Source organism: Bolinopsis microptera, chromosome 2 (genome assembly GCF_026151205.1).
Source record: "Bolinopsis microptera isolate Bmic1 chromosome 2, MBARI_Bmic_1.0, whole genome shotgun sequence".
Taxonomy (NCBI): Eukaryota; Metazoa; Ctenophora; class Tentaculata; order Lobata; family Bolinopsidae; genus Bolinopsis; species Bolinopsis microptera.
The window spans coordinates 1828586-1972285 of NC_087073.1; the positions used below are offsets into that span (position 1 = coordinate 1828586).

The window sequence follows — 143700 nt, forward strand, 5'->3', positions numbered from 1 at the left end:
ATCTGGACATTTATATGGTTTCTCTCCCGAGTGAGTCTTCAAATGTACTTTGAGGTTTGATTTATTAGCTGTTGCATACGAACAATCTGGACATTTATATGGTTTCACTACAGAGTGAGTCTTCAAATGTACTCTTAGGCTTGATTTATGAGCTGCTGCATACGAACAATTTGGGAACAGGCATTTAAATGGTTTCTCTCCAGAGTGAGTTGATATGTTATATTGAAGAATATTACGGATCTTTTCTTGAGGATCGGAATATTCCAGAGGACTACTAATTATATTATCACTATCATTAAATTGAAATACATCAAATTTTGGTCTTTTTCGTTTGCCGGAGTTTTCTACATGATCTTTGATATGTTTAATGAAACTACTCTCCTCCAGAATCTTTTCCCCACAAACTGAACAGAGAAAGCCTCCAAACATGCCATTAATTTCACTCTGCTCCGTTTTTACTTCTGATTTAACAACATCGCATTTATTTTGAACACAACAACCATCTTGTTCTGTAACATGACCATTGTTATGAACAGAACCTCCAGCAAACTCATGTAACAAACTGTGCTCCTCATCTTGTACTTGCAGGTCAGGCTTATAATGACGTTCCCTGATATGTTCAAGGAAATACTTCTCGTAGAAAAGTTGTTCACCACATGCTGGACACAGAAAACCTCCAGTTTTGCTTCTCAAATCCTCTTCTTCGGTTTTTACTTCGCTTTTAATGTGAGGACATGACATCTGAAGAGTATTCTGGTTAAATTAATAAAATAATTCAAAAGGAAGTTAAAATCAGTAGTAATGTTATTATGAATCAGGAGTGCCTGCATCTATTATAAATTTGATACAGTGTTTTACAGGATAAGTTTTTGATGGATGCATTTAGTCAGAAATGGGAGATTTAAGTCAATATACGTTATAAATAAGCTAAGAAGACAATTGCATTCCAGAAAATATATTTATCACCATGAAAAACAATGTATTTAACCAAGGTCATACAATTAACAGTTCTGTAAACTATTTCGTATATTACACATACATGTTACATGGTAAGGTCTCCTCCTAGTCGTTGGAGTGGCCTGCATCACACACATCGCGTTGGCGGCGTAACATATGTCTCCACTGTACTCGGTTGGTAGCCAAAGCTTCTGTCGTGTTGTTGTCGATGTTTTCAACACCTGTAAACTTAGCAGCATCTTCGAGTACGCAGGACTTCCAGTTCTTACGGGGTCTGCCCCTTGACCTCTTTCCATAATTTGGCTTCCAGTTCAACAGAAACCTCGGTAGTCTAGAGTCTGGCATTCTAACTACATGTCCATACCAACGTAGCCTGGCAGCACTGATGAAAGTCTCGACTGACTTGATGCCAGCCCTCCTAAGAACTTCTTCGTTGGTCACATGAAAGAACCATTTAATCCTAAGGATCCTTCTCAAGGAGGTTTGATGGAAAACCTCGAAGCGTTTCATCTGCTTTTTGGTGGTGTTCCAGACTTCAGCTCCATACAACAAGATGGTGAGGACAGCAGCCCTATAGATCCTGATCTTGGTTGGAGTCTTTATAGTTCTGCTATTCCAAATGTTCCAGAGCTGATGAAAGGCGCCATTAGCCTTCTGGATACGGACATCCAGGTCTCTGTTGATTTCGTATATTATCAGTTATAAATATATTGTTTTATCCTATTAGAAAACATAATTGTGTTTTTAATACTTTCAACAATACTATTATATATAACAATTAATTTGAAGTGCACTATTAATTTCAAATGCTGCGATAATTTCCGGGAATAATATGTATTAATAAGGCGCTCGTTCACTAAAGTCGCTAATTGATATTATGGACTGTAGAGGTTGCACCAGAAATGATAAAACATGAAATTGTCGAGTAGTCACACCTGTCACAATATCTCTTGAGTTAACCCTTTATGCTACTAAGAAACTGTCAGCCAGACTGTTAACCTATCGAATACTAAATTTCTTTATAGCAATAATCTTTGGCAGAGCACATGATTTAAAGATTTAACAAGAAATTCGTGTTCTCCAGGAGTCACTTGGTCGGACTGTATAAGGCTTATTTTCATCAGACCAGGGAAACTGATAAGAACAGTTTGCAGCACATGAGCACACCTAAAGCATTTTAAATCTAATGAAGGTCTTATCTCGTTCCTGACCATCAGCTTTCTAAATTTACCCTATTCCAGATTTTAAACTGTAGATAAACAGAAAGGGATTTATCAATGCAGAACGTGGTAAATGCAATTTTGAGTGAATGATATACCACATATCATATAACAGGATACATATTTGTAATTAGCATGACGTATTAGTCACTAATTAGCTTGACGTATTAGTCACTAATTATCATAACATATAAAACCCTATTATTAAGGTATTATGAACGATTGGATCAAGTCAAATTGTAATGTAATGTGAAAATTACATATTTTGTCCTGACTGTGGCTCTACCATGACGTCTGGGATCAGATGATCAAGGTGTCACACAATCACATGATTGCCCAATAATATGATTGAGGGGTCAACCCCATCGATGCCCATACCCAGTTGACTAAAAGTTAACGAAAAAATGGGCAATTTTTTCGGCCGAAATTGAAAAATAAATATTCCTGATACGAGGAATATTTCCTGATACTACTTGCTAATTAGAGGACAGCGAACACAATGATGAAGTTAATTTTTATCTTAAATCAAGTTGAGCTGTTTTTATGCTGTTGCCCAAGATAATTACAAACAATTTAATGTTGAAAGGGTGTGACCTCCAATCAAATTTGCAACATTTTGGAACAGAATCCTCGTATGAGTAGTTACAGTGTGCCATTTGCAAATTTACAAGTCTCAAACATAGAAGAAGGACTAATTTACAAACCCAAATGTTTGCATACTGACTTATGGGCTCCCTGTATTAGAACAAAATTTAGTGATTCAAGGTATATTTTGTAGCTTTTTCCATTGTGTAATTTGTATGTAATTGATTGATTTGAAAGATTTCAATAAAAAATTTAAAAATAGATTCATAGACTCACGTTAATTGATCTGGAAAGTTCCACAATAAGTTCATCACTATGAGTCGTAGTAAACTTGGTCCAGGCTGATATAAAAGAAACTGTTGGCACATTTCCAGACATTTCTGCTGCATATTTAGGATATTATAGGAAGTTTGATATGGTTTATAATAGGAAGTTTATTTAGAATGAATATAATGAAATAGTTTGCCCCTGAACTCTTGTTGAATGGTTCAGATAAAACAAAAAAGGATGAAAAATGCTTAATTTTGACGAATATTGGGTTCAGGTTTTTATCATTTTATTAATAAAACAATTGATTGTCGAAGTATTGATAGGAGCAACTGATTGATAAGGCAAAAATAAATGCAGCAAAGGTACACAGACCAGACTAGAAGTCATAGTTTTAAACTAATTACAACACTACAAATCTATTAAATTTATTGAGAATTATGTAATGTAACGTGATGGAAATATTTTAAATGGGCATATCTAATCCTGTCCAAACCCAGGATGCACTACATGAAGAATTCGTTGTAACTTTGTTTGAAAATCATTAATAGCACATGATTCTACCATACCTTGCATTGTGGGACAAAACGACCACCTTTGGAAAATTAAGGCTACGTCCTGTGTTGGTAATCAGTATATGGCACTCCGGCCGGTTGAATAAATCAAAACAAAAATTAAATAGTTTTAATACTTTCAACACTACTATATAACAAATAATTTTAGGTCCCAATGTCAAAGCGATAGAAGAGACTATGACGTGACCGTTTGTATCCTAAGCAACGCATCTACTTCCTGGGCTACAGTATTGACTTCGCCATTTTCTCCTCCCTCACCGCCATTTTCTCCTCCCTCTTCCTCACATCACTATGGATCTGAATTCTGTTACCAATGTTTTAAACTCGTTTTCATTAAATGAGCTGAAAGCTCTCAAGGCCAGTGTTGAGAATGTCATGAAACTTAAGAGAAATTCTGTTAAATGCGAGGACTTCTTGGAGTTGCATTCAGATTTTGTTCAGAACAAGAGTGTTCAACATGGCACGTTGATGTCTGAACTTGAAACACTTATGGCCAAGCAAACTGCTGTGAAAACTGCCACAAAGTGGCTCACTTCGACTGGAGAAGAATATGTATGGTCTTCCTCAAATGGACACACCACGACTAAGGAGCCAATCGATATTTTAAATTATCCTGGGATATCAGAGCTTATGCATGATATCAACTCCAAGTTTGGCTGCAAGCTAAACTCATGCCTAGCAAGCATGTACAAGTCTGGTTCTTGTGCAACTAGGTACCACAACGACGACGAGGTGTCTCTTGACCAGTCGCAAGGTATTTATGTAGTTTCATTTGGAGCTGAGAGGACCATCGACATAATTCCAGAAAATGGGGATAAGCGATGTAACAGTAAATGCTATATCACCCCAAAGGACTGTAGTTTGTATATTATGAAACCGGGGTGTCAGGAATATTGTCTTCACAAGGTTCGTGCAGAGAGCTCAGTTAAGGGGACTCGGTATAGCTTATCTTTTCGCTGCCAGATACCGAAGACAGATACAAATGTAGTCAAGGAGCAGATTGCCCGCACTACAATTCCTATGCCGCCCACCACCACCTCAACACCAACCCTTTACTACCGAAATACTCCAAGAAAACCGAAGAGCAGGAAAACCACTGTCCTGTTTGGTACGTCAATGACAAAATTCGTACGGACAAATAAGTTGGGATTCCGGGGAAGGAAAGTAATCAATGTGTCTCAAAGTGGTGCAAAAATTAGAGACATCACTGAAAACATTCATAATTTTCATAAAACTCATGCAGCTGCAGAAGCTGACGATATTGAAAAAATTATATTGAGTGTTGGTACAAATGACATTAAACATTCTAAGTATGGGGTTCAGTTCCTTAGGAAGTATCTTACTGAATTAATTGACACCACTAAGAAGTTATTTCCCGCTGCAATTATAATTATCCAATGTTGTCTTCCTATTAAATGTTTATATTCCTACATAGCAAAGAATGTTCTAGATTTTAATAATCTACTTAAAGACTTATGCCTAAATAATAATTGCGTGTTCTTAGACTGTTTCTCAGTCTTTTTAACTCGAGACTTTAGATCATGTAATGAACTTCTATACCATGATTGGCTTCATCTCAACATCAGAGGAGTAGGTTTACTGTCCACTTGGCTTAAGTTTGTTGTAAACGAACACAGTTTTGACAGGGTTGTAAATAATCTTCTGGGAATTTAAATCTTTGATCTTTTCTTCCATTTAATATTTTGATTAAGACGTTGCGCCTAAAATTAAAACTCAAACAAATCTCTGATTTAATCTTTTTCTCAATTTTATGCCTCCCATTTCAGGTACATTCGGTCACTGTCCATTTTCCAATATGTTAGACAATGAATCGTTTAGACTTAGAATAGGTCTTTTTGCATGCAAAAGGCCTCGTACACAGTCAAGAAATGCACATATACATATCAACACGTTTATACCTAACAAAATTTACACATTTAAGTCTCCATACACCCCACACATCAACTACAATTATCATAATCATATGTTTCTCTTCTATTCTCTCATCATGACTTACTTTCTCCCAATTCTTCTCTCCACGGTTAGGTCCATGAACACCGTATTCCCCCTAGATTCTAATATTCATTCCTCTCTACTCCTTGACAGCCCACGTTATCTTATACCATTTCTTGCTTGCTCCCACATCAAACTTTTCTTTGTAATTATCTCCTCATGGTTTATAAGAAATGTTCTTCTCCCTGGTAAGATGAATAGAGTCAAGTATTCCAGCCGCCTCAGGCGTCTAGTCTCTTTATTCATTCTTTGGGTTTTCTCTCTTAACTTTCTTTTGATAACTCTTGTTAATCCTTCTATGCTTAATCCAGGTCCCAACTCCCTATCTGTACTCTACCAAAATGTCCAAGGTCTCATTCCTTTCAGTAACCTAAGCTCCTCCCATCCCCTTCTTGATGGTAATAAGATTTCCGAACTTCAATCCTTTGCTAACATAGAGCAGCCTGACATAATTGCCCTAAATGAGACTTGGCTCAAAAAATCTATTTCTAGCAACGAAATCTTTCCTTCTTCTCAATATGAAATCTTCCGCAATGACCGCACGAGAAAGACTCATCCTCAAGATCCTAATAACCCTAAAAAGTTTAGGGAAAATGGAGGTGGTGTTCTTTTGGCTGTTCGGTCTGATCTCGACGCCACTACAACCCGACTACCAGTTAGCCTAGGTGCAGAAATGCTTGCCGTTAAAATTTCTTTTCCTAACAAAGAGAGTATTGTAATCTGTACTTGTTATAGAGTAGGAACTCTTGGGTTACCTAATCATGATGTCATAGTTAGTTATATTCGCAAGCTAGTTTCCAAAAAGAATCCCTCTAAAATCTATGTTATTGGTGATTTTAATCTCCCCCATACAGACTGGCTATCTTCATCCAGTACCGTACCTATTGAGCAATCCTTCATAGATTCTTTCAGTGATCTTTCTCTCTCCCAGTTGATCACATCACCCACCCATAAAAGTGGTAATACATTAGACATTCTTCTCAGTAATTATGATAACACAATCGATAACTTGAATGTCTGTGATCCTCATTCCGTGTGCAAATCTGATCATTTTCCTGTCACTTTTTCAATTAAAAGCTCCTTTTCCCGTAAGAAAACTCCTAAACGTAAAATCTATAATTTTAAGAAAGCAAACTGGGACATGATTAATCGTGAATTATGCTCGATTAATTGGCAAGTCCTAGAATGCCTAGATCCTGATTCGTCTTGGAAGTTAGTTAAAGACTGCATTATGAATTTAGTTGATATACATATTCCTAAAGTAATTATTAAATCAGAGTTCTAACCCCCGTGGTTCGATAGTGAACTTTTTTCTTCATGCCGTAAAAAAGATAGACTCAGAGCTAAATTTAAAATTTCTGGTTCTATTTCTGATGAGTTAAAGTTTGTTACTAGCCGTAAAGATTTTAAGAGGCTCTCATCAGCCAAAATAAGAGATAATCTTTTTAATAGTGATGATCCAGCGCTTATAACTAAGAAGTTTTGGTCACATGTTAAGTATAAATCTAACTCCTGCCGTATTCCTAATTGTGTTAGTTATTCTGGACAGCTTCGGTTCAATCCCAAAGATCAAGCTGAACTTTTCAATTCTTTCTTTTATAACCAGTTTTCGGATCCTTCACTTTATGACACTGACATCTCCTATGTCAATGATGTTGATTTTGATATTGACTTCGATCATCGGGATGTTCGTAAGCTTCTTTCAAATATTAATTCAAATAAAGCCCAGGGACCAGATGGCATACACGGTAAAATTCTAAAAAATTGTTCCTTAGGTTTAGCTTACCCTCTAACATGCATTTTTCGTGGATCCTACAACAGCGGCTACATTCCACAAGAATGGAAACTTGCAAATGTTGTCCCAATATTTAAGAAAGGTAAGAAAAGTGAGGTTGAAAACTATAGACCAATATCCCTTACTTGTTTAGTCATGAAAGTTTTTGAGCGCATTGTTAAACGTAAACTGCTTTCTTTGACAAGTACCCTTCTTGATCCCAGGCAGCATGGTTTTCTAGAGCACAAGTCATGCACAACCAATATGGTTGATTTTTGTGATAGCCTGGCATTGTCTCTTAACGAAAACATTATCAATCATGTTGTGTATTTTGATTTTGCTAAGGCATTTGATTCTGTAAATCATGATATCCTTCTTCATAAGCTAAAGACCTTATATAACATTGATGGTACACTTCTCAAATTTCTTACCAATTACCTTCAAGGCCGTTACCAAAGAGTGGTTATTGGTAATGAGATGTCATCTACCCTTTCAGTTAATTCTGGTGTCCCCCAGGGCTCTATCCTTGGTCCCTTACTTTTTGTATTGTTTATCAATGATATTCCTCTTGGCCTTTCGGATAATACTGATATTGTTTTGTATGCCGATGATACAAAAATCTGGCGTAAAATACATTCATCTTCTGATAATACCAATTTACAAATGGATATAGACTATCTCTCTGACTGGGCACTTAGAAACAAAATGCGATTCCATCCAGCAAAATGTAAAGTGCTTATTGTTTCAGGAAAACCATCTTTATCTCCTCCATTCGCATATAATCTTGATGGCTCTCCTCTTGTGTATGTAGAGTTAGAAAAAGATCTTGGAGTCGATGTTACTCCTAAGCTCAGTTGGAATAGTCAGTGCGACAGAATTTATACTAAGGCCTGCCAACAACTTGGTATGGTCAGAAGAGATGGCCATATTGTCATTGATCAGAAACGTCGTCGGGCGCTTTACCTCTCCCTGGTTCGTAGCCAATTCGAAAATTGTTCCATAATCTGGCGCCCTTGTAATAAATCACTTAGTGATAAATTAGAAAGTCTCCAAAAGAGAGCTATTAAATGGATTCTGTCTGAAGAGGGCCGCAGTTATCCACCTGAGCAATATGTCAAAAAGTGCAAGCTTGTCGACATTCTCCCTTTGTCTCAAAAGTTTGACTTGAATGATCTTATTTTTTTCCACAAAGTTCTGAACAATTTAATTCCTGTATGGCTGCCTCACTATCTCACTTTATATCAGGGCACTTCTCGACTAAGACGTTGCCACCTCGACAGTCTGTCTATTGTGTCATCAATTTTACCTAAGTTAAGTCAGAATTCACACACCTTATGTACCTCAAATAGCCCACTGGCAAAATCATTTTTCTACAGAACTCATATACTGTGGAATGGACTCCCTTTACAGGTAAGACAGATTGTGTCTACAAGTGTTTTCAAAGCTGAGGTCACTAAGCATCTATGGAAATGTTTATTGGATAGTGAAACAACAGCCTAGCCTAGTCTCTTTGCTCCCCATATTATTATTATTTTTGTTTTATTAATTTTTTATCTACCTTCCTATACTTTCAACATCATATCACACTTCACCCGCACACCTCACACATTAATGACCATATCAGACCTGTATCTAATGTATCTGGAATTTGACGTATTGAAATACCAATTTTGACTATATATCCACAGTTATTCACCATGGATTTGTTTGTTATTAAATAGTTTTTCATAAATTTTTGGATTTAGATTAATTCGATGTAATGGGTCCAAGTTACTGCGGACATAGTTCACTATGTGTTTACCGTGTTTGGGTGCCCATCATATTTTACAGATGGGGGCGATATTTTGAACGATTCTATTTTATATTCATCTATTGCTGTACTCTGTAAAATTTGAAAAGTATTTAATAAAAAAAAAAAATCCTGTCATCACTGCTCCAGTAATAAATATTATGTGTTAATTACAATCAATATATTAGTAAATTAAAATCTTTCGTCCTGGCTGGTTTTGGCTGCCAGGAGTCTTGCTACTCGTTTAAGGAGCAGGGTTGCCAGGAGTCTTGCTTCTCGTTTAAGGAGCATGGATGCCAGGAGTCTTACTACTCGTTTAAGGAGCAGGGTTGCCAGGAGTCTTGCTTCTCGTTTAAGGAGCATGGATGCCAGGAGTATTACTACTCGTTTAAGGAGCATGGTTGCCAGGAGTCTTGCTTCTCGTTTAAGGAGCATGGATGCCAGGAGTCTTGCTACTCGTTTAAGGAGCATGGTTGCCTGGAGCAATACCTCTGGTGGTCGAGAATACCACCGTCTTGGATTACCATCATTGAAGGTCACTGAGGATGGCAAAAGACACAATTGAGGTACTCAAAGTTCTGTTTCCAAAGAAAACTTTAATAAACGGAAAATCATCAGAATATAAAAAGAAATTTTGGAAGAGTTTTAAAGAGAAGCTTTTCTGCCATCCCCTTCATCGAATTTTCGCAGTTTTGAAATTTTGGAAGCAGTGTATCCAGAGAAAAAAATGATGCAATGAATAGTTTGAATATTTCCTACCGGTCTAGGACATTCAATTTGGACATTTAAAAGGTTTCTCTCCCGAGTGAGTCTTCATATGTACATTGAGGTTTGATTTCCGAGCTGTTGCATACGAACAATCTGGACATTTAAACGGTTTATCTCCCGAGTGAATCTTCAAATGTACTTTGAGGTCTGATTTAAAAGCTGATGCATATGAACAATCTGGGCAATTAAATGGTTTCTCTCCCGAGTGTGTCTTCAGATGTTCTTTGAGGTTACCTTTATAAGCTGAAGCATACGAACAATCTGGACAATTAAATGGCTTATCTCCAGAGTGAATCTGAAAATGATTTTGTAGGCTTGATTTCCGAGATGTTGCATACGAACAATCTGGACATTTGAACGGTTTATCTCCCGAGTGAATCTTCAAATGTACTTTGAGGTCTGATTTCCGAGCTGTTGTATACGAACAATCTGGACATTTAAACGGTTTATCTCCCGAGTGAATCTTCAAATGCACCTTGAGGTATGCTTTATAAGCTGAAGCATACGAACAATCTGGGCATTTAAATGATTTCTCTACAGAGTGAGTCTTCAGATGTACTTTGAGGTCTGATTTCCGAGCTGTTGCATATGAACAAACTGGACATTTAAATGGTTTCTCTCCCGAGTGAGTCTTCAAATGTACTATGAGGCTTGATTTAAAAGCTGAAGCATACGAACAGTCTGGGCATTTAAATGGTTTCTCTACTGAGTGAGTCTTCAGATGTACTTTGAGGTGTGATTTATTAGCTGTTGCATACGAACAATCTGGACATTTATATGGTTTCTCTTCTGAGTGAGTCTTCAGATGTACTTTGAGGTGTGATTTATTAGCTGTTGCATACGAACAATCTGGACATTTATATGGTTTCTCTCCTGAGTGAGTCTTCAGATGTACTTTGAGGTGTGATTTATAAGCTGTTGCATACGAACAATCTGGGCAATTAAATGGTTTCTCTCCCGAATGAGTCTTCAAATGTTCTTTGAGGTTTGATTTATTAGCTGTTGCATACAAACAATCTGGACATTTCTATGGTTTCTCTACAGAGTGAGTCTTCAAATGTTCTTTGAGGTTTGATTTATTGGCTGTTGCATACAAACAATCTGGGCATTTAAATGGTTTCTCTCCCGAATGAGTCTTCATATGTACTTTGAGGCTTGATTTATAAGCTGATGCATACGAACAATCTGGACATTTATATGGTTTATCTCCCGAGTGAGTCTTAAAATGTACTCTGAGGTTTGATTTATTAGCTGCTGCATACGAACAATCTGGGAACAGGCATTTAAATGGTTTTTCTCCAGAGTGAGTTGTTATGTTATATTGAATAATATTACGGATCTTTTCTTGAGGATCGGAATATTCCAGAGGACTACTCATTATATTATCACTATCATTAAATTTAAATACATCAAATTTTGGTCTTTTTCGTTTGCCGGAGTTTTCTACATGATTTTTGATATGTTCAATGAAACTATTCTCCTCCTGAATCTTTTCCCCACAAACTGAACAGAGAAAGCCTCCAAACATGACGTTAATTTCACTCTGCTCCGTTTTTACTTCTGATTTAACAACATCGCATTTATTTTGAACACAACAACCATCTTGTTCTGTAACATGACCATTGTTATGAACAGAACCTCCAGAAAACTCATGTAACAAACTGTGCTCCTCATCTTGTACTCGTAGGTCAGGCTTATAATGACGTTCCCTGATATGTTCAAGGAAATACTTCTCGTAGAAAAGTTGTTCACCACATGCTGGACACAGAAAACCTCCAGTTTTGTTTCTCAAATCCTCTTCTTCGGTTTTTACTTCGCTTTTAATGTGAGGACATGACATCTGAAGAGTATTCTGGTTAAATTAATAAAATAATTCAAAAGGAAGTTAAAATCAGTAGTAATGTTATTTTGAATCAGGGGTGCCTGCATCTATTATAAATTTGATACTATACAGTGTTTTACAGGATAAGTTTTTGATGGATGCATTTAGTCAGAAATGGGAGATCTAGTCAACATGTACGTTATAAATAAGCTACGAAGACAATTTCATTTCAGAAACTAATTTATCACCATGAAAAATAATGTATAACCAAGGTCATACAATTAATAGTTCTGTAAAATATTTCGTATATTATCAGTTATAAATATATTGTTTTATCCTATTAGAAAACAAAATTGTGTTTTTAATACTTTCAACACTACTATGTAACAAATAATTTGAAGTAAACTTTACTTTACTCCCTTTTATTCCACCGCAGTTTATAAACAATTGACGGATGTTAATCGCTAAATTTTGTCGACGCGCTTTCTTTACAAAATGTTAGCCATATTAGGCAAGTGCTACGATTAACGAAGTAGCGCACGCCAGGCTAGTCAATTAATAATCGACAAATAAGCAGCTGCCTGGAATGACAGACTGATTGCTGCCGGCCCAGTAATAAGGAGATGAACTAAAACGAATGTGCAGAGAAAATTTTGCAATAGGTAAATATTAACATATAAACATAGTATCTTAAGCATAATTTTAACCAAGCCTGCTAAATCACTTTACAGTATATATATAACTTTAAAACTCTGGTCGCAAGAGCAACTGCCTAAACATGCAGAAGTGAAAACAAATAAATAAAATATACTTACTACATACATGTTACATGGCGATATCTCCATCCAAAATAAAAGGATTAGTCTGCGTCGAGATTGACTGCGTCATTACTTTGTATTATAAGTAAAATAAATTTTGACAGATTTTGTAAACATGTGTGATGATGTGATGTCACATCATCACACATGTTTACAAAATATCATCACACTGTGTGAAAAAATATATAATAAATATTTCCCCACCAACATTAATTATTTATCAAATACAATATTTAAAAACAATTTCATCCAAAACATTATCCTATTTCAAAAACTTCCCAGTGGAAAAAAGATTTATAAAACGCTTCTTTGCCACACAAGGATGGAACCAAAGATAATTGTTATTTTTCTCTTTATTACTGACATAACTGGCTCCTTTTTTTTAAAAACTTCATTAGAAACATTCGAAAAAAAGCAATCATTTGTTATACTTTTAGAAATCATATCTTTCTTAAATCCTTCTAATTTAATTTTAAAACCTAAAACTGTCACAGAGTTCTTGACGTCCGGAGGGAGTTTGTTCCAATATGCAATAACTTGCTCCGGGAAAAAAGATATTCTTGACTTTTGTCACACTTTTACTACATCTATTGGATGAAACCAGATTAAGACCTGATCTGCTTGGTCTGAACAAGTCTGAACCATAATCAGTCAAACCATTAGTTACCTTAAAAGCTTCAATAATACAACTTCGGCGGGTAACATTTCTCCATCCCTTTCGATCTGCAGCTAATCTTCTCATACAAACAATCGTGAGTCCATTCCAATCCAATCTCTGCTCAGCATCCTCAATAAATACATCATTTAAGCTCTTCCTAGGCCTCTTGATCTCTTCCCATGCTTGGGTTTCTATTAGATAGTTGGGTAACCGATTTTCAGGCATTCTACTGACATGTCCAAACCAACGCAGCCGTTTTGTTGTTATTATTGTAAACCGTGATTAATTGAGATGAATTTAGGGTAATATGGTGTAATATCTAGGTAGTGTAGTGATTATAATAAGGCGGTCGTGGTGTCCAGTATGTGACGGTAGTATTTCGGGCATATATTAGTATACGACAGTTATTGCAGTTTAAGTGCAGAGAGGTCAGTTTAACATATGTTTGGGTCAGTACGAGGTTGAATTATGGAGTGTTTACAGAATACTAGTGGTACTATGTTGTGGCTATCGACAGGACAGTTTGCAATTCCCGGGAAATGGTAGATTGTTTAGACTATCAGGGGCGAGAGGAAAAGACGATTAGCCTTTTGAGATCGGGAGTGCCAGTTTACCCGATCGAGAGGGGGGTCATTTTGATACCGGGCAGGTTCTGTAGCTAGAACCTGTTAAGGTTAGGTCGTTTAGTTAGGCAGATGGTTATAGTGGTAAGTATAAGATTGGCGGCCGTAGAATAGTGGAGCATTACGTAATTACTGTTATCAGGCTTGGTTGTGGCCGACACCAGGGGATGTCTTGACAACACTGGGCTCTGGCAGAGCGGGAGTCAGCGCTGGTTGACTTAGATAGGTAAAGCTAGACTAAGAGTAGGAGCTAGAACCGGTTAAGGTTAGGTCGTTTAGTTAGGTAGATGGTTATAGTGGTAAGTATAAGATTGGCGGCCGTAGAATAATGGAGCATTACGTAATTACTGTTATCAGGCTTGGTTGTGGCCGACACCAGGGGATGTCTTGACAACACTGGGCTCTGGCAGAGCGAGAGTCAGCAATGGTTGACTCAGATAGGTAAAGCTAGATTAAGAGTAGGATTAACGGCAGGAAGTAGGTTGCGTAATATTTGAGGCAGTATGAATCGGAGCAATTAGGAATTTGTTGCACAGCATTTGAGGCAATATGAGTCTAAGTGACTAAGCGTTGGTTGAGCAAATATTCGATTATTCGTTGTTCAGTTAAGTACCTTGGGCACCTTTATTATACCCCTTGTTTGCATTCTCACCCTATTCGATAGAGGGTCATGGTTGATACCGGACTAGTGTAAGGGACCAGGACCAGTTATGGTTGGGGCCTGGTGAGCACGGATGGAACGTGTCGTTAGAGGTTTAGAATCGACAGTGGTTATTTCAGGGCACCTAGATTAGGCACGGTCAAGGCGAGTTGACCGTGCTATCCGTGTTTTATGTTGCAGCACTAGATCGCTGAGCGTTTATGGGCGATACGAGTCTGGTTAATTAGGATTTGAAGTAGAGGTTGTCGAATTATTCATTGTATTGTTTCATAGTTTAACTTTGTTTACCCTTTATTATCACGCTCGTTTCCATTGTCCAAACCCTTAATTAAATGCAAATAAACTTCGAACCGGGAAGCAAGTGTCGACTGCTTACAAGTGGCGCGAACGGTAGGATCCTATTTTATTATAGGATAGTTTGTTTTGTATTTTAATTAAGGAAATGGAGACTATTTAGTGTGTGAGAGTGAGTCGACAGAGGTCAGGAATATTTGTAAATATGTACGTAAACGTAATATTATACAGTGTTGTCAGGTACCATTGTTAGACTAGTGCAGTGCAAGAGCAGTAAGTAAAGGAATGCTCGGTGAAGTGTAGAGTTTAAATGGTATTTTTGGGGTTTCTTTCATCATGGAGGGGAAAGGGGGTTAGATACCGGAGAGGCACAGGTTATGAGGGGTTATGTTGAGGAGTATATGTCCGTCCGTTGAGGGATTGGTTCGAGAGAGTGTTTTGATGAGTTGATTCAGAGATAACCGGGTCTTATTTTAAGTTTTAAGACGGCAGACTTGACATACTTTCAGCCACCAGAGCCTCAGTGGGAGTGGCTGCCTGCTGAACCGTTCTGTAGTGTGTCAGACTTGTTTTCTTTTAGTAGCGCTACGTATTGTGATATCATGAAAGAGATAGAGGAAGAGATAGAGGAAGAGATAGAGGAAGAGATAGAGAAAGAGATAGAGGAAGAGATAGAGGAAGAGATATTATATAAATAAGACCCGGGTGATGCTAGCATTGGAGGTTGAAGAGAGGTTATTCGGAGAGTGGTGACGTCACTTGTAGGGAATTAGAGCTGTGTATTAATTTGGAAACTTGGAACGTTTTGAAGGGGTTTTTTTTTAATTTGAGGGGTGCCGGGGCATGGTATTTTCTATGATGAAAGAAATTAGGACTACTTTTCTGTGAAGAGAGTGTTGAATTGACTGTCCGAATATTTGAATATGAGGAACTGACGGAGATTAAGTCATGGAGTGACGGTGTGAGACACTGATTTATCAATTAGAGTAAAAGCCGAGCAAAAGAGAGCTGATAAGCGAGAGCTTTAATTATTACATTTGACCTGTACACTGGTTATTTTAATTATTACATTTTAATTCGTACACTGTTAAAGAGCGGGATAATATTTGCATCGTAAGTAGTACAGTGTTGAAGAGAGAGACAGTGTTTGTATTTTAATTAGTACATTGTTGAAGAGAGAGACAGTGTTTGTATTGTAAGTAGTACAGTGTTGAAGAGAGAGACAGTGTTTGTATTTTAATTAGTACACTGTTGAAGAGAGAGACAGTGTTTTTATTTTATTTTAATACTTTCAACACTACTATATAACAAATAATTTGAGTCAGGGAAGCGGCACTGAGAGAGGAACTGTTGAAGAGAGGGACAGGGTTTGTATTTTAATTAGTACATTATTGAAGAGAGAGACAGTGTTTGTATTTTAATTAGTACACTGTTGAAGAGAGAGACAGTGTTTGTATTTTATTTTAATACTTTCAACACTACTATATAACAAATAATTTGAGTCAGGGAAGCGGCACTGAGAGAGGAACTGTTGAAGAGAGAGACAGTGTTTGTATTTTAATTAGTACATTATTGAAGAGAGAGACAGTGTTTGTATTTTAATTAGTACACTGTTGAAGAGAGAGACAGTGTTTGTATTTTATTTTAATACTTTCAACACTACTATATAACAAATAATTTGAGTCAGGGAAGCGGCACTGAGAGAGGAACTGTTGAAGAGAGAGAGACAGTGTTTGTATTTTAGTTTAATACTTTCAACACTACTATATAACAGATAATTTGAGTCAGGGAAGCGGCACTGAGAGAGGAACTGTTGAAGAGAGAGAGAGACAGTGTTTGTATTTTATTTTAATACTTTCAACACTACTATATAACAAATAATTTGAGTCAGGGAAGCGGCACTGAGAGAGGAACTGTTGAAGAGAGAGAGACAGTGTTTGTATTGTATTTTAATACTGTCAACACTACTATATAACGAATAATTTGAGTCAGGGAAGCGGCACTGAGAGAGGAATTGGCAGAGATAAAGATAGCTAATGAGGTAATGATGAGAGCGCGGCAGGAGGCTGAGTTAGCAAACGAGAGAGGAATTGGCAGAGATAAAGATAGCTAATGAGGTAATGATGAGAGCGCGGCAGGAGGCTGAGCTAGCAAACGAAGAGTTAAGGACTCAATATGATGAATTGAGGCAGCAGGGAGCACAGCTAAGAAGAGATGGATTCAGAGAGGGTAAGCTAGAAGCTAGGCAGGAGAAGGAGACCGAAAAGAGGAGAATCAGAGAAGTGAACAGAGCAGCGGGTAAGAAATACCCATTAATGAAACCTCGGTTGTTTGTGCTGGGGAAACACAGCTTTAGAACCTTCCTGAGCGGGTTTAAAATATTTGCCAATGCTGCGGACATCTTGGATGAAGACTTGGTGGACATGATAATGACGTACTTGGACCCCAAGGCACAGAGGAGAGTGGAGACCCTACGATTAACCCGGGACGAAAAGAGAAATGTAGAGGCGAGTTTGGAGAGGATGACAGAGGTGCTATGTGAGGCGCATTCAAAGGTGGAGCGCAGGAAGAGACTTTTTGAGATGCGTCAGAAAGAGGAAGAGACCATTTCGGATTTTGCAGCTAGAGTCACTGGCATGGCAGATGCGGCATATGCACCGGAGGAGGAGGAGATCAAGAAGACCATCAGACTAGATGTATTTACAGCGGGGGTACTAAAGGATGAAATCGGGATCGAGTTAATCAAGTCAGAATTGGAAGATTTTGAGGCCGCGCTAAAGAGGGCAGTTAAGTTGGATGGGATCCTGGCGAGTCGTAACCCTAGACCAATGAAGAATGAGGAGGAACTTTTGTTCCAAATCGAGGAGGATATAGAGATGGATGAGGGAGTGATAAACCGAGTGATGGAAAAGAACCGGCCGAGAAGAGACATCGGTGCTTGTTACACCTGTGGACAGCATGGACATTTCGCAAAGGAATGTAGAAAGCCCCCTACTTGTTATGGATGCGGGAGACAGAGTCATGTTGCAATGGATTGTACGCAAGGACACGGTGGCCGAGGAGGTCTTCAAAGAGGGCAAGATCCTCTTGTACAGAAAGCTATGGACGAAAGAAATTTATCATTAGTAGCAGGTAGAAGAACTGATAAGGCATGGGAGGAGACCAACCACCTTTGTCGACAGAGGGGATGGATTACTTGAAGTGGAAACGTGAAGTCGGCATCTGGGAGTAGGGAACTTCGATAGCAGCTCTGCTAAGCAGGCTGCAGTGTGTGTCTTGAGAATCCAGGATTTCAAGGCAAGAGATTTTGTAACACGCTTAGAGTATATTTATATATATACTCAGAGTATATTTCTAGGTATTGATGATCTAGAAAAGTTTGTTAGACCGGAACAAATGCAAATGACAGAATATAGCGCTGAGTTCAAGAGACGATTGAACCGGATCGGAGAGTTGTTTAATGACAAGAAAGAAATTTATCATGATGGTATGTTGGCATACAGGTTGTTAACTCAGGCCAACCTGACCAAAGATCAACAGATATTGATCAAAGCTGCAATGGGGACTCAAGAGTTGACAAGTAAAGCAATTGAGGAAGGTTTGAAGAGGTGTTTCGGTGACGCTGTTTTCTGTCGTAGATCCAGACTGGAGTTAGACACAGTGAAGATTAAGGTAGAACCTGGATCGGATGTGCATTACCATAGGGGTCAGTTTGATGAAAAGGATACTGATATCGGTGGTGATAACGGAGAATATACATTCTATCAAGGATACAATAATCGAGGACAAGGATGAAGGAAAGCGTTCTCTTCTGGCGGTTATAACAATTACTCCAATGGCAGAGGGAGATCTGGAAATTACAGCAGACCATGGGAAAGAGACAAACAGCTCAATTCAAAAGAAAGGAATAACTCAGACTACAAAGATGAGTTAAATGCTATCAATCACAAAACAGGCGATGTAGCAAGATGTTCAATTTGTGATTCAAATAAGCATTTCCGGGCAGATTGTCAACATAATCCCAATGTTAATGATGTTCGAAAGAAGGATTCGGGCTCAGTGTGTATGTATCAGTCGTGCAGGAATGGTAAAGATTCAAACAAAATTGACAATGACTACTGTGAGACAGTGCTGTTAGTCAATGAGACATTGAACAAGGTATTGAGTGACACTGGGACAACCAGTAATGTGTGTGGTGATGTTTGGTTGAACACATTCTTAGAGTCAATACCTGAAGAGTTGAAGGAAAAGGTCAGCGAAGTCGAGAGAAACTTGAGTTTTTGTTTTGGAGGATGTAGCATGAAGCAACTGGGGGTATCATTAGACATAGAGAATGATCAGATTATGATTGGCGGAGAACGGCAACAACTGAAAGTGACCAAATCAGTGAGTGTCAAGTGCAGAAAAAATCACATGATTCTCTAGACACAGAGTCTAGTATTGATACGGTGATGATACCAAAGGAGAGATATGGTGAGGTGTGATGTGTAATCAGTTTATAATTTTGTGGAGGCACAGTACGATCGGAGACAAGTACTGATAAAGGGAGACACAGTACGATCGGAGACAAGAGCTGATAAATGGAGACACAGAGGGGTCAGAGACGAAGGCTGATAAATGGAGACCAGTCTTACTTTCAACACTACTATATAACCAATAATTTGAGGAGGTTCTCTCAAGATGATTTTTAATTCGAAGATTTCAAGAGCCTAAACGGTGTATGATTCGCCTCTCCAAACAGATCAAAAGAGACACAAAGTAGTCGGAGACGAAGGCTGATTGGGAAGGGGGATGAGCTCCCTATAACCCAGTCAGCAACAGGAGGCAGTGGGTCCGTGAGGGTCCGGGGGCACATTAAATCATTCTATAGTGCTGGAGAGATACTGAAGGCTCCTGTGTCTAACGAATCATGAATTAACATGATACTGTGGTACCTTCTAGTCGGCTATAAGTTCGGGCTACTCAGGGTCTGATGATTGTTTAGAGAGAAAAACAAGATCAGTATTCGTCCCCTGAGCAAGTGGCTTATAGTGGTGCGTGGACGACAGTCCACACCTAGCTATGATCTTATTTTAGTCGAACCCCACTTGTGTGTAAAGTGGAAAATTACCCGTGTTTTGGGTTTTGACAGTTTGGGACCCTAGAAAAAACTGATGTGTTCGGGGAGCCTGTGAGGCACAAATTTGGAAGATAAGATCTAGTGAACAGGCAAGGCAAGTGAAAACGGTCAAAGCTCATAGTTGGATAGCAAAGTCCACTATGGGTCAGACCGTCGGTGGAACCCAGGAGTGCCAACCCCACTCACTGGTAATCCATCGCTACAGACTGGGTCACTTGCCGGTAGGAACACTATGCTATAAAACCCTTGTGTTCTACAAGGTTGCGTTTCCTGCTCAATGTACAGTCGGGCCTACACAAGCTAAAAGCGACCTGGTCCTTAAGACCTAACAGTTAGTAAGCAAATGTAGCTGTTGTGATCGAGGGGATTGAAAAGTGAACCTCGGGAAGCAATGGGTAGTATGCACGCATAGCAGAAGGGTTTTGACAGTTTTGTCCAGAAAATAACTGTTGTTTAATAGTGTAGTAGTTAGTGAGAACTACAGTGTGCCTGCATGTGTGATACTATGGAAAGGGGACCAGCTCGGACTGCACCTGTTATGAGAGATACAGGAGGTCAAAGGTCAGAAGTGAAATAGAGACACAATATGGTCGGAGACGAGAGCTGATAAATGGAGACACAGTACAATCGGAGACAAGTACTGATAAATGAAGACACAGAGTTGGTGGAGACGAGAGCTGATAAATGGAGACACAGAGTGGTTGGAGACGAGAGCTGATAAACGGAGACACAGAGAGCTGATAAATAGAGACACAGAGTGGTCGGAGGCAAGAGCTATTAAATGGAGACACAGAGTGATCGAAGACGAGAGCTGATAAATGGAGACACAGAGAGTTGATAAATGGAGACACAAAGTGGTCGGAGACGAGAGCTGATAAATGGAGACACAGAAAGCTGATAAATGGAGACACAGACGAGACGGAGGCGTGAGCTGATAAATGGAGACATAGACGGGTCGGAGACAAGAGCTGATAAATGGAGACACAGTCCACAGAGTGGTCGGGGACGAGTTACGGGAGAATGCGGATAGGCTGGAAGGAGATACAGAGTCAGGATGAGTCACAAAATTTATATAACAGTAGTTATATCGAAATAACAGTGCAATATCATTGATCACAAAAATCAGATAAATCAGAAATTACTTGGAACTGAAAGAACTGTCGATATTGAAATGAAAAGTAAAACAAAGTTTAATAAATAACTATCGGAGAGTATTACCCAACAGGGACGGTGAGGAGAAGATGATTAACATACCTGGAGTACAAGAGAGACAGGGAAACTAAACCCACGAACTGAGACGCTATACATCATCTTGTATTCTGAACAGAGATAGAGAGAGAGATCCAGAGGAAGATAGTCTGGGCAAGGAGTGGAGACAAAGAACGAGAGCCAGAAAAAGATATGTCGAACGACGAACGGAGACTCGAGACCGGATCCAGATGAGGATGTTCGGAACGGAGAACGAGACGGAGATAATAAGAGACGAAAGACAAGATAGACAAATGAAGTAAGCTGTTAAGTTTGATGAAACTTTATTAAATTATTATAGTGGGGCTTTAAATGCTCTCCATGGTATTTCGGAAGGTTGAGGAAGAGCAGAAAAAAGGTTTTAGAAAGTGTGTTTTATTATACCAGAATAGTAAAGTTTTAAGAAAGATCAAATTTTCATGATCGGGCAAGATTTTTACGAGATTTTCCATTCAGTTAGTGTCCCAGCAGTATGATAGAGTTCTAAAAAAGATTAGATTTTGTAAAGTTGTAAGCCGTGACCGGGCAAGAGATATGGTCTATAGTAAGAGATTTTCCATTAAATTATTGTACCAGTATAGTAGGGTTCTAAGAAAGAACATATTTTGTAAAGTTGTGTAAGCCGTGACCGGGCAAGAGATATGGTCTATAGTAAGAGATTTTCCATTAAATTATTGTACCAGTATAGTAGGGTTCTAAGAAAGAACATATTTTGTAAAGTTGTGTAAACCGTGATTAATTGAGATGAATTTAGGGTAATATGGTGTAATATCTAGGTAGTGTAGTGATTATAATAAGGCGGTCGTGGTGTCCAGTATGTGACGGTAGTATTTCGGGCATATATTAGTATACGACAGTTATTGCAGTTTAAGTGCAGAGAGGTCAGTTTAACATATGTTTGGGTCAGTACGAGGTTGAATTATGGAGTGTTTACAGAATACTAGTGGTACTATGTTGTGGCTATCGACAGGACAGTTTGCAATTCCCGGGAAATGGTAGATTGTTTAGACTATCAGGGGCGAGAGGAAAAGACGATTAGCCTTTTGAGATCGGGAGTGCCAGTTTACCCGATCGAGAGGGGGGTCATTTTGATACCGGGCAGGTTCTGTAGCTAGAACCTGTTAAGGTTAGGTCGTTTAGTTAGGCAGATGGTTATAGTGGTAAGTATAAGATTGGCGGCCGTAGAATAGTGGAGCATTACGTAATTACTGTTATCAGGCTTGGTTGTGGCCGACACCAGGGGATGTCTTGACAACACTGGGCTCTGGCAGAGCGGGAGTCAGCGCTGGTTGACTTAGATAGGTAAAGCTAGACTAAGAGTAGGAGCTAGAACCGGTTAAGGTTAGGTCGTTTAGTTAGGTAGATGGTTATAGTGGTAAGTATAAGATTGGCGGCCGTAGAATAATGGAGCATTACGTAATTACTGTTATCAGGCTTGGTTGTGGCCGACACCAGGGGATGTCTTGACAACACTGGGCTCTGGCAGAGCGAGAGTCAGCAATGGTTGACTCAGATAGGTAAAGCTAGATTAAGAGTAGGATTAACGGCAGGAAGTAGGTTGCGTAATATTTGAGGCAGTATGAATCGGAGCAATTAGGAATTTGTTGCACAGCATTTGAGGCAATATGAGTCTAAGTGACTAAGCGTTGGTTGAGCAAATATTCGATTATTCGTTGTTCAGTTAAGTACCTTGGGCACCTTTATTATACCCCTTGTTTGCATTCTCACCCTATTCGATAGAGGGTCATGGTTGATACCGGACTAGTGTAAGGGACCAGGACCAGTTATGGTTGGGGCCTGGTGAGCACGGATGGAACGTGTCGTTAGAGGTTTAGAATCGACAGTGGTTATTTCAGGGCACCTAGATTAGGCACGGTCAAGGCGAGTTGACCGTGCTATCCGTGTTTTATGTTGCAGCACTAGATCGCTGAGCGTTTATGGGCGATACGAGTCTGGTTAATTAGGATTTGAAGTAGAGGTTGTCGAATTATTCATTGTATTGTTTCATAGTTTAACTTTGTTTACCCTTTATTATCACGCTCGTTTCCATTGTCCAAACCCTTAATTAAATGCAAATAAACTTCGAACCGGGAAGCAAGTGTCGACTGCTTACATTATGTCAGCAAGAGCAGCTATTGATGCCCTTCTTAAAACATCCTCATTACTTACTCGATGGAACCACCTCACTCTCATGATTCTGCATAAGCAGTACTGATGGAAAGACTCCAATTTTCTTGTCTGCACTTGAGTCGTGTTCCATATCTCGCATCCATAGCTAGACGTCAAAATGGTAAGAACAGCTGCGATGTAGATTCACACTTTGTTGTTAATGCTTATGTTCTTATTCTTCCAAAATGTTGTTGAGTTGGTTAAAAATGTATACTAGCAGTCCTTAAATTTACTCGTAATAAATAGATTCATTCATTATTATCAAACATGTCAATCTTACAAATGTCAACAACCCTAAAACAATTTAGAACCGAAACGTGATCCTTTGTAAGATTTTTTTTATCTAGACACTTATTTTACTTCGGAGTATTCCAACAGCCATATTGTTACACATGTGCAACCAGCCAATTACAGGAAGCCGAAGGATTTGTTTTTAGCCAGTGACGGTTAAGGTAGTGTGTACCATACTTTCTTCGCCCGAGACTTTGCTGCAATGTGCAGCTCCTCATTTAACCCTCACACCCGATTTCTCGAGTATTCGGCTGAGTAGACCGGGGGGCTGCATAGACCACTCACGATCCTTAGCTGAATGTCAACGACACTCACCCCACGACCAGGCAGGCAGTGGGATTTGAACCCGCAACATCACGATTGCAAAGCTGGCTAACCAACTGCGCTACCTGGCCGTTAAAAACTTTTTAACGGCCAAAAGTCAAATTGACTTGTACTCAAGTATAAAGTTGAACAATTTTCTCCAATAACCACGGTCACTAGTAAGTTCTCTCAAATGGAGAATATCATCATACGACTCCAGCAAGATGAAACGCTTCCAGAGGTCAACCTTCAGGTGGTGTAGGAGGTTACGTCTGTGAGCCCCCAGTCTACCAACTTCACTACACATCTCGACAGCAAAACACAGCGCAACTTGAGCTGGTGATCTTTCATCGCTCCTCAGTATGTGTCCTAGCATCTTCCACCTAGATAACTCAGCACACTCAGACATAGGGGTAGAGTTACTCTGTTTGTAGAGGGTATCTTTGGACATCATACTGCGTGGCCATTCATGATCTTTCTAAGGTGGTTACGGTGACATGCATCTAATTTGTCCCTGTACGATTTAGGCATTCCCAGCAACTAGAGTTATACATGAGGATAGATACTACTTGGGCCTCATAGAGTAAAACAAAGTATTTTTAGTAAAACAAAGTATTTTATTTATTAATCAATCATTATATGATATAATTATAAGAATTATATGATATAATTATAAGAATATAATAGTATGTCACACCTATTTAACTGTTACGTTTGAGTAGTTGTGCCATGGCTAAATCTAACTAGGACCAGTGGTGTCGATTAACATTTAATAGGTGAGTCTAAGTGACACAAATGGAAAATTTTAAGAAAAGACGGATCAAAACACAGATCCAAGGACAAGGAGACCCCACTGCAGGACCATACATGCTATTGGCTTGTGCATGGCCCAAAAAGGTTCCAGTTGTCCAGGAAACTGTACGTAGCTGGTCAACTAGTTTTGAATTCAGACTAGGCTTGATGAGTTCTGGGGTTTCTAGAGGTAGACCATCAGCTTCTTCTGTAGGGGGATCTTACTCTGACACCAGACCTTCTTGAAGTTCTGGAATGCTACATTGGCTAACATGATTCTTCTGGTGACATCTTTCCTACTTTCTAGCAGAGAACCCAACAACTTGTTGTCATAGTTGTATGACCCGCCGCGCACGAAGTGCGCGGCTCCCCTGTATCGTCGAAGACGATACACTATAGTGAAGCGACCGTGGGGGTCATCACGTCATACAAACAAGTTGCTACCGCACCATTCTTCATTTATTCTAAGGGGTTTACCATCATCCATGATCTCATCTTTCTTTGAACACCTTAGATTCATCCAATGTCATAAAACTCTTAACCATACACGTGACCAGTAAAATATTTTAATTGGTCTATAGACTACTGTTTAAAATTCTCAATATAAACTTTTTTAACAATAATGAATTAGTTTTTAACAATAATAAATTAGTTAAAAACACACCAACCATGTTCATTTAATTGTTAGGAAAACAAATTTTTAGGAAAATAAATTTACATTTTGGTATTTATTAATAACAATCAAAAGTAAAATACAATTTTTAATTAAAATACAATTTTTATTTTCCACAGAAGAATCGATACATGTTAAATTATAAATATCTTTCACATAGCCATGTGTCTACGCGTACTGCGTGACGGTCGCACGCTACTGCAAGCGAGAGGGCTCTGGTTAGAGCAATAAATATTTCATAATTTTATTAATAATCATTAAAAGTTGCTTTGTAAAATCAAAAACGAAAAGCCTCGGAGGACTTCGCCGCTTCGACGCGCCGCGCGAACTAGCATTCTTGCTTCGTCGATCGTTGCTCTGCTTCGCAGAGCAACGATCTCAATGGGTTGACATTTCACCTAACCATCTGCTTTCGCGCCACTGCGGGCGCGCTTGTTTCACAAGTCAAGAAAAGCACCTATCCACGAACCCCGATGGGAAGGTTCGTGCGCGCGCGTGCAGTGCTGACAACAGCGTCTATGTAGCGAAGGAAGTCTTGGCACTACTCCCTCCAGTATGCAGTAACCACTTTTGCAGGTTTCTATAGTGCACAGTGACCGTGTATAGGGATTAATTAAATATAAACTACAGTACAGCTGTACTTACACCTACATTCACAAGCATGCAAGCTCACTTGGTCCAATGAGCGGGAAACGTAGGACAAGGGCTGGTGACGTCATAGTCACGTGACCTCATAGACTCATAATTAGGTGACCTCAGACCCAATCAATGATCAATTAGGTTTGGGCGTGGTCAGCCCCCTGTCACCTGATCTTTAGGTGACGTACGACACCTCGTTTATGCAATCAATGTCTGAAAGGCTACACACGTTGGATATGAGGACAAAAGCGCGGGAAATTTTGGCACCACTGTACAGTGGTGCCAAAATCGTTGGGTGGGTTCATGGCTAGAGCCCTTTTTACCGCCGTGAGGCGGGCGCGCGCTACTGCAAGCGCAAGGGCTCTGGATAGAGCAAGGTTGACATCGTCAACCAAGAAAAGCCGAACGCTGAACGCGCTCGGCATCTTATCGTCAGCTGCCTAACTTGTTGCTCTAACCAGAGCCCTCTCGCTTGCAGTAGCAGTAAACGTAGACACATGGCTATGTGAACCTAACTTGTAGCCGCTAACATCAAAGCCGCCGCGCGCGCCAAGTGCTGGGTGCATTCTCAAAGACAAATAAACTTGGTCAAAGATATTTATATACTTGCTCTAACCAGAGCCCTCTCGCTTGCAGTAGTGAGCGACCGCTTGTTGCTTGTGAAACAAGCGCGTCACGCAGTACGCGTATACACATGGCTATGTGAATTTATATACAATTTCTAAATTAAATCAATAATCATGTAAATCTGAGTATTCATGACTACTCGACAGCAAATATTTGTTGGCCCATCGACGATTCAGTCGCCGAAACAAAAATCAAATGTTTGCTTTTTCGTTTCGGGAACTGTTTGAACTCAATGACAATATTATATCTGACTAATCATATATATATACACTTTATAATGGTTAAAAAACAAAGTAAAAAGATTTTCCTCGATGGGCCGGCATTCGCAACCGCGAAACGTTTTGAGTACGACAAACGATGACACCACCACCAGCCCATAGTTGATAAGTCCGTGGGATAAAATTAAATTTATAATTTCATATTTCAAAAATTTCAAAACATATCATATCATAAAAATAAAGTCGCGTGTTGGTAGACAAAAAAATTTGTTTTCCTTTGAATTTTTTTAAAAGGGCCGCGCCCCTGACAGTTGAAATTTACCTGATTTGATGTATTTTCGAACGCTAACTCTGAATATGATGATGATTAATTGTTAATCGCTATTCACTCAATTGTGACGTGACTTTTTCAACCCGTTCTCTAGCTGGTCCTCAACTGGTCCCCGACTGTAGCACGCTCAGATTCTGAATTTTATTTTAGAATCGAGCGCTATCAAACAATTTTGTTGACGATTCCTTCAGATTAGATTTTTTGTTTTATCTTCCCCGCACACTCAAACTGATGGCCGATTTTACTCCCCATCAGGTAAGATGTTAATGTGGCACTGTTAACCTTTAATTTAGCTTTGTATGCTGATGAGGTTTTTTATTTTGTAGACATGTGTGAACATTTTTTGAACATTTTGAACATTTAAAATATAATTTGGAACATTACAGTAACGTTATTCAAATCTCAAACAGAAAAAAGTATATTTCAAAGCTTTGTGTGATCATATGATTATGGGTGTATAGTGATTTTGATTGCATAAATTTGATTGGGCAGTGATGGTGAGCGAGAAGATGATGGGAGTGCCAGCCAGTAACTCTGTCAAATAAACAGCCCACTGAGGAGTGGGTGAGCGCAAGCGCGAGAACGGCAGAGAGGGTGGCATAAAACGGAATACACGGCCACAGAAAAGACACAGAAACTAAGCCGTGCGCGGTAAGTTAGCCAGTGTCTGAGAGCTAGTGTTGCCCGGTCGGAGGCATCCAAAAGAGGTGCCGTGGTGAACTGTGGAGGCAAAGTTCGAATGCAAGGCGAAGCAACTCAAACTGATGATGAAGAGGTTGACTGAACGGGAAGTAAAGAAAAAGGAAAAGGAAGGATCCAGCTGAGGTCTGGCTCATGTCAGGAAGTGATGAAAAGCTCACAGACAAAATCATCCGTGGCTGTCTACCCCGTACGTAGGCAGTGTCCGAGATTTCAGGCATCAGGATACACTGAAACAGTGCAGAGCTGATTACGACCAGGGTCCTCACGGATACCCCGCCTCGGAGGTCGAGCCAATGCCCTGCTTTCGATACTTATGTCTACTGGTGGAACCTTCATATTTTCTCTACTAGCAGTCACTGTAACCCTATCACTCGGAAGGCCCCACAGCTCCTACATGGACGCACGGCCGGGAGCCCATGTAGGGATAAAAGTGAACGCAAGCCTTCCATCACATCCATCACAGATTCAAAGCTGGGAGGAAAAAAAGGGAGGAGAGGAAAAAAGAAGAAAGAATACAAAAAAAGAAAACTGAGAAAGGAAACTAATTATCTGCTTTCAGACTGTCTTTGAAGTTGAGGGTTAGTCTGTAGATCTTGTTAATGGTGCTGGTTGAGAGTTTGATCAAACTTACGTCCTCATCACTGGGAGTATCCTTGCAATCAGACTGCGACATGAACGTGGAGGCAAGATTGAAGCTACCATTACCAACATTGTTGAGTAGGTTTCCACTGAGATTTTGAAATTTGTCCCTAGGACCTTTCCCTAGGGGCAGAAATGGAGCATATGATTCTCGTCCTCAATGAATAGCTGGTTGGTGTTAAGCTCGCAATAGTTGCAGGTCCTTTCATCAATTGGAGTTTTGTCATATCTCCCCCTTTCAATTCTAAGGTGATGAGAACTGGACCGAATCTGTGTGGTTGCCCTTCTGTCCTGAAAAGACCTAGCATAGGTTAGATATGGCTCCCATGCAAATTCTGTTTTGACTTCACTGTAGAATGATAGCTTTCTAGAATCTTTCACAAGAGAACCCCAGGAATCGCGGAATTGTTTTTTCAGGTTCTCTGTGATTAATTCAGGGCTGCAGGAGTCTGCGAGTGAGGTTGCGTTCAACAGCGACGATGAATTCCTTTCAAGAAGGTCGATGTTGTTGAATGATTTGATGATTGATTCGATGCCTACAAACCATGACAATTTGAGGTTAATCTGCTCAGTCATTGCAGCTTTGACTAGTTGTGTAGAGGGGAGGCTCATAACTCTTTTGAAATATTTAGTACTCAGTTTCAACATTTCAATAATGATTGGGTATGAGCCAGTTTCTCCCCAGGCTGTAGCATTGACTGCCCTTCTGTTTATACCAAGAAGGTATTTTAGGTGTCGTAGATGCACTTGCTCAAGTTGCTGTTTAGCGATGTGAGAGACCGCATGATCAAGATTGTGAAACTTGCTGAAGCTAGAGAGGACCTTATTGACGGTGGGTAGAACCGGGGCCCAAACTTGACAGCCGTAAAGTAGAATTGGCTTAACAAGGGTGTTAAATAATTTGTTAAGGCAGGATGCATCAACGAATCTCCGGTCTATAGTGCTTTTCAAGCTGAAGTAAGCTCCAAGTCCTTTTCGGTATAAAGAGTCAGTTGCTTGCCGAAATTTCCCTGTGCTGCTTATAATAATCCCAAGATAGCAGTAGCTGGAGACCATCTCGATATCTCTTTTGTGAATGGAAGGACGCCAATTTGGAATGTCTGGTCCTTTGCCATTGAAGACCATGAATTTGGTTTTGGAGATATTGATTTCCAGACCCCATTCGTTACAGTAGTCCCCAATAATCGTAAGCAACTTTTGGAGAGACTCAGGATCTAGGGCAAGTATAACTAGATCATCAGCCCACGCTAGGTGAGTCACTGAAAGTGACAGTTCGCAGTAGCTTCGTTAAGGAGGTCAGAAAGCTTTTTAAAGTAAACTTTGAAAAACTCAGGGCTAAGTGGGTGTCCTTGTTCAGTTCCTTTAAGGATCTTGAATGCTTCACTGATTTTACCATTCATCTTGATATGACCCTCTGATTTGCTGTACATGTCTTTGATGATGTCGTAGTAGCCACCATTGACACCATAGCAGGCTAGTTTGAACATGAGAGCTTGTCTGCAGACTAGATCGAAAGCTTTGCGAAGATCAATGAATACTGCATATATTTTATTTTTGACTTTCTTGTATTTTTCTATGGTGGACATCAGCGTAAATATATGGTCATTGCATTGACTTCCTTTGGTAAAGCCTGCTTGGTTGGGTGGATCAGGATGTGAGATTTGGCGGTGATTAACGAGCCGAGATAGCAGCATCGTAGAGAGCAGTTTTCCGATACAGCTACAGACTGCTATTGCTCTATAGTTGTCAGGGTTCCTGATGCACCCTTTTTTGTGAATTGCACCCTTTTTTGTGTGATGATGTGATTTCATAAATTTTACTTACTTACTTACTCAGAAGTTTATATTCTATCATGTGATATTTTGTTACTTTTCATCTTTTTTTCTTGTCAAACAATTCTTGCCAAATACAGCATTTCAGTGATAACAGAAGCACATAATCTTGTTTAACCTGAATTCACTCTATCAGACGTATTATAGTATAACAGTTTCATAGCGAAAATTTGGGTTCACTTACAATACTACTAATGAACCCTTAAATTTCCTGCACAAGCGGTTGTGCATTACTTATTTATCGATTAGCAATATGGGTTTGAAATACTCATTACATTGATGAAAAGGGTTCGTAGAAGCCTTGTTAAATTATGCAGGAAGTTCTGTCCAATTGACATCCACAAGAAGAATGCTGTGTCAATCTGATTATAATAATTCTGATTATAAATACTTTCCTGGCCTTCTTCGAAAATTCTCGGTATCACATGCTACTTCTATTTGTAACATTAACCTTTTACAATCATAGATATACCCCCATCTAACTGCTGCTATGGTTCAATCAGTCGGAGAGGCTTCTAATGGTGGAAAAGAAATTACGACAACCTCAAAACCAATCCTGCCACCTTGTAAACCTGATAACATTGTGTCTCTTGACTGTGAAATGGTTGGATGTGGTTCTAAAGGGAGGATTAGTGCATTAGGTCGCTGTAGTATTGTTAACTACTGCGGAGAGATTGTATATGACAGTTATGTTAAACCTGTTCTTCCTGTGACAGACTATCGGACAAAGTGGAGTGGTATAAGAAGGAAACACTTGTCAAATGCTATGCCCTTTTCAGAAGCCAGAAAACTTATCAAACGCCACCTGTCTGGGAAATACATCATTGGTCATGATTTAAAGAATGATTTTAGTGCATTAAAATTTACTCCACATCCTCTACTCGTTAAAGACACATCAAAATGTATTGCACTACGGCACACTGCAGGTCTTCCAGATCATCAAAAACCTTCATTAAGAACCCTTACAAGTTAGTTTATAATTAAAAATTCACTGTTAATAATTATTTTGTTGTTATTGTAGCTAGTTATACTTCTGACCTCAAGTTATGTGTTAATGATTAAAACTTTTGATTTCATCTTTTTTCAATGAATCAGCCAAATAAGCACAATCATATTACAGGTCAAATATTTGGTAAAGTCATCCAGACAGCATCACACTGTTCAGTCGAGGACGCTAAAGCTGCTCTTATGCTTTATAAGAAAGTTGAAGATCATTGGGACAAAAAAACAAATCCTTTCTTGACTGATACTTATTGGAATGATGTTAAAAAATAGTGACCCAATTTTTAGATTCTACTTTTCTTTTACTATATATCGTTCTTGTTTTATTAACTGATTTATGTTCCCAACATATCATTAAAGCCAAACTTGAGCTTGTTATAAATATGCAGAGATTGTTAATTATTTATGTTATTAATGTTAAAAGTATCATTTTGCAGTAACAATAATATGATAACATTATTCAGCAGGATCCACTATGATTGAGATAACATTTTTGCTAAATGAAGATAAACTCGGATTGTATGCTTTGCAAGGGACAAACAAGCTAGCCAAGTTCAAGGTCCATGAGACACTCCAAAGACTAAGTTTTCTGCCTCCACATTTCATCATGGCAATATCACAGAAAAAGCCCCTTATCTACCTATGGAACATGAGTCAGGATTCTTCTGTTCAGAAGTATGTGCTACCGGGGCTGCCCCTATCTGTTGCAGCATCGCCATGTGGCGCATACATTGCAGTGGGTATCGACAACACAATACGATTTTGGCATCTACCTTCAGGTCAACTCATTAACACTGTCAGTAGTCACTATCAGAAAGTTACCTCTCTTGTTTGGTCAAAGGACAGCAGACTCCTTATTTCTGGAGGGTATGACAATAATGTCAATGTTTGGGAATTCCACAGAATTGTGAAGGACCAGGCAACTGTTTCACCTTTGTACACATTTACTAACCACTCAATGCCAGTGACAGATATTTATTGCGGGTTCGGAGGATTTAAAAGTAGGTTGTTCACCTCAAGCTTGGACAATACATGCAACATTTACGATTTGTGCTCTGGGAAAATAGTTGTGTCTCTAGAATTTCCTGCTCCAATATTCAAACTCCTGGTTAGCAAATGTGAGAGTTCTGTTTACGCAGTGACTGTTTCAACAGAGGTTTACAAAGTCTCTTTAGTGTCACCCGCAGAAGCAGACGTCACCAAACAAATGAAGGTGTTTATAAAGTGCCCCAACAAAATAACTTCCTGCTGCCTAGCTGAGGAAGATTGTGCAATAATTCTAGGAAGTTCCCAAGGTGACTTGATGAAGTACAGCACCTCAACCGGACAAGTGTTACCTTTTTCATTCAAATCTAGATCGCCAGTGGATGATATTTTATCAGTCACTGTGCCTGGTTATAAAAGAAACGACAAGCCTGTCCCATTCCCTTTCCAGCAACCTCTTCAACGAGCACTGACCGGTCTTCAAGACCAGTGTTCTCTTCTTCTTAAACCTAGACATGAGCCAGTTCAGTTTGTTTCAGACTATGATTTCCTTGCTTTGGTGAAGGAAGCAGTAGAGGAAGATAAGGGGTCAGACAATGTGTCCGAGTTGAAAGACAAGGTTGGGGAGTTGACTGCACTTTCTGAAAAGTTGGTACAGTTTGCTACAGATCAGCTGATAGGCTCTTGAATTACCTCATGATATTTTATTTAACAATGGGTAGAGTCTAAATTGTTTCTGTTACTTTCAACATATTAATTTATTAATGCAATTTTACTTTTTTATGGTGGGTGGGGGGGGTGTCACGTCCGTCTATGTCCGCTTGTCTCATAGAATCCAAAAAGGACAGGACATAGGCGGACATAGGCGGACATAGGCGGACATAGACGGACATAGGCGGACATAGACGGACATAGGCGGACATAGACGGACATAGGCGGACATAGGCGGACATTAATGGACACCTAAATTGCTAAATAAAATGTTCAATTTTTGCTGTTATAGGGGGGATCATGTTTTTTGTCCGTTCGGTACCCTATATTTTCAAAACGGACAAAAAATAGAGCGGACAAAAATGGACAAAAATGGAAATAACATTTAGATGCTTCCTCCTCCTACTCTTCCTCCTCCTCCCCCTGGGTCTTCCTGATCTTCCTCAGTCCTCTTCCTCCTCCCCTCCTCAGTCCTCCTCCTACTCCTCCTCCTCGTCCTCAGTCCTCAACAGTCCTCCTCCTTCCCAGTCCTCCTCCTCCTCCTGAGTCCTCCTCCTGGGTCCTCCTCCTGGGTCCTCCTCCTCCTCTTCATCCTCCTCCTCTTCCTCCTCAGTCCTCAGTCCTCAGTCCTCCCCCAGTCCCCCTCCTCCTCCTCCTATTCAATCCTCCTCCTCCTCCTCCTCCTTCTCAGTCCTCCTCAGTCCTCCTCCTCCTCCTCCTCCTCTTCCCTCTCAGTCATCCTCCTCAGCCATCCTCCTCAGTCCTCCTCAGTCCTCCTCCTCCTGGGTCCTCCTCCTCATCCTTCTCATCAGTCCTCCTCCTCCCCAGTCCTCTCCCAGTCCCCCTCCTTCTCCTCCTCCTATTCAGTCCTTCTCCTCCTCCTCCTCCTCAGTTCTCCTCAGTCCTCCTTCTCATTTCTCCTAAGTCCTCCTCCTGAGTCCTCCTGAGTCCTCCTCCTCTTCCTTCTGAGTCCTCCTCCTGAGTCCTCTTCCTCCTCCCTCTCAGTCATCCTCCTCAGTCATCCTCCTCAGCCATCCTCCCCAGCCATCCTCCTCAGCCATCCTCCTCAGTACTCCTCAGTCCTCCTCCTTCTCAGTCATCGTCAGTCCTCCTCCTCAGTCCTCCTCAGTCCTCCTCCTCCTCCTGGGTCCTCCTCCTCCTGGGTCCTCCTGGGTCTTCCTGATCCTCCCCAGTCCTCTTCCTCCTCCCCTCCTCAGTCCTCCTCCTACTCTTCCTCCTCGCCCTCAGTCCTCCTCATCAGTCCTCAACAGTTCTCCTCCTCCCCAGTCCTCCTCCTCCTCCTGGGGCCTTTTCCTGGGTCCTCCCCCTGGGTCCTCCTCCTGGGTCCTCCTCCTGGGTCCTCCTTCTCCTCCTCAGTCCTTCTCCTCCTCCTCCTCAGTCCTCTTCCTCCTCTTCCTCCTCCTCCTCCCTCTCAGTCATCCTCCTCAGCCATCCTCCTCCTCTTCCTCCTCGGTCCTCAGTCCTCCTCCTCATCCTTCTCATCAGTCCTCCTCCTCCCCAGTCCTCTCCCAGTCCCCCTCCTTCTCCTCCTCCTATTCAGTCCTCCTCCTCCTCCTCCTCCTCAGTTCTCCTCAGTCCTCCTTCTCATTTCTCCTAAGTCCTCCTCCTGAGTCCTCCTCCTGAGTCCTCCTCCTCTTCCTTCTGAGTCCTCCTCCTGAGTCCTCCTCCTCAGCCATCCTCCCCAGCCATCCTCCTCAGCCATCCTCCTCAGTACTCCTCAGTCCTCCTCCTTCTCAGTCATCGTCAGTCCTCCTCCTCAGTCCTCCTCAGTCCTCTTCCTCCTCCTGGGTCCTCCTCCTCCTCCTCCTCCTCCTGGGTCTTCCTGATCCTCCCCAGTCCTCTTCCTCCTCAGTCCTCCTCCTACTCTTCCTCCTCGTCCTCAGTCCTCCTCATCAGTCCTCAACAGTTCTCCTCCTCCCCAGTCCTCCTCCTCCTGGGACCTTTTCCTGGGTCCTCCTCCTGGGTCCTCCTCCTGGGTCCTCCTCCTCCTGGGTCCTCCTTCTCTTCCTCAGTCCTTCTCCTCCTCCTCCTCAGTCCTCTTCCTCCTCTTCCTCCTCCTCCTCCCTCTCAGTCATCCTCCTCCCCGTGACACGTGACAATCGCACTTTCGAATGCCCAAAATCCAGTCTCACCGCACTTTCTCAGCAATCTTGATAGGGGTCTCAGTCATCCTCCTCAGTCATCCTCCTCAGCCATCCTCCCCAGCCATCCTCCTCAGCCATCCTCCTCAGTACTCCTCAGTCCTCCTCCTTCTCAGTCATCGTCAGTCCTCCTCCTCAGTCCTCCTCAGTCCTCCTCCTCCTCCTGGGTCCTCCTCCTCCTCCTCCTCCTGGGTCCTCCTGGGTCTTCCTGATCCTCCCCAGTCATCTTCCTCCTCAGTCCTCCTCCTACTCTTCCTCCTCGTCCTCAGTCCTCCTCATCAGTCCTCAACAGTTCTCCTCCTCCCCAGTCCTCCTCCTCCTCCTGGGGCCTTTTCCTGGGTCCTCCTCCTGGGTCCTCCTCCTCCTGGGTCCTCCTTCTCCTCCTCAGTCCTTCTCCTCCTCCTCCTCAGTCCTCTTCCTCCTCTTCCTCCTCTTCCTCCTCCTCCCTCTCAGTCATCCTCCTCAGTCATCCTCCTCAGCCATCCTCCTCCTTCTCAGTCCTCCTCCTGAGTCCTTCACCTCCTTAGTCATCCTCCTCAGTTCTCCTCCTCCTCCTCCTAGGTCCTCCTTCTGGGTCCTCCTCCTCCTCCCTCTCAGTCATCCTCCTCAGTCATCCTCCTCAGCCATCCTCCTCAGCCATCCTTCTCAGCCATCCTCCTCAGTACTCTTCAGTACTCTTCTGTACTTTTCAGTCCTCAAAATGTTTGTCCGCTAATGTCCACCAATGTCCGCTAATGTCCATCCAAGTCCGCCAATGTCCGTCCAGGTCCGCCAATGTCCGTCCGAGTCCGCCAATGTCCGTCCGAGTCCGCCAATGTCCGTCCGTGTCCGCCTATGTCCGTCCGTGTCCGCCTATGTCCCAAAAAACACGTCCGTTGTCTCATAGAATCCAAAAAGGACAGGACATAGGCGGACATAGACGGACATGACACCCCCCCCTGGGTGCATTTAGCCTGGTCACTGATCAGACAGTTAAAGTTGAAATATAGATTCACTGATATGTATCGACCAGTTGTGATCCAAGCAGGGTTATTTATATCCGTTGATAGTGGTATTTTTGGTATGATTTTATCATTATGTAAAATATAATATCATATTACAAGTCATATTTCACCTCGTTTTTAGCTGCTTATCATTTAAGTGTATGAAATATCGAGTCATAAGTTCTCATCACAATTTGTAAAAATCTTCGAGCGAAACAATATAGTTTTTGGTTTCTGTACTTCTCAGACGTTGATTCGTCTGGCCAGATGCCAAACTTGAAATGGTGTAAATGTACTATACAGTATACTAACCAGCAACCCCAGTAGATAATATATCAGATAATGAGTGTTGTAGAAACTGATGGGTCACGTGATCCCTTCTGTATTGGAGAACACTGTTCTGTGAAGTCGTGTGGAACCTTGGACTTCCTACCAATCACGTGCAACTTTTGTAAATTAGTAGGTACCTTCATCTGAGTCAAATCAGATAAAATCAGAAATTTAATTCAAATGTATTGATCGAATTTTCATGACTCTTTTCAGCGTCCTACCCAAATTAGTAAAATTTACAAACTCAAGTTAGATTTAAATATCTGTTATTTTATATTTCTTCGAACTTACCAAGTTACTGGTCATAAATATAACTTTGTGTCTTTATATCTCATATCTATATCTATATCTCATATCTATTGTATCAGGTGTATTGTAAAGAGCATCACGGGCCATACACACACAAATGTGAGAAAGTTCCGGAACCAGAACAGAAGTCTGATGTACAGTACGAGTCATCAAAACCTTGTCATATCTGCCAATTAACGGGTATATATGCTAATTATTTTGGAATTTATTAACTCTTGATAATATGTGCTATTTGTAGAGACCATTAGTTGACTGAAACATCTCAAAAATTAAACCTTATTCCTGAAAAGTTCTAAATTATACCTCCCAATAACACCTAACACACCCCCACTAATATCCCAGATATAGTGAACGTGGTATGTGAGGAATGTGCGAGTGTGTGCTGCATGTCACACCGTATCCTGGAGCAACACAACTGTAAAACCCTCCCCACAAACCAACCAGCCACTAAACCTCAGTTACCACCTCCCACTTCCAGTGTCAAGGGTGTGTCACTCAAGCGGAAGGGCGCTAAATCCCTTGCACTCGAGCGGAAAGTCATGGTAATGAAGATGAAGAACAAAAGTAGTGGACCAAGGTCTGTGCCACCCGAAGAGAGACAGTTTATCAACGTAACAAGAGAGACAAACAAAGAGCCGTGTTATTATCACTTTAGTAAGACGTGGAGTGTAGGACGGTGTATTGATCACGTGGCTAATCACTTGAAGATAAGGAATAATAATGATAAGGTGGGGTGTGACATGTTGGTTATGTGTTATGGTGAGGAGGTCCTGCCCATGTCGGAGATGTTGGCTAAGTTTACTGAGAGTGGGGACACGGTGATCTTGAAGTATGTGCCACAAAGTTGAAGTATGTGCCACAAAGCTGAAGTATGTGCCACAAAGTTGATGTTATGTTATGTGACTTTGTTATTTGCTCTACTGAAAACTTGACTTTATAATAGAAATGAAATATAAAACGGAGGCTAACATTTCAGAGATTTTATATATACCTTACTCGGGATTATTACGACGGGTTTATTAACGACCGGTTAAAATATGGTTCGGGAAAAATATGGCGAAATTGCTCAAAACCCACCACATTTTCCCGGTCGCCATTTTACCGGTGTCCAACCTTTCAATTTTAGATTCAAAAATTTTGTCTCAGATGTAAATTTCCTTATTAGAGATAAGCAAGTTTAGAAATTTTCGCATTGCTAAAACTTGTGAAACAAGTCGAATTATCAATAATTGTTGAAAGTAGACAGAAATAATGACTCGTGGTTAATCAAACTTCGAAAGAATGCATCGTTCACATTGTTTAGAATTATGAATAAATGACTGATGAAACTGATTCATGTTATTGACAGTTTTAATTAATTCAAGTTTTAATTTAACTGTTACTTTTACTTTGAGTCCTATTTCATTATGTAGAGATAGTCAATACCTAAGAAATTAAAAATTGGTCTATTTAAATCAACTTTGACAATAAGGATATACCTTAATTCCCAAAAATTTGGGCGACCAAAAATTTGAGCGGGCCTCTCGCCCAAATTTTTTGCAGACCAAATTTATTGCATAAATCTTTTCCGTCTGCTAAATTTTTTGCTAACCAAACTTTTGGCATTTGGCCTGTGGCCCTGAAATCTATAGAAAGATGGCTTTTTCTTCATATCCAAGTGAAATAATATTTGAAATTTTAGTTTTCTAATCTGTCATTCATGGCTTGACCAAGTAAAAAGGCTTATATTTTAAATGAATAGAAATAACTGGAATAGCTAACAGCTACTAATAAAACAAATGGCTAGAGGTACGGATAGCTAGAGATTTAATCAAGATCTGCAAATGGATTATCATCCACCGTAAAGTCTGATCTACAAGCACCGTAAAGTCTGATCTACAAGCATCAGTTATACCCGATTTCTCAAAGCCTTTCCTTATGTCATCTGGCCTCCCTTTTAAATATACAAAAAGTTCGTTGATCCAACGAGCGTGTACTTCACAGATCACTGTCAAGCGGGTATCAATTTTCACATTGTCTGATGAAACTCCTCCATTGAGCTGACACACTATGTTTTTCGCGTACCAATCTTCGTACTTATTGCGCATGAATTTCTTAGCCAGTCCATTGATAAATATGTCCAGGGGCTAAAGAGAGACTAAATATCACTATTGTATATCTATCATTTTGTACTGTGCCATCATCACTGTATTTTTTAGTAGTTACTGGGCAGATCGTAAATTTCATAATGTGAAACAACTCAGACTACCACCTACATGCTTAAAATTTAAAGCAAAATGACTGGAATAATAAGGAATAATAATGAACTAAGGCAAATATCTAACTGAAATTTTAGTGGAAAATCGTTCATTTTTCGAAGAATTTGTGCCCAAATTTTTGGTCGCCCAAATGAGTTCAAATTTTCTGCCCAAATTTTTCGGGCTCAAATAAATTGTGCTCAATATAATGGCACACAAATTTTTGGGAACTAAGGTATGACAAGAATTTGGCAAAAAGGTGAATTTTTTGCAATTTTAGCCAAATGAAGTCGAGAAACCTACAACAAGTGTCCCAATAGTCTTCTTTAGTGAATATAAGACAACGATTAAAATATGAGCACCCATACCCCTTGGGAACCCTAAAAGCTGAGTCGGCGGGTTTATTAACGACCGGTGAAAATGTGGTTCGGGAAAAATATGGCGAAATTACCCTAAACCCGCCACTTTATCCCGGTCATAATAATCCCGAGTAAGGTAATAAAGTTTCTTTAATTTAAGTAAAGTATTGGAGTGGTTTCGAAACGGAATATAATATGATTTTGGTTGATTTGATTTTATTTAAAGTTTCTTCGATTGAAGTAAACTGTGTATTAGAGTGATACAGATTCGGATTTATATAATTTGTGAATTTTTTATAAATGTTATTTGTAAGTTTGTTATACTTAATATACCTATTACTAATAGCAAATTTAATTGGAACTAAAAATGTATCTTCATTTGAAAACATATATCAGGCGTGATGCAAAAATTGGCATTAACATTGAATTGAACTTAATCAATTTATCATTGCGAATTCATCGATTTCTTTGAATGTTTTTTGAGAAATTTGTGTGATTCTTTTCACTTTTCTAACTTTCCATCGTTTTAGTGTTGAGCCACATAATGGGAGATCATCAGGCTCGAGCCGAGAACCTTCTAGCAGAAGCAGAGAAGAAGCTGACCTCAGGAGGCGGCTTCTTCAGCAAGATGATGGGTGGGGGACAGCGTAACACTGAGGATGCTATTGATATCTACGTACAAGCGGCCAATAATTTCAAGATAGCTAAGTTGTGGTGTGAGGCTGGGAACGCGTTCAAGAAGGCTGCCTCGTTGAACAGCAGTATTTCAAAGCACGAGTCTGCCAGTCAGTATGTGGAGGCTGCCACTGCGTTCAAGAAGAACAACAAGGAAGAAGCGGTAAAGTGCTTGTTGGAAGCAGTCCAAGTTTATGAGGAGCTAGGAAGATTCAGCATCGCTGCAAAGCACTACGCTTCCCTCGGTGAACTGTACGAAAGTGACGAGATACTTAACATAGAGTTAGCTGTTTCTAACTTCGAGAAGGCTGCAGACTACTACGACAGCGAAGACAGCACCAGCAACGCTAACAAGTTCAAACTGAAAGTTGCGCACTATTCAGCGCTGACTGACACACCTGTGGGGTACGAGAAAGCTGTAGCGATATACGAGGAGGTAGCAGCGCGCAGCATTGATAACAACCTCCTCAAGTGGTCTGCTAAGGAGTACTACTTCAAGTCTGTGTTGTGCACGATGTGCCTGCGCGGCGACAGTGGCCAGCTCATCCCGCGCTACGAGGAAGAATTCCCGTCGTTCATGAACACGCGGGAACATCAGCTTGTTAACGGTCTACAGGAAGCGATCAATGAGTCAAATGTGGACAGTTTTACAGTGTTAGTGCAGGAGTATGACAACATTAGTCCACTTGATAAGTGGCTCACTTCAGTTCTCCTCAAAATAAAGAAGTCTATCAATGAGGACCCGGATCTGTGTTAGTTTTTGAAGCTAAAATTGGATCTAATCAGAAACTACGGTAACTTTGGGAGACACTAGAACCGTTTTACGATCTCTGCGATGTGCTCCCTTGACGTTGCTAAGTTTGCTATCAATATCAAAAGGAGACAAATTGCTCACTGCAAGCAAAGATTTTTCAGGTTTGTTTACTAATAATAATTAGTTATTCAATAAACTAAAGTGGTATGTTAAGTTTTATTAATGCTATTTTTGCATGTTTAGTTTGCACAACTTGAAACTGTTGAATTTTAAAACTTTCGTCGCGCTGCACGTCAGGTATTTTAAGAATTCTTTTCACAATCCTTTCAATGTAAAAGTACAGAATATAAAGTTTAAAGCTCTAAAGTTTGAAAATGCAACTTTCCGTGTCAATAAAAGCATGAATATAGAAATCTGTAAAGTTTGCGATGCTTTTTTTCTATTAATTTAGCTTTAAAACATCTATTTACCTCACAGCTAAAATCTTAAATTTTCCCCTAAAAATACGGGTTTAGAGTTCTAGTGAGGCTATATGATTTAAAGTTTAATTTGGTTATAATTATAATTATTGATTTGTTTAGCGATAATTATGTTTTATGTACAATTAATTCATGAATTTGTGTCTAAATTTAATGTTAAATGTTAACTTTCCTGGCTATCTCAGAAAGACTGAGCTACTTTTTCATTGTCTCCTAATCAGGGTAGAAAATCAGTCCTTACTTCCGCTTCCGTTACCATGACAACTAAATCAGGTACACATATTAGTTAGTTATATCAAGTAGTCTGTGAGAGAATCGACACTTCGAATGTTATTGTTATGATATAAGGGCTAATTGATGCTATATTGCACACGACTAAATATAGTGGATAGTAGCACTTGCTGTCTGTTATTCATTTTATTTGTAATTGCGTAGTTCGGTAGTTCTCTCACTTTTCTAACTTTATACTCCCTCAATGTTTGTAGGAATGTAAACTCAGCACTCCTTACCCCTATAATCAGATATCCAGAAACCCTCTGCTCCAATCCCTCCTACAAAAGTCCTCCTTATTTTAATACTTAGTCAGATTTAACACAATGTCGAAGGTATTTACCCCGACGAATCAGAAACGGTTGACTAATGTGGTTGTCGTGAAGCTAAAGAAGGGCGGGAAACGGTTCGAAATAGCTTGTTACAAGAACAAGGTGGTGGCTTGGAGAAGCAAAATGTGAGTGTGGCTTAGATTCACAGATCACAGATCTCCATTGTATGAAAGGTACATACTACACATTACGTCATTACACGTGTACAACTGGTTTAGAGCTTATTTAATTAAATACATGTAACCAACTCCATGTTGAGTATTTAAACAACTACGGGGAGGTGGCAAAGATTTCGTTATAAAAATGACTTTTTAATAGATTTCCTAATAGATTGAAGCACTACCTTAATTTTTCTCAGACCCACTAACAAGGGGTCGTTCACATATTAGGTAATCACTGAAGGGGGAGGGGGTTTCCAAATGATTATGCTAGTGGTATTTTGACGAATAGCCTAGCTATGCGTAAAACTGATAACGGAGGGGGAGTTAAAAAAGTGATTATGTAATATTATGTGAATTGTGAACCCTAATGAACTTTTTAAGGCCTTCCTAGCTCTCGACTTTTTTTAAAAGAATACCTATTTGTAAACATGCTGTAAACATACAGTAAACATGCTGTAAACATACTGTAAACATGCTGTAAACATGCTGTAAACATGTTGCTATTTCCCAGAGAGAAGAACCTGGAAGAAGTTGTACAGACCGAGACAGTATTTACAAACGTGTCGCGCGGGGAGGTGGCTAAAGCTGTTGATCTTAAGAAGGCCTTTAACACGGAAGATATGACCGCTATCTGTGTTCAGGTTCCAGTATCTAACTAATAATCCCAGAATGTGTGTTTTCTGTCTGTCTGTCTGTTTGTAATTTCCGAGCGGCTTAATCAAGAAAACGGTAAGAGTTGCGGGACTGATTTTTTCGGTAAAGTGCCGACAAAACTCTGACGAAGTTAAATGATAAAGGTTTTTTAAATCGGTCGTTGGTAAGTGGTTTAATTTATGGTTTTGTACCACAAATATTACATAAAATAGCTTGAGCAGAACGGTAAGAGTTACGGGGCTCGCATATGTAGCTGCATAATTAGTGTAATTGAGTTACCCGGGTAAGATTCGCTGTCTATACTATAATCTCATTAGGGGAGGGGGCACTGTTTGGACTGCAGAGAGAGAGAGTTCATACTTTCATACGACAATGTTATGCGTGTTCACAAATATGATAGGCGGGTGTTGATTATTGTTTAAGATACTATTACTATTGTTTAAGATACCATTGGATACGTGAGGGCACTCCGAATAGAATTGCTCACCTAATGCGGGTTTTGACTCAACGGGTAAATGCTCCTACCCTTTTTAACTGCGGCAGTGAAATCCCGGCCGAAGGCCGGGTTACACTAGTACCAGTATAATACCAGTATACAGTATACCAGTATTCTCTTATATACCAGTATGCAGTATTCTTCATACTTTTTGTTCGACTATGAGCCGAACAGGATCAGGATAATCCCGCAGAATCCGGCTTTTAATTTGTAATTTCTTCAGATTTTAGAGAAAGGGGAGTTCCAGCTGTCAGAGAAAGAACGCTCCACAGCTCTCAGTTCCAAATATACAGAAATAGCAGCCAACATTTCAACAATGTGCATCAACCCCTCCACTCAGCGCCCATATCCTGTCTCCTTAGTGGAGAAGGCTATGAAAGATGCTCACATAAGCGTTAAACCGAACAGGTCCGCTAAACAGCAGGTAATTTGTAGCAGGTAATAGCAGGTAATTTGTAGTTTTAGGTGCTTTTAGAAACTTATTCTTTCAATTTTTTGTACAATTTGAAAGCTGTACGATGTTTGTTCGTCTTCAATAATTTCACACGGCTATGTAGTATGTAATATGTATGATCAGATTAGTTATTTTAGGCGTTGGAGGTTATTCAAGTACTGAAAGAAACAATACCGATTGAAAGAGTGAAAATGAAAATTAAGATCTCAATGACGATGTCAGATGCAAAGAAATGTAAAGATCAGATCAAGGCCCTGTTTCTATCAATCATCTCTGAGGATCACGACGGGCAATTTGAATTGGTAAGAAATTCGCGTAAATAACATGGCCGGTGTCATTTTTAATTTTGTCCTAATTATTAAGATTGAAATTTCAACGGTCAATATTCCAAAAGAAGGCCACGGTGGGATTCGAACCCACGCCCCGGAGGACCAGTGCCTTAAACTGGCGCCTTAGACCGCTCGGCCACGTGACCATGCTGCTAAGATATACTTTCCTAAGAAATCCTGTCAATATTGCATGTACCATCCGCGCCACTTCAAATATTTTTGTATGCATATTCTAAATGGTGATGAAGTTCCGTCGAGTAACAGCAGTCAGAATCTATTAACATATTACATCTTAGCTACATGGTCACGTGGCCGAGCGGTCTAAGGCGCCAGTTTAAGGCACTGGTCCTCCGGGGCGTGGGTTCGAATCCCACCGTGGCCTTCTTTTGGAATGTTGATCTTATAATATTTTTTAGTTATATTTGTTACTAAATTCCTGAAAGTACCTTAATTTTAATTGACATGAGTCGTTAGTCAACTGTGTTCAACAGTAGTATCTTCTTATTGAACTACAAAGTTACTAATTATCGTTACAGTACTAATTACTAATCACTATAACCCTTTACTTTACAGCTGGGTTTATCAGAGCCGGGTCATTACAAACAGTTGGCAGAACTTGTGGGGAAAAACTCCAGAGGAAAAGGAATGTGCGAGGTGATCGGAGTTGAAGAGGCTGCCGAAAACGCTGTTTTTAAAAATTGAATCATGAACGGTTAAAATGCTTGGTTTTTATATTTAAATTTTTTGTGACAAACTTATATCGTATTTTCAATGAATCTAAATTTTCAACAATTCTCCTCCATTTGAAATACTGTTTGAATTTTTCAATGGCGATATAACTAATGTTGATTAAGGCACATTATTACGTATGTCGCAATATAATAGAAAGGTTCTACTAAAGGAGAAAATGGAACGCGCGAGCTAATTTCTGCTGATTATAAACGCGCTGACCACGTGAGTTCTTGATCGATCAACGCGCGCGCGCGCCAATATCACGAGGTAGCTTATTAACCGGATCGACCTGCTCAATTTTACGTATATAATTTATTGACAAGTATTTGTGACAATCGACACGTCAGTCTGACTTGAACTTCATGGTACTAGCAAGTAGCAAGCTAGCTGTTTCGTATTGCGGACTAGGTGAGGAGGGGCGTTGGGTTAAATTCAGATTGGAAACAGGTTAGATGGGCCCGCTATATGAGATAACAGCTCATGATTGGTGACATCATATCACAATGACAACTTGTAAAGCTCCGTCATGTACAGCGTAGCCGTTTACGCTAGATTTTCAGGCGTTTTTATTCAGACAAATTGCACAAAATGAAGGGATACAGGGAGGCGATGCTGTAAAATACAAGCTATTGTTCCAAAACCACTCCCAAGGTTTACCAACGTATTTAGTACTGCTAAAATACCCCAGAAATAGTACAGCTAAAAGTTATCTTGAAAAGGAAAACCGCAATTTAAGATTAACCTTTCGAAAGGGAAAAGAAATCATAACTAAAACAACATATTGCTATAAATCAATATTAAAAGTGTATAGTAATAGTAAAACAAATCACTTTATTTTATCGTGAAATTAAATTTATAAAACGGAAGGCTGCTAATTGTACGCTCAAAAGAAAAGCAGCAACATTCTCCATTTTTTTGTGGTCAAAGAGTTACATACTATTATGATTAAAACGGTTCTCTGTGAATTACGTCAAGAAATGATAATAATTTTCAAAATAAAATCGGATCACTGAACAAAAGGTTTTGCCTCTTCTAAGAGTTTCTGAACTTGAACGAAAGTAGGTCTGTCGCTAGGTCGACTTTTCCAGCATTTCAACATTATCTGATACATCTGGTCCGGGCAATTTTCTGGTTTCTCCATGCGATAACCACCGTTTACTTTGTCTAACACATCGTTCAGAGGCTGCAGATTAACAGCAGATTAGTGATTTAGCTCATAGTATATCTTTGCGACGGTTTCAAGTTTAATACAGATGTAAATCTAAATGTCTCAAAACTGGTCCGAAAAGTCCAAAAAGCGCCATAAAAACTGAAGTGGTACTTACGATTCGAGGATAAGGAACTCTCCCAAAAGAGTAGATTTCCCAGAGTAGGACACCGTAACTCCAAACATCACTTTTCGGGGTAAAATCCTGGGAATTGTCAGATGATAAAAACATCTTACAGCTTCTCTATTTTATACCTATATTGCTACAGGCTACTAAGTAACCGTTCAATTACAAGACGAAGGATCTCATAATATCAGTGACGGTTAAGGTAGCCCCTAGCCTGTACTAAACTCGCTACGCTACATCAGTGTACCTCCTAATTTAAACATGTTATTTCGACTAAATGGACCGCGGGGGCTGCAACTTTTGATATGACAGGCAACGCCTTAACCAACCAGATGTCAACTGAAGTGAACTGACCAAATCGCTAGAATTAGAAGAATAGAAACTATAAAATTTATAACCGGATTTAATAAACCCTCGAATGTTGACGCAGACTTTATCAAAGCAATCGAGCTATTAGAGGATCCAGAAAGAGGCATTATTAACCTTAGTATCTTGGCACATGCTACTTTTAACCAGAAAGTTTGTAATTAAATAGACTATTAGCATGTGCGGTGAGCCGCTAAGTTGGTTGGAACGTACTGCACACCTTCTTTTAAAACAAAATGGAGATTAGCAAGCTATTGCATAAGGGCCTCATCGCTTCCCCGTACAACGAATCTCGTAGCTGATCTCTGATCTCCATAACAATACCATTTGTATGCATACTGATAACGTCTCCCGGTCAGTGGTCACTTCCTTTCGCGGCCACATTCAGATCCACCATGCTGCGCGCACGCGTAGATGTGCAAAATTTCAAAAACTACCATCAACTAGAGGTTTTGCGTGCTACGTCGATCGAAACCCAAATTTCTTCCTTAAACCCAGTAGCGCGGTACTATCTTTACTCGCAGCTTATCTATTCATGTCGAGTGCTTAGTCAACAATTTACTGGGGCATAGCTTAAAATCCTAGAAGAGGTTTCCGCATCTCATTTAAACACATACATCATCATGCGTGGAATAGCTTGCAACCATGTCCAGATTACATAATATATTCAGTGGTAGTGTAAATCTGCGCGGCAAATAGGAAGTACTTTAAGTTGGAATTATATACACTGTTAAGTCAGTAGCGTACAGAGTACACACTCAATATCATGTTTTAGATCACGACACACAGACGCGTAGGTGAGTGTGTACTCAAACGTTGAGATCATTTCAGTGTAAAATTGTGAGCAAAGGAAAAACATTGATCGTAAGAGCTGATGATATCACTCACAACAAAAAGCTACTTCTACTACTACTCACTACTTTCAAGTTAGATATCGGTGAGATATTACCAAAACTTACATTATTATCTTTCAAAGCTTCGGGGGCGCTCCACTTAACCCGGAACTTTCCGCCCGCCTTGATTTGTTCAATTCTCCCCGACAGACCAAAGTCAGAGACCTTAGCGATGGCGTCATCGTTCAAAAGAACATTGGCTGCAGCCAAATCTCTGTAAATAACATTCACAGTGATTTTTCATCTTTAAATGTTACCCGCAGTGAAATTAATATGGTTGAAACTAACAAAATCAATCTAGTCTGATAATACTAAGAAACAATGAAATTAAGAAGTTGGCAATTAATGAACATTTAAGACCGGGAAATTTCGATAAGGGGCATTTTTCGAATCAAAAGAATCAAGAAATGATGAAATTTTCGAGGCCCATTCCTTAATTTCCTGTAGTCTAAGACTTTGTGGTAAGAAATACTAAGCACCTTATCGAAGAAACAGGAAACAAACTTACCTGTGTATCACTGATTTTGACTCGAGGTAGACCATAGCTTTGGAAACGTGCCAACTAAAGTGAAACTGGTCCGACCACTTGATAACAGACCTGCCACGTGACCTCAGATAATCAGTCAGCGAACCCTGAATCGAAAGGGAAACTCTTATTGTGGAGTCAGATTTACAATAGAAAGTGCTACAGTTACAGGATTAGAGACACATTGTTAAGAGCAAACTTTACACGCAGGATGAGTAACTCATGATGTACTTGGCGAGGTTAAGTTACTTTATTATGTTGTCAGATGTATAATTATTATAAGTAACATTATGTGTTGTATATTATGTTACAGTATGTGTGGTGTATACTTTATCTGTAATAACTAAGTATATATCATTGACAGCCTAACTACTGCACTTGTAAGGTGTTGCCAATAAAGTCATCCGTTAAATTGCTCTTCCTAGCTTTTTCATCCGTATAAGTTGTAAAAAGTAACGCACGGATTAAATATCTCGGCCCGGGCGCGGGCATCATTAATTAACATCAGACCTATAAATACGAGTTTCAGATATTTCTGATTCAGGAATCCTAAAAACGTGTCTTTTCCTCAAACGAAATGATGCAAATATATACATAGTCTTTATATAATATATAGGTTATATATATCACTACGCAGTGTGTATTATTATGAGTTACTATTACAGCTAGCCGTGATGCACAGTGTAGACTCAAGTTATAAAGTGTATAGAACCACATGATAATAACATTTTGTGTACATACTTGGTTTACATTCTCTATCAGATACTCTCATTTCTGGTATGTTGTACAATGCTACTAGTTACCATGGTTACTCCACTGTCTACCTTACAATAACACCTAAAATCATTGAAATATGCATCGTATATTAGCACTAATTAATAATGTAAATAAATAAATTAATTATGTCTGAGTTAGTATTATGTAGATGGAAGGCAGTTTTTTAGACCACCAACTCAATAAACGATCTGTATTCCAGAAGAGCAATGATGGAGTGATTGCGTGTGTAGATATTCCAACAGTGGTGGCCGGGTAATGTAAAGCGGGAAAATAATACTTTATCCTTCACTCTCTATTAGGGTGCGTGAGTTCACACTCTCTATTAGGGTGTGTGAGTTCACACTCTCTATTAGGGTGTGTGAGTTCACACTCTCTATTAGGATGTGTGAGTTCACACTCTCTATTAGGGTGTGTGAGTTCACACTCTCTATTAAGGTGCGTGAGTTCACACTCTCTATTAGGGTGTGTGAGTTCACACTCTCTGTTAGGGTGCGTGAGTTCACACTCTCTATTAGGGTGTGTGAGTTCACACTCTCTATTAAGGTGCGTGAGTTCACACTCTCTATTAGGGTGTGTGAGTTCACACTCTCTATTAGGGTGCGTGAGTTCACACTCTCTGTTAGGGTGTGTGAGTTCACACTCTCTATTAGGGTGTGTGAGTTCACACTCTCTGTTAGGCTGTGTGAGTTCACACTCTCTATTAGGGTGTGTGAGTTCACACTCTCTATTAGAGTGTGAGGGTTCACACTCTCTATTAGGGTGCGTGAGTTCACACTCTCTATTAGGGTGTGTGAGTTCACACTCTCTATTAGGGTGTGTGAGTTCACACTCTCTATTAGGGTGTGTGAGTTCACACTCTCTATTAGGGTGTGTGAGTTCACACTCTCTATTAGGGTGTGTGAGTTCACACTTCACACTCTCTATTAGGGTGTGTGAGTTCACACTCTCTATTAGGGTGTGTGAGTTCACACTTCACACTCTCTATTAGGGTGTGTGAGTTCACACTCTCTATTAGGGTGTGTGAGTTCACACTCTCTATTAGGGTGTGTGAGTTCACACTCTCTATTAGGGTGTGTGAGTTCACACTTCACACTCTCTATTAGGGTGTGTGAGTTCACACTCTCTATTAGGGTGTGTGAGTTCACACTCTCTATTAGGGTGTGTGAGTTCACACTCTCTATTAGGGTGTGTGAGTTCACACTCTCTATTAGGGTGTGTGAGTTCACACTTCACACTCTCTATTAGGGTGTGTGAGTTCACACTCTCTATTAGGGTGCGTGAGTTCACACTCTCTATTAGGGTGTGTGAGTTCACACTCTCTATTAGGGTGCGTGAGTTCACACTCTCTATTAGGGTGTGTGAGTTCACACTCTCTATTAGGGTGTGTGAGTTCACACTCTCTATTAGGGTGCGTGAGTTCACACTCTCTATTAGGGTGTGTGAGTTCACACTCTCTATTAGGGTGTGTGAGTTCACACTCTCTATTAGGGTGCGTGAGTTCACACTCTCTATTAGGGTGTGTGAGTTCACACTCTCTATTAGGGTGTGTGAGTTCACACTCTCTATTAGGGTGTGTGGGTTCACACTCTCTATTAGAGTGTGAGGGTTCACACTCTCTATTAGGGTGTGTGAGTTCACACTCTCTATTAGGGTGTGTGAGTTCACACTCTCTATTAGGGTGTGTGAGTTCACACTCTCTATTAGGGTGTGTGAGTTCACACTCTCTATTAGGGTGTGTGAGTTCACACTCTCTATTAGGGTGTGTGAGTTCACACTTCACACTCTCTATTAGGGTGTGTGAGTTCACACTCTCTATTAGGGTGTGTGAGTTCACACTTCACACTCTCTATTAGGGTGTGTGAGTTCACACTCTCTATTAATAGGGTGTGTGAGTTCACACTCTCTATTAGGGTGTGTGAGTTCACACTCTCTATTAGGGTGTGTGAGTTCACACTTCACACTCTCTATTAGGGTGTGTGAGTTCACACTCTCTATTAGGGTGTGTGAGTTCACACTCTCTATTAGGGTGTGTGAGTTCACACTCTCTATTAGGGTGTGTGAGTTCACACTCTCTATTAGGGTGTGTGAGTTCACACTTCACACTCTCTATTAGGGTGTGTGAGTTCACACTCTCTATTAGGGTGTGTGAGTTCACACTCTCTATTAGGGTGTGAGTTCACACTCTCTATTAGGGTGTGTGAGTTCACACTCTCTATTAGGGTGCGTGAGTTCACACTCTCTATTAGGGTGCGTGAGTTCACAATCTCTATTAGGGTGCGTGAGTTCACACTCTCTATTAGGGTGCGTGAGTTCACACTCTCTTTAGGGTGTGTGAGTTCACACTCTATTAGGGTGTGTGAGTTCACACTCTCTATTAGAGTGTGTGAGTTCACACTCTCTATTAGGGTGTGTGAGTTCACACTCTCTGTTACGGTGTGTGAGTTCACACTCTCTATTAGGGTGTGTGAGTTCACACTCTCTATTAGGGTGTGTCAGTTCACACTCTCTATTAGGGTGTGTGAGTTCACACTCTCTATTAGGGTGTGTCAGTTCACACTCTCTGTTAGGGTGTGTGAGTTCACACTCTCTGTTAGGGTGTGTGAGTTCACACTCTCTATTAGGGTGTGTCAGTTCACACTCTCTATTAGGGTGTGTGAGTTCACACTCTCTATTAGGGTGTGTCAGTTCACACTCTCTGTTAGGGTGTGTCAGTTCACACTCTCTGTTAGGGTGTGTGAGTTCACACTCTCTATTAGGGTGTGTGAGTTCACACTCTCTATTAGGGTGTGTGAGTTCACACTCTCTATTAGGGTGCGTGAGTTCACACTCTCTGTTAGGGTGTGTCAGTTCACACTCTCTATTAGGGTGTGTGAGTTCACACTCTCTATTAGGGTGTGTCAGTTCACACTCTCTGTTACGGTGTGTGAGTTCACACTCTCTATTAGGGTGTGTGAGTTCACACTCTCTATTAGGGTGTGTGAGTTCACACTCTCTATTAGGGTGTGTCAGTTCACACTCTCTATTAGGGTGTGTGAGTTCACACTCTCTATTAGGGTGTGTCAGTTCACACTCTCTGTTAGGGTGTGTGAGTTCACACTCTCTATTAGGGTGTGTGAGTTCACACTCTCTATTAGGGTGCGTGAGTTCACACTCTCTATTAGGGTGTGTGAGTTCACACTCTCTATTAGGGTGTGTGAGTTCACACTCTCTATTAGGGTGCGTGAGTTCACACTCTCTATTAGGGTGTGTGAGTTCACACTCTCTATTAGGGTGTGTGAGTTCACACTCTCTATTAGGGTGCGTGAGTTCACACTCTCTATTAGGGTGTGTGAGTTCACACTCTCTATTAGGGTGTGTGAGTTCACACTCTCTATTAGGGTGTGTGGGTTCACACTCTCTATTAGAGTGTGAGGGTTCACACTCTCTATTAGGGTGTGTGAGTTCACACTCTCTATTAGGGTGTGTGAGTTCACACTCTCTATTAGGGTGTGTGAGTTCACACTCTCTATTAGGGTGTGTGAGTTCACACTCTCTATTAGGGTGTGTGAGTTCACACTCTCTATTAGGGTGTGTGAGTTCACACTTCACACTCTCTATTAGGGTGTGTGAGTTCACACTCTCTATTAGGGTGTGTGAGTTCACACTTCACACTCTCTATTAGGGTGTGTGAGTTCACACTCTCTATTAGGGTGTGTGAGTTCACACTCTCTATTAGGGTGTGTGAGTTCACACTCTCTATTAGGGTGTGTGAGTTCACACTTCACACTCTCTATTAGGGTGTGTGAGTTCACACTCTCTATTAGGGTGTGTGAGTTCACACTCTCTATTAGGGTGTGTGAGTTCACACTCTCTATTAGGGTGTGTGAGTTCACACTCTCTATTAGGGTGTGTGAGTTCACACTTCACACTCTCTATTAGGGTGTGTGAGTTCACACTCTCTATTAGGGTGTGTGAGTTCACACTCTCTATTAGGGTGTGAGTTCACACTCTCTATTAGGGTGTGTGAGTTCACACTCTCTATTAGGGTGCGTGAGTTCACACTCTCTATTAGGGTGCGTGAGTTCACACTCTCTATTAGGGTGCGTGAGTTCACACTCTCTATTAGGGTGCGTGAGTTCACACTCTCTTTAGGGTGTGTGAGTTCACACTCTATTAGGGTGTGTGAGTTCACACTCTCTATTAGAGTGTGTGAGTTCACACTCTCTATTAGGGTGTGTGAGTTCACACTCTCTGTTACGGTGTGTGAGTTCACACTCTCTATTAGGGTGTGTGAGTTCACACTCTCTATTAGGGTGTGTCAGTTCACACTCTCTATTAGGGTGTGTGAGTTCACACTCTCTATTAGGGTGTGTCAGTTCACACTCTCTGTTAGGGTGTGTGAGTTCACACTCTCTGTTAGGGTGTGTGAGTTCACACTCTCTATTAGGGTGTGTCAGTTCACACTCTCTATTAGGGTGTGTGAGTTCACACTCTCTATTAGGGTGTGTCAGTTCACACTCTCTGTTAGGGTGTGTCAGTTCACACTCTCTGTTAGGGTGTGTGAGTTCACACTCTCTATTAGGGTGTGTGAGTTCACACTCTCTATTAGGGTGTGTGAGTTCACACTCTCTATTAGGGTGTGTGAGTTCACACTCTCTATTAGGGTGCGTGAGTTCACACTCTCTGTTAGGGTGTGTCAGTTCACACTCTCTATTAGGGTGTGTGAGTTCACACTCTCTATTAGGGTGTGTCAGTTCACACTCTCTGTTACGGTGTGTGAGTTCACACTCTCTATTAGGGTGTGTGAGTTCACACTCTCTATTAGGGTGTGTCAGTTCACACTCTCTATTAGGGTGTGTGAGTTCACACTCTCTGTTAGGGTGTGTCAGTTCACACTCTCTGTTAGGGTGTGTCAGTTCACACTCTCTGTTAGGGTGTGTGAGTTCACACTCTCTGTTAGGGTGTGTGAGTTCACACTCTCTATTAGGGTGCGTGAGTTCACACTCTCTATTAGGGTGTGCGAGTTCACACTCTCTATTAGGGTGCGTGAGTTCACACTCTCTATTAGGGTGCGTGAGTTCACACTCTCTATTAGGGTGCGTGAGTTCACACTCTCTATTAGGGTGTGTGAGTTCACACTCTCTGTTAGGGTGTGTGAGTTCGCACTCTCTGTTAGGGTGTGTGAGTTCGCACTCTCTATTAGGGTGTGTGAGTTCACACTCTCTATTAGGGTGTGTGAGTTCACACTCTCTGTTACGGTGTGTGAGTTCACACTCTCTATTAGGGTGTGTGAGTTCACACTCTCTATTAGGGTGTGTGAGTTCACACTCTCTGTTAGGGTGTGTGAGTTCACACTCTCTATTAGGGTGTGTGAGTTCACACTTCACACTCTCTATTAGGGTGTGTGAGTTCACACTCTCTATTAGGGTGTGTGAGTTCACACTCTCTATTAGGGTGTGTGAGTTCACACTCTCTATTATGGTGTGAGTTCACACTCTCTATTAGGGTGTGAGTTCACACTCTCTATTAGGGTGTGTGAGTTCACACTCTCTATTAGGGTGCGTGAGTTCACACTCTCTATTAGGGTGCGTGAGTTCACACTCTCTATTAGGGTGCGTGAGTTCACACTCTCTATTAGGGTGCGTGAGTTCACACTCTCTTTAGGGTGTGTGAGTTCACACTCTCTATTAGGGTGTGTGAGTTCACACTCTCTATTAGGGTGTGTGAGTTCACACTCTCTATTAGGGTGTGTGAGTTCACACTCTCTGTTACGGTGTGTGAGTTCACACTCTCTATTAGGGTGTGTGAGTTCACACTCTCTGTTAGGGTGTGTGAGTTCACACTCTCTATTAGGGTGTGTGAGTTCACACTCTCTATTAGGGTGCGTGAGTTCACACTCTCTGTTAGGGTGTGTGAGTTCACACTCTCTATTAGGGTGTGTGAGTTCACACTCTCTATTAGGGTGCGTGAGTTCACACTCTCTGTTAGGGTGTGCGAGTTCACACACTCTCTATTAGGGTGTGTGAGTTCACACTCTCTATTAGGGTGTGTGAGTTCACACTCTCTATTAGGGTGCGTGAGTTCACACTCTCTATTAGGGTGTGTGAGTTCACACTCTCTGTTAGGGTGTGCGAGTTCACACACTTTCTATTAGGGTGTGTGAGTTCACACTCTCTATTAGGGTGCGTGAGTTCACACTCTCTATTAGGGTGTGTCAGTTCACACTCTCTGTTACGGTGTGTGAGTTCACACTCTCTGTTACGGTGTGTGAGTTCACACTCTCTGTTACGGTGTGTGAGTTCACACTCTCTATTAGGGTGTGTGAGTTCACACTCTCTGTTAGGGTGTGTGAGTTCACACTCTCTATTAGGGTGCGTGAGTTCACACTCTCTATTAGGGTGTGTGAGTTCACACTCTCTATTAGGGTGCGTGAGTTCACACTCTCTATTAGGGTGTGTGAGTTCACACTCTCTGTTACGGTGTGTGAGTTCACACTCTCTGTTACGGTGTGTGAGTTCACACTCTCTATTAGGGTGCGTGAGTTCACACTCTCTGTTACTCTGTTAGGCTGTGTGAGTTCACACTCTCTGTTAGGGTGCGTGAGTTCACACTCTCTATTAGGGTGTGTGAGTTCACACTCTCTTTAGGGTGCGTGAGTTCACACTCTCTATTAGGGTGTGTGAGTTCACACTCTCTGTTAGGCTGTGTGAGTTCACACTCTCTATTAGGGTGCGTGAGTTCACACTCTCTGTTAGGGTGTGTGAGTTCACACTCTCTGTTAGGGTGTGTGAGTTCACACTCTCTATTAGGGTGTGTGAGTTCACACTCTCTATTAGGGTGCGTGAGTTCACACTCTCTATTAGGGTGCGTGAGTTCACACTCTCTATTAGGGTGTGTGAGTTCACACTCTCTTTAGGGTGCGTGAGTTCACACTCTCTATTAGGGTGTGTGAGTTCACACTCTCTGTTAGGCTGTGTGAGTTCACACTCTCTATTAGGGTGCGTGAGTTCACACTCTCTATTAGGGTGCGTGAGTTCACACTCTCTATTAGGGTGCGTGAGTTCACACTCTCTATTAGGGTGTGTGAGTTCACACTCTCTGTTACGGTGTGTGAGTTCACACTCTCTGTTACGGTGTGTGAGTTCACACTCTCTATTAGGGTGCGTGAGTTCACACTCTCTGTTAGGCTGTGTGAGTTCACAGTCTCTGTTAGGGTGCGTGAGTTCACACTCTCTATTAGGGTGTGTGAGTTCACACTCTCTGTTAGGGTGCGTGAGTTCACACTCTCTATTAGGGTGTGTGAGTTCACACTCTCTATTAGGGTGTGTGAGTTCACACTCTCTATTAGGGTGTGTGAGTTCACACTCTCTATTATGGTGTGTGAGTTCACACCCTTATCTCTATTAGGGTGTGTGAGTTCACACCCTTATCTCTATTAGAGTTCCTATGTGCTTCACTCAAACATCTCAAGTATGTTGAAGAAATATATTACTCTAGCAGTGGAAACATCACTCTATAGGTTTTATTAGAGGTTTATGGAGAGAACTGGGTGATGTTGTGAGAATAAATACTACTAGTTCGTAAAAAACACAAGAATTAAGTTCATGTCAAAAAATGGAGTAAAAGAGGTATGAACGTCAAGAATTTTTAAAATGTAATAACATTCCCAAAATTTCATTGAAGCAGTTAAATTGTGCTTTAAGTTAAATCCACTCTTAAACCAGTGCAGCAAACTATACCCGACATATTTTCATCTCTCAGTGGTCAACTAAGTTAAGGATTCATTCCTGAAAATTTAAATACTGAAGTCCTGCATGTAGTATTAAGCTTCAGATTAAATTCCTTGATAAATATGTGAGAGATGGATTAATGAAATATTTTAAAGTTTTAAAAACCTCTCTGCTCTCTCTAGTCAACAAATCTACAGTTGAACCACAAAAAATTACGACTAAAATTCCTGGAATTGTTGTTAGGACATGTTCTGTGGGTAGGCCACTGTTTCACAACACGGTGATTATCACTATGTACACAACAATTCACACTTTACAACGTGCATTCCTTCCAGCTACTCAGAGAAAAGAAGAATTACTGTGATTTTGGTTTCAGTCTTACAGAATTGCAAGTAGCGCCACACCCTGTCACACCGTTTCAAATCACAAGTAACAAACCATATAAACTTCTCATTTTACACATACCTTAGCTACGCGACGTGTTATATGACGGGTGACACATACCTTAGCCATAAACTCTGTGACGATGTAGATGGGAAGCGGGGAGAGTTTTACTCCTAACAGTTGCACCAAGTTTTCGTGCCGCAGATTCCTGGTGACATGTTTGGGATCAAAAGACAAAATACAGTCTCAAGACAAATATTCAAACACTGGGCAAATGTTCATTTAATTGTTCATATACCATTTCACGGATATTCATTGCCAAACGATCATCTCCGAATATAATATTATGATTACTAATCAAACAGTGAAGATAAGAAATTACGACTGGTCCAGCCGAACTTATGTAATCTGAGTAATACGAGTAATCCGAGTTGAAATATTACGTCATTGAGGAAGCCTCAACCAGGAAATCGTCCATATTCTTAGCTTCCCTCAGAGTTTTTATAGCAACCGGTTTCCCGTTCAGTACTCCCTTGTAAACCACTGAGGAAGTAATAGTTTGTGTTAATGATTACCTGAACTCCCTTGTAGACCACTGAGAAATAGTTTGTGTTAATGATTACCTGCACTGCTTCATAGTTCCAACTTACAAAGAGATTTTAGTATATAGCAATGCAAGGTTACAAATTGTAACTTTAAAATCTACACAGATAAGTTTTATGGTAAAATTACTTGACCCTAAACTCCATTGCATGACCGAAACCATGGAGACATATACAAATTACAGAACATGGAGGTGGTCTTGAAGTTTTAAATTACACCCTGGCAAGCGCCCAGGTTAGTTCTTACCTCCAAATTCGCCACTTCCGATCTCCTCCTTAACATCGATCTCGTGTTGATTTATAACCCAGCCCGCTGAGGGAGAGATAGTTATTTTTAATATTACTTAATACAATATGTTACTATGTTACTATATTTAAAAGACGAAGTATTAAAAGTGCTATTAAGTTACTAGTATCGCTGTTTGTGGACAGTACATAATAGAGCAGATGATAAAGACACACACACACATATATATATATGTGTATATTGTACATTGTATATTGAGTCCAGTACTTTATATAATACACCATTATACTGTAGCTAATGACAAACTTGTTTTAAGATTACTTACATTCCGCAAAGGCCTTCTGGTCGACACAGAATTCTTTCTGTCCCTCTTTCTCGACCGGTCTCCTCAGTTCACAAACTAGGCCATCTTTATCATTCGAGTAATGCTGAAATAGAACATCTTTATCAGCCGAGTAATGCTAAAATAGAACATCTTTATCAGCCGAGTTTCAATGATGAAAAAGACATCTTTACAAGATGATTAATAATCACTAATCAGATTACTAGTATATTCGATTACATATAGAATTATAACTAGGCAATCCTTATACGGTGATCGTGCTCCTAATTATTCCGATATTTCATGTGTAACATGTAGGCTTGGTCAAGAGGTTTTGCTTTTGACTTTTGTGCGTTGTCACACTAAGGACACATGGCAAATTTCAGCTTAACTCTATTTGCACACTGCGAAATTCAACAAATAGTAGCTTAACACCGTGTAAATAACACGTAGGGACAGTTAAGGATCCCACTGACTATAGATTATGTAGTTACACTGGATAGTTCCGTATGGGGAAGTTGAAAACTGGGCCAAATTGTGACCATCACAAGAATGTAAGTTAAAGGAATATTGTACTGACTTCAATAAGCTCGATAAGGTTGCTGAAGAAGGTCATGTCGTCCACACTCATTCCCCTGCCATCCTTCTTAACTCTGTAGTGGTCCACACCTCCGTTATACCTGACAACTCTGTCTTAGCAAAATAAATTAAACAAAGTTTATTAAATACAATATTACAATTATATTACAAGTTCATTACAGTCGGTAGAAGCTGAATTAACACAATAAGATTACACTAAGGGGGGGGGGATGGGAGGGGGGGGGGCACTAAGGGGGCGGGGGGTACTAAGGGGGGGGGGGGCACTAAGGGGGGGGGGCACTAAGGGGGGGGGGGCACTAAGGGGGGGCACTAAGGAGGGGGGGGCACTAAGGGGAGGGGGGGGGGCGGGGGGCACTAAGTCTATTAACGAAGAGTCTTCCTTTGCACGACCATAATATAATCATCGTTTTGAGCACACAGTATTCAAAAGGATATTCCTTAAATTTCAGCCCATTTTTAAAATGTAGCATGATCTTTAATCATTTATTAATAAATTAAACGGTTAAAAAAAAGTTAAACTTTAATTTGACAAGCTGTTATCAGCATGTTATCGTACTCATATAATAGCGCTCTTATAATAAAACTCTTAGTACTAGCGCTCATGTTTGTGCTCTTATAGCAGTCGTGGTAATATTGCTGCTCGTAAAAAAGTACACCTGTTTTCAACTTTTCAACTGTCGCGAACCGTAAAATATTTGCTTTATAATTTACCAACACAACCGGACATAGCAAGGAGTGAGTTATACTACTAGTACTACTAGTAACCACTACTACTAGTAACTAGTACTACTAGTAACTAGTACTACTAATTATACCCATATTCTATGACTTAATACCAACATATTACCTAACGACAAGTCACAACATTACCAAATAAAGATTCCCTTTCACTGCGAGGATCTACAAAGCACCTAATTAACTGAGTAATTAGCTGAGTAATTAGTGAGTTAATTAGTGAGTTAATTAATGAGAGATTACTCACACAACACATAGAGTGTAGTCACCAGGAAAGTGGTTACTCTCTCTCACTAGATAGAGTCCGTCAACTCGAGGTTGTAAAACCACTTCTGCTGTTTCCCTGTCCATCTTACCGTGGAACCAACTGGAGGGTGGAGGAGGAGGTAAAATTGAGGCAAAATACATAAACCTCAAAATATGAATAAATATTAAATAGGAGATGGAAAGGCATCTCTTCGCAGCCAATTAGTTGGTATAGCGCAGATGTGCCTGCGACCTTACATTTTAGGAAGGCAGCACAAACTCAAACAGAAGAAAATATCTCAACTCATTAAAGATTCAGTTTGGTTGATTCTTAGAATTCGCTTAATAAATAATTTATATACCAGCTTTAGGAGTTTGCTCTTCACAATAGCTAGCTCAGGGGCAACCCCTCCATCAACAAATGCTAGAAAATAAAGTTGGTACCATCGTTTTATAAAGGCCCCACATTGAATGAATGTACTTTAGAAAAACGGAGTACAATTTCAAACACAAGGAAATATCGAGCCCTATTTCATAAGTAATTATGGTGAACACTTCCATGTCACCGCTTGTGGGCGGACGCTATATTTCCTGATTTTTGGATGGGGCCCATAGAAGCGCAGCTCTGGGATCTCCCCTACAACAAAAGATAAATATAAAATCTCGCACTGAACATGTAAACGTTTAGTGGGAGAGGGAATAGAGGAAGCAGTAGACGGAATGTAATTGGAATATTATCGTAGAGCATCTATCATATTAGAAAGAGATAAACCTGTTATTAAAACTTACGGCATGGCCTGAAGTTGGACACCTCTAACAGCGAGCCTGTTAGTTGGTACAATACCGTCCCTTCCTTCGGAGTGTCTCGCATAGTGCCATTCTGGATCCTGAGAGAAACTAGGTTACAGTACCTATTCGTTTCTTAGGTCCAGTATTTGACTATTTTGCTCCAAACGACTTGGATATTTGATGCCTGTCAAGATAAACAATTAAAGATTTCGAAACTTAACCAAACTCCCAGCATAACGCATTTCTCTATAAACTATCTGAGATAAGCCACAACTCGAAGTTCGGTGTCATGGGTTCCAAGCAATCGGACAATATAATGGCCTTGTCAAACTTGACGCAATGGGTGGTATTACAGAGATAGGTGATATAATCAGTAACATGCAATTTCATATGAGTGGTCACTGACTCAGTGCTGTGCAAATAATAAATAATTGGATAATATGCGAATATTATTAATATCCCATGCAATTTGCTTAAAAAACTAATTATGCAAGGTTAACTAATAATGCACACATGAGCTAGCACTAGCACTGTAAAATGTCACGTGTTAGATTTAAAACTAATTTAAAACTCACATTAGAATATCGTGTTATGGTCAAGATGTCCCCCTTTTGAAAACTCAGCTCCTGAAAAAAAAACATAAGTCATTTAACAGTCGACATGGGGAATGCGTTTGATTGATGTCACTTATTATACAATACAAATTTACTGCTATACGCATTTTAAAATTCCTGAATAAGTTACCACTCTGTTAGGCTTCCTCGATGACATTTAAATGGTTGTTGAAATTCTAAGGCGGAGATTTCAAAAATGTCTATATAAAAAGATAACAGAGTAGCCGCCGAGAAATCTGCCCTACCAACGAAGCCTCATAATATTAATATCATTTTGTGGAGTTAATGGACTTTTAAACGTTAGCTACTGACGACGTTGCTCAATTTTTATTTGTTTTGATATTTTATTATAATATGTATTTTTTAATGATAAAAAAAGTGATATGTGTACATACTGTTAATTTGAATAAAATTGTACAATGTACCCGATTTTTGGTGCCACTAAAGTCATACTTTGCAACCACCTCTGAGCCTATGGGGAACACTTTTCGTTGCTGAGAAGGAATATAATTAGAATAATATTAGGAGTTATTGTTATTGACAAATTATATTAAGCAAAGAAAACGAGGCAGTAAAAGAATACGATATATTTGAAGGAAGGAATAAAGCAGAAGTTGAGAATTGGTATTAGTCCGTGTGAGCAGTTACCTGTGCCATAGTCCCCAACAGGACTCTTTACATAACTTGCTTCACAGAGTTCGAATACCTTTCTAGTGAATCAGCTAACGAATATATATCAAGTTAATATTTAAAACTAATATCAGCTATATAACAAAGGTATACCTATATAACAAAGGTATACGCTTGGACACAAAAAAGATGAAGTTACAGGGTGTTTCAAAAATCTTGCAAGAATGTACAATTTGGATAACTTCTTAACCATTTCTCTAAACTTCATCCTGTAAAAAGTTATTCTGAATTCTGTATGTTACCATGGTCATTGGCCACCATAGCACCTGCAATGAGTCCCCTAGGAACTGATGTAAATTTGTGATTTAGCACCCTCAAACTTGTTATATTTTGAGTTATAAGAGTGCGGATTGTCAGGTATTTTATTCATTCATACATAGTTGGTTTAAAGCTGTATATTTAAAACTCACTAATATTGTTGAAACTTTGAAAGCAGAACGCAAATTATGGAAATATACTGATGACAATACCATAAAAGTAAAAGTAAAGCATTTACATTTTCGGACTTTTCCGAATCCGTTTTTACCGAAGGCTCATTCACCAGTTACTCACGCTGCATGTATAGACAATATTAAAAAACAACAAAGACAAAGAACTCTCATGGGCTACTGATAAATGTATCACAATATTATTGTCGCAATATTAGAGGGGCGAGAAGCTGCACAGCTTGTCATAGGATTAAAAAGCTCTAATACATACTGTGTTTTTTTGCTGTCCAATAATTATTTGGTATTACAGGATCAAATGGAAATGGCGACGGTTTCAGTAGGTAAAATATTTAGGAATATACTTAATTGGAATACAATAGTGTGTAGTTTTGTTACACGTTCATGATCACGCTCGCTTATCTTATCTATAATTATCGCTACAATTTGTGTCTGTTGCGATACAACTCTCAGTACATTGTGGAAAATGTGGACTTATATTCTTTATTGTGGTCAAGTAAATATGTAGAATTGTTAGCAGATGCTTCTAGTGATATTGGTCTTTGGGGTGAGGAAATGATGAAGACATTAAAATGTGATGAAGATAGTGATATCACATTAGACAAGTTCAAGAAACCAAACAAGGACATTTTAGTCAAGCATGCACCTATTTGATGCATTTCAGGCATCGTCCACTATAAGCATACTTTACTATCAGCGAATAGAAATATAGAGGAAATGAAAGTGAAATGATCAATGCTCAGAAATCAATAATTTGGTTGCAAGATGAACTTCTGGACAATAGGACTAAAGAACTAGATACAGTTCAGAGAACTGTGAAAACTGCTGCAGAGAATACTATTCAAGCAGAGATTCAGTTCTACAGCGCTGTTTTGTCGAAATATTCCTCCAGCTCTGCCCCTACTTTCACAGCCAGAGAACTTGACAAACGTCGTTAGGAATGTTGTATTTAAAGAGGATTGCAGGTTTGAAGGAGACCGACAAAGGGAAGCTTTGTGAAAAAGTTGACGTGATTTTTTAGCAGATTGGAGAAAAACCACGTTTTGAAGCTGTCCGAGTTGGGAGGAAATCAGTAGACAAGACGAGATCAGTCAAAATTTCGTTAGATTATTGTAGTACCGTTCATCAGATATTACTAAAAGTTAAAAATCTGAGACAGTGCCAGGATCATACAACTGTTTTCATTTCTCCAGATCGATCACCCGAAGATCGAGCTATCCATCAACAGTTGGTCTTGGAGATGAAACAGATAGCCGAAGGACAAAGAGAACCCAAATATACATTATTATATCAGAGGTGGTAACATTCGTTCGTGTTGCGAGGATAAATTATTAGTGAGCAATATGTAATAATGATTGATGCATGATACACATCCATATAATAATAATAATAGGCCTAGGTGTGTTTTTGAATGCCAATTATAGTTTTGGTTTTAAATTTTTTTGCCGTATTAAGATATTATTCATTGACATACGTTGCATGCCACTTTTTGCGCGCCAAAGGCTGATATTTGGGATACGTAACATGTATCAAATTATTCATAAATTGAGAATCTAGTCCTTGGAGTATATTATTGCTTATTATATTGTAAAGCAAGTGTTTGTTTTAACTTTATGCTTCGATAAGATTTTTTGAGATAAAGGAATGTGCGTGCATGAAAACTTTTGCAAACAACAAAACACTATAGTTCAGTTGAATTTTTAGAGACACTGCTCATATTAGGACAAAAAGAAAATTGTCAGCGAGTAGACATTAGGAGTTTTGTTTTTAGTAGACAAAGTTTTCACCAATAACCCTCCAGGCCAGGGAGCATTCGCACTTTACAAAATGCATTGACGGATGTTCAATGTTACTCGTCTAAATTTCTTCGAAATTGCCCAAGGCAAGTGCTACGAAGTAGCTTGGAGGACTTCGACGCGCCGCGCAAACTAGCATTCTTCCTAGATCGTTGCTCTGCTTCGCAGAGCAACGATCTGGAAGGGTTGACATCGTCAATCAACGAATTAGCGCGCGCCGGGCTAGTCCATTAACAATGGACAAAAAAGTTGTAATTCAAAGTGCTGTATTGAAAAAGGACCGCAGGGCGCAGCAGGAATTTTGTTATTTTTGGTTGAAAGGAGAGTAAGACGGATGGTGAGAAAATATTAGAAAAAGTAGAAGAACTGTTCCAATAGATTGAAGTGAAACAACGCTTTGAAGCTGTTGGGATTGGAAAGAGATCAGCCGACATAACAAGACCAGACCTATCAAAATATTATTAACACATTCCATTAATTGACGATGTCACAGTGAGAAGCCTCATTGAGTGCGCGGCGTGGCACAGTAACGCATCGCGCTACAACACATTCCAAGCAATAATGTTCATGAGATTCACATACAACATAGCCATGTGTATACGCGTAATGCGGCGGTCGCGCGCTACTGCAAGCGAGAGGGTTGATTGACGATGTCAATCCGTCGAGATCGCTGCTGGTTGCTCTGCGAAGTTGTAGGTTTACAACCTACCAGAGCAACGATCGACGACGTGAAGCAAAAATGCGAAGCAAGAATGCTAGTTTGCGCGGCGCGGCGAACTCCTCCAAGCGAGACTCGAGAGGGGTCTGGTTAGAGCAATTCATGAGATATTACTGAAATCGAAGGACCTGAGACTATTAGTCAGCACCACAAAACTGTTTTCGTCATTTCTTCGGGTCGGTGACCGGACCTGAAGAGCAACCCTGCAACCCAAATACTTTACTTGATTCAATGATTCATGTTCACGATGTCAATCCTTCCCATACCAGCTCGGCGAGGCCCACTGCCGCATGTCACCGATCATTTACGGTTGCGAGAAGAATTATTTGATGCTCGGCGCGGCCCAGTAGTGCATCGCGCTACAACTCAGACACCATCTGCTCAGTGCTTTGAGTAACGATCTCGATGGGTTCGATGCGAACTAGCAAGAATGCTAGTTTGCGCGGCGCGTCGAAGTCCTCCAACTCAGTGCTCATATTTATTGGGCCGTGCTCAGCCTGTCATTCCGCTTAATCTCTATTCATGTTTGTGAACATGATAGCCTGAGGTCCCCAGGTCTATGAAGTGATGTTATTTGTTGTAAGGACAAGATCCTAGAGTAATTTAAATTATTTACGACATTGTCATATTTATTTTCGTGCTAGTCTTTTTCACTCGCCCCTTAGTATAGAGCCGCTCTGACATGGTTAGCAGCTAGTGGGACTTGTGCCGGCTGCTAACATAATTGACGATGTCAATTCATCGCAGCTCGGCGATCAGGCCCAGTAGCGCATATCGCTGATCTTCATCTAGCGAGAAGCATAATTGAGTGCGCGGTGCGGCCCAGTAACGCATCGCGCTACAAGTTACCTGGGGACCTCAGGCTATCATGTTCATAAACATAGAGATTCGGCGGAATGACAGGCTGAGCGCGGCCCAGTAAGCTACAAGCTGCTAACCATATGTAATGGGCGGGATATAAACACATTATTTCATTTCATAAATTTAGGAACTGTGAATCAATCTAACTTTTTATAAAAATTGTTATTGCTAGAGTATTTAGATAGGGACCAATATATCTTTAATCTTGGTACAATCTGCGACCTTGAGTTACCCTAGCAATAGCAATGCAACAGATCTATGACAAATCTATCCTATTCCTAAAGTCCCAGAATTCAGAAATCTGCAAGACTTTTACAATAGCAATTTTCGATTCGAAAACAATCATCTACATACGAAACAAAGTATTTATTACCCTGCTCCTAGTCCAATGTGACAAAGATATCGTAAAAGACATAACTAAATAATTTAAACAATACGGTGTCACCTAATCTATTTAAATATCAACCTAATCTTTGTTTCACATTTCAGTGGCGTAACGAAGGGCCCCGCCGACCAAAACGTCGTTTGAATGTGGGAAAATTTTGAAAATCTTAACTGAGGTACTAGAAAACTGCGCGTTTTGTTTTAGAAACACACTTTTTAAAAGATTTTACCGGTGTATCCTCTAAAATCACCTAATTTGTACAATTTTAGGGAAGGACGCCCAAAGGGGAGGGGGGCGCCAACAGGCGACGTTACACCACTCCTTGTTCATTGTTTGAGTGGCGACTGCCTTGTTTGAAACAATTTAACTCTAACATGCCATGCACATAATTAAAGAACTAGATACTGGTACTGGTGAACCATATTTTTTCTGAAACGTGACAGTAATTAACCAATTAACGTGACAGTAATTAACCAATTGGCTTTCAATTTCAGCATTAACCGATGAATACCTGGAATCAAAAATTATTTGAAATATCCAAACAAATATGGATCACCTCCCCACCTTCACCAGTATCGAGATCTTCAGTCAGCCTATACTTACAGTGGATGAAGAACTGAAGACTTTCAAATGAACAGGCAGAAACAAAAAGCTTTTTCTCAATTGTTATGATAAGTTGTTGTTCATCCATCTGTTTTGTGTCAAGGGCCAATGTTTAATCTCAATGTTTTGTAGGCCCTTGTTACTTCATGGAGGGCAGTACTTCTGTTCAGTGTTCTGTGTAATTTCCAAAGATTTATTTCTAGATAAAAATCAAACCCGTTCCCGGCTAAAACTTTCCTAAGATTAAAACATCCTCCTTAAAACATATTTATTCTCCGTCAGACCGATCCACTCCGTTCTTCTCCTCGGCCTGCAGAAGATCTTTAACTGTTATTTTCTCTTCAGGATACGTGTCGTTTATCCAGGCTGGATCGTATCTGAAGTATCATTACTTTGGTTAGTTAAAGGATCATTCACATACCATATAACACAACCTTACCCCATATCTGATATTCCACCTTATATCTTCAGGGCAAATAAACAAAGGGCCGGGTAGTGTTGACTGACCTGGACTCAGGGTAAATAAACAAAGGGCCGGGTAGTGTTGACTGACCTGGACTCAGGGCAAATAAACAAAGGGCCGGGTAGTGTTGAATAAACAAAGGGCCGGGTAGTGTTGACTGACCTGGACTCAGGGCAAATAAACAAAGGGCCGGGTAGTGTTGACTGACCTGGACTCAGGGCAAATAAACAAAGGGCCGGGTAGTGTTGACTGACCTGGACTGCTCCATGACCACGTTGGTGAGAGACATGGTGAGTTGTCTGGGAGAGTCCTCCTCGGGTTCATACACGGCACTGTTCTGATGATGATCCGCTAGGTTCAGGAAAGGAAGGTTGTGATGCAACATGAACAGGCCCGGCTCTCCGAACCTACTCCACACAGTCATTTCTCTGATGATATTATTTTCAGTGTATATATAAAGTCTCCCGACGTATTATGATGTTATTATAGACTCGATTATTGGCTTTAAGAGTTGATCTACCCTACTTTTAGAAACGTATCAGTAAATTAGTTTGTACGATCAACCACATCATGATATCATGGGCAATGCAATCCCCGTTCCTGTTAATTAATACGATTGTAGATTGCGAGACATTTCTCAGTAACATTTCTCGCTCCCTAAGGCCTAACGACATACCTAAGATTTTTGCAGTGTCTAATGAGAGCGAAAATGCTTCTGTATGAGATGCCAGACTGACTAAAATGAAACTCCTCCAGTCTGCCTTTGTGAGCTAGAGTCTCCACTGCATCGTCCAGGTTTGTGAACAGGTACCGTTGGTACCGGTCCTGTCGACCTGCGAACCCCAGCAAGTGAAGTACTCTGAGGTTGTCAAGTTGGGCCAGCGAGCTCATGGTGCCACTATCAAGGATCATGTAATCGTCCCCTGTTGATCTGCTATCCATCGTCTTCCTGTAAACGTCATAGTTTTAGTATCTAACTTATGAATGATTGTGATGCTATCGCTAAAGTTTTATCGATTACATGATTCATGACCACTTGGCACAGACCACAGCTCTTGCTTTACGAATAATGAACAGGAGTGAGATAAGAATTGATATTTTCGGAGCTTATTCTATAGTGATGTTCAATCTACAATCAATATTATAATTTCTGAGGCAATCTTCATATTACTAATCTCAAAATGTATCTTTAAATTTACTTGATCTTAAGAGATTCGAGCTGGGGAACAACAACGGGGAGAGACTTAATGAAATGAAGCGGCTCCGTCAATACCCCGGCACCATCCACTATTTCAAGATGAGTTAACCCACTCCACTTAGCGAACACCTGGACAAAATGGGTCACTATCTACCTGTACTATCTAGTAATAATAAACTTAGCAAACACCTGGACAAAATGGGTCACTATCTACTTGTTCTATATAGTAATAATAAACTTAGCAAACACCTGGACAAAATGGGTCACTATCTACCTGTACTATCTAGTAATAATAAATTTCATCAACACGACCAGATCAATGAGAAATCGTCTGCACAGATTGACCCTTTAAGCTTATAAAATGAGAAATTAAAAGAAAAAATAAATGTGTAAAATTTCTTACAGTTTTATACAGTTCAAGTTCCTGTTTATCTTTAAGTTGCTTCACTTCTTCTGCTATCTCATGTGACTGAACAATTTGAAGAGAATTTAACATTATATCAATAAAAGTTTGATACTTTGCCAACTTTTTGAGAATCATTCATTACAGCAAATTATTTTCACATTGAGAAACTAACCTTGCTCCCGAATGAGGATATTCGGCGCCGAAGGCGTGCTGGAGGTTTTCGCTCTTCATCTTTGACCTCAGGAATCAGGTTAACGTGTCTTAGACTCAACCTGGTTTAAATCTCAAGAATTACTGGAAATACGTTCTTATTGTAGGATATATGTCTTTTTTATTTCTTTTAAGATCAAAGTATTTCTGATGAACACTGTTATGAAAGCATACCAAGTAGTATTGAAAATAATTCAAGATAACTTGCTACAATATCTTAACAGGAACAGGGATATGAATAATAAAGATTGTCGAATATTTGCAGTGAATATTGCTGTGAATATTGCTGTGAATTCCACTCCGCTAAAAACCTATCGTTGTCTCCGCAAGCAAACCGGGACCGGGACAGAAACAGTATTCAAAGATGCCTGATCTCTTCCAAATGTATCATGCTGGGTTAAACAGTCAGCCACAGTAATAAGTCCGATCTAGGAAGCATATTAAAAATATCTGGGAAACACACGAAAAACTATTAAAATTCTTGGAGGGGTTAAAGAAACATAAAGGATTATAGGTTATAAGAAAGTTTATTATTTACGAAAGTTTGTTTAACTATAATATTTATTAACTATAATATTAATTAACTATAAGCATTAGAAGATAAAATTCTTCAAGATTTAATCGTTTTAATAATATTTCAGATCAGAAACAAATTTAAGCTACGCTACTGGTTTACCTCAGGACAACCTCCAAGATAAAGTACAGAAAAGAAAAAGAAGTTCTACCTTTCAAGGAGAATGTCCGTCTCAAGTAGAGAATGAGAGAGGTGGATAGGTTCCCGGTCGTTGCAACTTATCATCAGCTCCTTCGTTTCCTTCGCCAACTCGCTTAACTGTATGTTCACCGTTTGGTTGGATCCCTGTATTTCCATCATACTTCAAATGTGTCCTTCTAAAATAACAAAGGAAAATATATTTATTGTGTAGTGTGTAGTGTGTAGTGTGTAGTGTGTGGTGTGTAATGTGTAGTGTGTAGTGTGTAGGGTGTAGTGTGTAGGGTGTAGTGTGTAATGTGTAGTGTGTAGTGTGTAGTGTGTAGTGTTTAGTGTGTAGTGTGTAGTGTGTAGTGTTTAGTGTGTAGTGTGTAGTGTGTAGTGTGTAGTGTGTAGTGTGTCGTGTGGACAGAACAAAAATATCTGACTACAGCTCTGTATTAAAAGGATACAAAATCAGGAGGCAAACCAATTTTTAATGGCTTGAAAGAGGATAGGGAGATGCCTTTTCCCAAAAATATCTGAATTTGAAATCATGTTTCCTGCTACATTCCAAGATAATACCGTAACAAGTTGGACGAACCATTTAACGTCATTTCAAATAATGTTAAGCGACTTAAACACGATGAGGTTAGACTATTTGATTTAATTGTACGAAATGGGAGAAAGGCAGTCTTCGAGATCATGGCATTAACGGACAACGGTGTTTTTGTCTTTGAGGTGCTAATGAAATTACTGGCCAGGTTACCAGGAAGTAAGTAGGATCAAATCACTGGCAGTTTGACAAATCACTGCCGCTAAAACGATTACCATAGAATCATCGTTGTCCTAATATTATGTTAACACTAAAGCTGTAAAGTGTAACCCGGTACCTCGCTATTATTAATTATTATATCGCAGTTGAAATGCAATAGTATAAACCCGCCTATCATATTTGAAAACACACATAACAGTGTCGTATGAATGTATGAACTCTTTCTACAGTCCAAACTGACCGCAATGAGTACACAACAGTGAATCTTGCAGCTAACCTAATCATGATTTATTTACCAACGCTGCATATGCAGTAATGGGGGAGAGAGCGAGGAGGGAGAAAAAGAGAGACATTTTATGTCACATTAGTAGTACAAAACCATTAATTAATCCACTTACCAGTACCACCGGCCGATTTAAAAAATTTGCTTATTGGCTCCGTCAGAGTTTTGTCGAAACTATACCGAAAAAACCAGTCTCGTAACTCTTACCGTTTTCTTAATTAAGCCGCTCGGAAATTTCCCACACACACACATTCTGAGATTATTATTAAGATGATCGTAATAAGTTTAGGAAGACTTAGCCCGTTCTGAAAAATCCTCGGCCGGGAAAGAACACAAACCTCACAAAAATATTATTCCATATTCGAAAAAAATATCATAAATGTGATGAAAACTGCACAATGAAATTGCAAAGTAAAGTAACAGAACAGAAAAGAGAACAGCAACGTTAACAGTTAATTATATTTCCGGCTCAGATCTCAAATATATACTGGAAATAATTCATTGATTGGATTTCAAGGATGTTTAAAAGGTTTATGTGAAGCCCCAAGCTCGCTGCCACCGATTCTACTCGGAGTAACAGAGTACTAAGAAAAGCAAAGTAAAGAAAAATTTCAGGGTTACAGCCACTGTTAAACCCCCAGAAAAGATAACAGCAACGTTAATCATATTTCCGGCTCAGATCTCAAATATATGTTGGAAATATTTCATTGATTGGATTTCAAGGACTAGGTTAAAAGGCAATAATTACATCATGATGTGATTTCGTATCATGATTGTCGAATTTAAACCGGAAATTTCAAGTAAACTCACTATATTGCAGGGTATAGATTGCCAGAAATCATGGAAATTATCTGGCAGGGGATATTTGTCCATGATCTCCCAAAACAAACTCTACTGAATGATTTCTTTTGTTTGTATGACAAATATTATTATCATAAAATGAAGAGTGAAGACCATCCACCTTGATTGATATTCATGATGAAATTGAGATGTTTATGACTGAGAGATATAACTTTTGTAACTAATATAAACATATTTTCAATATAAAAATTGAATAAGGAGACATCTAATCATAACAATGTGTTTTGATAAGAATTCTACTATAATAGGTCAGGCTTGCAGAGAGTGAGCGTTTCGAACACCTAACAATAAGTATTAAACTACTACTTGTAGCCGCGATAGTTACACTTCGTGACTAAGTTGGCAAAGGCGATACTTGAATATGACTTGCAATTTGATTAACTGTTCGCATCGTTATACGATTCTACTGCAAAACGTTTATTATATTGCAAAGTCTAGCATTCCGTGACCCCTATAGTCAAATTACAAGCTGCTGGAGACGAATAAATAGAAAAAGAAAACGGATCAAATTCCGACCTTGAGTTCTTGAGATTACGCGCGCCAAAGTTTGAGGTTTACCTGTATTTACTAGTAACACTGGAACTTAAAGCAGCTCTAACTTAGTTGACCTTTCGCCTTTTTAGTTCTTAGATGAGTTTCAGTTAAACCATTTCAACCAAGAGACCGAAAAGTTAGAAACGTTTTAAGTTCCAGTTTGACTAGTTATTACAGGTAAACCTCAAACTTTGACAGTCTGGGCTCTGGCCTTAAGAAAGATGTTCATACAATGAGGTTTCCTGATTCCTTTAAATTCGACTCAACAAAGTTGTCACTAGGTCTAAACGGAAACAATCAGATGTTGTGGTTCTATCATATTATCATAGGACTCTTTTAACACGTAATACGTGTTACACGTAGTACGCGTTGAATGAGTCAAAGACAAAAACACCGTTGTCCGTTAATGCCATGATCTCGAAGACTGCCTTTCTCCAATTTCGTACAATTAAATCACATAGTCTTACCTCATCGTGTTACACGTAGTTACCTCAAATTCTCGCATACCGATGATTCTGGAGGGGGATTGTTTAAAACATATTATAAGTGATACGAAAAGTTTGTCTTTCACTGATAGCTGTAATCGTTCATGAGATTGCACGGACGTCGCAGGATGAGCTTAATGCCAATAAGTACAACTCGGTATAAAAATAATACTACCAATTTGTCTTTTACGTAGATTTAAGCGAAGAATTTTGTGAAGTACGTAAACCTAATTGAATTATGATTTGTTTTCTTTTATTTGTTCCACAAGTCTCTCTGCTAGAGCATACAGCTTTCTTTATGAAGGAGTTTCAGGAAAATCTATGTTTAACAAGAAGGCTAGCCCACCAACGGGGAGTCAGAAATGGACATGGATTGATGAACAAAAAACCATTAAAATGGAATGAATGAGCAACGAGCACGAACAAAACAAACTGTCTCTGATAAATCTATTTCTTGTTAACGCTAAACTGACGTTACAAGATCGATTCTTTCAGCGGATTTCATCGATAATACCATCGTGTATCGTGTGATAACAACGATCAATTACCAAAGAGGTACTCGGATAAAGTAAAATCGCAAGCAACCTCCCTGGCCAGAGAGCGGGTGATTAAATGAGGAATGAGGACAAGTGGAAATTAATTGAAACACGTACACATTAAAGGCAATTATAACTGTGCTCAGCTATGCTTGTTAAATAAGCTCCATTTTAATAGTTTTTGAATAGTTTCAACAATATCTAATGTTGTGTGAGTTTTTGACCTTGAATACTTCGGGCCGGTCCCCAACAAAAAAAGAAATGTCCCAGTGACTCCATAAAGAGGGTTGCAAAAGACTGAAAAAATCTGGGAGAGCAAACGATGAGGAGGAAGTGATTAGTGAACTACAAGTGCAGTGCAAGGTGATGATGATCCAATTTTCATGGATTATATATATCATATATGCGTGTCCAAGAGATACTGACACGTATCAAACTGGTGGGACCTTTCCGCAGAACCTTTAGCTTTCTGCAAACTTAACAATAATAGTCAGAGCGCCCAAACGTCTCGGACTAAAATGTCGATTAGAACGAAAAATGGCAGATAAGATTAAGCTATCCATTATCCCTGACCATTGCATATATGTTAACGGAAAAGTCTAGACTCTAGAGACAACAGTATACTTTGATACCCACGTCCCAAATCTGAGGTGACAATTTCTGCTTGAATTTCCTCGAAATCCAAGATTAAAACTGAAAATGACCGAGATTCACAGCTCAGAAAAGTTTCCAAAAGTTCGATCTTTTTTGTTAATTATTTTAGTTATTATTTATTTTGAAGATTTTGCTCATGCAAAAAGCCTAGCTGAGCAATTTGGCACTAGAGATCATTTACCAAAAATACGGAGATAATTGTTGTGACGTAAGACGAATCTTCTGATTGAAAAAAAGGAGAACTGTGTGAGCTTATCCCTGTTATTATTATATCCCTGGCCATTGCATATATGTTAACGGAAAAGACTAGACTAGACAACAGGGCCCATGCTTGTGCAGGAGCTGCATTTGCACTCAATATCTGTGTTTTGGTGACCCTCAGGTCCTTTGGTTACATACATTTTGTCCGAGACAATTTCAACTTTGACAATCCATGCTTAGAGGACAATATTATATTTAACTAATTCATTATGTAAACTTGTATGAAATTGACTGATTTGAAAGATTCCAATAAAAGTATACTTTGATACCCACGTACTAAATCTGAGGTGACAATTTCTGCTTGAATTTCCTCGAAATCCAACATTTAAACTGAAAATGACCGAGATACACAAAAGGGATTCATAGTGTATCTTTGTGTGCATATATTTATATATTTGATTTCTAGCAATGTTATTTGATTTCTAGCAATTCTAGCAATGAGAAATGTAAATTTGGACTACACTTTATATATATTACTAGAAAGCCCGTGGTCACATGGAGGAAGGTAATAGTATTCTTTGATAGTCAATTTTTTATCGCATCAAAAAATATCCGTCACAACCGAAGATAAAGCCGAATTAAATGTTAAACACTTTAAACACCACATAATTACCACAAAACCGATCAAAATGGCGCTCGCAAATCTTTGCACGTGAGCACCTGCACAATCCTCGTTACCGTGGTTACTTTGCAACTACCTATTTCTCATCTATTTGCACGTGGGCGGTCGTGCAAACAAAGAGAATCTTTCGAATTATAATATAGACTAGAAAGCCCGTGATCGCAGGGAGGAAGATAATATTAGTTTTTGGTAGTCAGTTTTTAATTTTTATAGCATCGAAAATATCCGTCACAACGTGCATGTTCGCGTTTACCATGGTTACTATGCAAATTTCTATTTCTCGTCAAATTTACACGTGGGCGTTCGTACGAACAAACTTAATTCTTTGAATTACAAGTAAGATATTATATTTGGCAGCAAGGCAATTTAGATAATGCAATGGCGGTCGCCCCCGGCCCCCCCCCCTCTTCCTACACCCCTGCCTCCCCCGAACTATTCAATACCGTAAAAATCGTCAAAGAGAGAAAACAAACGTAATATTTTGTGCCGGGATATTGATAACACAAGTGCAAATAACGATGATTGAATCGTTATTGAGATTGTGTGCAGTGCTCGTGTAATGTGCAGTGCATACCCTGGTCGCGTTATCTGGGACTGGGTAGAAACTACTCCTAGGCCTAATGTCCAGTATTCAGCGATCAAATTAGTGAATGTGGGGAGGTCGAAAATCCTTCAACAATGCCTGTGATACTTGGATTCTTGGACTCACTCCAAAAATACCGAGATAGGGTAAGATAACTGTTGTGACGTCAGACGAATCATCTGATTGAAAAAAGGAGAACTGTGTGAGCTTATAAATATTATATTATGATATTAATAGAATATTATAATATTAATAGAAAGCCCGTGGTAATCGTATAAAAAAATATCCATCCTAACCGAAGATACTGCCGATTATAATGCAATCGACACAACGAAATTACCACAAAACCGACCACAAGACCGATCTTTGCACGTGCACGTGTGCATTACAACACCGTTGCTATGCAACCTTTTGGTTTTTACCTAACTTCCTATTTCTCGTCTGATTTGCACGTGGGCGGTCGTACATACATACATTCTACAGAATAATTCTTTGAATATTAATAGCTTCCTCCCTGTTACCAAGGGCTTTCTAGTCAATACTATAATTCAAAGAATTATTCTGTACGACCGCCCACGTGCAAATTAGACGAGAAATAGGAAGCTGCATAGTAACCATGGTTGATGGTAACGGTGTTCAAAAGTACTCGGCACGTGTAAAGATTTGCGAGCGACATTATGATCGGTTGTGTCGTAATTACGTTGTGTTCAGCGCGAGCTTCATTTTAATCGGCTGTATCTTCGGTTGGGACGGATATTTTTTGATGCAATAAAAACTGACTGCCAAAAAATAGAAAACTACTAGCTTCCTCCGTGTGACCACGGGCTTTCTAGTATTAAATATAATATTGCATGACAAATTTATTTACAAACTTCTTCAGTCGGTTCAATTTATTTTTCATTACCGTTACGTGTCTATAATTAAAGTATTAAACACGGTTATATAAGTTTGCTTCTTTTTTTAACTGTTAACGTTTGTTTCGTATTTATATGTGTTTATTGGTGTTATGCTTGTTATAAATTATAACATATTTGATATTGTACTAGCCAATATGTTCTGTATTAAGTTTAACATTTAATAATGGTCAATAGCGAAATTGTTTTAGTTCCACCATCTTAAGCTTTCTGAGCCAAAAGAACCTTATATCCCAAGTTCCGACAACATTATATTAACCTAAATAAAATTGGTGAAATAGGAACGGCTTTTACTAATTCGCTAATATAACTAACATGCGGTTTTGCAGCCGAACCTTTAACTTATCATGCATGCAATAAAATGGCAAGCTAGCTTTTCATGATGCTTGTACTTAACAAGTTTACATAACCAAGATAACACTAACTCCCCAATTATAAATATGAAATTCAAAAATATCTAAAATATTATTTCGTGTTTTCATGACTGGTAGAATGCATGCTCGGGATAACTATTTCCAGTTATAGCTACAGTTAAAGCTATTTGATCTTCTAAGTATGTTATTATTGAATACTCAATTTATTGTAATCATGGGGCAGATAAGACTTACAGTTATGGTCAATATAAAAGTGGCGTACAAATTACATATTTCGAAAAAAACCTGTCGGATGAATATGAGTACCACGAATAAATATGACCTTGATACACGTTGTAACCCCTTTTCGCGCGCATTCTACAGGTTCCACCCCTGGGTCAGCAGATTTGGGGCACGTTAAGTAATATCTATAATATAATTCAAAAGATTCTTTCTGTCTGTAGCTGTCTGTACGACGCCCACGTGCAAATTAGACGAGAAATAAGAAGTTAGGTAAAAACCAAAAGGTTCCATAGCAATTAGCATGAGTGTTGGAATTCGCACGTGCACGTGCAAATATTGTTGGAACGACATTTTGATCGGTTTTGTGGTAATTACGTTTTGTTTTACATTTAAAATCGGCTGCATCTTCGGTTGGGGTGAATATTTTTGATACGATTAAAACTTTCTTTCAAAGAATACTACATACTAGCTTCATCCCTGTTACCACGGGCTTTCTAGTATTATATATAATATTATACGTATTTTATTCCGTTAGAAGACTTGCCCCAAAATAGTTTTAAGATTCACCGCTAGCCCTTCAATGATCAATAAATGCACAAAAACAATAATAAATCACGATTTCTTAAAATTCTTGTTGTCTAAATTAAACGATTTTATCTTATCGCGTACCGTTACACGTCTGCAGCAACCAAGTACTGTTTGGAACAGATCAGCCCGAAGGGATCTCAAAGAAAAATGATCAAAGTTGTGTAGTGCTGAAAAGTGCCGAGGTATTGGATATCGAAACAGATTGCTCCACCCCCTACCGTCAGAATAACAAATAAATGTTCATTAGTCCAAGTAATTGCGTACATAGTTCACTATGTGTTAAAAATATTGGCTCGAAGAGTAATGTAAGTTGTTGCTTAACGGGAAAATGCTTAACGAGAAAATGACTAAATTGGCTTTTCTTCAACTTTAGATGTAAGGGCGTTAGGAATTCAAGACAATTTGAAAAAGTCGACGTTGAGATTCCGTGGGACGCCGCAATAGAACAAAAAATTAAGGACTTATTTTTCTTAATAATATAATATCCATGGGCAACAAAAATGCCGGAGAGTTCAAAGATCCAATGTTAAACAGACAATTAGGGGTCGTGGATCATTGATATTTATTAACATCAAGAGGGCGAAAATTCTTTTAAAGTAATACAGGGTTTTCCGGTTAATATGTTATTGAATCATCTACCTTACGAGACATAATTGTGTTCGATATAATGCCGGTGACCTAAATGATTTGGGAACGAAAATATGGGAATATTTGCAACGAACAAATTTGAAAATCATGTCATCATTCTATAAGTATAATCTATCGTAATTCTTGGACGGGGCTCAAATCTATCAGGGGACTGACTGTACTCGGTCCATTCCTCTCGCTTCATATTCCTTCTTACTCTTTCTCCTCGTGGCTAAAAAACAAAAAAGAGTAGAGTAATAGACTTCGCAAGCACATCAAATCACGCGGGCTTTATACCTTTATGTTAAAGTCTCCTTTCTGTTAAAGTTTCCTTTCTGCCACAAAAAAGCATCATCCGCTACACGGTCCACCTACAACCACTCATTCGCAGTGAGAGCTGGAAGACTCTGGAATGTTCTCCCCAAAATTGTCAATACTCAAAAGACTTAGGCAAGCTTGAAGACATCTCTTGGAAACTTCCTAGACACCCTTCCAGACAAGCCTCCACCCCTGGATACAGAGCAGAAAACTTTAACTCGATAAATTAATATAACTAGCAGTAACCCGTATAACCCTAAAATAGTGTCAACACTCAAGAGACTAAAATAATTATTACCTATTTAATTCGCGTTTTTGACACCACTTGGGGGTTCAAATTTTGGGCTCTAAAACTCCTATTCCTTGGCCAATTTTTTATTTTTTCATGCTGATTTGGAGGCCATCAAAGCATTTGACCCAGTCAAAAAAGTAACAGTTGTATATCTTTTACGGTTTTTGCGGAAAGTCGCGTTAAAGTTGATGCAGTGGTGTCAGTAAAATGGTACGGATAAACACATCCATATATATCGTCTCGCTTTATATATAGTAAGATAGACTGGTGCAGTCTGCAAGGAGGTGGTCCGCAGATTGCGTGATGGCCGTGAAGATGCCCACTTCTAAACCTCTCAATAGGTTCAATAAGTAGGTATCCTTCAAACTTCAGACCTATTAACAAGTGATTAATAAATGATTAACTATATCGAGCAGTACAAAATTAATATCTACCAACGCTTTTCATAAAATGGAACAGAAGTGAAATGATGGTTTTAAATAGTGCGACAGAAAGATGAGAAAGTCATGCGGGGCTCCAGGCTAGGTTGCAACAGCTGAAGCCACTACCCGATACCACCCCTATGCTGCCACTATACCTGATATCATCACTGCCATAATATCTTAATATTGTATGTAGGGCCACTTCCATGGCATGGTGGCAGTGCAGTAGTGGCAACATGCGTTACGTTGTTGTACCTACAAGCTTCTGGACCTGAGAATTTGACTGCTCGATGTACAATAATTGGCTTACATGTCACGTAATATAATTATGAGTTGCATTGCATATGTTACGTCACCCTGGTTACGTCACCCTGGTTACGTCACACTGACATTGATTTATATTAAATCCTAAATATATATAGGACTCTATACTTATAGGACTGTATATTATATAGGACTCTACATACACATTATATTCATCAAAATGTGATTCCTAACCCAAAGTCGATCGTCCCAACTCCCAAAATACAACCAAACGTTTGTCGGCATCGGCAAGCTCAACAGTAAAAACGAAGGATCAATCACGAGATAACCGTAAACTACATTAATTATTTACCGGAGACGCAAAAGGAAAAGTAACGATGGATAATGAAGTGTGTGAACCAGGTGAGATGATATTTGCAATTATATCGGTAGTTATAATTTAATCAGATCATCACAAGAACTGTAGAACACGCTATGTTAAAATGATGCAATGAACCAGATTGGGCTATTTCAAAGGAGGCAGTCTAGTCATTGATATCCTTTTCACTGAAAATATATACTATCCCTGAAATATGTGAACAAGTTTTCGTCTAGAACAATCATCGGGAATCATATTTGTGATATGAATAAGCAAGAAAATGACCTTATCCTCTCATAATTCAGGTTATTCTTGTAAGCACAGGTTGGACCAACCTGTGCTTACAAGAATAACCTGAATTATGAGGATGAGGATATTTTCCTGCTTATTCATACCACAAATCCGATTCCCGGTGATTTTTCTAGATGAAAACTGGTCGGTTCGGCTTTAAAAGCATATATAATTCACTAGAACAATGATGCTAAAATGAGTTAAAAGCAAATATCTGTCCACGTATTAATCGTACGTGTTATTTCAGAATACTAGGGGCTGATAGTGGCAGTGTTACTTTAGAACTTTAGGTTCAATAACTTTAAACAGTTTCGAGAATAGTGTCCTCTCAAATATCACTATTTTGGAAAGTTTTTGTCTGCATAGAATTTGTTGACAGATTTAATTTAAAATGGATAACAGCAGAATGAAGGACGTACGAAGGGTGCAATAATGATGGAGTTGTTATCTTGCAAGTGTCTGTGTATGGTTTTGGAAATTTTGGATTCGTCCGAATAAGTGTTAATATAGGATGGCTCTTAAGAGCTAAAGACGACCTACCCCACTGCAGTTAGGAAGAAGCACACCACAAATGCTTGTTCTCTGTTTCCCAGGAAGAGGACAATTGTTTAGCATCTTTACCAAATATTTACCGTCTGCGCATCTGAAATCAGAAATGGCTGTTGTTTACTGTTTAGTGATATTTGACAGAATCATTAGTTCAATCTACATTACGGTGCTCATTTAAAGCCAAAGGTAAGGGCAAGGGTTATAGTGCTGTTGCAACATACCTTATCGGACCTTATTTGAACGGACATTACTTGAACGCTGGAGGCCCTATAGCGCTCATCTTAATGTCCGTTCAAATAAAGTCCGTTCATTTAATGTCCGTCCCAGTAAAAGTTAAAGTCCGTTGAATTTTTTTCAAAAATGTTTCCATTTCGAACTTTTTGTCCCGAATATGATCTGAACTGTTAATTTCAGTGTATTTCAATAGCTACCATTAGACTAAACTATATTGTTGAATCAATGAAAACAAGTTATTATAAAATTTTAACGATATAAATTGTAAATATCACATTATGGTATGATCACTATCTTGATCTAAATTTTTTTGCCCATGCAGTTGATCTACAAGGGAAAAACAAATCAATCTCTTCCTAAGTATACATTTCCGAAAGAATTTGAGGTTCTTCGAGAAACATTGGGCAAATGAATCTACAACAATAAGTTTTATCGAGAACATCATAGACCATAGTGCCGTATGTTAACGACGAAAAGGTTCTCCTTCATCTTTGGTCTGCCGGAGGCACAGAAAACTTTTTTAGTATATGATGTTTTCAAGGGTCATTTTACGGAAAAAGTCAACGAAATTATGGCACTCAACGCTAAAAATGTTATCACCGAAAATGTTTTCTGGAAACCACTATTCTCCGTTTCAAAAAAAATATTCAGCCGGATATCCGGTCGGTTCCTAATAGTAATATGGTAATTGATAAAATACACAGTCTATGAATTACAAGTTCCCGGTACATTTCGAAATCTAGCTGCATCAGTGAAATTGAATGTGGGAATGCACAGTGCACAGCTCTCAAACGATAGATATACTTATAGTTTAAGATACGGGTGGCTAATAATTGGATGCTTGTAATAAAATATAATATATATTAACTGCGCACTGATTATAATTCGATACTGTAGACATGAGATTCATGATTCATAGAGAACTAGCCGGGGCAAATATGTCGTTACTGGGCGGCGCTCAGTCTGTCATTCCGCCGAATCTTTAATAATTATAATTATAATAGCCTGGGGTCCCCAGGTAAATATGTCGTGGCAACTACTATAACTCTATTACTATACGTATAAAATAAACAAATGCGAATAATAAACGGATCAACATCACTGAAATCTTATTACTTATACCCTGAGCCCTGAGAAAGAAAAGAATTTAGACCTAATGGCGATTTTTCTCACCAAGTTAACAGAGCCTGTCCTAAATTGAGTAAATAGTGCCTCCAATATACAATTTATTTATACTTTTATAGATTGCAACGGCCCTTAAGCGCTTGGTGCATCGACTTTAATTCTATTTAAAGTCTTTATAATTAGTAAGGGGAAAAGTGGTCGATTTAAGGGTTCCGTTGGATTTGAATGTTCACAAGGATTTCTCAACGGAATATGGTAGTTAGGACCCCTACGAACATAATTAGACTTGTTGCCAATTTTGTATCTCAACAGAAACACCACTTTTACCACTTTTTACCACCTTTGTACCACCTTTCTGGTTTGCCAAATATCTTTAGTTGTGAACGTCGTAGAAGGCTGCAAATTAACCTAGAATGTTTATCTTATCAAGGAGTAAAACTTTTGTACTAATATTTTTTACATTGGACAATCAGCTAATTGGATAATTACCAATTAGTTAATCACCAAAAAAGGTGAAAATTTTTTATTGGCTCAAAATGATTGAAATCGTTTTAAACACGGAAAAAAGTATTTTTAAGAAAAACTTCAAAAATTTTTCACTCAAAATATATTTTCGAGACTTGGAAAAAATGTTTGAAAATTTGAAAATATTTTTTTTCGCCAAAAGTGATCGAATTGCATGAAACGTGGATAAAAATGCTTTGCAGAAAAACTTCGAAGATTTTTAGATTGGGGAATACTAAAATCATCAATATTTGAAGTTGGAGTTCAGTAAATCTCGACATATTTTAGTAATTAGGAATAGCTTAGCGGAAAGGGCTGAACCTGAAAAAGGTTAACCACACAATGTTAGAGTTTCATAACTAATTACAATACAGCTTTATCAAATTCCACATAAAGAAACAGCACAAAAGGACCATTTAAGATCGAACCGATTTTACCTGCTGTACTATCATTTTATTGATTTCAATGATCAAAACCTCTGTACCGTCAATATTTCCAATCTAGACCGGGTATCTGAATGTACCGGACCTCTTATTTACCTCTATAAATAGATCCAGTTGTGCAAGAAATGCGATTTCTCACAGAGGTTTCTTTTAACTGTGCACTTTTTGTCACTCTCGCAAGAGGCCTGGTATTATAGGGGGGTATAGGAAGCGAGTGTAAATATACCTTCCATCATCCACTGTGGCTTTTTTGTATTGTGAATTCGCATGTCGCTTCGTTTGCTATGCAAGATACCTCAAATAACCCCCATATGTCATTGCCAGGGTCGGGATAGAGCTGGAGATATCATTGAAAAGTTGCTAGAAATAGCTAGATTTAGAGTAAACTGGTGGTAGCTGGGTGGTCATGGTGCTAGCATGGATGTAGTAGAACCGAGCTACATGGGGTTTCATTGGAGTTGGTTATTTTAATGGCCAAAGAGTGCCGGAACTAAAGTTACTTAAAATTGCAGTTGAGGGGCAGTGCAATTTGCAAACCACGGTGGAGTCAGGGACATAGAGCTACAGTGCAGCCGCAGGGGTACTGCAAAAGAACAGTGCAAGTGATACAGTCTGCAACAGTAAAACGCCGAAGAAGGACATAAGATTGTGGTTGCAGAGGAGAGGAGCTGGAACCTGATTGTGTTTGGGTTGTAAGAAGAGGAGGAAGAAGAGTTTCCTGCTCTGGTAACTACATTTTTGGAAGAGGTGGGGTGAGAACCTATTTCCAAGCGACAAGGCCAAGGGTGGGCTGGAAGCAACCAAGTACAGCTATCCGACCTATCAAGATCACCGTCCTGAGCTTAACAGCCTTTCATCAGCTCTCTGTCCCTGACTCCACCGTGGTTTACACTGCCCCTCAACTGCAATCTTAAGTGACTTTAGTTCCGGCACTCTTTGGCCATTAAAATAACCAACTCCAATGAAACCCCGTGTAGCTGTGTAGCTACGTTCTACTACATCCATGCTAGCACCATGACCACCCAGCTACCACCACTTTACTCTAAATCTAGCTATTTCTAGCAACTTTTCAATGCTATCTCCAGCTCTATCCCGACCCTGGCAATGAAGCAATGACATATGGGGGTTATTTGAGGTATCTTGCATAGCAAACGAAGCGGCATGCGAATTCACAATACAAAAAAGCCACAGTGGATGATGGAAGGTATATTTACACTCGCTTCCTATACCCCCTATAATACCAGGCCTCTTGCGAGAGTGACAAAAAGTGCACAGTTAAAAGAAACCTCTGTGAGAAATCGCATTTCTTGCACAACTGGATCTAATTATAGAGGTAAATAAGAGGTCCGGTATAGATTGGAAAGATTGACGGTACAGAGGTTTTGATCATTGACATCAATAAAATGATAGTACAGCAGGTAAAATCGGTTCGATTTTAAATGGTCCTTTTGTGCTGTTTCTTTATGTGGAATTTGATAAAGCTGTATTGTAATTAGTTATGAAACTCTAACATTGTGTGGTTAACCTTTTTCAGGTTCAGCCCTTTCCGCTAAGCTATTCCTAATTACTAAAATATGTCGAGATTTACTGAACTCCAACTTCAAATATTGATGATTTTAGTATTCCCCAATCTAAAAATCTTCGAAGTTTTTCTGCAAAGCATTTTTATCCACGTTTCATGCAATTCGATCACTTTTGGCGAAAAAAAATATTTTCAAATTTTCAAACATTTTTTCCAAGTCTCGAAAATATATTTTGAGTGAAAAATTTTTGAAGTTTTTCTTAAAAATACTTTTTTCCGTGTTTAAAACGATTTCAATCATTTTGAGCCAATAAAAAATTTTCACCTTTTTTGGTGATTAACTAATTGGTAATTATCCAATTAGCTGATTGTCCAATGTAAAAAATATTAGTACAAAAGTTTTACTCCTTGATAAGATAAACATTCTAGGTTAATTTGCAGCCTTCTACGACGTTCACAACTAAAGATATTTGGCAAACCAGAAAGGTGGTACAAAGGTGGTAAAAAGTGGTAAAAGTGGTGTTTCTGTTGAGATACAAAATTGGCAACAAGTCTAATTATGTTCGTAGGGGTCCTAACTACCATATTCCGTTGAGAAATCCTTGTGAACATTCAAATCCAACGGAATGCCACTTTTCCCCTTACTAAATTATCTGCACCCGGAAATTAAAAACTGCAAAATCTTGCAGCTTCGGGAAATTAAATTATCACAATGATATATCAGAGTTCAGACTACGCAATATGTAAGTCAACGAAAATAAATCCCATGGAAAAAGCGCTCTTGATGAATCGCTAATGAGAGCGGGAACTGGAAAAAGGACGGTCAAGCAAAACCCTTGCAAATCTGATCGAAGAGTTACTACCAAGCTCCCACACTGTAAAACACTAAATCATGTCAAGTCCTAAATAATGGTGATCAGTGCAGAACGAACAGCAAAGCCAAAAAAAAAAGAAAAGGGGGGACCCCCAACCCATGTAGGCGTAGCTGAGACGCCTCACAGCAAGTAGACCAAAGTGGCTCTTGCTTGTGAAAGGTGTATCAACTCCCCGCTTGGTTCAGCTAGGCCTGATGGAGTTCTCTTCCAATTATTCAATTAGACAGTTATATATTAGTGAATTCATTCCCGATCTCATTTTTAAATCCCAGGATTCGGGAATCCCGACCAAAATAAATCCCGGGATTCCCGAAAATCGGAAAAATTTCCCGGATTCCCCGAAAATCGGGAATTTCCCGGAAATCAGGATTCCCGAACATTGAAAGTTTGTTAAAACATATGGTGCCAATCCTGGAGTTCGACTACGAGTCGTGCATGAAATAGTTCGAAAACACAGTGCTGTTGCAATTTAGTGCTGCTGCAACATAGTGGGGACAAAACTAAAATGTTTTCTAAAAAGTAAAAAGAACTCACAAGTACAGATAAGTTGGAAGATGTTTAGAATAATGTAGTCTCAAGAAAATATCCACTTGCTCGGCATTACATCATGCAATCAACATTGTCAGCTGGTTTAGATGCATTCACTAAGGATTAAAATTTCATAGAAAATGAAAAACATCAGTAAAAAATGAAAGATGAACCTCAAGTTAAGTGTACAACAGATTGTTTCAATACTTGATACTTATACTGATTTTATGAAATTTATGCAAAAATCAAAACAATATCAAACAATTATACAAGTACATAAAAATCTGACAAAACACAAAATATTGAAAGCCTCCTCTGAAACTTTTGCTTTATTAAAAACAACTGCGCAGGAAAATACAATAAAATAATTCGAAAGACATCTCTTAAATTAAATTATCAACTTTTCTTCTGAACTCCATATATAGCTTTATCATCCAGACTCTGTACTCGAGGTAGAGGGTGAGACAGTCTTACAGCTTTTGCAGTTTAAACAAAATTTAAGGGTATTTCTTTTTCTTGGGCCTTTAGCCTTCTTCAAGCTCCTCCTTTCCTTTGCATCATCTGTCTTTAAGTGCTCCAGCTTCTCCAATTTCAGAATTCCAAGAACTGGTTTCGGATTTCTTAATGATCGCCGATTTATCCCTACTTTTTCTTTTTCATGCGGAAATTCTAATGCTGGTTTGCAGAAAGGCTCATCACCGAATAATTCTTGAGACGGATCAAATTTAATTTCAATCTTTCCAGTGCTCGCGCTTTGATTGTTCAAGTCTTCTTGACGATCATGTCTAAATGCCGTATCATCCAAATCTTCAGGTGGCGCAAACATCGGCTTGAATATTTCCAAAACAATATAATTTCTGCAGCCCACACGTCGATTTATCTACCGTGGAGCTGTATCATTCTTCTCGTTCTTGTGCTTGGTACAATAGTTGTAGAGACAAACTTACTGAGGAGAGTAACATTGAAAATGGTTGCAGTGGTATCTGACAGCATTGCTTATTGTTTATATAATTGTTACTCAGAGAGAGAGGAAGGGGTTTGATAGGGAGCTAAAAAAGAAGTTAAGTGTGAAATTCTTATTATATTAATCATTGAAAACAAGTCGAAATGAAAATCTAAAAAGTAAAAAGTGAAATGTACTCACAAGTACAGTGTAGATAAGTTGAAAGAAGTCTAGATGTAGTCACAAGAGAATGTCCACTTGTTTAGCGTTACACAAGAGAATGTCCACTTGTTCAGCGTTACACAAGAGATCGTCCACTGGTTCAGCGTTACACAAGAGAATGTCCACTTGTTCAGCGTTACATCCTGCAATCAACATTGTCAGCTCAATTAAAGCTTTCATTAAGTTGGGCAAGAAAATTCCATTAAAAAAACCGTAGTAAAATGGATAGATGAACCTCAACTTAAGTACAATTGTTTGAATCTGATATTTAATAACAATATCAAGTTTTTAGTATCAACAGTGCAGATCTTTCGATTTTCAATAATTATAGATTAAAATCAAACAAGCAAATAGTCAATTAAAAAATAATATGTACATGATGTATGCATTGTAATAACGGAATCTAGGCAAAAATCAAAACAATAAACAACACAAAAACATAAAAATCTGACCAAATATTGAGAACCATCTCTGATCAAAGTACCAATTTATGTTAACTTTATTTGCGCGTGAAAATATATAACAGAAACAATTCGAAACACATCTCTTAAATGAAATTACAAACTTTTTTTGACCACCAGACAGCTTTACCGTCCAGACTCTGTGTTAGAAGGTGATACAGTCTTACAACATTTTCAGTTTAAAAACAAAATTTAAGGATCTTTCTTTTTTTTGGGCGCTTAGCCTTCTTCGAGCTCCGCCTTTCAGGTTGTTTTGAGTCCTTTGTAGCATCTCCTTGAATCGGAGGAGTCACCAAATCTATTATTGTATCGTTCTTACCAGCAAGTTCTGATATCTTGATCTTTATATCAGACATATTCTGCACGTGCTCCATCTGCACGTGCTCCATCTGCACGTGCTCCATCTGCACGTGCTCCATCTGCACGTGCTCCATCTGCACCTGATCCAGCTTCTCCGATTTCAAAAGTTCAAGAACTTGTCTCGGACTTTTTCGCCATCTAATCTCTACTTTCTCTTTTTGATTCAAAAGCTGGTTTTGATCCAAAGCTGGTTTGCAGAAAGGCTCATCGGTAAAAACTGTACAAGGCTTTTGGGATGAAACAGTTTCGCTGCAGCTGTCTTGGTCTGTCCTTTCGGTGAGTAACTGCTCAATCTCATTCATGGTTGATGTTGAGGCGTCATCTGACAAATGTTCGTCCTGGGGCGATTTTGAAGCTAGGTTTAGTAAAGGGACATCCAATGAAAAATCTTCTGAATTTACATCAGACATCTCTGCAAGGTAATTTTCAAAGTATTCGTCGTTCTTAACAATGTCGTCAAATGTTTGTTTTACACTCAAAGACAGACGCTTTGCGATGACGGATACATTGGTGCGTGGATCAAATTCAATATCTACTTTATTCATTTCTATTCGTTTCTTCAAGGCTTCTTGACGGTCATATCTAGATATCGAGTCATTTAAATCATCAGGTGGTGCTAACATCGATTTTACAGTTTTTATCGCAATATCGGATTCTTGAAATGAAAATGTGCTAAAAGTATAGCAAGGAGTCTCGTTCATGTGCTCATCTTTCGACAGCTGCTTCTTTATGGAATCATCAGACTTAGGCTTTCCAACGTCCTGATCATTGTCAACGTTTTCTTGATGGTCATGTCTCGATGCCAAGTAGTTCAAACCCTCTGGTGATTCCGATATTAACTCTGAATGAGGAGGTAAATCGGCATAAGATTCGGTTTCGGGGATTAATATTTTGAAAGGCTGGGCTGCGGGGTGACTCCCATCTAGTGCCGAGCATGACATTTTGAGCTGACTCTTCTTATCCTTATGATCAAGTAATGAAATTTGATTGCTTTCTACAATCCCAATATTAAGACTTTCTAAATCTGTAGCATGATTAGATTCGACAGCTGTAGCGGTGATGGCAACGCTGCCACATTCATTACAACTACTTGTATCAAATTCATGAAGTGACTCACGGTGTGTTCTCGCATTGGGATCTTGGGGTGGTACTGGTAAATGAGATGACTGATTGTCAAAACTTGAAGACGGCACTAAGTCACCTGTTTCATTCAGTTCTTTTGGTTCAAACTTTCTAAAGACTCCCGATATGCTATTACGTACATCACAATAGTTATCTTTAACCCTATCAATTTCTTGAACTACGGGCTCGTTTTCTCTATCTATGACTTTACACGCGAAATTTTCGGTGTCAACTTTTCTATTTGTTGCAACACCTTCCAACAGTTCGTCATCCAATAAAATGATAATATCTGAGCTCGACTTCTGGTAGTCTTTAACACTGAGATCATTGCATTTGCATGACGTGTTAATGTTATTTCTCAAATTAGCTCTATCAGTAGACGGGCTTTGCAGACTGCCTTTAACTAAGTCCTGTCGTTCTGCTGAATCAGTCTTGACAGTAAGAAAATCAGGAAATGCTGATATGCGTGAAATTGTATCACGGTTTTTGGAGGTTGATGCGAGGTCGCCAGCTTCCTGCTCTCCTTTTGGGTCTGTCGAGTCAGTACTCTTCTGGAAGAGCTTGGATATCTTACTACGTACATCAAGATAGCTCTTCTTTACGACAGGAGGATTGTAATCAATTTCCCGGATGACAGGCTCATTTTCAGCGTTATCAGCCATGTGTTTTCTCAGACCCATCATGTCAAGATACGGGTTTATGTCCCGGCCAGCGGTAGAATACGTCCGTTCCAATGATTCTGGACTGAAAGCATTATTAGATACTTGGGTGTCGACGTTACAAACACTAGGCTCAGTTTCGTTGACACTTTCACATTGTATTGCCTGTTGACTCTCCAAGCCAAGAGTTACTATTTTACCTAAAGCGGATGTCGCAACTCTTTCTGCAAAATATTCTATTTCAGCATCAGATGATTCCATATCGAATTTAACATCATGATTATTCTCCATTTGTGAAGCAGCAGCCTTTTGTTCGATTTGATTGACCAGTGTTTGAATCATTCTGAATTGGGCAATTTTATCAAGAATATCCTTATCTTTCCCCAATAAATGAAGTTCGCTTTTTGTGATTTCATACTTCTCTTTGAAAGCATCCTTTGATATGTCTAAAGAATTCAAATCTTGCAACAAATTCTCATAGTCAGCAATGACGTTACCAACAGATAAAGATTTCAAATCAAGCATTTCAGGAGGTACAGTGATCGTATATGAATCTGATTCTTGTGATGATCCTGATTCAATCTCAGGCATAATATCTGTAGAAGAAGTGGAAGATTCAGGTTTGTCTCTAGTTTGAGCGTCAATATGAAATCTTCTTTGCAATCTTTTCTCTGCCATAGCTTTCTCTTCGATACTTTCCAAGACTCTCTCAATTTCGATGAACTCTTTGATATCATCGTCTGCATTGTCATCACGCAACAATTGCTGATAATCTCTAACAGTCTGCAAATCCTCCGATAAACTTTTTAGCTCTTCATCAACATTTGCCATGATTTTCAGGTAATCGATATTTATGACAGTAGTTTGTAGAGTGGCAGTTTGGGATCTGGGAATGTCAATCCAAGGTTCTTTTACAGATGTCAAGACTTCCGATTCACTGTGACACTTTCGACCATTGTTGGAGTCTTTTTTAAGATCTTGTTTGATTAACTGAAGGTTAGAACCTGCATTCATGGATCCATTATCATCGTCTTTAAGAGAGCTCGCCACGCTTGGCAAACTTTCACTGGTTGCCACCGAAATATTGCCGGATAATTGTATATCAAGCGAATTTTTGCTAGTCCTAACTTTGGCCATTTCATCTTTTTGAGTTGGTTCATCTTTTTTGTTGCCTTGGCATTTTACTTGGAGACTGACTTTACTAGGAATCTTACCAATATTTTCCTCCAATGTATTTTCACTATTAAACTCAAAATTACTCTCACCGAAGCCAGATAGTGACGGCAAAGTAAGCGACTCAACGTCAGGTAACAGGTGTGAATTGGATGTCGCTTTTTGAAATCGGTCTTCTTCATACGATACCGCTGAGTACTGTGGTAAATTTGTATTATCGCTGATCTTGATGCTGCCAAAGCTAATATCACTAATACCAACCTCTTGGAGATTAACATTACGACGAATCTTATCAATCTTTTCCTCCGATATATTTCCACTATTCTGATTTTCGGTAAACTCAAAATTACTCTCACCGAAGCCTGATAGTGGATGCAAAGTAAGCGACTCAACGTCAGGTAACAGGTGTAAATTTGATGTTGATGTTTGAGATCGGTCGTCTTCATATGATACCACTGAGTACTGTGATACATATTTGTTGTCGCCGACCTTGACGCTACCGAAGCTAATATCACTCATGCCAACATCCAATGTTGTAATCGAATCAGTCATTGCATATCGTAAACTTATTTCTTTTTCAGAAACATCACACTCTAGGTTTCGAATTGGAGTTACTGCAGATGGTGTTCCTACGTTCATCTCATCTTTGAATATAGTTTTATCGGTACTTTGAACATTTCCAAACTGTATAATGTCTATTATAGCCCACACGTTGACTTATCTGCTGCAGAGTTGTATCATTACCACTAATCTGCCTGAGGAGAGTAACATTAGAAATGGCTGTAGCGTAGTGGTGTCCGACAGCAGTTATTGTTTAAACTCTCTTTAGGGGGGGGGGGGGGGGGGGGGGGGGGGGGGGGGGCCAAGTGGATATTTGTAGATATTTGTAGATTAATGTAGAATGGATAATCCACGAAAAAAGTGGATGACATTTTACAAATTTATACATTTATCTCCAAAAATTCAGTAGAATTTCTGGGCACATATTTGAGATTACATTTTTTGTAGATAAATGTAGATATTTGTAGATTATTTTCAATGGATAATTCACGAAAATTCTACAAATTCTACAAATTTATACATTTATCTCCAAAAATTCAGTAGAATTTCTGGGCACATATTTGATATATATACATTTTTTGGTAATCTTGTTTTGCTCTTATGAGTGGGTCAATCATTTATTTTTAATTGTGCTAAAAGAAAGATGGCTAAAAGAAAGATGTAAAGACTATGTGGACCGTCAATTGTGGCAGTCGGTTCTAATAAAACGTGAAAACCCAGAAATAAATACTCAATTGTCTGAGTCCGTAAATGAAGGTGATTGGATAAAATATACTTGGAAGTTAATGTAATATTGAACTTACAAACCCAAATAATTTTTGATTACTTAGTTTTATGAAGGAGCTATCTTGGTAAAATGTTTGTAGTACTATGAGGAATTGTTTACGGCTTGTTGCGGTGTGGTTTCTTTTAGCCGTTATATTTTATGTTTCTTTTGGAAAAATTTGTGATCGTTGTTGTGTTTTAAGATGTTATTTGTTGTTGTTATATTTCGTAGTATTAATAGATTATTTTAACATTGTATTTTTGCAGCTATGTAAGTTTTCAGTACGTCCTGTTTATGACAAAGGCATGTAGCCGAAACGTCGACAAAGAATTATGTTTTAACACACTGAGTGGAGACTCTCATTTCGTCAACTACAATTAAAAATATATACATTTTTTGTAGATAAATGTAGATAAATGTAGATATTTGTAGATTATTGTAGATTATTGTAGATTATTGTAGATTATTGTAATGGATAATTCACGAAAAAAGTGGATGACATTATCCAAATATCTACAAATATCCACTTGGCCCCCCCCCTCTCTTACTCGGAGAGAGAAAGAGGTTTGAGCTAGAAAAAAGAAGTTAAGTGACAAATGCTTTGCTGCACAAAGTTTTTATCATGTACGTTATGATGCTTTCAAATATTAATCATTGGAAACGAATCAAAATCAAAATGTTCGCTAATTATTCGAGTTTATTTTATAATATTACACAATATAGTGTGTAATATATAGTGGCGCAATATATATAACACACTATATTGTATCATGCGCACGTATCACATTACACATCTTACACGAGCCACCGTCATGTCAATAGTTATAAAAAATAATACCTTCGCTTCTTCGGGAAGCTGTCGGGAATTATCACGCGTAGCCCTCAAAAGCGAAGGTACTATTGTATTATAATTGCTGTACTCTGTAAAGTTTGAAAAGTATTTAATTTAAAAAAGTAAAAAGTACTCACAAGTACAGTATAAATCAGTTGAAAGCTGTTTAGATGTAGTCACTACAGTTTAAGAATGTCCACTTGGTCAGCGTTACATCCTGTAGTCAAGAATGTCGGCTCGATTAAAGCTTTCATTAAGTTGGGCAAGAAAATTCCACAGAATATAGAAAATAGCAGTTAAAATGTAAGATGAACCTTAACTTAAGTAAAATAGAATGTTTTAATCTGATATTCCATATCAACAGTGCAGATTTTTGGGTTTTAAGTAACACTTATCATAGATTGAAAAATCAAACAAGCAAATATTCAGTTAAAAATTAATGTATACATTTGCAGTGTACTTATTATTTATACGTTATAACGTAATTTGTGCAAAAAATCAAAACAATACAAAAACATAAACATCTGACAAAATACGATATATTGGAAACCTCCTCTGATCGAGGTACCAATTTCAGGAAATTCATTTGTAAAACAATTGTGCAGAAAAATATAACAAAAACAATTTGAAAGATATCTCATAAATTAAAAGATTAAACAATAATCTGCTCTTTTGAACTCCACACAGCTTCATCACCAAGACTCCGTGCTAGAAGGTGAAACTGTCTTACAGCTTTTGCAATTTAAACAGTATTTAAGGGTGTTTCTTTTTCTTGAGCCGTTCTTCAAGCTCTTCTTTTCACGGTTTTCACGATGTCTAATCTCTTCTTTTTCTTTGTGTTGCAGTTCGAAGAAATGTTCATCGCTAAAAACTCCACAAGCCTCTTGACATGAAACAGTTTCGCTGTCTTGGTCTGTCCTTTCGGTGAGTAACTGCTCAATCTCATTCATGGTTGAGGTTGAGGCGTCATCTGACAAATGTTCGTCCTGGGGCGATTTTGAGGCTAGGTTTAGCAAAGGGACATCCAATGAAAAATCTTCTGAATTTGCATCAGACATCTCTGTAAGACAATTTTCTAAGTTTTCGTCGCTGTCGACAATTTCGTCAAATGTTTGTTTCAGACTCGATGACAGCCGCTTTGCGATGACGGATACATCGCTGTGTGGATCAAATTCAGCGTCTATCTTTCTCATTTCTATTCCAGAGCTGGTACTTTGACTCTTCACGGCTTCTTGATGGTCATGTATAGATTCCAAGTCATTCAAATCACCCAGTGATACCGTCATTAACTGTAAGCAAGGAGACAAATCAACATGGGATTCGACAACGGATATGTTTACAGGCTGGGCTGCAGGATAATCCACCTCTAGTTCCGAGCATGACATTTTGACCTGACTCGTCTTCCCTTTAGGATCTAGTAATGAAGTTTGATTCCTTTCTATAATGCTAATAAGACTTTCTAAGTTTATGAATTCTTCAGATTCGGCAGTAGCGGTGATGGCAACGCTGCCACATTCATCACAACTACTTGTATCAAATTCATAAAGCGATTCACAGTTTTCTTTCGCATCGAGATATTTGGGTGGTACTGGTAAACAAGAAGACTGGATGTTAAAACTGGAAGATGATACCAGGTCACCTGTTTCAAGGTGCATATTTTGTTTCGGGTAATCATTCTGCTCTTTCATTTCAAAATTTCTGCATCCCAGATTTTTAGAGACAACTTTTCTATCTGTTGCAACATCTTTTAGCGGTTCTCCGTCCAATGAAAATGATAATATCTGAGCTCGACTTCTTGTAGTCAGTACCACTCAGATCATCACAAGTGTTAATGTTATCTCTTGAATTAGATCTATTGCATGGGCTTTGACTGCCTTTAACTAAGTCCTGTCGTTCTGCTGAATCAGTCTTGACAGTAAGAAAATCAGGAAATGCTGATAAGTGTAAAATTGTATCACAATTTTTTGAGGTTGATGCGAGGTCGCCAGCTTTCTGCTCTCCATTTGGGTCTGTCGAGTCAGTACTCTTCTGGAAGAGCTTGGATATCTTACTACGTACATCAAGATAGCTCTTCTTTATGACGGGAGGGTTGTAATCAATTTCCCGGATGACAGGCTCATTTTCAGCGTTATCAGCCATGTGTTTTCTTAAACCCATCATGTCAAGATACGGGTTTATGTCCCGGCCAGCGGTAGAATACGTCCGTTCCAATGATTCTGGACTGAAAGCATTATTAGATACTTGGGTGTCGACGTTACAAACACTAGGCTCAGTTTCGTTGACACTATCGCATTTTACTGACTGCTCAGGAGAGTCTAAACTTCCTGAAGAAGTCCTCGCTATTTTTGCTGCCCTTTTTAATTGTCTCCATATAGACGAAGGTTTCGGCTCGATATCAGTAAGAGATTCGACAGATTCAAATTTCATCTTAGACTTGGATTGCTTCTTCTTTTTTCGTTTTTCCGGACTTCTCTTTGCTACCCTCCTAAATTGTTCCCACAAAGATCGGTGTCGGGTATTCGGTGAAGCCTCCTCCCAATTGCCAGCAGCGATATAATACCGGTTTAAGAATGTTCTCATCTCTCCCTTGGACACGTCGTAAAGCTTATTGAATTCATCGTCCGATAAGGCGGGAGAATTCAAATGAATGAACATCTGCTCGTACATATCAACAGCATTGCGAGGTGGATCACTTTCTTCTGATCCTTTCGACCAGGCATCCCAGAGTAATCTATCAGAATTTACTTCCAACGAATGTCCTCCAATATCTGATTCTGACATTGGATCTTTGGAACCCTTCTCTTTTGTAAAATGAACAGGTTCACTCCTTTCCAAACCAAGTGTTACTATTTTACCTAAAGCGGATGTAGCAACTCTTGCAGCAATAGATTTCATTTCAATATTAGATAAGGTCAAATTGAATTTAAGATCTGGCCTGTTATCCATTTGTGAAGCAGCGGCTTTTGTTCGATTTGATTGACCAGTGTTTGGATCATTCTGAATTGGGCAATTTTATCAAGAATATCCTTATCTTTCCCCAACGAATGGAGTTCGCTTTTTGTGATTTCATACTTCTCTCTGAAAGCTTCATTCGATATGTCCGAAGAGTTTAAATCTTGCAACAAATTCTCATAGTCAGCAATGACGTCCCCAACAGACAAAGATTTCAAATCAAGCATTTCAGGAGGTACAGTGATCGTATATGATCCTGATTCTTGTGATGATCCTGATTCAATCTCAGGCATCATATCTGTAGAAGAAGTGGAAGATTCAGGTTTGTCTCTAGTTTGAGCGTCAATATGAAATCTTCTTTGCAATCTTTTCTCTGCCAGAGCCTTCTCTTCGATACTTTCTAAGACTCTCTCAATTTCGATGAACTCTTTGATATCATCTCCCGCATTTTGATCACAAAGCAACTGTTCATACTCTCTAACAGTTTGCAAATCCTCCGATACGCTGCTAAGTCCTTCGTCAACATTTGCCATGAATTTTAAGTACTCAATATCGAAAACAGAGGTTTGTAAAGTCATTGTTTGAGATCTAGGAATGTTGAGCCAAGATTCTTCGACAGATTTCAAAATTGTCGATTCCCTGTGACATTCTCGACCGTTATCGGAGTCATGATCGCCGTAAATCATATCTTGTTTACTGATTGACTGCATGGTAGAATCTACAGTTGCCTCTCTATTATCGTCGTCTTCAAGAGAACTCTCTATACTTAGTAAACTTTGACTGGTTTCCACCAATGTGGTATCGGATAATTGGATATCAAGCGAATCTTTGCTAGTTTCAACTTTGATATTAGCATAGAGATCGGGACCAAAATAATTGATTACGGCTATTTCATCATTTTGAGTCAGTGAATTTTACTGTTACTCTGACACCTTTCATTGATGCTAACTTTACTACGAATCTTATCAATCTTTTCCTCCAACATCTCTTGTCCCGTAATACCAGTTGAGTCTGTTATTTTACGAAAAACCCCAGAATTATTATTGCGGATGTCTTTGTAACTCTTTTTGATGATTGGAGGATTGTTATTCATTTCCCGATCGTAGTCAGAGTTATTAGCCATGCGTTTTTTCAGACCCACGATATCAAGGTACAGATTATTGTCCCGGCCGGCGGTAGAGTATGTCCGTTCAATAGGCTCTTCAGTATCAGTTGTCCACTGACAGGAACTGTCAACCATTCTAGAATCGCAAACTTGAGTACTCATATTATGACAATTATGATCAGGCTCAGCTTGATTGCGATGGTCAGAAATTTCTGAGGCACCTCTGATTTTATTTAGGACGTCTTTATAACTCTCACTGATAATCGGATGATTGTAATCAACTTTCCGGATGGCTGTTTGTTTTAAAATTCGTTCGTTTTCATAAATATCAGAATCTAGATTTGGAGTTTGAGTTATTGCAGATGTTTCTTCGTCCTGATCAACTACTTCTTTTTTAACAGACACACAGCTTGGGTCTACAGATATGCTTTCAAAACTGAAGTTACTAATGTCTAGTTCTACATCTTTCATTGTCTTCTCATTTTTAAATGGATGGTATCGTAGTTTATTTGTTCTCTTCGAATCAGGAGCAGTAGATCCTGATACGTGTTTGCCACTTTGAGAACTACCAAAACTAATAGCACTCATACTCATTTCAATGCCCATCCTAAGCTCATCAGTTTCAGAAGCACAACTTCTCCAACCAAAGTTCCTATTCGAACTTGGATCTGATTCGGGAGAACATCCTGAAAATGTTCCTTTTTCGTGTTCTTCCAAATCAAAGTTTTCAGTTACTGAGTCTATTCCACTGAAACAATTATTCCTATCATCACTGTCTCTCCGCCGCACTGAACTCGTATCAGTTTCGACTAAATTCCAACTGGAGGGGCGTTCACACATTCCTCTTTCTTCGCTGGTTCCATTCTCGATTTCTTTTGATGTCTGTGTGACGCAAGTGTCTTCTTCTTGTTGCTCAGAATCTGCTGACGTAATGTTAATCTGGCCACTTCTGCTCGGAGCCAATACCAGTTCTCCCACTTCACACTGTACATGCTCCTGTCCGGAGTCTGCTTCTATACGGAAAACTCCAGAAATCTTGTTGCGGACGTATTTGTAACTCCTTTTGATGATTGGAGGATTGTTATCAATTTCCCGGATCACAGACTCGTTTTCAGCGTTTTCAGCCATGTGTTTTCCCCCACCCATTATATCAGGGTTCGGATTATTGTCCCGGCCGGCGGTAGAATATGTCCGTTCAATAGGCTCTTCAGTATCAGTTGTCCACTGACAGGAACTATCAACCATTCTAGAATTGGAGACTTGAGTGCTTATATGACAATGATCAGGCTCAGCTTGATTGCAAAGGTCAGAAATTTCTGAGGCATTTCTAATTTTATTTAGGACGTCTTTATAACTCACACTGATAATCGGAGGATTGTAATCAACTTCCTGGATCAGAGGCTTGTCAATAACACCAACCTCTAACGTTGAAATTATATCGCAGACTGTTTGTTTTTCAATTCTTTCTGTTTCATAAATTTCAGAATCTAGATTTTGAACATTTTCAAATCTCACTGCTTTTTCGTCCTGATCACCTACTTCCCTGTTAACAGACACACAGCTTGGGTCTGCAGATATGCTTTCAAAACTGAAGTTACTAATGTTTAGTTCTACGTCTTCCATTGTCTTCTCGTTTTCAAATGGATGGTATCGTAGTTTATTTGTTCTCTTCGAATCAGGAGCAGTAGATCCTGATACGTGTTTGCCACTTTGAGAACTACCAAAACTAATAGCACTCATACTCATTTCAATACCCATTTTAACCTCATCAGTGTCAGAAGCGTAACTTCTCCAATTGACGATCCTATTCGAACTTGGATCTGATTCGGGGGAACATCCCGAAAATTCATCACTGTCTCTCTGCTGCTCTGAACTCATATAATCACTTCTATAGGCATCATCAGTTTCTACTAAATTTATGCTGGAGGGGGGTTCTGGAAACTTATAATCGCTACTACAATTTATGTCACTCACTCCTCTTTTTTCACTGATTCCATTCTCGTCTTCTTTCGACTTCTGAGCTATGCAAGTGTCGTCTAAGGTTTTCTCAGAATCTGCTGACGTAATGATAATCTGGCAGGATGACACGGTGCCACTGCAACTAGGAGCCGAAACCAGTTCCCCTGCTTCAAACTGTATATGCTCCTTTCCCGCAATACCATTCGAGTTTGCATTTTTACGGAAAACTCCAGAAATATTATTGCGGACATTCATATAACTCTTTTTGATGATTGGAGGATTGTTATCAATTTCCCGGATGACAGGCTCATTTTCAGCGTTATCAGCCATGTGTTTTCTTAAACCCATCATGTCAAGATACGGGTTTATGTCCCGGCCAGCGGTAGAGTACGTCCGTTCAATAGGCTCTTTAGCTTCAGTTGTCCACTGACAGGAACTATCAACTAATCTAGAATTGGAGACTTGAGTACTTATGTTCCGATGATCAGTCTCAGCCTGATTGCAATGGTCAGCAGTGTCCTGTGATTCAGTTCCAACGCAGATAGATCTATTTCTAACAGGCCTTTCAGATAGTTGGCTTTCTGGTTCATTCCTCATATCTTGTATTGATTTTCCTATCAGGGTGACCGCAGATGAAGACAAAAACTCAGTCGGACTACCAGTACCAGAAGCGACCAATAATTTAACAGGACTACATTCAATCTTCTGGTCAAATTGCTCCACCCACATATGATTATCAGGACTGTCATTAGACAAACCATCACAGACTTCAATAGGACTATCTAAAAGATCACTTGTGGTAAATGTGTTCATCTCAGCATTATCAGCAAGTTTTGACGAATTGGTGCGACTGATTTCAGCAGTTAGCGAGGCTTTATTTAAAATATCTTGAAGGCTACCAGAATCAAAGCTGATTTCGCTCATTCCTATTTCTACGAATCGTTCACTTTCATCCATGGAAGCTAAGTTGGTGTAACACGAGTTTTTCTTCGGGTGATTTTTGGATTCAGTGTGCACGCCTGCTTTGACCTGATCGACATTAGTTTCTTTGTTCAAATCATTATTTTGAGAAGTGTTCAAACTAATTTCACTGAAGTCAGTTTCTATTCTTAAATCATGAGTTTCTAATGTAGGTTCAATTGATATTACTTCTCTGTTTTCGATGCAAACCTCAAGTAACTCAGGGGAGGCCTTATCAGAACTTGATGTCGAAGAAAAGATTGAAGGGGTAGCTTGTGTTTTCTTTGAGAAGAGACTCGAATCAATAAACTCTGATCTCTCTGAATCTTTGCAAATGGCTCTGATTGGTGATAGGCACTGTATAACACTCAACCATTAAATCAGTTCCACTTGGACTGCGGCCATCCACACTGACGTCACTGCTATCGATTGTTGATGATTCAATGTACACACATTCTTCAGTTTCAGCAGGATCAATATATGATTCTACTTTCAAATTACTATTTTGAGAACTGGGAAAACTAATGTTACTCATATCAACTTCAACTCCCTCTTCAGGTTCTTCATATCTTGCTTCTTCTCCTTTTTCCACCCCACCAGTACGTAACCTTGAGGACCACTTTAGTGGAGTAGATCCAGTTTTATTGGAGGCGAGCATCGAAGTATCTGAATCCTTGCAGACATTCTTGACAACTCCTTTTTCTTGATTGTAATTGCAGTTTCCACTTTTATGATCTGCTTCATTTGATGCTGTAACAATTGCTCTAACTTCATTCTTCAGTGCGTCTTCGTGAATGCTTTGAACGCTTTCACTACTTAAGCTGCTCTCTCCCAAGTCTTCACCATGTATTTGATCTTCATTTTGACAATAAATAAGGCTGTAAGTCCTAGGCAATGAATATTTGGAAGGTACATCCATTATATCATCATCCCAAGCTTCAGTTTTCTTTGAGGCGAGCATCGAATTCGTTTGTTTGTCTTGATCCAAGATGTCAAGTTCAGTGCCACTCCTAACAATCGCTCTAACTTCATTCTTCAGTGTGTCTTCGTGAATGCTTTGAACGCTTTCACTACTTGAGCTGCTCTCTCCAACGTCTTCGCCAGGTATTTGATCTTCATTTTTATAATACATAAGGCTGTAAGTCCTAGGCAATGAATATTTGGAAGGTACATCCATTATATCATCATCCCAAGCTTCAGTTTTCTTTGAGGCGAGCATCGAGTTCGTTTGTTTGTATTGATTCAAGAGGTCAAGTTCACTATCACGCCTTTCTTCGTCAATATTTTCGATACTGTTCTCACTCTCTACCATATCTGCACTATATAATATGTCATTTTCATTTTTACAATAAGTAAGACTGTAAGTGCTAGGCAATGCATATTTAGAAGGTACATCTACTATACCACCATCCCAAGCATTGTCTGAAACCTGTGACATTAAATCTGATCCACTTGAAGTACTACCGACCATGCCGACATCAGTGCTATAGATATCTTGATTAACCTCGAAGCTGTGAGTACCAGACGTGACTTTTGTCACCTTTGCATCTTCAATTCCTGGTTGGGCTCCTGTTGAATTGTCGTCAAATGAAACCGACCCCACTCTCTTGAGGTCTGAGTTCATTGAGTTCATTGGTGGTGTTGAGGATATTGATGGTAATACCTCAGATTCACCTGGTATGGGCTCAACATCGGCCAGTTTGTCATACGAGCAATTTGACTCATGAGAAGATTCTTTTTCATCAGTCTCTCGAGAACTTTCAAAACTTAATTCACTTGGATAAATTTCTAATTCTTCAGAACTTTCAATTTCCCCTTGCTTATCAATGCCTTCAGTGGTTTTTGAGCTCACGTCACTTTGACCAGTTTCCGATTTATTCAGACTAATTTCACTCATTAATTCAAGCATCGATTCTATTGCTTTCAACTCTTCCAAGTCAGTGCGAATACTCTCTTTATCCACGAGTTCGACCGAGTCGTTGCGGATACTACTGCCACTATCGGCTACCAGCGTTATATCATCCTCAGGAAAATTAGTCGGAAGCTCCCCTCTTGAATCGTTGTCCTCTGTGATAGATATTGTAGCAAATTCCAAACCACTGTTTTGAATGTGTGCCATCAAATACGTTGCACTTGAAGCACTTCCCGTTATACTTGTGTTTGTGCCATCGATTGCTGACGATTCTGCATACACGCTTTCATCAGTTTTCGTGGTAAAACTTATGTTACTCACATCAACTTCTATTCCAGCTTCATGTCTTTCATATTTTGCTTCGAATAACTTATTATCTGTGTTTTTATTCCACGTCTGAAGCATTTCAGGGATATCCATACCCGAACTTAATCTTGCACACAAATTTTGTGGGGTAATTTTAGTCTTTTTGGATACGAGCATTGAATGCCCTGAGTCATCGCAAATATTTTGTTCAATAACAGATTCTGTGGAACAGCTGGTCGTCTGTTCGTCTGAAGTCACAAGGTAATTTTCGGCATTCAAAATATCTTCGGTGCTACAAAAACTGATATCACCCACAGCTATTTCACACACCTGCTCGGTCTCTTCGGCTGATTTTTGTGTCGTTTCAAGCGCTCGAGGTGTTTTAGATGATTGAACTTTACAAGGTTCGCTTATTGATGGAGGATATCTGCATCTACGTCCAGGAATTTTATGATTTGCGTGAGCTTTTTTATTCATCTTTCGTTTTCTAGCTTTCGAGAGAGCCTTTTTAGCATCAAGCAAGTCTGTTTCAAAAGACGAGCGTTTGTTTCGGCCAGGGGTTTCCACTGACTCTTGACTCGACGAATAACTACACCAATCACTGGACGATAAAGTTCTATCTGAGACGTTGGAACCTATGTCACCATTATCAGGTTCAGCTGGATCAGTAAAGTCGGTTTGTGACTTGACAAGTCCTGTAGATTTATTCGAAGATTGAGAATCCACAAGAGTCTTAAAAACCCTTTTATCCTCGGAAGCACGATCACTCATTTCATCACTAAAACTCAGAGCACTTATATCTATTTCTAAGCCACGATCGCTCTCGTCTTTGTCAAATCTCATCTCAGTTTCGCCTTGAACATTCTTTACTATCTGGTCAGCTTCAAAATTATCAAAGCCTAGCATACTAGGAGAAACTTCTATTACCTTTGCATCTTCTTCAAGCTTGGGTTGGGCTTCTGTTGAATTATTAGCATATGAAACTGAGTCCACAGTCTCCACTCTGTTGTGGTCTGAATGCATTGACGTGAGTTGTGGTGTTTTTATAACCTTTTCATCTGAATCATTTATAACCACAACTTCAGGCACACTCATGACTCCAGTCTCTGAAGACACGGGTTTTAGCCAAGAAATAAATTTATTAGTTTCTTTTGCTGTATCTGTCAAACTTAGTTGAACTAAACCTCCTTGTTTTTCGTCAGCTATTTCATCGCCAGTCATGAGTATCTGATCACCTCGACGAGAATCAGTTGGAAAATCCTCTTTCAAATCATTGTCCACTGTGGCAGACATTGAAAGTAATGACACAGACCCCGATAACAATAGCAGCTCTGAATTAGAACTCAAAATTGACGATTGATATCTTTGCTCTTCAAATGATTCATCATGGTCTTGCTGTGGTGAGATCTCAGAGGGTTCGCTTGTCTTTGTTGATGACATTGTCGCAAGGCCTATCAAATTCGTCTCACTGATTACACCAGAGCAGCTGTATTCATTTTTGGCAGAATTGGCAGATGTTCTAAAGTCTGGCTTGTTTAATCTGAAGCCCCCATACTGAGAACTACGAGGTGAACTTGAAGCCTCCGACGATCGTTCACTTGTATCATTCCTAGATTTTGGAGCTACTACTTCTTGAGCATATTCTTCAGTTGCAAGATGATTTCTCCCTCTTCTCTTCCTCGTTTTCCTCTTTCTATTGCTGATGACTGGATTCGGTCCGCAATGATCAACCTCACCGATGTTCTCTATGCTCTTTTGACTTCGATCAGTTCCTAAAATTTTCTCGCTCTTTTCTCTCAAACAGTCAAGCATTGTGCCCATTGATTCCAACTCTTCCAGTATGTCAGTTTGAATAATGTGTTCACTGACTTCCGACGGAACAGCTTCTATACCAACAATTCCAGATATCGGACATTTTTTGTCTCTCCCTTTTTCGCTTCGTCTTTTCCTTATGGTGCCCTTATCTGAGCGTTTAGGCTCATCAGCAGAATATTTTACATTGCTATCTTGGAGACTCCCAAAACTCAATACACTTATAGACCCCAATACTTCTTTAGAACCCACAATACTATCATCTGACTTCAGTGCCGTCATACTTTTCTCGCTCTTTTGACTCAAATAATCAAGCATTGCATCCATTCGTTCCAACTCTTCCATGTCGGTCTGAATACTGTGTTCGCTTACTTTGGCGGTTTCAGCTTCTAAATGATCGTCTTCAGATGTTCGAAGCTCTTTGCTTTTTCCCTTTCTAACTGGTTTGTCAAATTTGGAGCAGCGATTTTCTGGAATATCAAAACTCAATACACTCACAGACCCCAATACTTGTTTAGGATCTACAATGCTATCATCTGACTTCAGTGCTGTCATACTTTTTTCGCTCTTTTCACTCAAATAATCGAGCATTGCGTGTTCGCTGACTTTGGCGGTTTCAGCTTCTAAATGATTGTCTTCAGATATTCGAAGCTCTTTGCCTCTTCCCTTTCTAACTTGGTTGTCAAATTTGGAGCAGCGATTTTCTGGAATATCAAAACTCAATACACTTACAGACCCTAATAGTTCTTTAGAACCCACAATGCTATCATTTGACTTCAGTGCTGTCATACTTTTCTCGCTCTTTTGACTCAAATAATCGAGCATTGCATCCATTTGTTCCAACTCTTCCATGTCAGTCTGAATACTGTGTTCGCTTACTTTGGCGGTTTCCGCTTCTAAATGATTGTCTTCAGATGTTCGAAGCTCTTTGCTTTTTACCTCTCTAACTTGGTTGTCAAATTTGGAGCAGCGATATTCTGGAATATCAAAACTCAATACACTTACAGACCCTAATAGTTCTTTAGAACCCACAATGCTATCATCTGACTTCAGTGCTGTCATACTTTTCTCGCTCTTTTGACTCAAATAATCGAACATTGCATCCATTTGTTCCAACTCTTCCATGTCAGTCTGAATACTGTGTTCGCTTACTTTGGCAATTTCAGCTTCTAAATGATCGTCTTCAGATGTGCGAAGCTCTTTGCCCCTCCCGTCACTTGGATGGATTGGTATCTTAATGTCTGGCTCATATTGTGGACTATTTGATAAAACTGTAGCCTCCAATGAACGATTAATATCATAAGTTGTGTCTAGGGCCTCTGCTACTGAAGTGTTTTCCTCAGTTGAAACTTTCTGTTTCACAACATCACTTTTCATTTCCTGCCTTTTTGGAGATGCCACTTTAATTTCCTTGCCGATGAGCAAAGAGTTCATCTTCTTTGACTTTTCAGTGGCATCATAGGCAGAAAGTCCCCTTTTATTTCTTTCAGTGGTGCTGTCATTTTCACTCTTTTCGGTTAGTGACGATGATAGCTCTGATTTATTTAGAGGTTTGACAACAGCATTTTTGTCTTTTACATGGGCCTCCGTGGAACCATAACTTCTTTCATTTCTGGTCTTTGGAGACTTTGTTTCTTGAGTAGTTCCACCAGATTCGCGCTGTTTTCTCCCTCTTCCCATACTCATCTTTCTCTTTTGCTTGTTGATGTCTGAATTAAGTCTGATTTCTTGGAATTTGTTCTCTAGGTCCATGTTATTTAGAGCAATTTCTAAACTTCCCTCACTCTTACAGTCAAGAATTTCGCCCATTTTTTCCAACTCTTCTATGTCAGCGTGGATGCTATGTTCGCTGATTTTTGCTGCTACAATTTCTGAATGACTGTCTTCGGAAATTGGGATCTCTTTGGTTATTCCCTTTTTCATTTGTCTTTTTCCATTGTCGGTATCAATATCAAGACTAGTATACTTATTGATGTCGTTGGGATGTGGTGATATCTTAATTTCTGGCGTGTTCGGAGTCCCTTTATTTTTATCACTCTTTTCACTCAAATAATCAAGCATTGCGTCCATTCGTTCCAACTCCTCCATGTCATCCTGAATACTGTGTTTGCTGTTCTGGGCAGTTTCAGCTTCTGAATGATCTTCTTCAGATGTTCGAAGCTCTTTGCCTCTTCCCTTTCTTATTTGTCTTTTCCCTTTTTCGGTATCAGTATTAAGTCCGTACTTATTGATATCGTCGATGTTTCCAAAACTTAAAGCGTTCGGAGTCCCTTTGCTTTTCCCACTTTCTTCACTCAAATAATCAAGCATTGCGTCCATTTGTTCCAACTCATCCATGTCAGTCTGAATACTGTGTTCGCTGACTTTGGCGGTTTCAGCTTCTAAATGATCGTCTTCAGATGTTCGATGCTCTTTATCTCTCCTCTTTTCGCTTTGTCTTTTCTTTTGGGTGCCCATATCTAAGCGTTTAGACTCATCAGCATTATATTTTTCATTGGTATCTTGGAGACTCCCAAAACTCGATACACTTACAGACCCTAATACTTGTTTAGAATCCATAATGCTATCATCTGACTTCAGTGCTGTCATACTTTTCTCACTTTTTTGACTTAAATAATCGAGCATTGCGTCCATTCGTTCCAACTCTTCCATGTCAGTCTGAATGCTGTGTTCGCTGACTTGAGCGGTTACAGCTTCTAAATGATCGTCTTCAGATGTTCGAAGCTCTTTGCCTCTTTCGTCACTTCGATGGATTGGTATCTTAATGTCTTGCTCATATTTTGAACTATTTGACGAAACTATAGCACTCAATGAACAATCACTTCGATCATTGTTGGTATGTGGGTCCTTCGTTACTAGATTGTATTCTTCGGGCATAGTGTGCTTTCTTCCTCTTCCCTGTGTTATTTTCATCTTTTGCTTGTTGATGTCTGAGTTTAATCCGTACCCGTCAATGTTATCAAAGGTATCTAGGCTCATGTTACTTCTTCCAGTTCCTAAACTTCTCTCATTGTTTTCACTCGTACAACCAAGAATTGCGTCCATTGCCTCTAACTCTTTTATGTCAGCGTTGATACTATGTTCACCTACAGCAGCAGCTTCAACTTGTAAATTACCATCTTCAGATAACGGGATTCCTTTTCCTCTGCCTCTTCTGATCTGTCTTTTCCATTTATTAATGTCAGCATTAAGTCCATAGTTATCAATGTCGTCTATATTTCCAATACTTATGCTGCTCGGTTGACGTGATACCTTGAAAGCATTATTAATATCTAACTGAGGCATTGATTCTGTTTTTAGCAGCTCAATAGGTTCCATAATTATACCATTTTCCAAATCAGATGCGTTTGAAGCATGTCTTATGAACAACTTGTCGGTATCAGGGTTAAAACTGTCCGAACTGTATGAGCTAAATAGAACTGACTGGCTCTCTGAGTCGAACACATCTTCAAATTTGGATTTCCGCTTAGACTTTTTCTTCCGTTTCTTTTTACGATTTCTGAAAATTAAACTTACGTAATTAAACGTACGTAATTAAACCTTCACAAGTAAAAGTAATTAAGATAGGTCAAATGAGGAACGAACAAGAGCTGGAATTGTATCGTGTTCTCTAATTTAGATAAGAGGGCCAGGGCCAGGGGTGAGGGGGTAAGGAGAATACTATGATTATGAATTATCATTGTTACATATTACAAGGATAATAACACTAATAATTCTCATTAAAAGTTTAACGACAGAAACAATAAAGACGTTACTAACCGAACAATTTGGAAAGCAACAAGACCCATGAAACCACCGAGCAAAATTAAAGAAGCCAGAACGGGTTTAACCCATTTAACGGGATGTTTTCCTTTCAGTGTCGAATAGACGGATGGAGAACCAACATTTTCTATATTCTGTGCATACTCTGTTATCTTCAAAATATTTACCTGACAAAATTAGCCAATAAAATAAAAATAGGTCATTTTAATTAAGCTCTGCAGAATTACTAGACTTTAAATACCGATCGAGCAAGTACGAATTTTGGCTAAATTGGGAACTAATTACTGCTTAATTGGGAACTAATTAGTGCTTAATTGGGAACTAATTAGTGCTCACTGTTTGTTTTATCCCGTGCAGCTCCCTGAAGAAGATTTGATAGAAAGAGCCGGGATCAAGGGGCCCATTTCTAAATCCTCCGTATACGTTGCCATTTCCGATTACAACCTGAAATTGAAATTTCCAAGTCAAAACTATCAACGTGTTAACTTTTAGATTACGTTTTCATCATTGAAAGATATAACTTCAATTTTTACAGTTTTCTAATTACCCTTTGAGGTAGATACGATCGTTCAAATTCTGCCATGATGACTGGAATTCCATATTTTTCCATTGTTTTCTTTTCATACACTTCATACTGAAATTAATCTTATTATTTAAAACATTCTTCTGAAGTTAATCAGCCGTATGCTACATGCAATCAAAACCAAAGGCTTGTGTGTTTAGGCTTGAGGTTTCTTTGAAACTGACTTGTTGATTTTATATCAAACGTCAGCTAATGCACATACCAAATGAGTCAGTACAGTGGCATAGCTAATTGCAGGATAACACAGGTATACTCTATAGCCTTGTTTATAATCAAGGTTTCAAATGTAGGTAGTAGGTTTCTGGTACAATTTACATAAAATGGATTTCCCTGTCCTCCGGCTAACATTGTTTAAGAGGCAAAAAGAAAGAATGCACAAATGGGAGAATGATTCAAAACCTGATCTTTTTCGAATGACATGGTAGGACTTGCGAGGGTAACGTTATTCTTCAATCGGACAACACAAAGCTGATATCCCCTGAATAAAACAGTTGACTTATCTGTCACCAATTATAATCTTATCTAGTAATTTATCTTAACTGTAATCAATGAAATAGATGGCAAAATAACTTTTTTCAAAGCTTACTTGTAGAGCATAAAGATAAAGGTGAACTTACTGAGGAGGAGTTTGACCATTATCTCTCAGGACCTGAAAGTGAAGAGTAATAGTTGTCGGGGTTGAGATTAACTCCGTGCCGTATAAAGTAACGCCGCTCTTCTCAAGAATAACATCGTCAACAGTTGGGCGTTTCAGCTTCTTGCCAGCTTTACGCCCGATCTCATCAACATCAATCTCCTTATGGACGTGGTTATTCAGTTTCTCTGCGATTATTTCTTCGCCGTTTTCAAGATCTTCAGATATGTGTTCATGTTCCTCTTCTGATACGAGCTCTGATACATCTTCCATATCACCATCGATATGTTTATGGAAATTTTTACGTTCTATCACTGGGTCTTCGGAGATAATTTCATGTTCCTGTTCCTGCTCTATGAGTCCCTCAGGGTTCTCCAAATCATCTTCAATGTGTTCGTGTATTACAGTTTCAGCATCGAGTTCATCACCATTCTCAAGGTCTTCTGAGATATGTTTGTGATCCGGCAACTGTCGCTCTGGGATAGACTCATCCGGATATTCGGGATATTTTTCAATATGTTTTGTCTCATCGTCGAGCTCATCAGCATCTTCTAAATCCTCCGAAATATGCTGGTGTTCTCTGACTAGTTCATCGTCCTTTTCCAAACTTTCATCTCTATGGTTATGATTAGAGTGTAGAACCAATACAGGCATTGAACCAATTGCTTTCTCCAATGTATCCTTTTCCAATGTAGGGTTCATCGCGGAGAGTTGCAACGCAATCTTCCTTGCCATCTCCTTCATACTTTCGGTAGGTTCTTCGAGAGGGTGTTCCGAGGGGAGCTTTGGAACAGGAGCGGTGTCAGGTGGACTCCTCGCTAATGTATGGGACTAAACCAGGTCTATCGGCCACTAATTTGGCCAACTTCTCTAACAAAAGGTCTATTTTGGCCAGATTTTCGCTCGTACCAACCCTTCCATCTAGTGGATGGTAAACAGACATCTTCAGTGACTTCAGGGTGCACAACCAAAATCTGGCTAGAACCGATAACTTGTTTTAATTCATCTCTCACCACCACGGGATTTATTTCAGTGAGTTCCTTTGCAATTATCCTTCCCATATTTTCCGAGTTTTCGATGCTAAAACACGGTTGGCTTCTCAGCGATTAGTTTAGCTAATCGTTCTTTCAAAAGTGCCATTTTAGCTTGTTGCCCATCACCTGGAGCCAGTTTCGCCTTATCTTGAATGTGAGAAGTGGAATTGTTTCTGACATGAGGATGGACAACTAAAATTGGACTAGATTTAACAATTGTCTCTAATTCATCTTTATTAAGGACAGGATCTATCTGAGCTAATTGTTCAGCAATTAGTTTCCCCATTTCCTGTTTATTTTCTGCGAGGGTAGAATCGGTCAAATCTTCATTCGAGACTGAATCCTCTGACGGGGACATCTCATTTGAACCCTGAAAAAGATTGAGTTAAAACTACTACCTGATGATAGTAAAATAAAGCACAATTTGATCGTTAGCGTTCTATTCAGGTCATACATGATTTCGTAAAACATTTTCAAGTGAGTTTTCTCAAACGTGTTTGAATCTGCAAAACAAAATCTGACAGAAAGCTTACCATTTGATTGGCCCCATTTGAAATGCTGGTTCTGTAAGCTCTAGCGTTATCTTGACAGAGGGACACTGAAACAAATTTTTAATTTTAAAAGATGAATCGTGAGCAGATTTGGACCTTAACAATTACGGTTAAAAGATGAAAAGGTCACGTGTATTACCCTTCGTCTTCATTTGTCCAGAAAGACTGAACAGTGAACAGTCTCAGCTTAAAACGTAGATCTGTCATCTGCTCGAGATGGAAGCGTTTAAAAGGTTATTTACATTACAATATTAAATAAACCAACACTTTCATGAGATGTTAGTGCAACACATCCATATTAGTTATATTTACCAAATAAAAGATGAAGAAGTAGACTAGCCCAGTTGAGCCTCATGAAGGAAACATTTGGTGTATAATAATGATGATGTATCAGCTGTAGATTAGTCGAGAATATGATTGCTCCATTTTCTAAAGCGGTGAAATAATGTTACGCTCACTGTACTTAAAAATCTTAGAACAATAATTTCTACGTAGCAGTTATCTTACAGGTACAATAGGTGCTATCTATGATAATGGTTTAAAAGTACTCGTAAAATAAAACAACATAAGATATTTCAAATTTTGGATAAATCAAAATAATCATCTATCAACTCCATCAATGCATCAAACGATAAATTATTCGAAAAATAACAATTTGACGAACTTATGCGAAAAAACGCCGCAGCCTACAATAATTATTAATTTACAAACAAATCTAAACTCCAAATTGTGTTTAACGTGACAATAATAGTTAAGTTTTAAATCATAATAATAATTTATGGTTCCCGAAGCTCAGAATAGTTCTTAAACAGAGAAACAGCGCTATCCCTGATATCTTTGTTCTGATGGGACAGACAGAAGAGGACGGTGTCAGGGGTTAGGCCGAGTGTAGGATCCTCACAATCCGTGTAAACAGAGTCCAGTATCCTCAGACATCCAATTATTATCTGGTAATCCCTGGCTTTGTTTATCAGATCCCCAAGCGACAAAGAGTCTAGCTGTTTAGCTAATATGGCCTGTAAAAGATAATCTTTGAAAGAATGGTACAACACAACACTGACAAAGCTAGACATTTTATTTTTGTTTTTACGGACACCAAAGGGATTGACAAAATCGCTATAATAACAAATGACCCCCCCCCCCCCCCCCCCCCCCCTTATAAGTTATAATACACCTTCTCTGAATAAAAGTTTTGACCAACCTGGCCATCAACGTGAATGGAGATATTGAAAAGAAACATGAGCAGGAGTTTCAGAACGGATTGAGAGGGCGAGAGTGATGCTAAAATGGAGATCACAGTAGAAATCAGACTTTTACCACTTTCGTTACCCACGATATACTCCCGCCCTTCATCACTCGCAGATATGTCTGTAAATATTTCGCTCTACAATACTGTACACAATATCTCCAAGTCCGTACTCCAAAGAAAATACTAGAGAACTCAACTAATCAAGTAGATCTCAAATCTAATCTTCAAGACAACAGTAAACTCTTACTAGTTATGGTGCCACAAAGAGATTCAACCAGTTTCATCTCGTCACTGGCAGCATCAATCTTTGAATCTGCGTGCGAGAAATTAACCAAGGTTTGCTCGACAGTGTCCAGAAACTTCTTCATACAGGTCTGACGAAAGTTTTCTCAGAATCATTAAAAAAGTTGGTGATATATCTCAAATCCATTTTCTCAGCGCCACAAAGGGATATTCGCCGGTGCAGACAGCGAGCATTTTAAAGAAGAAAATCTCTAAAAGTGGAAGATCTGTGTCTACTCAGTACTCACCGTGTACATGGTAGAGTGGGAGATTCCTTGTTTGCTGAGAGACCACAGCAGACCGCAACTAGACGATCCTAACTTGGCACAATACTGCACTTCCATCGACAGCTGCTCTTTCAAACCAGCTATCACTTCCTGAGTTAGTTGGATTTTCTAGAATAGGATGGATAATTTTATACTAATTGCATAGTAGGGGTTCTCAAATGAATAGAAAATATTGTGTTGTATGTTCTATTAGCCAAACGTGTTACGCCCTTGATGCTCTTGATAACGAGTAACCATCAACATGATTGACAGCGCGCGTAGTGAACGCGCGCCGAGTTTATAACACGGTGAGTGAACAATTTGATATTTTTTACACAAATTTATATTCGCGTTCGCAGTAAATTGTCACCAAAACACATGTTTTGGGACCGAGGTACTTTGTCCCACTGTCACACTTGCACTGTTACAAGATTGGAGTAAGTCATTTGAGCTGCAAGGCCAAGGGTTATAAGAAGTATGCAAATTATGCACTATAAATAATCTTAAAATATCACAGTAGAAAGGAAAAAGATATGTGAGTGATAGGAATTGAACTCACTTGAGCCGCATGGTGCATCTGGAACAATTAATGAATTAGCAACATTCAAGAACACTTATAAACACAAAAACACGCCATAACCAGCTGCTGATACCAGATACACCTCTGAAAACGGTTAATTTCAAAACTCACTTGTTTTTCAGCACGCAGTTCATGTTGAGCAGTCTCACATTTGTTTTTCCAGCGAGCTAGTTCTATGCTCATTTTCCTCTGCTCTTCTTTAATTTGCAGCAACTCTAGATAAATAAAGATTTTGTTGTTCTGATTTTGCTTCTGGAGATGCTCTAGATCTAATTGTGTTACAAAAGCAATACAAAAAGTTACAACAAAACAGCAAGGATTGAGGGAGGAAGGATTAAAGCTCAACTAAGAGCAGGGATGTGTTTCATTGCCCTGCTAAATGCTTAATTTCTCGACAATGAAAATAATCCTCTTCAAACCTTTTTGAACAACAGGATGGTATTTGAAAGCATGCAGTACCTCACTGTTGATTATCTGCAACAAACAGTGTGTGAATGATTGTGCTTGTTATATCGCTTGTTCGGATTGCTGAGTAATCTCACACCAATATCATTCAAAATAGATTTAGGACAAATTAATATCATGTAAAATGAACCTGTGGAACAGCTTCTTTAATCTTGACCAATTCAAGTTGAACACATTCCAAACTGTCTCTGAACCGGTTCTCCTCATCCACCATATTTACTAGTGCCGGGGAGAGGAAGTAAATAACTGTCATGTTCTACTAATCAGTATGTCACAGAATAGCAGAATATGGCAGATTTAATTATCTTATTTATTGAAACAATTATTGAATTACCAATTATTTCTACAATCAAGTTTTACTGTAGTACTAGTAATAAATGCTTAATGATCATGCAGTCATGACAATATTAATATGACAAATAACTTCGTCATAAAAATTTAAATATCATTATTAAGATAAGAATGTTTCAAATATTCCGAATTTGAGGTGTAAGTACATATTAACTTTTAAAGCTATTGAAGCATCTAAGTTTGCACATATTAGTAAGTTTGCATATAGTAAATTTTTAATAAATGTCTTCAGAATCGCTAATAAAGTAATAGTAATAAATAATTTAAACAAGTTTAAACAACATCAGAAGATTAAGAAGTGCAGCTTTCGATAGAAGTATCGTGAATGCTCATATCCTGATTACTTTTAACAATCTCAATAATGATACTTTGTTCCTTTACACAGTGGTCACTAGGTTCAGATTCAGGTTGAAGTTGAGGTTGAGGTTGAGGTTGAGGTTGAGGTTGAGGTTGAGGTTGAGGTTGAGGTTGAGGTTGAGGTTCATCTTCACGAATAATTCTCAGATAGAATTCTTCATAAATATCTTCCATTACGCTTCTATAATACTTTCTGTCGAGCATGTTGAGAAACATAGCGAGTGGAACCCAAAATAAGCTACTTAAAACGATAATTGTTAAAACAATGTTATGCTTGAACCACTTCGAAACCTTATTAACACTCAGATCATCAATGACTTGCCACAGCTTTGTTTGGACATCCTGAGCTCCGACCTCACAGACACCATCAACACAGGCTCCATCTCCACAATATTTACCATTAGGACGGTTTCCAACAACAGTTTCACCTTCATCTGTATTAATGAAAGGTTTACACCAAGATTTTTCGTCGTCATGATCTTTACAGCATTGTTTACAGGTATATTCCTCATCGGAGCAGACGCAGGGATACTTGCTGACAAACGTACACTGGTCCAAACACGTGCCCAGTTTACATCGTCCATTGTCAAAGCACGGTTTACCGTCCTCAACATCTTGTCCGGCAGCACACTGGAGCTCATTGCTGGTTTCGTTAAGTTGGCATGTACGATCCACGTGACAACTACTTATCTGACCTAAACGACAAGATTTTCCAGGTTGCTTCTTGCATTGGTGCTCTGATCCCTCTTCCCCACAGCATTCATTATTTGCGGGATCACATTCCGAACCTTCCGTTAACTGACAAGCTTTACAACATGACGAACTAGCCATGCCCGGATCACACTTTTCTCCAGCTTCTATAATACCGTTACCACATGTAGCTGTCATATCCTTGATGAAACAGATATTTGATTTTCCTACAAGAACGTCTTTTATGGCCTTTTTACTACAATTAGAAAATTTATAGTTGTTTGGTTGTGAACCATCCGCGGCGGAGGGGTACATCAGGTATCTGTTCTGTGCAGGAGCACATTCCTCCAAGTCACCGGAGTCGTGTGGAGAGCCCCAGTTGTGTCCCATTTCATGTCCTGTGACAAACACTATCTCCGAACTTAACAGTGTTCTCCCATAGTTTGTCAGAGTACTTAACCCAGTATTAGCGCTCCATTTCTTTCCTAATTTGCCATGGTGTTCAGTACAAACACCCCCAATTTTAGATTTAGATGGTTTAGCAACATAAGCTAAACCAAGAACTCCATGGTCGAAGTCATAGTTTGTAAACAAATGGGCCAAGCAATATTTTGGACGCCACATACCACCGCTGAAGATTTTAAGTAATTCAGATACACCCCGACTTTCTCCGACATATTTATATGAGCTCTGATCTGTTTCAGATTTGTCCATGATAACCTCAACGTATTGGATAGAGAAACCAAAGCCAAAAAATTCGTCAGATTCATCGGGATCTAAAGATTGTGTCTGAAACATGTCATTAATCTGCTGGATGGTGCTCACCATGTAATTTATAGTGTTACCCTCATTAAATTGATTAAACTCATAAAACTTATAATCAGCAACAAGAGCAAGGGTACAGTGGGTATTAAAGGTCGATGTTGCACGCTTCTTTCTTGAATATTCGAATGATTCCTTCATGGGTTTCTGAGGCATCATGAATTCGAAATCTTTGCCAGAATAACCACTTTTATTTTTATGCATTTTGTGCCCACAAAAGTGGCCTCTTCTGTATCAGGTTGTGTAAAGTTAAACTTAACATCTGACAGTTTGTAAACAATCATGTGAAAATCATGTGGTTCTTTGATATGCCGGTGTGAGGGCTCTATGAAATATTTTTCACTTTCAGAAACTTGAATAGTTCCAGTGACGATGTTATCTTTGATATGTATGAGCACTCTGCTCGTATCACAATTATCAACCAGATGGCCCTCTAAATACTCCAACACATCTAATGATTTCACTTTCTCCCTGTCAGCAAATTTGTGCTTTATGATAACATCAGGGTGAAATAAGCTTAGATGAGGGTGTAATGAGGCATGGAAAATCTTGTTTTCTAGCTCAATTCTGACATAAAGTTTCATTGCAGTCAAAACTGTAGAGTTTTTCACGTGCTCTAAATATATCTTTTCTTTTGCCAGCTCTTCAAAATCATGTAAAAACTGGTTGAGGTGATCACGATAACAGGATGAAATTGATAAGCATATAAATAGAAGTAATAACCTCTTTGTCATGCCCTGATTGGGGAAGATAAGAACTTGATATTAACTTGAATTATCTTTAAACCTGGGAATATTTGCAAAACTTCGTAAAATGTATGAAATTTGTTTTGTCAATCAGAATGTGGACATTTAACTGTGATCACACAATTATTTAACTTGTTTCATGTTTGATAAACGAACAATAAATAATGCAAATGAATAAAGGTCAAATAATTAAACAGATTGATAAACTGAGACATAAATTAATGGGCACTTTCAAAAACTATGTTAACGAATCTGTCACGGGAAAAATTTCAACTTCTAGAAGCTCTCATTTGGTGGATATACTCAATATTTTGTGCGACATCTACAGATTTGCGATAGTACAACTTTTACAAAAATAATAAAATGTCTACTATGTCTATGAGCATAGATACATGCATTTAAATCCGGGCTAATAATGGTGGATATACTTTTCAGAGGGGTTTGGTGGATATATCATTGATTGGCCTGTAACTTTACGTGTGGTTAATTTATGGTGATTATTTAAAGATAGAATTGTAGCAAATCGATTTGCCTCTATGATAAAAGGCAAAAATAAGGAAAGATTTCAAATTTAAGGCTATATATGGTGGATAATAAAACTATGAAATAAAATTCAATACCGAAAATTTTCAACTGAAAAAATTTTATTGGTCAACAAGTTCATCAGGTTTACTCAGTTACCGGATCAGGTTGGAAATCGTTTCAAGTTTATGATAGAATAGAATATTTACTTTCTAGGCCATTTTTGTGGATATACTGGAGCTTCAAGATTGATTTTATTTTTAGGTCAAATTCTGTGTCAATAATGCAGGTTATCCATTGTTAGACCCCACTTATCTCGTCTAGAAGCTGAAAATGCTTACAATTATTACTCTAGCTCTAGGGCCATAACGAATGGATATAGTTACATACGAACTTAACAAACTGTCTCCTTTCAGCCTTTAGAGCCGTTTTTGGTGGATAAAAGCACACAAACGGAAAATTTGCTTTTTTATCCACTATTTTTGGCCCTAGATGTGTTCTATCATGAAACTACAACTGTTTCTAGATAGAAGATCCCCTTTGCTGAGTCAGTTCAAAAGAATTCTCAGTCCAAGACGACTTTTAAGGTTAAAATTGGTGGATATTACCAATTTGTACACATTTGTAAATAATTAGAATTGTGTAACTTAAATTATTTCAGAATTACAACTATTGTGTACTCAATAAAGTAATTATCACTTTTGTATCCTTGTATCCTCTTCCATGAGACAGTGTGGACAAGTTTTAGGGATAGTTGTCGGCTTGGCTGCACGACATAGGGGGGCCTCCGATTATCAGGGCCAGGGGTCAGATCATGTCACCAATTAGTAACGCATAATTAGTGATGTGATCCATCAGTAGAATTTAATTGTAGAGTTCAAATATGTCAATCATCATGTACAACATTGCTGTCTGCTTGACGTTCGTACATACTCCGCTGCAGCTCTGGAACGTTGGATCACTCTGGCCAAGGACATGATGTTTTGGAGAGTCTGGTTAACTGCAGGCGATGTCTCTCAATCTGAGAGAATCGTCTGAGAGGGAGAGATAGCACAGACAGGGACACTCCGTAGGAAGTTTGTGCTGGCAGCACCGCCAGTATATATACTCCCCTTGCATGCTTTCGACACGCAAGTCTCACATCCCTTGATACGAGAACCACCCCCGTTAGCAAGAGCTCCCGTCCCTTATGTGATCTACGAGTCGAGCAGACATCTTAAAGATCATGTTTACTTTTTAATGTACAGCTCTGATGCACAGAATTGAGATGTGAACTCTACCCTATATCTAATATCTAGTTCAGCGTACGGCTTTTTCGTTTTTGATTTTACAAAAGACAAAGCAACTTTTAATGACTATTAATGGAATTATCGGATATTTATAATTCAATATGTACTGATTCTTCTGTGGAAAATAAAAAATTTGATTTTACAAATGACAAAGCAACTTTTAACGACTATTAATGGAATTATCGGATATTTATAATTCAATATGTATTGATTCTTCTGTGGAAAATAAAAATTGTAGGGGCACAGTGGGGCACCATTATGGGATGATGATTAATCACTCTACACTCGACTGTCACGTGACTTTTTCAACCCGTTTTCTAGCTGACCCTGAACGACTATTCGAAACCCTAACCCTCTAATCTGATCCCAACATTTGTAGGAGCCCAAGATCTGAGGCAAGGGGTCGATTCACCAAGTTTACCTTTGCCGCTTCCGAATGTTATCGGCCCAAGGTTAGAATCCCCTATGAGAATAGTTGAGTTGAAGTTTGACCAATGGATGACCCTGAATGTTAGACTGAAGCGAATGCCGTCAGAAACAGAATCATCATCTTCTTTTTTGATGGTGTGTTTGAAGAAGTCTTGACTATGCCTAGTCATCTGGTACATGCTCCCGCTATTACATTTGACAGTCATTGTTTTGTCAGACTGTAAGTTCCTAAACTGAAGGTGACGTGGGATCCCTAGAGATATGGTGAAGATAGATGACTTTGGGTCAATATCCCCCTCATTGTCTGCGTGTTCTGGGAGAGTTGACTCCTTATCATCATACATGTTCACTAGGCAAGAGTTTAGTCTGTAGTGGTACCTTTCCTCTTGGTGTGAAGACCCATACTCATTGTTGAGACGCTCCATCAGTTTCTTGATGGGTTCAGGCATCACCAAAGGGTTTGACTTTGAACCCATGTACTTGTAGTGCTCTCCATATTGAAGTACATTTCTTTGCCCCTCTAATGAGAATTCTGCGGGTTGATTCTGTAGCATGTTCATGAGGTCGCTCTCATCAACTCTGAAGTCCTAATCTCCTCCAAAACAAAACACTTAACGGGAGCCGACCCCAAGTCGGATCTATTTGGTCAGTATTACTTACATTTGATTTGAAAATGGCGTCAAATTCTAGGAAGACTTCAGGTACTCCTAAAACATCTAATAGCTTGTCTCGCAACATTTTAGCCGAATCTACAGTGGACAATGAAGATCAGGTAAACAGGAAACATAGGGACAAGAAGAAATGTCCATGTCAGCGCTCTTTTAACGGTAAAGTTTACCTCATTGACTGTTCTAAGTGTCATCAAGAGTGGCATGTGGACTGCCTGTCTATGAAAGGTATAACGAGGTCAGCTATCAACTCCATGGTAGAATGGCTGTGCCCATACTGCTTCGTGGCACCAGTATCAACACTGAAGAAACAGAGAGACGAATTTTGTTACAGCTGCAGGAACACAAGGGCTTTGCAACAGGCCAACTCAGATTTTGAAGCATCTACAGCTGTTAAGAATCTTGAAACTGTCAGTGCACTTGTGGCATCAGCAAGCTCAGCAGGCTCAGCTCTTGAAAAATTTGACTTCGAACAGTTCTCTAGGAACCTTGACACTCTCTCCCAGTTCGACATTCACCTTCAACACCTGCTTCTTAAAGAGAACTCCCTTAATGGCCTAAATAATGAAATAAAGCTCCATGACAAATCATTAGAATCAATAAATACCAACATTGCTGAACTACAGAGGGACCTTAAACTTTTAGCATCTAGACCTTCCCCTGAATCATCCCCATCTACAGACTCATCTGAGCAGTTTCTGAAGAGCATCTCAGAACAACTCACCGCACTTTCTGCAAATGAGCCCACTGTAGCTGCAGGCATTGCTGAACTAAAACAGTCTATAAGTTCTATACAGCCATTGCATAACCCTGGTCCTTGCATTCCTCCCAACCTACCTCCTGCACAGCATCCTCGTCCTCCAGCACTACCTGTCCTTTTGCAGCCACCTCATCATGAGCAGAAACCTGTGGAACTGTTCAAAAACGATTTTATAGATCAGAAGACTGCGGAAGAACTAGTTGACCTATTTGATTTGAGCAGCACAGACTTCAAAATTGAAAACGAACGCTCCTGCCTATCATATGGGGAACGGTACGATTATCCTGGATCTAAGTCGTCCAAGACACCAAAGGCAATACCACCACCCTTGAGAAAACTCATCGACAGAATCAACAGTGAGTTTTGTTCAGGTGACCAACCTCAGGTTAACAGCTGTTTGGTGAATCGGTTTGACGGCACAAGCAGCACCTTGCCTAGACACTCTGATAACGAGCCTTCTATCCACCCGGAATCAAGTATCTTTACAGTCTCTCTTGGTACTGCATGTCATGTTTCTTTCTCTGATGCTAGTACAGGTATTGATGAGCACAAGCAACTATGTGGCCCAGGATCATTATATGTAATGACTCGTCGTAGCCAAGCACTGTTCCACCATCGTATCGATGCAGGCGAGATAACTGGGCTGCGCTACAGTATAACATTGAGATCAGTCAGTTCCCTGAATAGAAACGCTACATGTATCATTGGGGACTCGAACACCGGCGGACTGAAATTCGGTTCTGATCCTGCCAAGTCATTCGGCAAATGGCTTCCTGGAAAACGATTCTTTGCCCCAACTGTCGATAGCATTGATCCTTATGTGTCCTGTGGCTATAGAAACTGTGTTATATTGTGTGGGGTTAATGACCTGAAACAAACAGATGTAAAAAGCCAAAACGATATTGATATAATCTACAACCATCTAGTTTCAAAAATTGCCCAGATTCAATCTATTAATCCGGGTGTGCATGTATATGTTTGTCCAACAATTCCTTCTAAACGTGCTGATTTAAATAGAAAGCTTATATACTTTAACAGTTTGATTCGATGTAGGCTGCTCCCGTCCAATTTTGGTGTCAGTTATGTGGATGGATTTGATGAGTTCTGTGATAGGGATGGTCTCCTTGACCGCTCTCTCTCTCGCGACCTCAACAAATACCAAAAACCGGACTTCCTTCACCTCAACTGGAGGGGACTAGCAAAGTTAGGTCAATTTATTCGTAACACTGTTCTTCTCAGGATTAACGGTGGTATCGACAAAAGGAAGAGGAGGTCCACAAGGGTAGACGATAGATCCTACAGGGATGCGACTGCTGGAAGAAAAACTGGTCCTGTTGTTCCTGCTGCTGCTAGTCAGGGTCACGTGGATGGTTACCAACCATGACTCCCCTCATTAAGGAGGTATGTCCTGTCTGTTCTAAGAACATAGTCATCGGCCAAACAATAGTTGAATGTTTTCACTGTGACTGCATAATGCACCATAAATGCTATCGCAAATCAAATCCAAATAGCCAATCTAATGAGTTTTACTGTACTCGTTGTATCCATTTAGACAAGGTTAAATACAACCCATTTAAACTACTCACTGACAATGACGACGACGACAACAACCTAGACGAATACACAACCAAAATCTCAAATACTTTAAATGATTGTAACTCATACACTGCATCTGACCTTACAAATATTCTCTGCAACCAAGTAAAGAAACAATCATCTATTCTCTTTCAAAATATTGATGGAAATAAATCAAATTTTGACAACCTTGCCATTGAAACCTGTAGGTACAAAACAAAATTCTCCGTAATAGCCCTAGCTGAAACCAACACTGGAAAAGAATTAAGCAATCTATTTCAGCTCGACGGTTATAATAGTTACTATCAGGACACAGCACCTAACAAACAAAAGGGCACTGGAGTAGCCCTTTATGTTGACGATAAATTAAATGCTACTGTAATTGAGAATATATCACAAGTCACAGAACATCTAGAAATACTTGTCTTATCATTAAGTAACGAAGATCAACCTGTTAATGTAGGTGTTTTGTATCGACCACCAAGTGGCTGTATTTCCCAAGCTCTAGTTGAACTTTCTAACCTTCTTGATCACATGCCGAAGTTTAGTTATCTAGCTGGAGACTTTAATATCGATCTTCATGATAAAGATAACAAAAATGTTCAAAAATATGAAGAAATATTATTCAGTAAAGGATTTTGTCCGTTAATATCTATTGTTACCCACGAAAAACCAGGCTGTAAAGCATCCTGCATAGATAACATTATTACTAACGATATTGAGAATGTGATTACTTCAGGCACCCTAAAAGAACGAATAACTCATCACTCACCTATTTTTAACACATTTAACTGGAATGTTGAAGTCAACTCTGAAAAAACTTCTTTTAAACAATATTACGACTTCTGTCAATCAAATGTTAACGGCTTCCTAGTGGATCTTGAAGATGAGCTTAAAACTAAAACAATCCATAACTTTACTGAATTCCATGACACTTACAAAAACTGCGTCGAAAAATCGTTTAAATTAGAGACCCCGAAAACCTCTAAGAGAACTGTTCAGGTTAACCCTTGGATAACTCCCGGTCTCATTTGCTCAATTAATAATCAGCATAAACTGTACGAAAATTGGGTTGAGATAAGAAATAGAAAATGTAAACTCGGGGAAACTGATAACAAGGGCGGCATTTGCCAGTGCCCTGAATGCTCACTAAAACGTAGTCGCTACCTTATCTACAAAGAATACAGAAAAGTCCTAAAGAAAACACGTCAAACTGTGAAAACAGAATACTTCTCTGGTAAATTTGCTGAAAATAGCGGTGATAGTAAAAAGACCTGGGAACTAATAAATCGTATAAGAGGTAAACGGCGGCGTGAAATAAAGCCGCTGTTCACCATAGACAACGTTAAGATAACAAATAGAAGGATCATAGCAAACGAATTCAATAAATATTTTGTATCATTAGCCTCTGACCTAAATACCGCTTACAATGATCTTGGACAAATTAACATAAACAGTATACCTAGTTTCTATGATTATCTACCGCTTTCAAACACTTCCAGCATTTACATGCATGACTGCACAACAGACGAGGTTAGCAAAATCATATCTGAACTTAAAAATGGCAAGGCAAGTGACATACCGATTCATGTAATTAAGCAGTCCTCTAAAATAGTTACTCCTTTACTCACTGTACTGTATAACGAATGTATGAAAGATGGCATATTTCCAGATGACCTTAAAGTTGGAAGGATTAGTCCCATTTACAAGAAAGATAACCAGGAACTCCTTGAAAACTATAGACCTGTATCAACGCTAGCTGTGTTTGGTAAAATATTTGAAAAGATTATATTCAATAGATTATACAGCTTCTTTCATTCACAGAACTCCTTATATGAAAACCAGTACGGATTCCGTAAAAATCACTCGACCAGTTATGCCCTAAATTACTCAGTGAACCACGTAGAATCTTGCCTCAAGAAAAAACAACACGTTCTTGGAATATTTATTGATCTTAGTAAAGCCTTTGATACAATATCACATGAAAAGTTACTGCATAAGTTAGAAAATTATGGAATCCGTGGAAATGCAAATAACCTTATAGCAAGTTACCTGTCGAACAGATACCAGTATGTCTCGGTATTAGGTGAAGAATCCGAGAAACTTCCAGTAGTCTATGGAGTGCCGCAGGGGAGCTGTCTTGGTCCCTCACTTTTTATTATTTATATTAATGACATCCGTAACTCATCAATTATAGGAAAGTTTATACTATTTGCCGACGACACTAACATATTTATAGAAGACACATGTGTCAAAAGATTATACGAAAAAGGAAATGAAGTTCTATCATTTGTGTACAAGTATATGAAACTAAACTTATTACATATTAACATTAAGAAATGTTGTTTTATTCATTTTAAACCCTCACGGGCCAAAGAGGAAGTAGAAAATGACGAGAACATACTAACTTTAAATAATGTAGTTATTAAAAGAGTTCAAGAAGCTAAATTTCTAGGCGTTATTATTGACGACCAACTTAACTGGAAATCACATACGCAGTCACTTAACTCAAAACTTAAATGCGAAGTAGGAAAGCTGTGCAGAATACGACACATTGTCCCAAAGCAGTATTATAAGGATTTATATCATACTCTATTTGAATCACATTTAGGATTTGGAATATCTGTGTGGGGTGGTATTAGCAATAACCGACTTGAACCTATCTTTAAAACACAGAAAAAGTGTATAAGAATTCTGTTTGGGGATAGAGAAGCTTACCTAGAGAAGTTTAAAACGTGTGCCCGAACTCGACCTGTTGATAAGCAAAGACTGGGGGTGGACTTTTACCAAAAAGAACACTCCAAGCCCTTGTTTAAAACCCACAGGTTGTTGACGGTCCACAATCTGTACAAGTACACTTGTCTCTTAGAACTATTCAAAATTAATAAGTTAGAGGAACCATTATCACTGTACTCATCATTTAACAGGTCACCACGACGAGAGGATTATTTCATTACATCACAACCATCCTCACAATTCATCTACCAATCATCCTACATGTGGAACAGCTGTCGACAAACATCAAGTAAGATAAGTTTTAATACTCCGACAAACGGGTTTAAGAATATATTGAAAATTGCCTTACGAGAATTGCAATTCAAGCATGATACACTTGATTGGTGTGAGCTTAATTTTGCCACAAATGAGCTCAAGTTCTGATTTATGTGAGTTACTAAAATGACCATATATCTTTTCTCATACATATAACCACTGCACTCCAACCAAAAACATTACTTACACCATACTCCACAAATGATATATATATATATACACAAACACACTAGTACCGAGCAATCACACTGTAAAACATGCTCACGATACACTCAAAACTGGAAATATTCAACGGCTTGTATATGAAACTTACACTTACACTCAGTGTACACCCAGTGTTAACTAGTATTACACACTGGTAAACTCTACGTAACGCGCGAAAATAATAATTCTATGGAGTTTTCATTGTCACATTTCACGTCGACGGGATTAAACGCGCGCGCGCGTAACATCTTATCTTACTGCTATCTCAACGAATAAACACACAACGACTTTGACAATTGACCGACGACTTAACGATTGTGAGTTATGACGGACTTAACTGTATGGGTCAACTACTAAAACTGCATTGTATACTATCTTAATCATTATACTGGACATGAGATGACGAAGTATCTTGAGCAGCACTTTATACCTCCACTTAGAACTTGATTAGTCACGAACAATAGAATCATTATAAATCAATACAATAAAACATCTTGATCAATAAATGCCTAGCAGCACCAGACAGCAGCCGTGTACCTTTTTCGACTCCACGGAGTCCCTGATGGACTTTTGTTTACTTTTGTTAATAATTTGACCGCAACCTTTCTTTCTCGAAACACAAATCCTACTGTACTTCATTACAGTATTAAGATAATATAATATAAAGCAAATCATGTGAATATATGACTACGAAATAGATCTATAGACTTGTCCATAATATTTAATACCGTATTGATGGTTTTGAATTTTGTATATTGAATTTTAATGTGAAGCGTTTACTCTTCCCCCTCGGCAATTAATTAGAAAGTTAGATTAATGACAATAATTGCCAAATGACGTAGTAGATATAGATGTTCAATGTTGTAGAGTGATTTCAAGAGTAGTGGTCCACAGGGGCCCGAAAAAGCCGTACAGGCACTTGGGTCCTTATCCTTGTCACTAGTCCCAATTGGATTCACTTTGCACAAAAAATGAACGTTTACAATTTAGACGTACACATTGGCACGATATTTATTAGAAAGCAAACAGTATAAAATAATACGTGCGTGCGCGGCTTGAGCTGCGCCGCATAACAATTTATGCGTTTAGGGGCTGGAGTACGCGTGTTTACAGATTAATGAATTGTTGCATTGTAAATATTTAAAGTTGACGATATATTATGATTTAATAGTAAATTTTTCAAAGCTGGCTTTGGACTTAGGTAAAATTATAATTTATTTATTTAAAAGAAAAAACCACGGATAGTTTTTAATTTACATAGTCGTATAACTATAATCAAGTTAATCCTGTTTTCAAGAATGCGCGGCTTTGGCGGCCAGTTATTGACTTGTACATAAAATTGAATTTTAAATAGAAATGTGAATGTATTAAAATTTAAAACTTTCAAAACGGAGGCTTATAAATATTATTATATTATGATTGTAAAATAAAGGATAAAATTTTAAATTTGTTTCACTAAAAATTTGTTTCACTTTCTCTGTGATGTAGTCTTCTAGATGGTTTTCCACGTGCTTTATATCAGGAACCAGGTTGATTCTAATCTATTTAAAGAGTGACAACCATACTACACATTGAATTAGGATTCCTTTAAATATCAAATTGATTTATTGTAAACTTGTTTACTCTGTAATAAATGGCATAAAATTGAATTTTTGTTTAACTGAATTTTTTGTTTAACTGATTGAACTGACACTTTCTACTTGAATTGGGGCCCTCCTAGGGGGTTGTGGTGGTTGTGGGAGATCGTAGTCGTTCATTTGAGGAGGAGGAGGACGGTTAGGAGTGTTCTTTAAGGATGCTATGTTTTGGGTCAGCTCTGTCAGCTGATGTTGTATTGATGCAACACTTGATGCTACACTCGACTGTCACGTGACAAAATCGCTGTGATTTCATTGGTTAACCTGATAACGCGCCGCAGATCTCTATGAACACAAATCATTCATCGCACGTGCAGTAAACTCAAATTAAGCCCTAATTTGTTACCGAAATTTGGCAACTATCAACATCATGGCTACTACAAAACCTAACCACAAAACCAGCTCTGAGCACTATTTCTAGGTTCTGAAACGACTAAATGATGCAAATTATAAATCCTCAGAACTCCCACTCTACATTAAAAACACTTTCCAACTACAAAACCAGCTCTGAGCACTATTTCTATAGCTTTTGAAACGACTAGAGAATCGACTGTAGAGTGATTTAGCGCGACCGAGACCGACACGAGAACATAGATTTGGTGTTTGGGTGCCCTCTGGGGATGCATTTTGGTAAAATCAACTCGACACTGTTCATGCAATGAAACTTCACCTAACCATTCTGACTGATTACTGATGATAAGGGCCCAAATAGGGCATTGGGCAACCACTAAAACCTGGTTTTTGAAACTTTCTCATGACCATGTCGCAGAAATATCGATTCAGGGTGTTACATAAGAGGATATTAGACCACATCAAATGATTTTTGGGATGATCTGATGACTCTTGATAGTGTTATGATGAGAAAAGGTTTTTAAAGGTTCACCGCAAATGCTCTCGACCGGATCCAATCGTTTTGAAAGGTGGCAAGGTAACTCGGACATCATTAGATTTGCCTTCTTATTTGATGCTATCATATGCAGAATAAAAATTCATTTCCTTTGTTCTTGTCATCATGACGTCATCAGATTCTGTCAATATTTCAGTAATCAGTCAGGATGGTTATCGTGTCGGTTTATCTTGTTCCATCTTTAAAAATACGTCTGCAACATGCGCTTATCCACTAGTTAGTAACGCGCGAAAACTTAATTATATTAAAGGTGACAAGCGCGCACGTGCGTGCACCTTCTCGTACACACGCCATGTTTGAGAAGGGGCCTTACAAAAAATATATGTTTTAAGCATATATTTTCTTCGTGTAGTGAGGCCCCTTTTCGTACACCGTAGGCTTGTCCTCGCGCGCGCGACATTCAAGAAAACAACAAATTGTCAAGAAAACAACAAATTTTTTATTTAAATCGATTAAGTAAAATACAATTTTAAGTAAAATACAATTTTTATTTTCCACAGAAGAATCAATTGACAGATGTTACTCGTCTAAATTTCTTCGAAGTAGCGCGCGCCGCTTTCTTCTGGCAAGTGCTACGAAGTAGCGCGCGCCGGGTCAGACCATTAACAATGGTCAAAAGAATCAATACATATTGAATTATAAATATCCGATAATTCCATTAATAATCATTAAAAGTTGCTTTGTCATTTGTAAAATCAAAAACGAAAAGCCGTACGCTGAACGCGCGCGGCATTTTTTCTGCAGCTGCCTAGCTTGTGGCCGATAACATCAAAGCCGCCGCGCGCGCCTAGTGCTGGAGTGCATTCTCATTGACAATTAAACTTGGTCAAAGATTGTATCACGTTGCGACCCCCACGGTCGTTTCACTATGTATCGTCCTGACGATACAGGGGGAGCCGCGCACTCCGTGCGCGGCGGGTCATACAACGTATGACAAGTCAAAGATATTTATATACAATTCCTAAATTAAATCAATTGCAATAATCATGTTAATTTGAGTATTCAACACTACTCGACATCAAATATTTGCCGGCCCATCGACAATTCAGTCGCCGAAACAAAAATCAAATGTTTGCTTTTTCGAAATCTGAAATCTGATATCTGAAATCTGAAATTTGAAATCTATAAAATCTGAAATCTGAAATCTGAAATCTAGATCAGCAGCTGCCAGCAGTACTTGTAGTTGTATTATAATATGGCCTGTCGTGATATCATGGATCGCTTAAGTTCCACGTACGAGGATCTGGTAGTCCTCATAATTCTGCGGCCTCTTTGTATCGCCATCTTGCACAACTCCTTAAGAATCTTAAGTGCTGGGAATGTGAAAATGTGCAGCTTTCTAGACATTTATAGAATTAACGAGGTGTCGTACGTCACCTCAATTAAGGGGATTTTACTAATTCACTCGCCAGCGCGCTATCACGTGTTTTTAATGCCGTGATTTCATTGGTCACCTCTATAACGCGCATTGTTTGTGACAGGACAGTTTTTTCAATTTCACGAAAAGAGCGATATTTGAATTTCGCATTGGATAAGCGTCTAAATAAACCGCGTGGCGCGTGTCTGCGATAAATCTTTTCTTGTCAAATCGATATCTTCTCTTATTCGATACAAATTTTAACTAGTGATTTTCTGATACTCCACGAACATCTATGAGTGTTGCTTCTGTTCCCGAAAGGTTGAGTTAAGCTTTCAATCCTTTGTTAATTTTTTTTGTTCAATTTGTAAGGTTAAAACTCTTTCAGGTCCGATTAGTTTGGTGTCCAAAAGAACTCTAATTGTTCAAGGAGTTAAATTTATTCGGTGTGGGAAAACAGGTCAGTGCTAATTGCTGATCACCTGTCATTTGATTTGTCATGTCATAAAGTCATACGCTTCTTTTCCCTTTTGCATGGTTTTAATGCCAGCTTGATTACAATTGTCATCTGTCATCTGTCATTTCAATGAAACAAGAAATTTTCAATGAAACAAGAAATTTAATTTTAGCACATTTTTACAGAATAAAAAGATGTAAAACAATTCATAAAATATAATGCCCATTTGGTGTATGACTTTTTGTCCTTGACTGCTAGTTTGGTTTTGGAAGGACAGGTAACTAACGGGGCAAGGAATGCGCGTGCCTGGAAGCTTTTGCACACACCGAAACGCTAGTTCAGTTAAGTTTATAGAGACAAGGCTCAGATTAGGACTAGAAGAAAAATTGTAAGCAGACATTAGGGGTTCTGTTTATAGTTGTTATTATAGGTTGCAGTCTTGTTGTGACAAAAAGTCTACACTAAAACATTCTTTAGTTTATATTGTGTAGTTCAAGGATATAAAATGCAGCTTAAAGTTGGATATTGGAGAGCTGGCGAAAGATTATGGCCTTTGTATCAATGGTTATAATAAGCTATAAATATCTTAAACTATAATACAGTGCTAATTAAAAATTTCTTTAAACTTCATTCTCAAATTAGATTTTAAAAATTCAAAAGTAAATATACAATAATTTTATTAAAACTTTCTCACACATACTTTACTCACAGGACAAGACTTGGAAAACAGTTGCCTAGGGTAATTTTAATTGAGATGTGTGTGACCAGCCAGTTATAATGTTTGGGAAATAAGGTTTGCGCAGTCAAAATCTTTGACAGTCCAATCAAGCAGGGCGTGATTATGTTGATTCGTTAATAGCGCACGTTTTAGCTTACCTCGCAAGCACATTACACTAGTAGTAAAGTCAGTCATTCTGAATTTTGGGGTTAAAATGTTAAAAATTTTGGTTGATCTAGTGTTGTGATTGTCAGGTGGGTCTGCCTGACAGATTAGAAGGCAGGGTTTCCTCGAGGAACATGTGTAACCCTCATGTAAGGATATTGGAGCACGGAATTTCATTATCTTGTAGAGCTCGAGGTAACTGTGGTATGTATAGAGATTTTGTATAGCTAGAATATTATTATGCTTAAATATCGGTTTGGTGTGCTCTTTTATGAAAAATTTTTGGTCAAGATTCTGGTGTCCTATAGGCCTAGTACGTGCACAAGTCTTAAACTTATCAAGGTACGCCAGCCTGTCACCAAATAGTACTCTGAGACAGTACTTCTGAGCAGTAAATAATGAGCTTATACGTTGTTTCGCTGCCCCACCCCATACAGATATACAGTAGGAAAGATGTGATTCGAACAGGGTATAATATAATTGTTGGTGTAGAAATTCTGGAAGGGAGCAGCGAAGTCTACATAAAGTGGATGTGGAATGATTTAGAGTTCGTTTAAGTGCTTTGATGTGATCTTCCCATGATAGGTTCTCGTCAATTATAACACCCAGAAATTTTGCGGATGAAACCTTTTTGATTGGAAAGTTGTCTATAGTTAATACAACTTCAGGGTGTGATAAAGTCTCTAACTTAGAACCTGCCATGGTGGGTTTGAAGTGTATGTAGCAGCACTTGGACATGTTTATATGTAACTTATTCGCTCTCATATAAGACTTTAATGATGACAAAAGCTCATTTCCTCGTTCATATGCCTCACGTTTTGTTTTGCCGACAACAAATATATTGGTATCATCAGCAAAGGTAACAAATGATCCTAGTTTAGAACTGTTTGTGATGTCGTTCATATAAAGAAGAAATAGGAGAGGTCCAAGAATTGAACCCTGTGGGACACCAAATTGAATAGATAGGGTATCTGATTTTTCTCCTACAACTTCGGTGTATTGTTGCCTGTTTGTCAAGTAGCTTTTTATGAGGTTATTTGCAACTCCTCTCACTCCACATCCCTCTAGTTTTATAAGAAGTGTTGAATGGTCGATAGTGTCAAAAGCTTTGCTTAGGTCAATGAATATTCCTAAAACATGATTCTTAAGTTTAAGAGATTTCGTAATCAAATTTACAGAGTAATTGACTGCATGAGATGTAGAGTGAGATTTCCTAAATCCAAACTGCGTCTTCGATATAACTCCCTGGGAGCTAACAAATCCGTATATTCTAGAATATATGAGCTTTTCAAAGATCTTACCGAAGACGGACAGTGTGGAGATAGGACGGTAGTTCTCAATTTCTTCTGGGTTACCTTTCTTATATACAGGTGTTATTTTACCAGTTTTCAGGACATCAGGAAATATACCTTTGGTCATAAGGATATTGAAGTAATTCGATAATACAGGTGCGATTACATGAGATGACTTTTTTACTACACTTATGGGAATGTCACTGGCTTTACCATTTTCGAACTCGCTTATGATTTTCAATATTTCGTTTGAGGAGCAATCTTCTAGCCTAATATTTTTTTCATTTCTTGGGTTCAGGAAGTCATAGAAAGTTTTCATGGGTAATATAGGCAGGCCATCAGATAGATTGTGCAGTGTCTCATTCAGCTTTGGTGCAATAGAGACAAACCAAGCATTGAATCCATTAGCAATTGCTCTTCTGTCAACTATTCTTTGGTTATCAATGATAAATGGGGGCTTGGTTTGCCTCTTCTTTTTGCCCCTGAGTTCGTTAATAATTTGCCAGGTTTTCTTGCTGTTTTCACAGTTGTTTAGGATTTCGTTACAGTAATGCCAACGTTTGGCAGCTTTAATGATAGCTTTGAGCATCCTACGATAATCACTAAATACTTGGTAGAGCAAGAAATTACCACCAGGGTTCTTATTAGTAACGGTGTCAGACCACTCCTTACGCAGTTCATGCTTTCTTTCTACAGACTGGATGATACTGTCTGTAATCCATGGGTTAAGTTTGGGAGTTCTTTTTGTCACTTTTGGTACCTCCAGTTTGCAGTGTTTGTCAAGTGTCTGGTCAAAACATGCCGTGAACTCATCAAATTTTGTTGAAGGAGTGAGCTGGTTTACCGTCACCTCAAGTTCAGATACAAAGCTTTTTAATTTGGAACTTGAGTAATCATAATAGCGGACATGTTTCTGAGGCTCTGTATTGCGAGGGGTATCTACTGAAGTGAAGGTAAATATAGGGGCATGCTCACCAAGCCGTTCTTCAATAACACCCGATAAGACTATATTCTCAATTTTATTTGTTAAAATGTTATCGATGCAGGAACTTTTACAGTTTTGACGAAAATGTGTTGCAATGGAGATAGTCGGGTAAAAGCCGTTCCTGTATAAAGTATCCTCAAAGAGCTGGGAACTGGTAGAAATATTAAGTATGTTTGAGTTAAAGTCTCCCAACAAATTTACAGTTTTCCCATTTAGCTGCTTTGCAAGTAATTCAAGGGTTTCACAAAAGCTTTCAAAGCAACCATTAGGGGGTCGGTAGATGACTCCATGAACATTTTTGCAGCCTGCGCTATCTGTGGTTTCAACAAAGAGGCTCTCAATATTTGTAGTACAGTGTGATACGTTTTCTAAGACCACAGTGTTTAAATGGTCAGATACATAGAGTGCAACACCTGTGCCTTTTTTCTTACCTGCCAATGTTTCTTGATAGAATCCTGTGTATGCTGGAATTTGGTACAGACCCTGCTGTGCAGGATCAGTGTTGGTTTCAGCAAGACCAATCATATCAAACGAGTGCCCTATACTTTTGAGTTCAATTAGGAAGCTATCAAAGTTAGATGCGTTTCCATCTATATTGTAGAATAAAGTTGATAACATAGATTTTTTAGAGGAATTGAGCTGCTTGATTGCATTTAAGAACTCGAGTTTAGAGTAGCGACGGCAACTTTCAAGTACATGGGCATATGATGCAATTAAGGCATCCTCCTGGTTTCTATTATCATAGAATCTATCAGAATCAATAGATTCCTCATCAGATGGAAATGGGCAGTACCGTTCTTCTGCAGAACTGGCACACTCGCAGCACATCCATAGTCCATTTTTGCATGAATATTTAGCTGATTTGAAACACTTAGTATGAATGGCATTATTACAGTTTTCACACTCTAGTAAAGGTTGTCCGATGTTAATAGATCTACTGCATGGCTCACACACATCTTTAATAATTTTCATAATCATTTTTACTAAGTGGGGTTGTTAGACCCCACTGACTGGTTGTGTTTTCCACGTCTTGTCCGTTCTTGCCTCTCTCTCACATACACCCAATGCTTCACACACCTCACAAATTTGGTAATACCATAAACTCCTAAGTGAATATCATCACCACCTCTGGTCAGGTTGGTGGCAAGGAGTCCCTTACTATCTAAAAAGTGTCCAACTCCAAGGTGCCACACACTCTGGTTAAAGTTGGCACTCAACATTTCTCCAACAAGCCGATTGAAGGTCATGATATTCTCGTTCATTTGAGGTAGCCTGGTTGGAAGGACTGCTGCGACAAAAACTTTGATTCTAGGGGAGAGCTTTTTTATCTGTTGGATTTTCATGTGGAGAATGTCAACCAGCTGATGGATTGAATTTTCTCCTCTAAGGCTGTCTGCTCGGAGGTCATTTGTGCCACAAACAAGAACAGCGTTGCTGTATCCGATACAGTGACAAGGGTCAATCAAACTAACTTTGCTTGCCTTAACTCTTTCACCCGGGAATGATTGACCCATCGTTCCAGCACCACTACCAAACTTTAGTGTTTTGGTGTTCGAATCTCCAAGTATGATGGTGCTTCTCCTAAATTGTTTGTCAATTGCTCTGAGGGTAATGGAATACCGGCCCATAGACGGGTTTATCGGAGTCTGTTGGGTGGGTTTAATCCCGTGTTTGAACCATGCCTGTGAGAAACGTGTCATGGTGTAGACTGAGTTCGATTCTAGGGACATTTCAGTATTTTTTGTAGGTGATTGTCCTTCATGGATGGGCATAAAACTTATTTTTCTAACTTCTCCTATGGAAATTGTTGCTATATCAGAGCCAGCAAGAATCTCTGGCTCGTCGTCACAGTGGAAGGGTAACATACTTTCCTCTGTACCACTTGGAGGGAAGTAGTTTATAAGTACAGAGTTAGGCTTGTGCGTGAGTTTGCACTGAGAAGTGACTCTATCAATGGCCGCTGATAATACTGGTGGGATGGCTGGTGAGGACGGGGGATTTGAGTCTCCAGAATAAGTGTAGCTTTCGCCGTATTTGAGGACTGACCTTCCATTCATCTGGTTAAACTTACCAGATTCTTTCAACTCAGTGAGAAATCTGGATACCTCGTCAAGCAGTTCTTCATCCAAGATGTCTACTTGGTAGTCCTTTAATGGCACCCTTACACATTTAGGGAGAGCTACTGATGGTTTACTCTCTTGTATAACTGCTGCAGCATAGGCAGAGGTGGGATGATTCCTAGATTTCTGGAAGGAGTGGATCTCTCCACTCAGTTGCGAAAGTCTTGCTTCCAGCGATGAAATCTCCACGGTAGGCATGCTGTAAGATACAGCACTTGAGATGGCATCAGATACAGCTTGGATGTTCTTACTGACTTGATTTTTCATTAAGTCATACGCTTCTTTCACTTTATCTATACATGTATATCCAAGCAAGCAAAATTAATGATTTATAAACTTTTCTCTGTGGCACTTTTCGATGCATGGTACTGTTCATCTCGTTTGCAAGTATTATATGTGTATGTTTGTAGTGGCTTTAATGTCAGAAGAACACATATATTAACCTTGAAAGCTTGAAGCAAGCAAGATTATTCAGGAGGCTACTATTTAATTAATTGGCCCCTTAAATGGGGACAATTAGATTTAGATATCATTAAGTAAACAGTACATCTAGTATTCTAGTTCCTTTTATTAAACAATTCAATAATTTCCAGTAGATAGGGACAATTAGATTAAAGATCATTAAGTAATCAGTACATCTAGTTCCTTCTATTTAATAGTTTAATGATTTCCAGTAGATGGGGACAACTAGATTTAGAGATCAGTCCATCTAGTTCCTTTTATTTAATAGTTTAATCATTCCTACTAGATAGGGACAATTAGATTTAGAGATCATTATAAGTAATCAGTACATCTAGTTCCTTCTATTTAATAATTAAATGATTTCCAGTAGATAGGGACAATTAGATTTAAAGATCATTAAGTAATCACTACATCTAAATATCGCTCTTTTCGTGAAATTGATGGCGAGTGAATTAGTAGCGCGTGAATTAGTAGCTGGAGTGCATTCTCATTGACAATTAAACTTGGTCAAAGATATTTATATACAATTCCTAAATTAAATCAATAATCATGTTAATATGAGTATTCAACACTACTCGACATCAAATATTTGCCGGCCCATCGACAATTCAGTCGCCGAAACAAAAATCAAATGTTTGCTTTTTCGAAATCTGAAATCTGATATCTGAAATCTGAAATTTGAAATCTATAAAATCTGAAATCTGAAATCTGAAATCTAGATCAGCAGCTGCCAGCAGTACTTGTAGTTGTATTATAATATGGCCTGTCGTGATATCATGGATCGCTTAAGTTCCACGTACGAGGATCTGGTAGTCCTCATAATTCTGCGGCCTCTTTGTATCGCCATCTTGCACAACTCCTTAAGAATCTTAAGTGCTGGAATGTGAAAATGTGCAGCTTTCTAGACATTTATAGAATTAACGAGGTGTCGTACGTCACCTCAATTAAGGTCAGGTAACAGGGAACTGACCAAGACAGAACCCAATTGATCGGGTCGGAGGTCACGTGATTATGAGCCTGAGGTCACGTGACTATAACGTCACCAGAGCTTCATGTTCTCCGTTTCCCGCTCATTTGACCAGGTGATCTCGCATGCTTTTTACTTGAATCTGGGAATGTGAATGTAAGTGTAATTCTAATTACCTCCCATAGAAAGCCAGATTCATTTTCTGAGAGAAAGCTAGAAATTTAACAAAATATAATCGACCTGGTTACAAACTCATTTTGATGACCGTTCCTGAACTAAAAGTAAAATAAATATTTCAGAATATTCTAGAAGGTTATGGATATTGGATTATTCTATGAGAACAGGGTAGCCAAGCCTGCAGCCTAACAATTATAATGAGTTATTCGTCGCAACTTTATTTTTAGATAAAAATTCCGATATTTATCGAATTTGCATTTTTATTGTTGCATATATGTTCATTTTCCACTCTATTATTATTATTGTCGGCCCTTGCACAAACTAATCATTGAGGTTAAGACCGAGTTTGTTTGTCTATTTCTTGCTTCTCCAATTATCAAATTAGATGATAGCGGTGCTTTATTGAAATAATGATCCCTGGTCGAGGTCCAGTATAAATGTCTTGGGTCGCAGACTGACATTAACCATAAAATCTTTTTTGCAGATTCCACCTTATAGATCATTTGGCTTGAAAATATGATCTTACGCAATATAGACAGGATTTTCTGCAGCTGGGCCTCCTATATTTACATTGTTTTATTTACGTTGTTTTATTTACGTTGTTTTATTTACGTTGTTTTATTTACGTTATTTTATTTACGTTGTTTTATTTACGTTGTTTTATTTACGTCTGCTAAGCTAGGGATGAAATATCAAATGAAATCTAGATCAGCAGCTGCCAGCAGTACTTGTATTATAATATGGCCTGTCGTGATATCATGGATCGCTTAAGTTCCACAAGGATCTGGTAGTCCTCATAATTCTGCGGCCTCTTTGTATCGCCATCTTGCACAACTCCTTAAGAATCTTAAGTGCTGGGAATGTGAAAATGTGCAGCTTTCTAGACATTTATAGAATTAACGAGGTGTCGTACGTCACCTCAATTAAGGTCAGGTAACAGGGAACTGACCAAGACAGAACCCAATTGATCGGGTCGGAGGTCACGTGATTATGAGCCTGAGGAATAAAAATTCCGATATTTATCGAATTTGCAGTTTTAGTTCAGGAACGGTCATACAAACTCATTTTGATGACCGTTCCTGAACTAAAAGTAAAATAAATATTTCAGAATATTCTAGAAGGTTATGGATATTGGATTATTCTATGAGAACAGGGTAGCCAAGCCTGCAGCCTAACAATTATAATGGGTAATTCGTCGCAACTTTATTTTTAAATAAAAATTCCGATATTTATCGAATTTGCATTTTTATTTTTGCATATATGTTCATTTTCCACTCTATTATTAATATTATTATTGTCGGCCCTTGCACAAACTAATCATTGAGGTTAAGACCGAGTTTGTTTGTCTATTTCTTGCTTCTCCAATTATCAAATTAGATGATAGCGGTGCTTTATTGAAATAATGATCCCTGGTCGAGGTCCAGTATAAATGTCTTGGGTCGCAGACTGACATTAACCATAAAATCTTTTTCGCAGATTCCACCTTATAGATCATTTGGCTTGAAAATATGATCTTACGCGACATAGACAGGATTTTCTGCAGCTGGGCCTCCTATATTTACATTGTTTTATTTACGTTGTTTTATTTACGTTGTTTTATTTACGTTGTTTTATTTACGTTATTTTATTTACGTTGTTTTATTTACGTTATTTTATTTACGTTGTTTTATTTACGTTGTTTTATTTACGTCTGCTAAGCTAGGGATGAAATATCAAAATAGGCACACATTTTAAGTATATTTACTTTTTATAAAAAGCACATTCAATTTAATACATATAAAAATTACTTAACTTGCTTGATTCTGCACTAGTTTGACGATCTTAGACCCGAAATTGAACGGGAGATTCGACTTAAAATATACTAAAATGTCCAGAAATATGTTAAGATTTCCCTGATATAAATGATTAAACATAACTTTTTATTATTCTTATACTAGTGTATAAAATAATGAGTACATTATAAATGATAAATAATGATAAAATATTAGTTGTTTCATTTTTATCAAGTTGTAAGTGAGTGGTAAAACGTCATGACGATAACGATCATCATTTTGACGATCCTACTGTGGTCATCAGTCAAAGGTAACATTTTATATGGTAAAATCTTTACTAGTCATATTATAATTATGGACACGGGAGGCTGAACGTTACCACCCAAACGTTTCAGTTAACAATTGATTTATTATTTAAATACTTTTTCTGATATGACTTACTAATCGATTACTAAGCAATTGCTATAAAAGTACAACCACTGTACTGATTGAATATTAAGCTAATTGATTAATTTGCTTATTATCCAAGTAGCAACCAATTTATCGATTATAATAAAAATGAAACCTCCTACCATCCTCACAACTGGAGATGTATCAAAATTAGTAATTACTAGTTGGTATTCATGAAAACCAAATTTGCCCACTTTTTATGAAAACGACTTACTGTCATAACTTTATCGGCGTGTACATCAAATTTAATTAAATCATTTCAATTTTTTTTCGAATCAACGTTCAATATCGCATATTTTAGTTATTACTTATTCGAAATAATTGGATCAAGTAAAATTAAACTCTAATGATTGAGATATTCAAAACGAGTTCGTTAATGTTCTCTTTGGTCATTTCATGTTTAATTCCTGTTTAATTCCCATGTTTAATGTTTAATTCCTGTTTATCAAGTAAACATACTTTGACAATTGGGATAAAATAGTAAAAAGCTAAAAAGTGAGTGCTGTCACGTCGGCCGGGTGGTTTAGTGGTTTTAATACATTTGCTTCTCACGCCGACGACTGGGGTTTGATTCCCAATGGGGACCAATTCGGTATGATGCGGTTCGGCAACCAAACCATGGTCTGAGCTTCGAAAAAACTTATAAAAAATTATATTTTAAAATTTTCAAAATTTTGTCAAGTCTCAAAAAATGTGTAAGTGAAAAATTTTCGAAAAATTCTCGAGCCAATACGTAAACATTTTTATAATTTTTGGTAATTAGATAATTAGCTAATTAGTAATTATCAAATTATCTGATTGTCTGACGTGAACTTTTTTCGGACAAAAGTTCTTCTCGTCGATAAGATAAACACCCTCGACTTATTTGTAACCTTCTACGATGTTCATAGCTGAAGATATTTGACAAACAAGAAAGGTGGTAAAAAGTTGCAAAAGTAGCAAAAAGTGGCTTTAAGACATGTGGAAAATTTTGGAACAGTTAGTCAGCCTAATAACGTCATAAATCCTTTGGAAGCTTTTTGTGTCCGTAGATCGATTTTTCAGACGATCTGTAGCTGTACTATAGTACTATCTTTGCACTCTGCGCTGCCAATGTCCATATCACGCAAAATATAGACCTTATTAGGTAATCGTGACGTCACGTTATCCATGACAGTTGGCACGAGTACTGAATAGACTGTGCCTGCAGTCACGTCAGGCACGGATTTTTGGCTAGGCACGGCTTTTGAAAAGCGACGTGCGACGTGCCTGAGGAGTTGTCACGTATCCTTGGCACGCCTTATAAACACACTACGTACCTATGGTCATTACATCTGACCGCACCATGACAACAGTCATGGTGACAACAGTCATAGTATGGTCGGGCCCTTAAATTCTGCGAAAAAACTATGGGCGACATTCTTACAATTCCTTTATAGTCATGAGTTAAACATACAATTAACAGGTGAGTTACCAGTCAAACGTGACGTGGAAATAGAGTGGGATCTTGAGTCGACACCTTTAGAAATTAGGACTGATAGTGAGCTGGGGAGTGACGATCAGGTACAAGTGCGCTTCTACTCTGCTGTGGGAGCATATGCAGGAGGAATCATGCTCTTGTTCAGCTCTACTCCACAATACTCCCTCGGCTACTGCACCTCATCCTACAAAAACTTCGCTGTTAATCCCCCCTCTGCTGCTGACAAGGTGTGGCGTATCACACTAACCAGGACTGCAGGTGTTAGACTAGTGATACACTGTAACGAGGTGGAGGTTCTCAACATACTGCTCTCTCAAACGTGTGCTCTCGATATCTGGAGCTCGAAATGGAGCGATGACGTGGCAAAGATAAAGTTCGATCTCTCTGATGACACAGCATCTGATTACTACGGAACACAATTACAATTACCAGGTGACTAATAACAACAAGCGGTTCTTTTGCGATAGTCAAAACGCGACAACTAGCGCTGGATGGCGACAACTAGCGCTGGATAGCGACAATTATCGAACATATATATTTTGCGCTGGCCAACGTTATCCAGCGCTGGATAGCGACAACTAGCGCTGGATGGCGACAACTAGCGCTGGATGGCGACAACTAGCGCTGGATGGCGACAACTAGCGCTGGATAGCGCTAGTTGTCGCCATCCAGCGCTAGTTGTCGCGTTTTGACTATCGCAAAAGAACCCAACAAGCATTGGTTTAACAAAGTAACAATAACTTTAATTTATAAATAAACCACCTTGCTGATTTTCTCGTAAGCTCGTGATTACGTGTTTACTGTCTAAATTTCAAGTGTGTTATTTAACATAATATAATTATAAAACATATATAGGATATGGGATATAGGCTAGTTGGCATATTGTTATTTATAACCTAATAAGGTGGTCATAATTTTATCAATTACTGTTCTCCGAATGAGATAAAATCACACTCTTTCAATGAAGGCAGAGTTATAATCATATTGGCGATAGCGTATTACCAAATAGCAAACTATAATTTATAAATCTTGTATATTTTGTAGTAGACATGATGGAGACAAGCCATTTTCAGTTACTAAAGGTTGAAACAATTATCAATTGAAAACTGATGTTTTTATAAAATATCTTGAAAATAAGCAGTAATTAGGTATTTTACCAAACAAACTCAAAACTGTTTTGGTTCAAGATTTATTTTGCAGAGTTTACACAGTATAAAAGCATGTGCATTGTGCTTCATAGTTTGTTGATAAGGCGTATTTTTAGCGTTAAATCATCCATGTCTTTCGGTTAGGCCCATAGTTATCACTCCTGTTCTCTCTCCAATCAGCTCCTCCCTCGACAATCGATATCATGTGTTCCTTTCTGCCTCAGCTCGGTGAATTGTCTCCTTCATCTGGTTGATATTCCTTTTCTCGAACATGAGATAGTAATTCCTGTGATTGCTCTGGTTATTTCTCGACAGTTGTTACCAGAAGGACTTTCAGCATCCATGTTCCTGATAAGGCCTATATATTTATCGTCTCTACACAGTACACTCTATTTTCCGCTTTATGAGTTCCTTCTCTCCTTTTGTCATGATGAAAGCACACCATGTGACCTGTCTCGTAGCTTGTAGGCCGTGAAATAGTTCTATTATTATCTCGTGGACCAGGATATTTATATCGCCTTCACCCTAGCCACACCTGGCTAGTCGTAAATGGGATCGTAACAGACTTGATCTGTTATACTACATAGAATCGTAAAAATCAAACGTCCAATTTCATCTATGAACAATAAATAAAGAAATGATAATGAGTAAAACACACTGCTCATATTACTACGACAGTTATCATGGATTTATCTAGATATTTTGATGCATCATGATGATCAATCACGCAAATCGAAATATGTGGTAACCCAGGATTAAACGTAGAAACAGTGCATAAATAATAAAATACGTGCCTTATACCAAGTTATAATTGAGATTGTGGATAATTTTGTTATTACATTTCTCTTGAACTAGAAGCAATTAACGGAGGTTGGAGTTCAGACGGCTCATGGTCTACCTGCTCAAAGAATTTATTTTTTAATTTTTTTTAAAGAGAGGCTGGGCCTGGTTGGCTAGTCGTAAATGGGATCGTAACAGACTTGATCTGTTATACTACATAGAATCGTAAAAATCAAACGTCCAATTTCATCTATGAACAATAAATAAAGAAATGATAATGAGTAAAACACACTGCTCATATTACTACGACAGTTATCATGGATTTATCTAGATATTTTGATGCATCATGATGATCAATCACGCAAATCGAAATATGTGGTAACCCAGGATTAAACGTAGAAACAGTGCATAAATAATAAAATACGTGCCTTATACCAAGTTATAATTGAGATTGTGGATAATTTTGTTATTACATTTCTCTTGAACTAGAAGCAATTAACGGAGGTTGGAGTTCAGACGGCTCATGGTCTACCTGCTCAAAGAATTTATTTTTAATTTTTTTTAAAGAGAGGCTGGGCCTGGTTGGCCCACGAGAGGATAGCATATGAATGCTTTGCCTACCTCTGGGGTATGGCAGTCCTGTGGGAGGATGCCAGTGGAATCAAGATGTGTAATCAAGGATGATGGTAAGTGTTGTGGGGTGTGTCATAGATAAACGCTTAAGTGGTGGTTGAGTGTGGAAGAGAGAGGCGAAATAAGACGGCGTTAAAGTAGTCGCTATGTTACACCTGTCTGGTCCAACTCCTCTGGCACCACTAAGCGTTTAGTGTGGTTTGTAAAGTTGACAATGGTGGAGATGTGTTGGTTGTCGAATATGTCATTGACAGAGAGGTAGTAGTCCCGGAAATATTGACCTCTTATTTGGGCAATAGCCGGGCACTGTCCGAGAAAGTGTGAGACAGTCTCCTCTCCGTCGCCGCATTTAGGACAAGCACTTGTGTCTGATTTGCGAATGGTGTGTAGGTGTTTGTTGAGGCTACAATGTCCTGTGATGAGGTGCACTGCAGTTCTATAATTTTGTCTGTTGTTACTGAGTGTAGTGTTGAGATTTTTGATGATGATTACTCGCCAAAGACAATTTTTCAGTCGAGTAGATATACCAAATAAGTTATGATGTTCATCAATGGGTGGAGGGGGATTGTCGGTACTGGTAGTTTCGTGCAAAACTGTCGGGTAGCCAGGACTTTCTATTTTTATTAATGGACATGTTCATTGGAAGTTGAGATTATTTGTACACATACAAAAATATTAACCAAGCATGCTCAGAAGTTCTCAGCACAGAAACTTTATTGTTGTTATGCACTACAATGTTACAACTACAAGTTTACATTTTTGTGAATCTGTTAACTATAGCTGCCTATAGTTAACAGTATAGTATTCCTTATTCTGAAATGTAGTAGATTACTAATTAGATCAATCTAACAATCATAAAACATCATTGGTTAAAGAGCAGGGATTCGACGGTTATAAGGCGAGATTTGGTAAACTTTGTCGCACACTCAGAATAATGATACCTATTTTCTACGTGTGTCCTAAAAACTTTATTATATCAGGCTCCACCTTTGGATAGAAGAATCGTCCATCAGGATGATGAATAATTTTTCAGTGCCAGTATTTTGTCGGTTGCATTCGATTTTATCTTACCCATTTAATTAAATTTTTTAACATTGAAAGAAAAATGAACTGTTAAACGTACGGGAGTCAAGCGAACTAGGATAATCGAATAGTTGTAATTACTTGTTTATAGTTCCTAAAAATAAATATAAGATTTGTGTCTGTTCGTGGTCTTGCAATAATTAGTCAAAGCCATATAAAATAGATCATGCCGATATCTTTCCAGAATGAAGGTATCTTTTACTAAATTAAATTTCCCCTTCAGAAGAAGATACAAGTGAAGAAGATGATGAAAATGAACAGGGAGACAACCAGAACTACTCTGATGCAGCAGCCCTGAAAGTCAGCTTAATTTTCCTCGTCGTTCTCCTGTTTGCTGTTAATATGAGCATCTAAACTTGTTCAACTCGAAAACCCGGACGAATCTATAAATTTACAATCTATAATTAAACTTTTGATATTTAAAATTTCAATATTTTAGACAACTTTCAATGTTTTAATAAAAAATAAAAGAAAGAGACTGCGATTCAGTAATTATTGATATTCATTGTATGTTTTTTCAGAATACTTATTTTTTTTATCAAGACACTTATTTTACTTCGGAGTATTCCAACAGCCACATTGTTACACAAGTGCAACCAGCCAATTACAGTAAGCCGAAGGATTTGTTTTTAGCCAGTGACGGTTAAGGTAGTGTGTACCATACTTTCTTCGCCCGAGACT

General features: G+C 38.8%; 11 protein-coding genes and 2 non-coding genes across 20 annotated transcripts; 5 read left to right on the forward strand and 8 right to left on the reverse strand.

Moving 5' to 3' along the window:
* The first annotated feature begins 3720 nt into the window (after positions 1–3720).
* Positions 3721–44897, forward strand: LOC134811568 (ribosome maturation protein SBDS-like). Of its 6 annotated transcripts, none has more exons than XM_063818528.1 (6): positions 3721–3752; positions 41878–42119; positions 42667–42796; positions 43529–43729; positions 43897–44061; positions 44662–44897. In XM_063818528.1, exons 2-6 carry the CDS (start codon positions 41989–41991, stop codon positions 44788–44790), a joined length of 756 nt encoding a protein of 251 aa, XP_063674598.1. In that variant the 5' UTR covers positions 3721–3752; positions 41878–41988; the 3' UTR covers positions 44791–44897. The 6 variants fall into 6 exon arrangements, with proteins under 6 accessions (XP_063674598.1, XP_063674596.1, XP_063674600.1 ...); XM_063818529.1 differs by lacking the exon at positions 3721–3752 and adding an exon at positions 12155–12170; XM_063818530.1 differs by lacking the exons at positions 41878–42119; positions 42667–42796; positions 43529–43729; positions 43897–44061; positions 44662–44897 and adding exons at positions 36577–36708; positions 36948–37068; positions 37231–37872 and having other exon boundaries at positions 3729–3752.
* Positions 9553–11788, reverse strand: LOC134826280 (gastrula zinc finger protein XlCGF57.1-like). The gene is made up of 2 exons (XM_063838596.1): positions 11453–11788; positions 9553–10975 (listed from the first exon to the last, which is right to left on the reverse strand). The coding sequence occupies exons 1-2, from the start codon at positions 11786–11788 to the stop codon at positions 9953–9955; spliced, it is 1359 nt and encodes a 452-aa protein (XP_063694666.1). The 3' UTR covers positions 9553–9952.
* Positions 27348–31719, forward strand: LOC134811570 (interferon-stimulated 20 kDa exonuclease-like 2). Its single transcript, XM_063818534.1, has 3 exons — positions 27348–27489; positions 30874–31375; positions 31528–31719. Exons 1-3 carry the CDS (start codon positions 27466–27468, stop codon positions 31680–31682), a joined length of 681 nt encoding a protein of 226 aa, XP_063674604.1. The 5' UTR covers positions 27348–27465; the 3' UTR covers positions 31683–31719.
* On the forward strand, positions 40007–41580 carry LOC134811569 (alpha-soluble NSF attachment protein-like). The gene has a single exon (XM_063818533.1). The coding sequence runs from the start codon at positions 40029–40031 to the stop codon at positions 40914–40916; it is 888 nt and encodes a 295-aa protein (XP_063674603.1). The 5' UTR covers positions 40007–40028; the 3' UTR covers positions 40917–41580.
* Trnal-aag (transfer RNA leucine (anticodon AAG)) lies at positions 44155–44234 on the reverse strand. The gene has a single exon. It is a non-coding gene; the product is annotated as a tRNA-Leu (tRNA).
* On the forward strand, positions 44391–44470 carry Trnal-aag (transfer RNA leucine (anticodon AAG)). Its single transcript has one exon. It is a non-coding gene; the product is annotated as a tRNA-Leu (tRNA).
* A 653-nt stretch (positions 44898–45550) lies between the features above and the next one.
* LOC134826360 (tyrosine-protein kinase CSK-like) lies at positions 45551–68684 on the reverse strand. The gene is made up of 15 exons (XM_063838705.1): positions 68675–68684; positions 61613–61688; positions 61390–61458; positions 60926–60976; positions 60351–60448; positions 59563–59682; positions 58561–58660; positions 57984–58086; positions 57659–57724; positions 57253–57352; positions 56930–57017; positions 47922–48046; positions 47480–47627; positions 46146–46232; positions 45551–46003 (listed from the first exon to the last, which is right to left on the reverse strand). The coding sequence occupies exons 2-15, from the start codon at positions 61619–61621 to the stop codon at positions 45827–45829; spliced, it is 1341 nt and encodes a 446-aa protein (XP_063694775.1). The 5' UTR covers positions 61622–61688; positions 68675–68684; the 3' UTR covers positions 45551–45826.
* LOC134826362 (uncharacterized) lies at positions 66642–80317 on the reverse strand. The gene is made up of 8 exons (XM_063838706.1): positions 80236–80317; positions 69466–69631; positions 68703–68802; positions 68528–68593; positions 68126–68253; positions 67603–67875; positions 67181–67354; positions 66642–66840 (listed from the first exon to the last, which is right to left on the reverse strand). Exons 2-8 carry the CDS (start codon positions 69612–69614, stop codon positions 66732–66734), a joined length of 999 nt encoding a protein of 332 aa, XP_063694776.1. The 5' UTR covers positions 69615–69631; positions 80236–80317; the 3' UTR covers positions 66642–66731.
* A 6963-nt stretch (positions 80318–87280) lies between these two features.
* On the reverse strand, positions 87281–92919 carry LOC134826281 (uncharacterized). Its single transcript, XM_063838598.1, has 2 exons — positions 92712–92919; positions 87281–91170 (listed from the first exon to the last, which is right to left on the reverse strand). Exon 2 carries the CDS (start codon positions 91052–91054, stop codon positions 87281–87283), a length of 3774 nt encoding a protein of 1257 aa, XP_063694668.1. The 5' UTR covers positions 91055–91170; positions 92712–92919.
* Positions 92920–96430: 3511 nt separating this feature from the next.
* On the reverse strand, positions 96431–110055 carry LOC134826282 (uncharacterized). The gene is made up of 8 exons (XM_063838599.1): positions 108543–110055; positions 108325–108403; positions 107890–107976; positions 107679–107786; positions 107340–107509; positions 102099–107079; positions 100082–101858; positions 96431–99372 (listed from the first exon to the last, which is right to left on the reverse strand). The coding sequence occupies exons 1-8, from the start codon at positions 109301–109303 to the stop codon at positions 96431–96433; spliced, it is 10905 nt and encodes a 3634-aa protein (XP_063694669.1). The 5' UTR covers positions 109304–110055.
* Positions 110056–110720: 665 nt separating this feature from the next.
* On the reverse strand, positions 110721–113206 carry LOC134811563 (heat shock factor 2-binding protein-like). Of its 2 annotated transcripts, XM_063818519.1 has the most exons (8): positions 113117–113206; positions 112941–112995; positions 112633–112736; positions 112501–112518; positions 111924–112052; positions 111641–111767; positions 111346–111512; positions 110721–111160 (listed from the first exon to the last, which is right to left on the reverse strand). In XM_063818519.1, exons 1-8 carry the CDS (start codon positions 113198–113200, stop codon positions 110921–110923), a joined length of 924 nt encoding a protein of 307 aa, XP_063674589.1. In that variant the 5' UTR covers positions 113201–113206; the 3' UTR covers positions 110721–110920. The 2 variants fall into 2 exon arrangements, with proteins under 2 accessions (XP_063674589.1, XP_063674590.1); XM_063818520.1 differs by lacking the exon at positions 112941–112995 and having other exon boundaries at positions 113117–113157.
* A 186-nt stretch (positions 113207–113392) lies between these two features.
* On the reverse strand, positions 113393–115939 carry LOC134810988 (disintegrin and metalloproteinase domain-containing protein 17-like). Its single transcript, XM_063817685.1, has one exon. The coding sequence runs from the start codon at positions 115408–115410 to the stop codon at positions 113629–113631; it is 1782 nt and encodes a 593-aa protein (XP_063673755.1). The 5' UTR covers positions 115411–115939; the 3' UTR covers positions 113393–113628.
* Positions 115940–137652: 21713 nt separating this feature from the next.
* On the forward strand, positions 137653–143544 carry LOC134826671 (uncharacterized). Of its 2 annotated transcripts, none has more exons than XM_063839142.1 (3): positions 137653–137776; positions 139361–139807; positions 143246–143544. In XM_063839142.1, the coding sequence occupies exons 1-3, from the start codon at positions 137725–137727 to the stop codon at positions 143371–143373; spliced, it is 627 nt and encodes a 208-aa protein (XP_063695212.1). In that variant the 5' UTR covers positions 137653–137724; the 3' UTR covers positions 143374–143544. The 2 variants fall into 2 exon arrangements, with proteins under 2 accessions (XP_063695212.1, XP_063695211.1); XM_063839141.1 differs by having other exon boundaries at positions 137658–137776; positions 143243–143544.
* Positions 143545–143700: the final 156 nt, after the last annotated feature.

Coding starts and splice junctions, on each gene's coding strand:
- LOC134826280 (XM_063838596.1), bottom strand. CDS start 11,788: ATGTCATGTCCTCACATTAAAAGCGAAGTAAAAACCGAAGAAGAGGAT. Junction 10,976..11,452: donor TTGGAGGCTTTCTCTGTTCA/GTTTGTGGGGAA, acceptor GAGAAACCATAG/AAATGTCCAGATTGTTTGTA.
- LOC134811570 (XM_063818534.1), top strand. CDS start 27,466: ATGGCCGATTTTACTCCCCATCAG. Junction 27,490..30,873: donor CCGATTTTACTCCCCATCAG/GTAAGATGTTAA, acceptor TTACAATCATAG/ATATACCCCCATCTAACTGC. Junction 31,376..31,527: donor TTCATTAAGAACCCTTACAA/GTTAGTTTATAA, acceptor ATCATATTACAG/GTCAAATATTTGGTAAAGTC.
- LOC134811568 (XM_063818526.1), top strand. CDS start 31,885: ATGATTGAGATAACATTTTTGCTAAATGAAGATAAACTCGGATTGTAT.
- LOC134811569 (XM_063818533.1), top strand. CDS start 40,029: ATGGGAGATCATCAGGCTCGAGCCGAGAACCTTCTAGCAGAAGCAGAG.
- LOC134826360 (XM_063838705.1), bottom strand. Junction 59,683..60,350: donor GTCCAACTTCAGGCCATGCC/GTAAGTTTTAAT, acceptor TCCACCCTCCAG/TTGGTTCCACGGTAAGATGG. Junction 47,628..47,921: donor TCAAAATCAGTGATACACAG/GTAAGTTTGTTT, acceptor TGTTATTTACAG/AGATTTGGCTGCAGCCAATG.
- LOC134826362 (XM_063838706.1), bottom strand. CDS start 69,614: ATGATGGAAATACAGGGATCCAACCAAACGGTGAACATACAGTTAAGC. Junction 68,254..68,527: donor AACTTGAACTGTATAAAACT/GTAAGAAATTTT, acceptor CATTTTGTCCAG/GTGTTCGCTAAGTGGAGTGG. Junction 67,355..67,602: donor AGACACTGCAAAAATCTTAG/GTATGTCGTTAG, acceptor TAATATCATCAG/AGAAATGACTGTGTGGAGTA.
- LOC134826281 (XM_063838598.1), bottom strand. CDS start 91,054: ATGAACGTAGGAACACCATCTGCAGTAACTCCAATTCGAAACCTAGAG.
- LOC134826282 (XM_063838599.1), bottom strand. CDS start 109,303: ATGAAGGAGATGGCAAGGAAGATTGCGTTGCAACTCTCCGCGATGAAC. Junction 107,977..108,324: donor TGTCATTCGAAAAAGATCAG/GTTTTGAATCAT, acceptor GATTAATTTCAG/TATGAAGTGTATGAAAAGAA. Junction 101,859..102,098: donor CAGCCGAAGAGACCGAGCAG/GTGTGTGAAATA, acceptor GAAATGCTTCAG/ACGTGGAATAAAAACACAGA.
- LOC134811563 (XM_063818519.1), bottom strand. CDS start 113,200: ATGGTGGATGAGGAGAACCGGTTCAGAGACAGTTTGGAATGTGTTCAA. Junction 111,513..111,640: donor TCTTTGTGGCACCATAACTA/GTAAGAGTTTAC, acceptor AAATATTTACAG/ACATATCTGCGAGTGATGAA. Junction 111,161..111,345: donor CCATTCACGTTGATGGCCAG/GTTGGTCAAAAC, acceptor TATCTTTTACAG/GCCATATTAGCTAAACAGCT.
- LOC134810988 (XM_063817685.1), bottom strand. CDS start 115,410: ATGCATAAAAATAAAAGTGGTTATTCTGGCAAAGATTTCGAATTCATG.
- LOC134826671 (XM_063839141.1), top strand. CDS start 137,725: ATGACGATAACGATCATCATTTTGACGATCCTACTGTGGTCATCAGTC. Junction 137,777..139,360: donor ACTGTGGTCATCAGTCAAAG/GTAACATTTTAT, acceptor TACAATTAACAG/GTGAGTTACCAGTCAAACGT. Junction 139,808..143,242: donor AACACAATTACAATTACCAG/GTGACTAATAAC, acceptor TTTCCCCTTCAG/AAGAAGATACAAGTGAAGAA.